The following is a 130,739-nucleotide window of genomic DNA, read 5'->3' as shown; positions in this document are numbered from 1 at the left end:
GAGGCTGCTAATCATGAAGACGCAGACAGACATCAGGCACATATAGTGTGCTGGTGTAGCAACAACAGTGTAAACGCAGTATATGACACCAAATAAAATTAGATACCATAAAAGTGGGGACTATTCCAGGGCATCCTACACCCAGAGAAGCTGAACATCCTGCATGACTGCAGGACAACCATTCACATTCACGACAGCCTGTCAGCGCCTGCACACAACACAATATTGTCAGAGTAATCGGGAGACGGACACGCGAATCGCAAGCACATGGCCAAAAATGTTTAATTACAGGATACATGGCCATGCAGATATTCCGCGACACAAGTGGGCTCACCAGCCCGACCTAATAATGAACAAGTTGGCTTGCGTTCATTATTCATTACAGTACAACAGATAGACAACGGACCAAAACGGAATTCCTGAATTATCGACGTTCTGGTTGCACAAGTTTTAAATTAGCACACTTCATTGTAACGAAAAATTGCACCACAAAAAGATTGTAAATACTATGTCCACTCAAAGGTGCCATCAAAGTACACAGACCTCACGATTTACAATTATGTTCTTGAATTTCTTGTGTTTAACATTCCCCAATCTTGGGCCACGGCGTATGTGCCACCGGGATGCAATGGCAGATTGAAGACTTTTTTTGGTGCTCATGAAAGTGTTGTTCGTTAGGTGGTTTTTATCATCAAACTTTTTTAACTTCGAGCCTTGTTATCATTTTTCTTTTAATTTCCGTTTAACTTCTCTTTGCAAACGCCTTGTTCATTCTTTTTTCTGTTGTTGTTCCTTAGGTATTCATTAAGGTTGTGTCCCTGTTACTTGCGCAATTATTTTTTATTTCCCACTCACCTAATACTCCTACCGTGCAGTCTGTGAAGCATATAAATGAATAAATACACAAGTAGATGTAATTTATATCTCTGCGTAAACGCACCTGTCGCCATTCCTCACTCGTCAAAACTCACTGTGTTGATCTATCGCAGTGCACATCGACGTTAACTGCCATTTGCACTTTGCATAGTTTATGAACAGTGTGCTGCATAAACATTAAGGTAGTGATCAATTCGATCCATAAATAAACCTTGCGAAAGATAACATGCTAGATTGTTGAAAATAACGACAATTGTATCTATCGCAGGTACTTTAACAGCATTTAATTGACCACTTGGCAAAAACACCATTTCAAACACGTGCACTGGATTTGCATTTTTGTTACCTATTGATGTGGCCGTTACTGCGTGGCCACATCTTGTCGAGTTGAAAACAAGGTTTAATAAATTACTTGTTGCAAGATAATGAAAAAATGCATACATCACTCCGATTGCAACACCAGAACATGGTACAAGCACGCACACTATAAGATCTTGACAAATGCTCCGGACAAACTCCACAATGTTTGGATTCTGGAACTTATAAAAATTTTTCCTTCCATCCTTCCATAACGTTTCCTTCCATCATTGTTGATTAGAGGGAAAAATAAACTTAATTTTGTTTATCAAAGAAAATTGCATTTATAAGCTTGCAGATATAGGGCCAAACAATGAAATCTTCCTTACCTCAGTAAGGAAGCCTTCATTGTGGTGAGGCTACCTTATGTCACTCTGAAAGCTTCCTTACAGAGGGGCCCTCGGTAAAGGCTTCCTTGGTGCTTCCTCAGCATGAGGTAGCTCTAAAGCTACCTTCATGCATCCTTACGCCACTCCTGGCCCTGAACGAGCGCTTCACCTCACTGCTTAACCACGTGACATTTGCTTGCGCATGCGTGCTGTCGCCCACCTGCGGAGAAGCGCGAGCACGGTTGGCACGGTACGTCTTGCCAGGCATGTTCGTTTCAGTCACGCGTGCGGCATGGAAGCGTTGCTAGGCGTTGTACGACGCCGGCGTGCCAGCGTTGATGGAGCACATCAAGTTCTGCACTGTAATGCGCTAGTTTTTTTAACTTTAGTAAATAAAACTAGAAGAAAGCGTCCACGCTTCCCTATATTAGCTCTTCAATTTAAAGATTGTGCCACGATACAACATTTTTTACAGAATAATGGTGTTCGCGTTAAAATTTTAAGAGATAATCTCAAACCCAAGCATGCGGCAACCGCTCCTTACGTGAGGACGGGTGGAGGGAGCTTTCAGAGTACGCGTGCTTCCTCCGTCGGTCCTTCGCTGTAAGGAGGCCTCACGTAAGGTTAGGAAGCGCTCGAAGGAAAGGAACGCTTCATTGTCTGGGCCATAGTCATTGCTTAACGCTTCCGAAATGAATAATTTTAACTTGCTATCGGACATTTAAGCAGCCTTTCGACAGCAAGAAAAGGAATCACTTTTTCCAGCTTCGGGCATTGAAGTGCAGCCAATTCAAGCGGGCATAAAATTCTTCAAGCAATCTGTATGGGATGAGGATACCAGATATGAATGAACATTGACGCTTTTCTTTGCACTTTCCTACTTTGGCAGACTAATGTATCTTGAAATGACTCCCATTAGCACGTCGTATCAATGTTGATCTAATACCGATTAAATACATGACTAAACGCTTAAAGAGTCCCTCACCAGATCTGGCCATATTGAGCTGACAAGCGCAGAGCATATAATGCGCGCCAACGATCGTGTTTGTAAAGAACTGCATCGCTTCGCGGCGCGGAACGGTCTGAAATTTCAATCCGAACGCCGCTTCCCTCTTCACTCGCGGCCGCCGCGCTCCAAGCCGGAGAGTGACGTAACCGTGCCCCTGCGCATACGTAATCGTGTCCGCAGTGTGATGTCGCTCGTGGTGACACGTGACTAGGAGAATTGTTCAAGACATCTGTCATCTGTGCGATCTGTTGCTTGAATTGACGAATTGAAGTTTGGAGAAATAATAAAACACACAAATGAAATGTCTGCGAGTTTTTTGTTTTACTTCGCACCGAAGCAAGAGAGACGGTGCTTCCGCTTCGTCTGTTGTTCCCAAGGTCCTGCAGTAACGTGCGTAGGAACCAAAACTGTGCCATTTTCTACCGTGCTCAAGCGCGTCACCACGCTCTGCGATCCGCTTGTTGTGCCTCAGTATTCGTGTAGCACTGAATTATACCGCTAGTCATGTGTCCTTGCGCACAGCGCGCAAAATCGTGCGTTGAGCGAACGAGCCAAAAGCTCGCGGTCATATCGTGCCACACAACAATAATCGTCAAATGTATTGCTTGCGTTTCCTTTCTTGAAAACGCTGCACTCGCTACTTTCCTGTCGGCAATTATGTCATGCTGATAACGCGCCTGCCGTTTGTGACTTGGAACTACCGGGCTCGCAGCGTTAAGGGAAGGAAATGCGGACAAGGCAGATGACGATTATCGTTGTGTGGCAAGATACGGCCCAAAGGGCGTAATTTTACTTAAAAGTGCAGCGGCTTGCGCGGTAGGTCTCGCAAGTATTCTACACTCTTACACTCTAAAAACAGTTGCACCCTTTGGGGTGTATATTTGTCCCACAATGATCGTCATCTGTCTTGCCCGCGTTTCCTTTCTTGAACGCTGCGAGCCCGGTACTTCCCAGTCACGAACAGCATGCGCGTTATCAGTGTGACGCAGCATTCTCGACAGGAAAGTAGCGAGCGCCGGGTTTTCAAGTAAGGAAACGCAAGCAAGGCAGATGACGATTATCGTTGTGGGACAAATATACACCCCAAAGGGTGCAAACTGTTGTTTTTTTAAGTGTAGGCAAAGTTACACCCTTTGGGGTGTATATCTCCCACGCAACGATAATCGTCATCTGGTGCAGTTCGCTATAAAGGTGCCCACATACACAGCTTCGCTGGTTATCCTTCTTCACAGAGTGGAAGGGCACTGAATCTTTTTTTCTCACGAAGCGACGTCCTGGTGAAGAACTTTTCGCGAGAACGCGCAAAGTACCTTCTCATCGTGCCCGCAGCACTCCAACCAGAAGTCCTGCACGCCCTGCTCGATGATAAGATTGCTGGGCCATTCGGGTTTTCACGTACGCCCACAATACAAGAGAAGTGCTATTGGCCGCGCCTGACCGCCGAAGTTTCCTGTTACGTCAAGACTAGTCAAGACTGCCAGCGGCGTAAGACAACACCGAGAAGGTCGGCGGGATTACTACAGCTGATCGAGCCTCCTTGCAGATCGTTTCAACAAATCGGGATGGATTTCCTGGGGCCCTTCCGTCGTCAACATCTGGAAACCAATGGATCGTCGTGGTCGCAGACGAGCTAGCCCGCTTTGCAGAAACGAAAGTTCCGCGTAAAGGTGGTGAGGCCGAAGTCGCCAAATTTTGTGTCGAGAACATAATGCGACGACATTGTGCGGCACTAGTCCTCAGAGGAATGGCTTTTGCTACTGAGCTTACTCAATCCATCCTGCAGTATAGCCAGACAGGTCATCAGATGACCACTGCCTATCATCCGCATACAAATGGCCCAACGGAACTACTAAACAAGACGCTCGCCGGCATATTAGGGATGTACGTCGATGTCGAAAACAAGGCGTGGCATGCCGTGCTTCCTTACGCAACCTTCGCTTATAACACAGCCGCGCAAGAAATGATTCAAATTACGCCGTTCAAGCTGGTTTACGGAAGGAATCCGACGACAACTATCGACGCCATGGTATACCGCATGTCACCGACGAAGAGAATGTCGACGTTCTGAACAAGCCCGACAGCTCGCCCGCCTGCGCATCAAGAACCAGAAAAGGACCGATAGCCGGCACTACAATCTTCGACGGCGCTGTGTGGAATACCGGCCCGGCGACAGTGGTTAGGTTTGTACCCCGATACGCCGACGAGGACTCAGCGAGAAACTATTGTCGCGCCATTCTGCACCCTCCAAGATCATTCAAGTCATTGGCGTACTCGACTATAAGGTCGTGCAAAAGGGAATTTCGCTATCACCGCAGCGCCACTCACGACCTGAACTAGTCCACGTTGTGGGACCTCAGCCGTTTTACCAGTGTTTTGTTTCTTTGTAGTTTTGTTACTTTTGTGTAATAAGTGTCCTTTTGTTTTTCGCTCTCCTGTCTGCGGCATCGGGACGACGCTTTGTGAGATGAGGGCATTGACAGGTGTTCTTGTTTATCTTCTTCGATTTACCGCATTTCACCGTCTACACACAGTTCCATACATAGCAGTCAAAGTTGTGGAGGCTAGAGAGACTTTCTGCAGTGGCTTCGTTCGCACTTGGATATAGTTCGATGTTTTTTGACGGCAGTTGTGCGTGACTGGTTTCTATATGGGCTCAGTATTGAATGAAACAAGTTTTAATCCTCAAAAGCAAGCACATTGACGTATACGGTTGCTAATGCGTTGTTTGAGATCATTTTTGTTTTTGTTCTTCTGTTCGGGTTATATATTTGCAACCCGTCGCGGGGAGCCTCGCGTGCTTGCTAGCGCGGGCGAACAACGCCGTGAGGCCGCAGCGACGCATAGCGGGAACGCGCAAACGCGCGGCGTGATAACTTTTCTTGACCGAACTTCCCCAGCATTGAACGGATGGAACGGAGTATAACAAACGTTATCGCTCAGCGCGGTATGCACCCACATGTATCTGAAGTTCCTCGAATGTTATCGATGTTTCCACCTATTGTCGGTTGTCACAGAATCGTGTGTCATCTGTTGCATGTGCAATGCGCACTGTGTAGAATTTTCTGAAACAGACGCGGGCCACAGCGATTGCCATGGAACCTTCGTCGGCTCATGTATATAAGCCGATGCGCTTGACCTGCACATCAGATTTTCGACGATCGCCGGCTGTGTTCGCCGCCATTTGATGGGGCAGGTTCGCCAAACGCTAGTTACGTCATTCATTTTTGCTGCTTTCTTCACCGTCATCACTACGTGACAATATCCTACTTCAGCGATGCAGTGGCGCAGCGGCGGAGTGATTACGCATGGTTGCGTAGGAAAAGCGCGCAGGCATTCGCACAGAAACCCGAAGCTATGGGCGCTCTTCGAGCCGACGTGCGCTTTCTACGAGACAAGCTTGCCCAAAAGCGCAGGCCGTCGTCGCCCACTCTTGCTGTTGCGCCGCCGGCCCACCCGTCAAAGGCAACGACGTCTGCTGTGCGGACGGCTTCGCCGAAGACCGCTGACGATCTGCCGCGCTGACCTCCTGCACCGGATCGGCCTGCTTTGTCGACGGCTCCCGCTGCTGGCCAGTTCCTGTGCCTACCTGCTTCCATGGACCTGCCAGTCAGCCAATGTTCAAGCGAAAGTCAACACTGCGCGCTGGCTGCTGCACCGCTGGGATTCTTGCTGTTTCTAGGTTTGTGCGCCATCGGGCTATCTTCGTGACAAAGCTTGTGCCTGACACCCATCCCTTACTGCTCACCGCCTACCAAGTAAAATCAAAGTACAATTCCTACTCGTCATTTCATGTTTCTGGTAATGAGGACTGGTATCAACGTCTAAGGGAACCGTCACTGTGGCCGTGCTCTTGCTTCTACAAGCCCTTCAGAGGGGAACTTTACGATACAATGATACTGAAAAATTTTCATCTGGATGAAAAGAACGGTCAGGGATGTTTTCTGAGAATGTTCATAGATGACTCACAAAGGTGAACAAATTTTCCTCCAACACCATTCTATCTTTCTCCATCATTGCCTTAACAGAGACCTGATTGTGCACTGAAAAACCATCTAGTTCATACTTACCGCTCACTTATGAAATTTTCCGACGAGACCGCGACACTTCACCGAAATTAAAGGGTGGTGGGTTCCTGATTGCGGTCAACGGATTATTCATATCCGTTCGGTGCGGGGATTTATGCGCAACGGAAGGTGTCTGGGCACAGATTTTTGTTGCTGGCAGTAATAGGCTAAGGAATTTCTATGTTGCACCTGATAGGAATTTTGAGATGTACATAACCGTTCTAGCCACTATTGAATATGTTATACTGCCCCATGCTAACCAAAAATACTCATAAATGGTGACTTTTTTACATCTGGTATTTCCTGTAATACTGGTGAAGCTTCAACCCATTCTTCTTGCTTATCTGCCAAGTGCACCTCGTTAGTTGAAGTTATATTCTTTTTTGCATCTCTGTGCCAATTTGACAATATCCTTAACCCTCGTGGCAATATACTGGACCTATGCCTTAGTAACGCAGAAGCTGTGAATGTGTCCTGTGGCGATTTTGCCCTTGTCAAGCCAGCCAAATATCATCCCCTGCTTCATATTTCATTATATTCGCGATACCTAGCAGCAGAAAAATAGAGCATACAGCAACGCCTCGGTCTTTTATTTCTCAAGCGGAGAACACGTGAGTCTTTACCATTATCTTAGTAATGCGCACTGGTCCTCTGTCGTAGAGCTAAGAGAACGACCAAATCATGGCATTCGCGAATATTCTTCCTGGTGGAATGAAGAACCTTATGCCATTAAACGTGCTAAATGCTCTTAATTTCCCCACCGGAGGACTGTTTAAATGAAAACAGCTGCAATGCTTAAAGACCGTGCACACAGGAAGGCACAGCGTGGAAATCAGACACACGGGTATATAGATTTTAAAATGTACAGGGCACTCTCTAAAAGTCTTTACAAGCGTGATCATACTGTCACGTGGTAGTGACGGTGAAGAAAGCACCCAAACGGCGAAAGACGAAACTAGCGCTTTATTGGGCGAACTTGTGGCCTCAGACAGGCTACACTCGAAGAACGGCGACAGCGGCGAACACAGTCAGCGATCGTCGAAAATCTGATCAGCGGGTCAAGCGCGTCGGCTTTTATACATCAGTCGTCGAATGTTCCAGAGTAATCGCTGGGACCCGCGTGCCCTCCACAACGTTCTACATTATTCGCGTCGCGCACACATGCGGTCAGATTCCACAAGGGTCGGTCGTCACAGACAGCGGATGGAAGCATCGATAACATTCCAGAAACTTCCGATATATGCAGGCGCGTCCTGCGCTGTGCGATAACGTTTGTTAGGCGGCGAAATGTGTCGCCCGATAAAGACAAATACACGTGTCAATGCCCCCCTCTTCAGAAAACATCGACCCTATGCTGCAAACGAAAGTAATAAAGAAGAACACCCGTAGCAAAGAGAACAACAAAATAAGGAAGTTCGTCAGCGTCCGTAAAATGGTTTAAGACGTACTACGTGAACCACTTCAGATCATGCGCTACGCCGCTGTGAATGCGAAATGCCGTCTGGCACGACCTCATAGTCAAGTGCGTCAATACGTCGAATGACCTTGTAGGGTCCGAAATAGCGCCCCAATAGTTTCTCACTCAGCCCTAGTCGGCGTATCGGGGCCCAAACACGGTCGCCGGGCTGGTACTCGACCAAGCGTCGTCGGAGGTTGTAGTGTCGGCTGTCGGTACGCTACTGGTTCTTGATCCGTAGGCGGGCGAGCTGTCGGGCTTCTTTGGCGCGCTGGAGATAGGTAGCGACGTCCAGATTCTCTTCGTCATTGACATGCGGTAACATGGCGTCGAGCGTCGTCATCGGGTTCCTGCGGTAAACCAGCTTAAACGGCGTGATCTGTGCTGTTTCTTGCACCGCCGTGTTGTAAGCGAATGTTACGTACGGCAGGGCGGCATTCCAGGTTTTGTGTTCTAGGTCGACGTACATTGGTAGCATGTCGGCGAGGGTCTGATTCAGGCGCTCCGTAAGACAATTCGTCTGTGGGTGGTAGGCAGTTGTCCTCCTGTTTCTTGCCTGACTGTACTTCAGAATGGCTTGGGTGAGCTCCGCTGTAAATGCCGTTCCTCTGTCGGTGATGAAGACTTCTGGGGCGCCATGTCGCAGCAGGATGTTCTCGACAAAGAATATCGCCATTTCGGCTGCGCTACCTTTCGGCAGTGCTTTCGTTTCAGCGAAGCGGGTGAGGTAGTCCGTCGCCACGACGATCCACCTATTTCCGGGTGTTGACGTCGGAAAGGGTCCCAACAAGTCCAGCCCGATTTGTTAAAACGGTCGGCAAGGACGCTGGATTGGCTGTAGTAATCACGCTGGCCTTGTCGGTAGTGTCTTGAGTCGCTGACAGTCTCGGCATGTTCCTACATAACGGGCGACGTCGGCGGTCAGCCGCGGCCAATACTACCTTTCCTGTATCCTCGATAGTGTCCGCGAAAATCCGAGGTGTCCAGCGGTCGGATCATCATGTAGGGCGTGCAATACTTCAGGACGCAGCTCTGAGGGAACAACAAGAAGGTAGTTAGTGCGGAATAGCAAGAAGTTCTTTACGAGTAGGTGGTTTTGAAGCGAGAACGAATACAATCCTCGCCTAAGTGCCCTAGGGACAACCCTTCCAAATACTCTACGAAGTTTTTCAGCTCCGGGTCTGCTCGCTGCTGTTCTCAGAGGAAGCTTTAGCTCGGGTGCTCCTATCTAAATACATGTAAAAGGATAATTCGTTTTTCTCCGCAACCACTGTACCAAATTTGACGGCATTCGTTGCATTTAAAAGAAACTTAAAATCTAGTGACTGTTGGTTTCGAATTCTCGATTTAGCTGTCAATTTTTTATTAAAAATGGGCAAAAATTGCAAATATTTAGAAAACGTAACTGTCAAGTTTACAACTCCATAACTCAGCAAGAAAAAATGATATCGCAATTCTGTGAATTGTATCTGATTGCACATCTAAATTGGACAAATTTTACATTTTACACATGAATTTCAAAAAATGTATTAATATGTAAGTACAAATTTTGCAGAACCCTCGTAACCAACGTAACAAATTCACGTAAGAAGCAAAATGACATATCAAATTTGTCAGCTTTGAATGATCTAACGGATGCCATTTAAAGAACCGCGATATCTGTTTTTTTTGCAGAGCTATGAATTTGTAAACTTCGTGCTTCAATTTTTTGAAACTTCTGAATTTTTGAAAATCTCTTGAACAGAATTCAAGCCCTAAATCGAAATTCCGCTTCGAACAGTCACTAGAATTTAACTTTCTCAAATGCAACAAATTTCATTAGTATCGGTGCAGGGGTTAACTCAGAAAAACGTTCTTGCGTTTTCACATGTATTTGAATAGGCCGCGGCGGAGTTGGGCCCGAGCTTAGGCTTCCTCTTTATATGCCAAAGAAAGCGTCGTCATCCTAGTACCTTGCGGCTGGCAGTTGATGGGGGCGCATGATAGGCAATCGGCATCAGACTGCTTTCGTCCAGACTTGTAGGTTACAGTGATATCATATCCTTGCAGTCTTAGGCTCCACCGCGCCAGCCGTCCGGAAGGTTCCTTTAAATTCGTTAGCCAATACAAGGCGTGATGGTCGCTGACGACTTTGAATGGCCTGCCATATAGGTAAGGGCGAAAGTTCGCTATAGCCCAAACGATGGCGAGGCATTTCTTTTCGGTTGTGGAATAATTGCCTTCCGCTTTTGACAACGACCGGCTAGCGTAAGCTATCACGCGTTCAAGTCCGTCTTTTCTCGCGTAGATGCGCTGGGCGACGGGTGGGCATGCTGGCGGCGGCGGCGGAATTGCGGCGTTGCAGGGCCCTGGCCCGGTCACGGTCACCTTAACGGCATGCGACGGCGGCGTATGTCATCACTTCTGACTGGGGCTGCGGTAATTGTGGTTGCACTTCAGGACCTCCAAGCGATCGCTGCGCCTCTTCCTTCACGATGTGCGCGATCGAGGCCACTTGAGGCTGCGACGAAGGAAAGACCTTGCGCCGTTCTTCGCGCACAATGGCCCTGATGGTCTCGCGCAGGTCGCCCGCGGCCAGTGATTTCAATTCCTGCGCAGTTGGTAGAGTTCGTGGGGCGGTTGAATTGCCGGTTCCGCATTTCGAGTGTCGTCTCGATGCTGGTGCCCTCGCGAAGGCACTCTTCGAGATCTTCGGAGAGCTTCGTATCATTGCGCCGAATAGTTCTTCCTTCACACCACGCATGAGTAGGCGGACTTTCTTCTCCTCGGGCATATCCGGGTCGGCGTGGCGGAACAGACGGCTCATTTCTTCCGTAAAGATGGCAACGTTCTCGTTAGGTAGCTGCACTCGGGCGTCCAGCATAGCTTGGGCCTTTTTCTTGCGCACGACGCTCGTAAAGGTGCGCAGGAAGCCGCTACGGAACAGGTCCCATGTTGTCATGGTCAACTCCCGGTTCTCGAACCACGTTTTGGCGGCGTCTTCCAAGGCGAAGTATACACGCCGCAGATTGTCGTCGGAGTCCCAGTTGTTGAAAGTCGCGATTCGTTCGTAGGTGTCCAGCCAGGATTCCGGGTCGTCAGTCGCTGCTCCATGGAAAGTCGGTGGGTCCCGAGGTTGTTGTAGGATAACGAGGGAAGCTGGTGCAGCCATCGGGGTTGTCTTGACCACGATCTTCTTTCGCGTCTCAGGTAGAAGTCCGTGCTCTCTGGGTAGTCCTTGCAGTTTGTGGCCAGCACGCTGGACTTTTAGGTGTTGGATTTGTCCTCGGACTTCGGGATCGGATCGCGGCTTTGCGGGGCCGTTCGGTACATGAACGCACTAGCACCTCCACCTGATGTCACGTGGTAGTGACGGTGAAGAAAAGCAGTCAGACTGGGAAAGACGAAACTAGCGTTTTATTAGACGAACTTGTGCCCTCAAAAACAGGATACACTGAAAGAACGGCGACAGCGGCGAACACAGTCGGCGATCGTCGAAAATCTGATCAGCGAGTCAAGCGCGTCGGCTTTTATACATCAGTCGTCGAATGTTCCAGAGTAATCGCTGGGACCCGCGTGCCTTCCACAAAGTTCTACATTATTCGCGTCGCGCACACATGCGATCAGATTACACAATGTTCGGTAACAGACAGCGGATGGAAGCATCGATAACATTCCAGAAACTTCCAATACATGTACGAGCGTCCTGCGCTGTGCGATAACATTTGTTAGGCGGTGAAACGTGTCGCCCGATAAAGACAAACAAGTACACCTGTCAATACTATAGATATAACACATGTGGAAGCTAGTACTTCTAAAAATTCGAAATCTTTCTACATGCACGTTCGTAAACAGTAATCCAACAATACGAGACAAATATCCCTTTACGAAGTGGCGCCAACGAACCTTTCACAGATATCGCTGGCGTCTTCGACCTACACTTCGGGTCTGTGTACGGTGAAGGGTACAGTGACGGAGTTAGCTTTCCAATCACCCTCCACTTAACTCAAGCCTGTCGGTCTCAGAGAAAATTGTTTTAAGAGCATCCAGCGCAAAACCGTCTTTTTTGTGTAGTCCTGATGACAGTGCACCTGTTTTGATTAAGACGTATGGTGCCTTGATTGTTCAAGGGCTTATATTTTTATTCTGCTTTCAAGACGAACACATTCCCAACGACTTGAAAAACAGCGCAGGTCGTTCCCGTCTTTATGTCAGGGGCAAAAACTGCTGCGAGTAACTAAAAGTCTCTTTATGTCCTATGCCCAGTATTTAAATTATTCGAGTCAACTGTGCGCTCAACAATTTCATGCTCTATTGAACATGTTATTGTTCCTCAGCAGCATGGATTCATATCTGGATGCTCCAAAGCTACCAACATCGTTAGCTTCATGGCTCATGCCTCTAAGCAGCGTATCAAAAAGGCACCTGGATGTCATTTATTTTGACCGGATTAAGGCTATTAATGTTGTATGCCTCAAAATACTTCTTCAAAAATTGAAAAGACTTCATCTTCACCACTCTTTCACGGCGCTGATAAGAAGCTATATACTTACGCTGCCGGTACTGCTACGTTAGCGTAAATGCTCAATCGTCAGAACTTTATATGGTTACAAGTGGAGTTCCTCAAAGGTCTTTCCTGGGCCCTCTTCTTTTCACGCTGTTTATTAACGATGTTTCAGCAATCATTCAAAAGTTCTCAGTTTTGTTATATGGCGATGCCGCTAAACATTTCAAAGTGGCAAAAAATTTTAATGGTTGCGCCGCTCTACAGAAGAAATTGCGAATTTTTCGTCATGATGCGCTGGGAACGAGGTGTTCTTAAACGCATCAATAACAAGAACTGTAAGCTTCACGCGGAAGACTAACAGGACCTTATTTCCCTAGAGAGTTAAAGACGTTCTCCTGCCAATAGCTCAGGGAACAAAGACCTTATATTGTACTTCGAAAGTTCTCGGAGTTTTTGTTTTACGCTCAACAGACAATGCAGCGTGCACTACGAACGCTCAGAGCAGGGACGAGAGACTTCAAACAACCTGCGCCCCTTGTAACTTTATATAGCAGCGTATGCCTTTCACTTCTTGAGTACGTCTCCGTCGTTTGGGGCAGCACTTGTAGGACAATTTGCGAACTTCTCGAAAGTGTGTAAAAAAAGTTCACATCTATATTTAAACATGGATTCTGTAGAAAGCTATTTTCATACAGCTGACGCAGATGCTTATGCTACCTAACCTCATCTGTAGACGCAACAAATTGGAGGTTATTTTTCACCACAAATTAATGCATGGAAAAAAACTCTGCCGCGGATCGGCCCGTGTTAAGAACGGCCAGCTGCAGTGCAAGTTCGCCACCCACTTACGACTATGGCGGCAACATTCCGGGAGCGTCGCCTCCAGATTCTAGCCACAGCCTGACTAAATCGACTTTGTGACGGAATGAGTTCGGCGGGCCGACTATTGTTCCCAAATTCCCCAACGCGCTACTCAGAACGGCTCCGAGTTCTACGGGGCCCCTCTGACGTCGGTTCCGGACCTTCGAACGTGTGTGCATTTGTGCGTGTAGACCGTCCTGCGGAGAGGCGGCTAGTTTGCGATCACCAAACGAACGTTCGCGTCGCCTTGTAACGCGGGGGGGACAGAGTGTTTAAAAACTGCTGTTGTGCGGATGCTCGACACACTTTTCTTAAGCAGTCATGTTGGACTGAGACACTCTCTCTCAAGCAGTCATGTTAGACTGATGTACTTTCTCAAACAGTCATGTTAGACTGATATAAATACTGTAAATAAACCCATATTCCTCGTTCTCGATGAGAAGCAGTCCTTCCCTTCATCAACGTCCTCAGCGTGGATAAGTTGGACGACGGCATGGGCCAGGTGCCTTCTAATTCATGACCGACTCCAATCTTGACAACGGATCACGAGCGATGGGATTCAGACCCCAATCCTGACACCCGGCATTGCGCTATCTTCGTGATCAGCCCACGTATGGGGAGTGCTTAACGCCTGGTTCACCTCCACTGCGGGTCGGCGCGGTATTGCACTATCTTCGGGATGGGCCCACATATAGCGAGATTTCTGTCTACACACGGACACGTTCCTGGGGAAATTAGCTTTTAACAGTTCCACTATAATTTGCTGCAAAATAGGTTGGTCTGTGTTTCTTAATCAGGTAATTACTGACGACGACGAACGCAGCAGCATTGGCACGAGCGCGCTTGCGCCGTAGCGCCGAGGGGCCAGCTGGAGAAAAAGAAGACGCTGGAGCCATCCTGGTGATGACAGTTTTAACGCAATAGCGTTAAGGAGCTCGTGTCGCAGAAAAGCCGGCGTCGTCGGCGTTGGCCGTGAGCAAAAAATCACGCAAGGCCATTTATAAAGAAAAACTTGCGAGATGTGCTGGGTGGGAATCGAACCAGGATCTCCAGAGTGTGAGACGGAGACGCTACTACTCAGCCAAGAGTTTTTTGTTTTGTTTATTGCCTGACTTTGACAAAGAAAGAACAGCAATAGCAATACACAAAACAAAATATAGAGGATACAATGACCACGCCGCCTTGACATAATCAGCCTGGTAGGGGGCTGGCTTCGCCACATTAAAATTGATTTAGAGCCATCTATGGCTCCACCCTTGACAGCCACTCGGGAGTATCGCCACGGGCCTTCAAAATCTCAATAAACCGATGCACAGTTTCACGGAAATAAATTCGCGTAGGTCGTGCGGCGGGATCGCAGTAGTATCCTGCCATTCGAGAGCGCCAAATACTGTGGAGGCCAATTAACTATATTAAATCAAACGGAAAACCATCCTCGTTGGTAATGGGTAGATACCCTATTCCATGAGGGTCGAGGGGAAATTGTTTCTTTAACGTTCTTTGTAGTACGTCCCAAAAAAATACCCCACCCCAACAATGAAGAAAAACGTGATCTATCGTTTCTGGTTGTTTGCAGATAAGGCAGTGAGATCCCCATGGAAGAAATAAGGCCTTTTCCTGTAAAAACATTTTTACTGGCAACGTTCCAGTGTGTAAGTTAAAGAAAAGGTTTTTACCCCAGGCGCAACTTGCATTTTCTTCACTCTGTTTAACACGTCCCTACCAGGGCCTCCACTGTACAAGGCTCTGTACATAGGCTCCGGCAGAACAACGTCACACAAATCCTTGTACAATTTGTTTCTTTTTGAGAGTACATAAATATTCATTTGAAAACCTCGTTGAAAGGAATCGTACACTTGCGACAACTTCTCTAATATATCGAAAAATGCCTCCCGTGAGTGTTTCGGTTGAAACAACAAAGTCTGGCAACCCGCGCCCGAGCCTTACTTGGCATGTGGTGCGCAAAAAAGGATCGCTGACGTCGCGAAGGAAAACAAACCTGTTAACAATCTGCCGCAAAAAAAAAAAAGGTGTCCCAGGCCCAATCCACCATTCTTGACTCCATTGAACAAATTGCGCATCCCACACGAAAATGGCGAAAATTCGATGCAGCTTCTGTACATTGAGCCTTGCACAATCTAACACCTGCATTACATACAACAGCCTACTAATAAAGAACAGATTGCACACGGTGGCTCTAGCAAAAATCGATAAGTTCGTTCCTTTCCACATTTCCGCCTTTCCACGTGTATCATGCGTCTGCGCTGTCCAATATGTCGCGCTATCACGGTATCATTCTGGAGGTACTCCCAAGTACCTCATTGGGGTCGTAACCCAGGATACGTTGGCAAAGCGGTCGGGCGTCGATTGCCATTCTCCGTGCCAGAGCCCTAGTGATTTGGCTAAGTTCACTCTGCTGCCTGTGACTTGGCAGAAGTTATCTACACCTTTAATAGCCTCAGTTACACCTTCCCTACTGGTTGAAAAAACCGCCACATCATCCGCATATGTCAACAGCTTGACTTGCGCTGCTTGCAACCGAATGCCAGGAATTGTCTGTTTTTTCACGATGTTTAAGTACATCACCTCTATGTAGATGCAAAACAAGAGAGGGCTAAGGGGACAACCCTGCAGTGTGGCGTACCGACCGCTGCACGCTAATGGGGGCGCCCAGACTCTGGTTAACGATCAATCTCGTCGTGCAGTTCCGATACGCCAGGGCGACACCCTCGCGAATAACGGAACCAACGTTAACATGGTCTAGTATGCAAAGCAAACTTTCATGCGCGACACAGTCGAAAGCTTTTTTAAGGTCTAGTTGCAAGATGGCCACGCGGCTATTTGTAATACCGCAGCACTCCAGCACGCTTCTTGCTGTGTGAATATTAGTCGTAATAGATCGACCCTTGATCCCGCACGTTTGATGCGGTCCAAGGATTTGCTGGATTACCGACTGTAATTTTCGCGCTAAAACTTCCATATAAGTATTGTAATCCACATTTTTGAGTGCGATTGGCCTGTACGCTGTTACTTGTCGTAACTTCTCTGCTTCGTCAGTTTTTGAGATTAAGACAGTGTGTGATCTTGCATAAGACGGAGGCAATTCGTTAATTTCGTAAGCTTCATTAAACACGGCCGTCAATATTGGCGCGATTCCACGCTTAAAAGCTTTGTAAAACGCCGCGCTTAACCCGTCCGGTCCTGGCGATTTACCAGGGTTTAAAATGTCTGTCGCCGTTTCTACCTCTGATTCGGTTATTGGCAGCTCTAACCTATCCTTCTGCTCATCGTTGAGTCGCGGCAGTGCCCCGAGAAACTTATCCTTAAACGTGTTCGTGTCGGCAACATGTAAAGCGAACAACGCCTGATAGTAATGAAAAATGCGCGCTTAAAATGCTCGTTATTATCCGATAAGACGCCTCCCCTTTCTATGTTGTCTTTGGATTTCGACGAGCGTGGGCTTTTTCAATTCCGAGCGCTCGTTTAGACGGGGTCTCCCCAGCGGCTACATGTTCCGCTCTCGCCCGGACCAGCGCACCGTGATAACGCTCCTCTTCTATCACTTCAACTTTTTGTTTCGTTTTCCTAATGTCATCGATCCATTTACCAGGCGCTTCGCATTCTTTCTCGAGCAGTTTCGCAAGCATAGACCTTAGATTACGTTCATTTAATTTCTCCTCGTACGCCATGGAACAAGACCACTCCATTGCTTTTATTTTAAGTTGTTCCTTACAAAGCTCCCACTGTTGCCATGTTTTCAGTTCTTTACTCGGCTCTATTTTGCCCATTTCTTCAATTACCGCACGGTTTAAAGCATCATCTTTAATCAGCTTGTTATTTATCTTCCACAGTTCCCAGCTAAAAGCACTGCCACGTTTTTGTGCACCAATCCCGCACTCTACTAAACAGTGGTCTGAGAAAGACACCGGCACTACTTGATAACTGTTGCATATTGGAATCACGTCCAGCGTTACATAAATGCGGTCCAGACGGGTATGACTTGCACGCTGGAAATGTGTGTACTTCACACCACCCGCGCCTTGCATACACTCCGCCACATCCTCAAGCCTCCATTTGCCTATGATTTGCGACAGTATCTCAGTACTTGCTTCCCTTGAACCTCCGATCACTAGTCTTATCGCAAGCACTCAGGACACAGTTGAAGTCGCCCCTGATAATCAGCTGTTTATCGAAACTGAGACGCTGCTCAACGCTTCTAAAAAAATCGACAATTTCATCCACAACATTTGGTGCGTACAAACATAAAACACGCCATTCTGTATCCCTGAGTGCGAAATCGACAGCAACACACCGACCTGACAAGCACGAGAAATCAGCATGCACGACCAGAGCCGGCAACTTCTTAATAAAAAGGACACAACCAGCAGATGTGCCGATGGCATGGCTTACAATAGCATAAAATCTAGACGTGAAACGTCGCACCATGCTCCCGGTCTCTTCCTCCCCGTCAACTTTTGTTTCCTGCACGGCCAATATATCAATGTCGTGCTCCGTTAAAAGCCGATACACCTGACTTCGCTTTTTCTTTTCTGCCAAGCCCCTGACATTAAGTGTAGCTACGTTCAACAGAGATGCAGGAGCCATTTTCGCAAGGAAGTGAAAAGGCCGGGAGCATGGTGCTTACCCTCCGCGTCTAGCGCGTGGCTAGACGCCATCGTTGATGCCGGAGCCACCCTGTGCAGTCTCCGAACCTTGCTGCGTCGGTGCAGTATCTCCGGTTCGCCTCTCAGACGAAACGTTCGGTCGCTGCCGGAGACTGGCCCGCCTTGCTTGAGTTGTTTTTGCAGGCGGCTCCTCGACGCTGGAGGCTGCCACCTTATCCACTTCGTTGCCGGTGAGGACATAAGGGCGCTTGGCTGGCGCGGAGACGCTGACTGTGCTGCAGCCGCCCAGGTCCGCGTTCTGCGGGCTGTCCGCTGGTTCGACGACCCTGGATGCCGGAACGCTCTTCGCATTCTCCGACGCCTTCGTCCGAGACGCAGGCAATTTCTTCTCCTCGGGGCGGAGCGTCTCTCCGTTGCTTGACGTGGTTGTGTCGCCGCTGGCAGGCAATTTCTTCTCATCGGGGTGCGTTTCTTCATTGCTTGACTTGGTTGTGTCACCACTGGCAAGCCCCGACGAGTCGTTCATTGCTGCTGGCTTGCCCACTTCCTCGGCTCCTTTCGCTGCCTCTTCCGCCTCGTCGACGTCCATCAGTAGCTCCGCCAACTTGTCTTGCGATGCCGGCTCCGCAGCGACCGCGTATGTGCGGACGCAATCGCTGTCGACGTGACCATCGGCATTTTGAGCACCGTGGCACCTTGCCTTCACGTCGAACGTGGCCCGTACTACGGCAGCGTAGGCACTGCATAGGCCACCCAGGCGCCACCACAAGGGCCAACACTCCTGCAACGCGTAGCTGGTGAGCTAGGTCATCGACCTTCAAACCAGGTTTCAGCTTCAGGAGCACGGTCCTCGTTGTGGACCCCTTCTCCTTGACGCCTGAGACACGCCAACGCTCCCGGGTCACTTCGGATACGTTGCCGTAACCAGCGAGAGCCGTCCGCATGTCGTCGTCCGCCACGCCGTGCAGCATCCAGTGCAGCCGTAGTTTCACCTGTTGGTCATCTGGATCGAAGATGATGCAGCGGCGTCCTTTTACTTCCAGTTCCTTTAGAGCGGCCAGCTTCTTAGTTGCTTCGGTGCTGTTGAGAGTAACCGCCCAAACATAGTTGATCTTGTACGCCCCCAACGCCACCACGTCGGGAAGCGCACCAGCGTTGGCGAGGGCGTCGCGGAAATCCTCAACCCTGTAGGGCCTAACTCCTACGTCGCCGTGCAAAAAACGGTGTTAATCACAACACGTCCGGTGGGCAATGTAGGCAAAATGATCTCGTAGTCCTGGCCGTCATTCTCTTCAATCCTATTTCCGCGGCTAGCAGAGGCCGCTATCGCCGCTCCGCTGGAGCACATGATTCCGCGTCCGCACCGAACGGTAGCCGGAAGAAGAATGCCTCAGCCATGAGTTCGATGGTTCAAAGTGTGACAAAAGCACCTCTAGTCACTGTGGTGTTGCCTTAGAAACGTGCCGTAGAAAGTTACACTGCCGTGTATATCGCTAATTGTGAGCATGTATATTACAGAAGTCGCAGGTGATTGAGTAGCGAAGTACGTTTCCGCTACATTCCTTCTGCGCTTGGCGCACACGCACAGCCATCTTGCGGCAAACACAGAAGACCCCCTCCTCGCAATTTACGGCGCTGCCCCGACAGCTGGCGCGCCACTCGCCCGCTTCTCCCCTTCGTCTCGTCAAGAGCATGCCGAGCGAATGAGTGGGCGGTTTGAACGGGTTGCAATAATGCTATCGCGTTCCACTCTTGAAGGCGAAGCTTAAGCGTCCTCCAATTTTTTTGTCTACACATGGACACAATCCTGGGGGAACTAGCCCTTAACAAATTGGCTGTAAAAGTAGTGCAATTAACTGCAATATGGTTCAGGCTCAAAGAATGCGTCACGAACTTGTCACAGTAAGGTTCCGTGCGCGCGAAAGTGCGTCACACGGCCGAATTCCTTTTCACTAACTGCATCACAACACGAGACGTGGCGGGCGCGCCTAAAACTACCAAATTTACATTAATGTTGGGCGTCATAGACAACGTGGCCAGCATCTCTTTGTAAGAGTCAATAACTCAAATAAGCTGCACCAGGAACGCTGAGCTGTTTTTCGCTAACTGCTTCACAAGTCTAGGCTCCGTGCAGTAAGCCTAACTGCTTGAAATGCGTCGCAAATCGTCAAACAAAATTTCTCACCTTGCCATAGTCCAATAGTGCAGTGTTGCCAAGGTCGATCCAAATAGGTCGCGAAGCTTCGGGTGAACAGCAGTTCGGAACAAATTGTCACCGACATCAGCAAGGTGGTTATGGGAGCAGTGATTGAAGCGCGACTGTGTTTGGAGGGAACAAACATTGGGAAAGAAAAAAAAATGTTTTTTTTAATTAAAGCGAGACAGTGAGATTTGTTCCAGAAAAACAAAATTTCTAATCAATTTTATATGTGTGTGACGGGTAAATAAAAGGCAACTGTATTTTATTTTATCATTATTAATAAATACCCTTTTTTAGCGCTCATCGTAAGATCGCCGCCATCTCTTGCAAAGCAATGTAGCTCTTGAAGTGCGCAGGAAGGCGCTCTCGTAAAGTTCACCTGTTAGAATACGCCTCCTTCTCACGTTGTGCTGTTTTGCATGTCGACATTTCTCTGAATTTCGTGACGCGGGTAGCGTCATCGTTTCTTAAACCTGTTTAGTCACAAATAGTGAGTTACGACCACTAGATAATTGCTTTAGTTGTTTTCGTGCCACTGCGCAAGCCACCGGGCTTGAAGTCCGACGATAGAACCGGCATTCTACACCTAAAGCTTTCTTCGGCCTCCAAAAAAAGCATGTTCCGTTCAGCGGTGCGCTTTCGACACCCGCGCGGCTGACCTTTTCTTGCATCTCTTTCCATGCTGAAAGTTCAAAACGCCCATCAAGTAGAATGGCGGATAACTGGAACATATAGCTCTAATTGCAGGCCACTGAAACAAATTTCGTACCTTTGAGAACAAAATGACGTCACTTCTATTTTTAACGGATATGGCGTAACATTATTTTTTCTTCCGCCGGAAGTGTTCCCTCCGCACACAGATGGCGCTAAGCCCCATAAACCACCAATGGACCGCCATGTTTTGAACGTATGGGCTTCTACGGAACCTTCGCTGCCAGGTATATTTACTTTGGTGTTGCCATGTCGAAGTGCCGACGAAATGCAAGAATACACCGGGAGCCAACAAACCAGGCTAAATAAAAAAAAAGGAAACAGCAAGATGGGTCGCAGAACGGACCAACGCTCACATGCGCAGCCAGCCTCGCTCGCTTAGGCGGCGTGTGTGACGCATGACGCATGCATCACGCGCGTCATTGGTTTGTCGCTAGGCAACGCAACAAAAGTAAGTCGCAAAGTATAACTAATTTGTACACAGAGAGTTTTAGTTTTGCCGGGAAATAATAAAAAATGATACAATGTCTGTTAAATTTGTTTAACATACTATTTTTTTCGATGCTCGTGGGAGCAGACGGTCGGTATTAATACTAGTGTGACGTATATTCTGTGGTCCGTTTTTGCTGAGTGTCTCCTCTTGTTGAGTTTCTTTCCCTGTAGTTAAACCCTCGCCTAGTCTCGTGGTATCACAGCGGCGAGGCTCCGAGAGAGCGCAGCTGCGATGCCTCTCCACAGCGGATCACGTGGCCTGACGTCACACCTGACACAGATGCGCTCCGGCAGCTGAACGTCATTGTTATGCCATGAATGATCTTTCGAAACGTGGCGTAGTGAATACTTTGTTCCAAAAGAACAACACAGGCGCCTGCGCCGATTGCTTCGTGTATCACCGATGTTCTTTATTCCTTGGGCGTTATTTCTTTTTTTTTTTTGCGTCATCTCCCAACAAGTTCGTCGTGGCGGTGAGTATGTTGTGTGAATCGATGCGTCAATCGCACGAAAAAAAGCAGTAGCATCAGCAGCGTCAAATGAGGGTACTGTCAATGCACGCCAACGCGTGGCAGCCGTCAGATGCCAGCAGAATCCCCGGAGTTCACTTGCGCTTTTCTCGAGATCTTAAGCTCAGTGGTTGCTGCTTTAGTGACAGTATCCTTCTGGTTTCGTGCTGCATGATTGTTAGTTTAGACCACGAACACAGGCGGCAACCACCAGAATAAATGCGGTCCCATTCATTTTGCCTCTTATAAAACAGCACATCAAACATAGCCAGTTCATTGCTTGACATATTGTATCAGATTAGTATGAACTACCTGGAATGCGGCTTGCTACTATAGCGGACAAGCCTTTAGACCTCTGGCCACACTTATTGATGCCCCAGTCACAGCTGAGCCAAATCCCGATAGAGTGCGACTACACGGGCATTTCCGACCACTATTTTGCTCGATCCCGATCCATTCAAACGTGAAGAAGCTCCTTGATCACGATCATAGATATCAATCATCCGCACCCTCAGTGCTCTGTGAGCTCAACCAAATGACCGCTCATGGTCTCAATGGCAATGCCTTACGCCCTAATTTATCGAGTGGTGCGGTATCACTGTTCTCGTAGTGTATGGTACGGGCGTGGTCCCGAGGTAAATACATATGTCACCGAACTGTATTTTCGGCCAACACACTGAAGTTTTCTTCCAACTTTATATAACTGAACGCTTATTTTACTTCTCGCCGCCGGAGATAAGCTCCTGGACTTACCGCTGACGGGCGACTGAACACGCATTCTCGGAAAAACCCATCGCAGTTGATGTTGAGGCCAGTCCATGCCGTGGTAGCCATGGCGCGAGGTAAGTGCTTTGCCCACCACTGCATATGTCTCGCACTTTGCTTGGCGCATGGCTCGTGACGTCCCGCTGTTTAGAGAAGTCAGAGGTACATTGGTTACCCAGCACTTGCTGAAGAACTTGTGCTCGCCTTGTGAAAAAGTGCGCGTGGCGAGCTGTCGTAAATACGGGTGCGCCTTGTGCAGTTGAGCCGGGTTGCGGTGATAAAAGTCTCATCATTCAAGTGTTTGTCACAGTGCATGCAGTTGACGAGAAAGGACGCCCTCCCTCTGTTCGTCCTCATTTTATATAAATACTACTCAGGGATTCGCGGCCTTTCGGCGGAACGTTGCTGGAGCAGCGGGCCAGTACGCATACTTGCTCTCGATTCAGAAGGCGTTCAATGGCGGTGGGGCTGTGGCGGTCCTTGGTTTCATACTACGCAGACTTCTCGCTGTAAAAAAAGACTGTAGGATAAGCAAAAATATTTATCTGCAGTGTCTTTCACGTGAACTCTTATACTAACTTATCAGTATATTTAATATAGTAAAGACCGATGTTATGGTGAGTTCAAAAGAGTGGACACTGCAATTATAGTTACTATTCTAGGTGCTTAGCGGCATACACATAGGGTATTCAAACGCGAATCGGACCATGAAACGACACCAAAGCTAAGGTTAGATCTTTTGCGTATGAAACAGTAAGCTCCTGTTGCCCGTTGCCGGAGGTGATCGCAATTATCAGATTATTTTCCACGTTTTGGGGCTGAAACAAAGGGAACACGGTTTAATTATATTTTCAGATTGAGTAGAGGTTCCCAATATTGTCCAGTACCCGGGCACCTAGCCCCGGGCACCAACATCAACAACCGTTGGACAAATAAAGTTTATTCCTATCCTATCCTACAAGGTCACCTGTTTCTGGGCTAATGTCTGCTAGTGGGTATGTGCCTCTGCCATTGAAGTCCTCATAATTTTATTATATCCATTTTTCAATCAACCTTGTGTGGCCAATCCCCCCTGTGGGTACGAGCCATGTTTTCAGGCAACGACAATTTAACCATTAGTAGCTGCACAGTCCGACTCGTGTCTCAACCACGACATATCGATTTCAGGTGAGACACTGCCTTTACCGTGCGGTGGCATACGCTCTCATTTCAACGTATCTAGGTGATTATATGGTGCAATCTGCGAGAATGATCGCTTCCTGCCTACCTACATGTAGGACTAGTTTCCGGGTCGCAAACAATGTAACGTGCCTATTTGCCATTACTGAACACAGGTAAAGCACCGGAGTGTAAAAAATAAATTCTGAAACCTTTATTTCCTTCGGCCACTTCGTAACCTTGTGGGAGAAGCCCTTCGTGCCGCTTTACCACAAATGATGCAGTGAGGAATCCAGCGAGTTTGTAATGCTCCCTTGTTCCCTCCTCACTAAAGGAATCCTTTTTTAGGATATGTTCGCTATCGATTTGTTGCTCAGTCTACGATCACTGAAGGGGCTAGATACATTATAATGAAAAAGTTCCTTTATTTCGCCCGTTTTAATTGCTGATCGTTTATATTGATGATACCGGGTGCCATGTGGCTGCCTTGTCTTCCGTCAACGAGTTTCGAAGTGACGCCCACACGCCGCAACGTAATTCGGATCTATTCTGGACCTCGTAGTCCTTGAGATAGTCCGGAACCCGATGCAACAATCTCAGGACGGTGGCGAATAGGCATGCAATATCTGTTCCTTTTTCTCGCCCAAACAAACTAGCCGGGCTCTGACCGAGACGAACGGTATGTGCTGTCCAGATGTGTATAGTCAAACCCGTGAGTCACTGCATGCAACCGTCTGGCAGATTCAACCAAGCTGTGGAAGAGCGTACATCAAGCAAGCTGGCTGTTGCGTCAAGAAACGCTTGAGGGAGCCCATGAACTGACTAAAAAAAAAAGATCTGAGGGCACATTGTAGATCTTGATGTTGTGCACCGTGTTTTTCTGAAGTGAGGGTCCTAGAGAGAAGTGAAGCTAAAGGGGCACAGATGTGGAGATGAAAGTACGCGCGTACTGTTCGAAGCGTATCGCATTCATATCAATTATGAAGCTTGCGTTAGCCAAACTTCTGGTCCTTTATATCTATGTTGGAGAAATGAAATTGTTAATCGTTGGCATAGAGATTACTCTTCTCTTGCTCTTTGTCGCCCCCTGTTGTCAATGTTCTCGCAGTATACAGGGTGTCCCAACTAACGTTAGTGAAACTCTTGAAAATGACATATAGTATCTACCAGGACGCAGCCAATGTTATTCTGTAAGCTGTGACGTACCGCACCAAGACGATTTTTTTCATAATTGCAGTAGCGAAAATTAGACGACTTTTATTAACGAACTTCTTAACTACTAAATTGAGGGCGTCAATTTTTATAGAAAAGAAATAACTGTGTTTTAAAACACCCTTTTCAGTTTTTACTACCTCTCGCGTAATTATCTTTTTTTCCGGGTTATAAATAAAGCGCCCGAAATATCAAAATAGCCGCATGATTACGTGTCATGCGCCGTGATACCAGCGGTTCGAAGCGTTACTCTGTTCAATACCTTTGTCCTCCTCCTCAATAGCGCTGGGCATTGCAATGGCTTCTCGCGGGAAGGGTAGCTCGCAGTTCGCGGTCACCAAAGCCGATACCGTCGCATCGCCCCTTTCAATTTGCCCGGCGAGCCAGGCATTGAGCAGAGTTAATTATTCGGAGTATAGCCTGGGATCGCTAGTGTCGCGGCCATTCTCATGTTTCGCGCGTTTTTGCTATAACGCGGAAGAAATGTTTACTCCAAGCATAGCAAACTCAGAAGAACTGAATTGGGTGTTTTAAAACACGAGTACTTTTCTATAAAAATTGGCGCCCTCGATTCAGTAGTTATAGAGTTCGTTAGTTAATCTCACGTAACTGTTGATAGTCGAATGATAAAATATTCATAGTGTGGTATGCCACGGCTGACAGAATACCATTGGTTGCGTCCTCGTATATTCTATATTTGATTTTTAAGAGCTTGGCTAACGTTATATGGGACACCCTGCATATGTGGCAAGCTTTCTTCCTAATAAAGTGTTGTAGAGCATAGCGACGCTCTTGCTTTCTTTTCGTTCCGTCTCTAGTTATGATATTGCTAGCTGTGTATTTTTGCGCTGAAAAAGTAACATGGCCTACCAGGTGCCGAGGTATTCGTACTTCGAACTCTACTGCAATTTATATTGTCATTTTACGTACGCCATTACGTATGTCATTACGCTGTTGGGTTTTTGTATTTCTGCAGCAAATAACCTAATTTAACTCTTACAAGGCGGCTATCCACGGAATAGGGAACTTTCATAGCTTTATGTTACCCTTTGCGCAGTAATGGTAACTTTACCACCCGAGGGGCCGCGAAGCAATACTTCTAAAACTTCCAGGACTGCACTTTGCACCAGACACCACATCTGCCTCCTCCCCCATAACTCAGACGGCTGCCTTTTTTCAGTTTTTGCGAAGTAATTGTACATATTTCTCGCATGCACAATTATTTCATACTGTGAATCATATACGGTGACCTAACTTAATCCTTGTAGCCAGATTTGCATTCGTGAAGCAAATTACCTCATTTGAAAGACCTGTTCCGCCTACATTCACGTAACACCTCGTGGAACTATGCTTTCCGGCTAATGAGCTATTTAAAGGGAGTACCTTTCCTCAGAAGAGCCTTATGCTTGCAGGTTGTCTGAGTGGCCGGATCTATAGGAGAGAGAAGCTTCAAGAGATGCGTCGTCATGGGTAAGCTTCAGGCTGGGCGTCACTTTTGATCGCTTTGCTGATGCCACGCTCGTTCTCCCTCGCGTGAATCCAAGAGCCGCTGAACAGGAAGAAGGGAGAGGGTAGCTATTGCCCGCATCTGGCTCCTTCTCTCGGAACGTTTGATCTCCGGCGCGCTTCGTTTAAGCACGTTCATTCTCGAAACTCCTTCTGAGCACAAAATTGCTCATTTAGTGCACAATTGAGAAGATCCTGCCATGCGAGGCGCATATTCCGAATGATTCGCCAGGCAACTCGGCTTGTTTAATGCGATTTTGGGGTTTTATGCAGCATTCACGAATGCGGCGCTGCCGTTGTGCAGCGATAGTAATAAAGCAAGGCTCAGTTCGCTGGGGTAGATGCTTGTGCGGGTTTGTGTAGATTCCTTTCCTAGTTCGCAAGAGCGCTTCTCTGCATATGACATTTGCCCGACTATTGCAGGCACCAGTCATGACTCAATCAAACGCGGAGTGCTCGACGTACATGTTTGTGGCTCGTGTTTTGCTAGTGATTGCAAAAGCTGTTTACAAAAGTGACTTTGCTTCCATCGGCTTGACCAGCCGTGTTGGCGTACTAGCTATGGCGCTGCGCTAATGTAAGACCCGTGATAATTTGGATGGAGGTGAAATGCGATAACGCCTGTGTACCGCGCGTTGGGTGCACGTTAACGAACCCTGGTCGTAAAAATTATTCCAAAGTCACTCAGTATGGCGTGCCTCATAATGAAGTCGTGAATTTTTGCACGTAAAACCCTAAAATGTATTGAATATGAATTGGCTTGACAAAGTTGCTCGCAAGAAAGTTCACTTTACAATCATGAAAAGGGTCCATTCTCCTTACATCACCGAAATCACAGGATGAAGGCAGTTGGCAGACAGCACTCGAATTTCATAGAAAGTGTTGTGCACCGCGCCCCCAGACACTATATAGAAAACACACTTATCGCCGCCGGCCACTCCTCATGCACCTAAGCACTTTCACATATGTCAAGATAAGGTCCATGCTTGAGTGATCGATCGGGAGCCGAGCATGGCAAACGTAAAAGCTTTCAGCTAGCTAAGTTGAACTTGCGTGCTAGTCTAAGCAATCGTACGTTACGTATACTGCACCCGACACGAATGAAACATGCTCCCGACGAAGGTAAGTGTATCGTATCTCCTCGTTGGCTCTTGGGTAGATGTGTTTCTTGCGTCAACGAACGAATTAGGTGCTTTTTTCAAGCATAGACGCGGCCCCACTTATGAAAAATTACAAGAAATTTTCGAGAGGGACGAGTATTCGACGTTCACGGCGGCAGCACTTTTTTAAGGCTCGTATCCGCTACGTTATGACCCGCCGTTGGTTCACCGGTTATACCACACTGGTGCGTCGCGGCCCACATGGGAGCCACCAGCGAGTTGTCCTGCTTTTAAACTTCCTTAAAGTGCGCATATATATGGCACTACAACAAGCCAGACAAGAACGAAGAGTAATATTTTTTCTATCCGTTTCTGCCTAGCAAACACCTAACCACGTCCATGTGCACACTTATGTACCTCCCATGTGGTTGTATAAACTCAAATTCAAAAACGTGATTTGTGCTGGTGTTAACCGTGCGAAACGAAGAAGGGACACGAGACGAGGAGACGACACCACAAGGGCTTGTGGTGTGATCTTGTCTCCTGTCCCGTCTACGTTTCGCGCCGTTACCACCAGGATGGAAAACCAACCAGCCTAAGCTGCTATTCTACTGGATTGTGCACTGCAGCAAAGCCCTCTACGACTCCACAATGAGAATAACTACCGCGACACCACCCAGAACCCACGCCGCGGGGAACGTGCTAACACGTAAGGTGTGGAGGTCAGCCGTATTCTCTTTTCTTTCGAGTAAAGGAGCAAAGTAAAGCGTCGGTAATGCGTGCGCATCACGAAGTGATTCTTGCGGCACAAATTCTTCTGTACGGTAAAGTAAGAACTATGTTCAGGGGTCGGAAGAGTGCTTAATTTCGGAAAGACCTCAGTAAATGACGTCTCTCGCCTAATATCTGAACCTAGTTACCAAGCGGAATGTAGAGGCTTCTGCATTAAATATCTAGACAACTGTTTAGTCTCAGTCGTATGCGTGACGTTGGATTAGGGGAATTGGCGTTACCGCAGTTACAGCATGCGGTCAACCATTGGTACTACTATGTCCCGAAAGTTCAACCAAGTGAATCTGACACTGAAGATTGAAAGATCCAGCCTGGCTACATAAAGAAAAAAATAAGAAGCTCTGATGAGGTCACCGGCGAAGGCTACGTGTGGTTACCGGCTGGTGCTTATTGCCAGTACTCCTGCGGCTGCATGGGTCTCGCTATACGCCATACCATTAGCAGTGCTGCAAGATCGTGCATCTAGCATACCTCTAATCATTCCTCATCATCACTCCTCTCTTCCTTTCTTCCCCTTCTCCTCTTCACCCTGAGCAGAGTAGCAGGTTAGAAGCTCAGGCAAGCCTCTGTGCCTTTCCCTCGTTGAAGCATCTTCGTGTATTCTCGCCGGCTAGTTGACTTCATATGAACTAGATGGTGCTTTCGCAGCGCGTAATAATTTCTTCTTTCAAAACCGGCCGCGTAACCTCCGCAGTATCGGCATAACCACTACCGGCGGCAGCGTTCTGATTCGTGTGCGATACAAAAACGCTCCTGCATTTGAACCTAAGTTATCTAGGTTTACCGAAGTTACTCACAGGGAGCCCTGATCATTAAAAGGAAATTTACAGAAGAATGAAAATGGCTGGCAGCGCATAGGCCTGGCATTACCAAATCATGACAGACAGTTCACCGCGGTTCTTTGAAGAAAATTATCTACAGTCATTCCTTTCTTCAAGTAACCTCATACGGGGCAGAAACTTGGAGGTTAAGAATGAACCTTGTAAATGAGTTAAGGACGGTTCAAACAAGCTATGGAAGGAAATATGTTAGGCCCAAGGCTAACAGAGAGGAAGAGAACAGCGTGGATCAGAAAGCAGAAAGCAGCAGAAGTGGCAGTTGAAATTAAGAAGCTGGGGAGGCCGCGTAATTCATCGGGCGGATAATCGGTGGTCCATTAGAAATAGAGAATGGGTGCTAGGGGAAAGGAAGCGCTGCCGAGGACGGCGGAAAATTAGGTGGAGTAATGAAATCAGTAAATTTGCAGGCAAAACTTGGAATCAGTTAGCGCAGGTCAAGGGTAAATAGAGATCGCTTGGAGAGGCCTTCGTCCTGCAGTGAACACAAATGTACACTGATGACGTATTACAACATCCAAAATTCTTGCGGAATTTTAACGTACTCTTAACGGATTCTTGAGCCGCAGTTCACTTCGTACTGCGAAGGCGCATTGGCATGTCGACAGAACACTGTCAAGCGTCCCTTGCATACCACTTCCCGCACCTTGATATCGCACTATATGTGCAGTGACTGCTGAGAACAAAGTGCACCAGTGTTGCAAGAGCAATGACTTGAACCGATTTGATCGCAAACCAACTAGAATGTTGAACCACTATGTGCTTCATGTATGGTGCTGTGCACTATATCCTGACGCGCACTTGAGCGCGTGTTCTTACGAGGCTGGTAAACTTATGGAAACCTTGGCGCTGATAATTGTGGTGGTGTGGGCTGATTAGCCTTGACTTCTACTCGGTGGAACTTCGGCAATGACAGAAAACGCAGTTAGGGGCTGCAGGCCCTGATGTCATCAACCTACGATTTATTACCGGTCTCCAATATTGAAGTGTGCGCTCCTTTTTGTATTTCGCCTGTATTGGAATGCGGCCACCAGAATCTGCAAAACCAACTCTTGGCCTGCTGCGAGACATCATCGTGTTTTATCAGCAGAGAAGCCAAGAAGCGATGAACGCTGATAGGCAAAGAATTTGCTCCTGCGGATGTTACGCAGTGAAGCCATCTGTTATAATTTGGGAGCATCGGTAGCGACAGCTTCCTTTTGCATTTTTTATGGCTACTGTCGCGGTTCTCCGTACCCTCGACAGTAATCCCATAGGAAGGGAGGGTGCGCTTTGGCGTCCGTTGATGCTCGACGGCCTCGTCAACCAGCCCCTTAGACGGTACAGGCTGCCGAAGAAGCTGATATTAAGTCTACGCGTCCCATTAGAACAACATCTGCAACTCTTCAGCGCAATCACACACCATACCGATGAACAAACGGGTGCTGGTCGCCTTGTCATGAGGCCATAGGCACGATACGCAGCGTCTTATTGACCCTTTACATAATTAGTGTCGAAATAAAGGCACTTTGTCATTTTCCAAAATGGTGGTTGTGGTGGTGACGTTGCTACAAGCGGGATTAGCCTTGAATACTCTCCCGGCTCCATTTTTTTCTCTTACAATCAATTATAATATGGGCAAATGGATATAGCTGTTATTCTAATCGACGTTAAGAGAAGAAAAATGGAGCTGGGCAGGTCATGTAATGTGTAGAATGAATAAGTGGTGGACCATTAGGGTTACAGAATGAGTGCTAAGAAAAGACACGCGCTGTCGAAGACGGCAGAAGACTAGGTGGTCCGATGAAATTAGGAAATTTTCGGGCGCTAGTTGGGACAGGGGTAATTGGAGATCGCAGGGAGAGGCCTTCTTAGTGCATTGGACATAAAATAGGCTCCTGCTGATGATTACGGTGACGACTTGGGCGGTAATTGCTCCTCTGAGGGTCTTTTCTTGGGCCAAATGTGCCACAATATGTCCGTCACTTCTCTGTGCCACAGAAATGTAAGAAGAATTGGTGACACTTCCACTGTTCTTTTTTTTACTGTAGTGCCGTAAACAGGCCCAGTCCACCAGTACGTGGGAGGATCGTGCATGGTCCATAATAACGTCTGAGTAGCTTTTCACCTAGTCCACACTGGCGTATCGGAGTCGAAGCCCAAACGCGTTCGCCGGGCTGGTATTCCACACAATGACGGTGAAAGATGTAGCATAGGCTGTCCGTCCTTTGCTGATTCTTGATGCGCATGCAGGTGAACTCTTGAGCTTCTTCGGCACGTCGTCGAGGTTGTCTTCGTCGACAATGTGCGGTAGCGTGGCATTAAGCGTCGTCGTCGGATTCCTTCCACAAGCCAGCTTGAACGCCGTTATGTGCGTTCTCTCTTGCATCACCGTATTATGCGCGAAGGTTACGCACCGATGGGCGGCAACCCACGTCTTAGGTTCGACGTCGACGTACATTTTCAACAAGTCGATGAGGGCGATATTTAGGCTTCCCGTAAGACCACTTGTTTGCGGGTGGTAGGCCGTTGACCTTCGGCGACCTTTCTGGTTGTTTTCTCGGTTTGCTTAAGTCAGCTTTGCTCTAAAAGCCGCCCTTTGTCCACGATCAGGAGGCATGGAGCACCATGTCGTAGCGGCATGCTCGCGATGAAGAATTTCGCCACTTCGCCGCACTATCTTTGGGCAACGCAGTTGAAAATGACAACAGAGGTTCTGTTCAGTAGTACAGAAATTTCTGTTGTACAACAGGATCTTTCTGTAGTAACTACAGATTCCTGATGGAGCGACAGACTTTTCTGATGTACAACAGACATTTCTTCTTGTGACTACAGAAGTACACTCTGTCGTATGTCTGTTGTTACAACAGAAAGCTGAAGCCCTACAACAGATTTTTGTAGTACTACAGAAAAATTTGTCATCACTACAGGCACCCTGTTGTCAGAACAGAAATGTTCCTGAAGTAACCCGACAAACTTCTGTAGTGCTACAGAGAGCTGTTGAAATACTACAGATACCTATTGTTGCAACAGGCCCCCAATCGTCACAACAGAAGTGTTCCTGAAGTAATGCGACCAAGTTCTGTTGTACAACAGAAAAATGTTGTTGTACGACAGAAACCTATCATTGCAACAGACCCCCACTTGTCATAACAGAAGTGTTCCTGAAGTAATGCGACAAACTTCTGTTGTACTACAGAGAACTGTTGTTCTACAACGGAAACCTATCGTCGCAACATGTACAAAATGGTGACAACACAAGTGCACTGCAATTGTGCGATGCGACAAGCTTCTGTAGTGCCCAGTTGAAAACGACAACAGGAATTCCTGTCGCAACTACAGAAATTCTGTTGTACGACAGAAGATCCTGACGTTTCTTAATTGAGAGACATTTCTGACGTTAAGACAGAAATTCTGATGTCGCAACAGAAGCATTCTGTCGCGAAGGCCAAGAGTTATGAAGTCGCAACAGAAACGTTCTGTCGCGACAACAAGAGTTCTGAAGTCCGAACAACAGCTTTATATCGTGACAGCGACTCCGACGTTACGACACCAATTCTGACGTCGCAACAGAAACATTCGGTTGCGACGGCCGAGAGTTCTGAAGTCGCAACAGAAGCGCTTTGCGTCGCGGCCCTTTAAATTTGTATGTCAATTTGTGATGTACACTGTACTTTTCTCTTGCGCGGTATTCAATCGCGCTTCTCTGAAGCCGGCAATGATGATAGCACCAACACCGGTATTAAAGTCGACGTGGCCAATAGTTATAATTGTGCCGTGACGACGCGGCACCAGCAACGCCCTACCGGCCTGCTCAAAATCGGCCGCTGATCAAAATCATACCATCTGCGGGAATGGCTGCGTATCCATTTTGTTTTATTTGGTAAAATGTGGCATACAGGCCTGTGGACTTACATGTGCTGTTACACTGACACATTAGTTAATTTCCCAGGAATATTTCACAAGCTCATGCGAAGCGGAAAAGAAGTTTTGGGTTGTTCCACAAAGTTGCGTGAAAAGCTGTCTCGCTCGGGTCACATTAATCTGGTACAGCGCTGCCGTGAGAAGCCAGTATGCTGTCAGAAAGAACACTCATCTACGAATGTTTTTGTAGCTATTTTGCATTGAACACACGAATTATATGCGCGCTCGAAAGTGTAAAGAACGAGAGACAACTGTCGAAATTATCAGTCACCGTTGTCTATTTCTGAATTTCTTATTTAATATGGATATCGTACATCAAAATCGATCTTCTAGCACTCCACGATGTACCTGTCGATGGTAAGAACACTCTTGCTCTTCTAGAGATGCGGCACTTGACGCGGTGGAGTGATAGCGGATCTTGGCCCTTAAAATGCAAATGTAAACATCAGCGCATCAGCACATCGTATTATTGACATGGCCAAAATGTACACTGGAAAGACATGTCAGCGGTTGCCCAGTGGTAAGATGCCGGGCTCGGAATCGTGCGGTCGCAAGTTCGAATCGTGCCGCGGACGTTTTTTTTTTACTTTTATATGTTTCTTTTTTGTACTAACAAATTTACATAGCCTTAAGGAGGTCTCTGTCAATTTTTAATTAAATATTGATCAAGAACTACAGAACTTTCTACTACAGGGCGTCACACTACAGACAACAGAACTACAGACAATAGAACTACAGGCAACAGAACTACAGAAACAGCGTCCCAAAATACGACAGACTGCGAAAATTTCCTGTTGTGTTTTTCAAGTGGGAAGGCTTTCGTATCGGAGTAGCGGGTAAAGTAGGCGGTGGCATTGACGATCCACTTGTTTGCTGATGTTGATGTCGGAAAGCGCACCAGTAAGTCCATCCTAATCTACTGCAACGGCTGCAAGAAGGTTGAATAGGGTGTAGTAATACCAATGGTCTCGTCGGGGTTGTCTAGCTTCTCTGGCACTCTCCGCAGCTCTTGACGTAGTGAGCGACGTTCGCGATGAGGCGTGGCCAGCAATACTTCTCCTGCGTACTCGATAGCCTGCGGGAAAGCACGAGGTTCCCAGCGGTGCGATCCTCATGGAAGGCCTGCAGAACTTCTGACTGCAAGGCTAACGGCACAACGCAACAGTAGCTTGCGCGAACGGGGGACACGTTCTTCAGCAGGACGTCGTTTCGCAAGGAAGAATGAAGAGAGCAACGCCTAAACGCCCTCGGGGCAACTGTCGTTCATCCCACGTACTCAGCAAAGCTTCTTAGATCCTCTTCCGCTCGCTGCGGCTCGGCGAAGTCGTCGGCGTTTATTGTTGCTTCCGAGGGGGTCCCCATCTTGGTCGCGTGGTGGCGGCTGTCTACGGTGGCTCGAGACAGGCAGTCGAGACCAGAGTGCTTGCGTCCCGACTTGCAAATCAAGGTGATGCCAGAAGCTTGCAGTCTAAAGCTCCGACATTCTGAGCGCCCTGAAGGGTCTTTTAAGTTTCCTTGCAAACACAACGTGTGATAATATCTTATGACATTATAAGGCTTGCCTTGAAAGTAACGGTGAAATTTCACGGTAGCCCAAACGATAAGTCATTCCTCTTCCCTCGTAGTACAATTCGCTTCCGCATTCGACAGCGACCGGCTAGACTAGGCTATGATCCATTCAACTCAATCTTTACTCTTGACTACGAAGGCACCGAGACCTACGCTCGTTGCCTTGGTGTGGACTTCGGTATCGCCAACCTTCATTGAAACGCGCCAGTAGCTGTGGCGAATGCAGGCGTCGCTATAGTTTTTGAAATGCTTCAACTTGCGACGCTCCCAACCTGAATTTGACATCGGATTTCGTTAGATAGGTCAATTAATCAATGATGCATGAAAAATTCTTGATAAAGCGCCAGTAATGTCCACACAGGCCAAGGAATCTGCGCACTTCCTTCTTGTTAAAGGACTGCTGGAAGTTTTCTATGGCATGTGTCATGTTCTGGTTGGGGCGCACTCAAGACTTACGGATGACGTGGCATGTGAACAGCAGCTCTTCGTACGCAAAGCAGTACTTTTCCAATTTCAAGGTGAGTGCGGACGACTTTATTGCGTGTAGACCTGTTCCAGGGTGCTTTAGCACTCGGAAGCTTGTGCTTTTGCCCGGGAATAGTCGTATTGTTTTTGAACACAAGTTCAGGAACACCGGGCATCATGGTGGGTTTGGCGAAATCCGAGAGGACGAATATATTGCCGACTGGTGTAACTCATTCTTTGTATGCGATCTTCGAGCCCTTGTTTGTGTGTTTATATTTCTGGCAGCTCTTCGTCACCATACCTTGCGCTTTTCTTCCACTCAATTTCATGATAATCCTTGCGACCCGAATTCTCGGTCGACCAACAGCTATTGGTCACTCTCAACGATGGCTTGCATGTCGCCGGTTGCTTCGACGCAAACAGAAATCATCAAGCTGGCGCGACGCTGGGTGCTCAGTTGATCTTCAGCTTCAAAGCATTGTGACTGAAAGCCCTATGCGGCGACATTGCCTCACTCGTCGGCAACATTGTCTACTTGGACTTTAGGTTGGTGAGTGCGCCGTGTTGACTCAGGAAGTCTATGCCGAGGATAATGTCCCGTCGGCAATCTGGCAGGATAATGGCGATCGTGATGCAACCTGTTGTGCGCTGAAGCTCTGGCTGTACAGCTTCTAGTCGGCGTTATACCTGTAATGTGTCCTCCAGCTGTCCGTATTTTATGACCTTTTCATGCTGTTTCCCGTCTCTTCAACTGAGTGGCGTGGGGTCCACTCATGAAGGATTAGTAGGCTCCAGTGTCAGCTCCAGCAGTGATTGCGTGGCCATCGAGAAGTACTTCGAGGTCGGTGGTCCTTTGTCTTGCATATCAGTTAGGTCACGGCGTCGGATCACGGCTTTGTCGTGGTGTCCCTGTAATAGTATGTCGTGTCATCGGGTCTTATTGATCTGGCCTTTTCAGGGCTATGAGGCTCTGTGGCGGTGCCGTGGGGTCATCGCTACGTCATCGAGTTAGCATTTTTCGCGCCTTCGTTGGCAGCGGATGATCCTCCTCATTTCGGCGAACAACTACCGCATCTCCATCGTTTCTGGCTTTTAGTTTTCCGTTTAGGAGCTAGCCCATGGGTCGGGCAAGCTTATGGCCGGGTGCTGCGGCGACATCTAGTGTGATGTAGCGGCTGTGATGTAGTCGGTGATCTCACATGATCGTTCGCCTTGACTTCGGCGCTGTGAGTTGAAGGCAAACCCTCGTAGGCGCGTCTCGCAGCAAGGGCATCGGTGGTAGACGTGGCCAGGGGCTCTGCAGTGATAGCATGACGGGCAGCGCCCGGGGCCACGCTACACATGTGCCTTCCTGGGGGCATTCTGTAGGCTCACTAGTGGACGGATTGCCGGTGGCGGCGGTGGCTGGCCACGGAACTGCGACGTTAGCGGGGTCATGCGTGGGCGCGTAGCATCGACGTGACTGCTGTTGCCAGTGGCGTAGCTAATCCCTTCCAGCTGAGACTGCGGCGGCACAGGCAACGCTTCTGGAACTCGTAGCGTGAACTCAATCTCTTGGCGGACGATGTCGGAAATAGAGTCAACCTAGGGCCGCGACGCTCGGCACAGCATTTGCAGTTTATTCTTCAACTTCCCTGATGGTCTTTCAAAGGTTCTCGGAGCTCAGTGCTTGGATTTCTTACATCGGAGTGAGCATTTGGTGCTTACACTGCCTTGTGTGCATCTCCAGAGTCTTCTCAATCGTCCTCGCCTTTGTCAAAAATTCTGCTACATCACCGGCGGGTTTCGGCTCACTCCGGTGACGAGTTCTTGTTTCACGCCCCGCATCAGGAAGGGGACTTCTTTTCTCCTTGGACATTTCCGGGTCGGTGTTCCAGAAAAGACGGGTCATCTATTCCGTGAAGATGGTGATGTTTTCATTACGCAGCTGTACTCGGGCTTGCCGTAGTAGTTCAGCCCTGTCTCTTTGAACGACGCTCGCAAAGTTCTTCAGGAGGGTGCTTCTGAACAGGTCACGCGTTCTTAGAAGGGTTCCAAGTTCTCGAACCATGACTTCTCGGCGTCTCCAAAAAGTATTACAGATGACTCTTTGAAGGTTTCAGCATAATAGCAGGGCCTCGCGTACATTCCAGGAAGTACAACACTACTCCTGTTGAGCATACAGTTATCACAGAATGTTCACCGAGAGCATAGACAACAGTTAAAATCAATGACAACATTCGAGTAAGTTCGAAATTATTCAGGTGCATCTTGCGTTGAGCAGTAACATTAAGTTAGCGGGAGAAATTAGGTCCCCGGAAAATGGGTAAGGAAGCATTCATGTCACTATTCACAAAGCTCCAAGTGGAGTTACAAGTTTACAATGCTACCTAAAGTGCTGTAGCGCCCAATTACGAAATACGGTGCCCTCCTCTTGAAACCGTGTTTGTATTTCCGTCTTTCAACCACTGCAGGTGAGTGTAGTTCATGTCCCTGTAGTATGTACTCATGTGGCTTTCTATTAGAAGTACGCTTAAATATGGGTTCTTCATGTAGCACTACACTGTGCGGGTCTCTCCCTCATAGAAATTAATTTAGTATGCACTACAAGGAGTAGCCAAACTAAAACTTTTCGAAACGCTCTTCAGCTTTATGGTCTTTAATAATGCGCATTCTATATACGCAGGGTACAGGCAAATAAATGATTGGTCTGTGGAGCAGGATGCAGTACTGACTGGCACGGTAACGTCGTAGTGGGCAATGTGTGCGCTTCGTCAGAAAGTTGAGTCCCTTTGTAAGGCAGGTTTTCTTTTTCTTCTTACAGCGTCCGAGACGTCTGTTCTGGAAGTGTCTGAAATGGAGCGTAAGTGAACTCCGCATGGATTTCCTATACGGCTTGCACAAACCTCTTTCAGCGGAATTCAGTCTCTTATAATAGTTCATTGCGCCTCCGCCATGCGTCAATAGACACAGAAATAGGCTTATTTAAAAAACATACATGGGTTTTCAATTAAGCTAGGCTGCGCACTAGAAATTTATCTGTGAGTTGTAATTTAACCAATCTAGCAATGTTCGCTCTCCTCTTCCGAAAATCGTACGGCTTTTTCTATCAACATAAAGTGCTAAAAAACAAAACTCATTTACCCAACTTAGGTCTTTTCTAAAAATGCACGAAATCTTCAATGACAAGGTGTGGAGGCCCATTTTGACGAATAAACTAGTAAGTTTTTTCATGGTGATAGCTCCTTCGGTCATTATTGTGCGCGGTTATTCTAAACGCGTCGGCGCACTTCTGGAAGGGTGGGCACAAATTTGAGCAGTACATATATCGTTCGCTAGATGCACCACTGGGAACGCGCTCCGAAAAATGTTAGCAAACAAAAGAAAACGTAAAGAACACGTGCGAAAACAGTAGGCTCGTGGTATGCATTTATGACATGTTCAAAAAATCGCATTCTTTTCCTGATAATGCGATTGAAGGTTTGCTGGCGTTTGCATCACCATACGTGGCTTGGCATTCTGCTTCTATGATTTGCTTCTATGATTCCTTCTAGGCATTTTGCTTCTGTGAAGCGCAACTTCATTCGTTTATCATAGCATATGCATTTCTTGCTTTTTTGCAATGTGCGAGTGGGGCAGCTGCATGTTGCTGTTGCGCTCGTTTTTTTTTTTTTTCGGAAGAGCGTGACCTGGAAACTGGCCAGTGCGGTGGTGCAGGACCTAAAAACTTCCATTTACATGAACACATGTTGGCCTGCCTTTTCTTGGTAGCCCTTTTGTTACATAATCCTCTCTCATAGTCCATTCATTCCTTCGTGGACGTGACTATCCACTTTGTTCGATCATTTGAGCTGTAGCTATCTTACTTGTACAATGATACAACATCAACATCGTGGAGTCCACGCTGAAACAGCGCACAAGGCTGGAACATTACATGTCGCGATTCTACACTTAAGCACTCGTCTGTAGAAGCTCCCACATTTTGTTCTAATAGCAAGTGCACGATAGAGATTATTTATGCATAAATGTCATTTGAAGCAGTCCACATCTTGGAGGGTATGTTTGTGGCAGCATTACCAAATTTTCTACGCTGCACAAAGTGCACAGTTGCTTTAGATTGTCTGCAGATGTTTCCGGTGTGTTTCTCGGAATATCAGAATACTGTCAGATCCAAATAATGTATGCTAAAAAATTCTCGTGCCGGCGTATTACCCTAAACTTTTCACCACCGTTAATATCAAAGCCAGGTTATATTGTGAAGATGAAATTATATAAACGAAAAAGAGCTTTGTCATAACTGTGTCTGTTGTAACTTGTATCGCCATAATAAACCTGACTCCAAAGGAGCATCAAGGAGCGGAAATGAGTCGTTCGAATGGGAACGGAACGTGCACATTCGTCTTGACGGTTGGAGAAACGCAGTTATAAGGATAGGTGCACAAATAACACACACGCGGAAATTAGGTATACGCAGCACGAGTACCTAACCTATTTATCGTCATCTGTGTATGAGGTTTTCTTTGCACCCTTATTTTAGTAAGTGATATGGTAGTCACTTAGCAACGAACTTCGAAACATTTATTGATGCAAACCTAAGGGATCCCTCGGTGCCTTTAAATTAAGAATAAAAGGTATTCCTCTAACTTTCTAACTTTTTCAAACTTTTTTGTAAGAACCGTGTCCCCATACAAACACCGACGACTCATTCCCACAAGAACTCTACGAAATCGTAATGGCGGAACACCTATTAGAAGTGCAGTCAAGGCTTCCACGCATATCTCCATTTTCCTCGAGCTGAAAACGAAGCTTTCCGTCACAAACAACACATTGATAATGTAGAGCTACTGTACATTCATCGATCTGTCCTCGATGTCACACGAATATAGGCTGCCCATTGCGTACTCAGCACAAAGCTGGTGGTCCGTTTCTTTGGTTGAGCTACATTCCACACTGCGAATCCCAACGCTGAAAACCAAGCATTCGCGCGTACCTCTTGTTGTGGCAGCGTTTGTGGAAGCTTCAGGTAAAACATCGTGTTCGTCTGACAGTTGTTAGAGCTGCTCTAAATGCACCCTTTGCAGCACATACCGCTCGATAAACTCCACAGCGTTTCACTTTCTGTTCCAACAAATTCTCAAGCGGAAATCTTACTGTCCAACCGTGGTATTTAAGAAGCATACCGAAATAGTCTGCGCAGAGACACGAGGACAATGCCGAGAGAAGAGAGCGACGAGCGCTAACTCACAACTGAAGTTTATTTCAGACGCACACAGGAACAAATGAGCAAACCGAAACAGAACAAAACAAGGCTCTCCTAAGTATTCAAGAAGGCGTATCAGCCCATGTACTGCAACTTTCGCTAGTTGGTTGTAGATTCTTAGTTTTCTCACCAGACTGCTTTGGACCATAAAAAATGCAGCAGATCAAACGTACCTGCCGGAATCGATATACAGCGAAGCTTTCTGTAAATGCAGAAGGAGTGCTGAATCACGTGTTTATGTATATTTAATGTTGGTGAATAAGGAAATTCAATGCTTTACTCCTGTTGGCAAGGAATGCCACACCCCCGGAACGCAACCAGCGTTATAGGGTTAAACGAGCGAAGCTGGCTTTGTGAGACCTATATATATATATATAGGTCCCCCCCCCCCCCCACGAATATATATATATATATATATATTCGTGGGGGGGGGGGGGGTTGAGATGTGCCCGACCTCCTCTTGGAGGGGCCCGTGCAACCGACTATGCGTTGACCAGGTGGGGCAACGCACGCAAAATGACGCCATCTCCTCTCGCGTCTCAACGCTGCTGTCCGCGTTGCGGCCCCCTCTGTACAAGCGGTCAACGACCCGCATGTGCAGGCCGGCTTCCCCCACTGCAGCGGCCGGCCGAAGTAGTGTGAGCAATCGCTCCCAAATTACGCCGCTGTCCAACAGCCTAGTGTGAGCTATTTGGCGAGAACGCGCCAGCAGCAGCAGCAGCAGCAGCAGCAGGCAGCCAAGGTCAGGAAGACAGGCGAAAGGGGGTTCGCAAAAAAACCTTTGGTATCAAAATAGAACAGGACACAAGCAGGAGCGTAAACTAATAACTGTTTTCTGTCAGACAAGTTTGAAAAGGTACATAACAGCGCCAGGCACATTTGAAGAGGTATATAACAGAATTATTTTTGCTTGTCTGGCATGCGCGCTGTATTAACTACTGGTTCTTTTGCTCTCTACACATTCACGTTGACATAAAACTTCCATTTCCCAAACAAAACTGTCTTTACCTCGCTCTTTTGCCTATGTCCCGTTTTCGGTTTTGTGTTTTGAAGCAGCGTTTAGTAAACTAAGTACGCATAGGCAGAGCCATTTTCAAGCTTTAAAGCGAATTCGATGTCACTGTATGAGCTACATTCCAATTACAGCAAATGAAACGCCTCGTAAGTATACATGCATTCACTCTAGAAAACGTTACTTATGTTACTTAGTAAGCTGGCTGTCCGTCACAGTTTTACAATCACTATAGCCCAACCCTTCCCCGGTTGGCAGAGTTGGTGTAGGGAACGTCACATTGAAGCGTCACATTGAAGGTGGCTGGTGTAGGCCCTGCGTGCCTCCAAAAGATTCATGAGCCATTCCACTCTGGGAAGGTGGATGACCGGCGTACGAAAATGAGTGGCTCATACCCATTAAACAATGGCTCATACCCCCGTAAACGCAGCTTCCCCATTACACCGAAAGAAGTGAAATTCTACGCTGGAACGATAAGCGGCAACGAAGCCAGCTGTGAAAGACGACGCTCGAGCATATGCTGATGATGATAGTTTTTTACACAACGGAGCCAACTGTCGAAGAAGACAAACACGCGAGCAGCGGCACTAGCGCATTCCTGCGGTTGGCGCCGAATATTTTTAACAGTCTTCCAGATAAGAATAGACAGGTGGTCCTGATCACCATTCCCGATGTTGATTAAGTTTACTTTAGGTGCACATTTTGGACCCAGAACAAGGATTCTGAACTTCGTATTGTGAAAAAAAAAATTTCTTCGCCTGAAAAAAAAAAAATGAACGAATTTGGGCCGTCGAAAACGCTTTACCGCAAGATTTGCGATTTCTCGTTTTTAAGCGGGCATGAAGAAACAATGATACATTTTTCGATCACAATATTTTTCCCAAGAAAGAACCAGTGAAATGCTACCTTATGAGTATTTTATTATAGTTGGCTGTGGAAGGAATTTTGAGAAAAAAAAATCACAAACACGGTAAACGGACCAAAATACCTGTAATTCACTGTAATTCGGCAGAATGGTGAGAGCAGGTGTTTCTGAAAAAAAAAAAAATGTTTCCAGCAACTTTTTCAAAAACGACTTCCTTTTTGAAAAAGTTGCATAAAACAATTTTTTCGTTCAACAATATGTGTTCTTACCATTGTGCCTGGGACCTCTTTATGTCCCACGTGTTACAAAGGGAGTTAAAGGGCGCGTTAGAGCTCCCCGAGCTCACAGGGGCATGTTCCATTGAGCTTGGACCATTTTTTGGCTATCACCAGGATCGGCACACGTAATGATTTGTTGTCAATATCTCGGGGGCTCCATGTCTTCCAGATACTAGCCATAGACAGCGCTGTAAGAAGTGGTAGCTTGCCTACATTGCCGCACTGCACGTCATGGCTAAGCGGGACTACCAAGTCGTGCGTTACGTTACAGTGAGAGTGGCTGGTTAATGAGGCGCCGCGGGTAGGAAGTTTGAAGGAACAGTAAAAGGTCTATACATTTGCAAGACGTTACGGAAACACTGATTTATGGGATTAAAGACACTTATACATTCATAATCTCACTTCATATAAGTTCCGCAAACTGAAACATCTCTGCATGTATATTCCACTTACTAAGTGGAACTTTTCAGTGACGAGATTAAGATATTCTCTTAGCGCAATATTGGTTGAATAAAATAAAAGGGCGTTATACCGAAGCAGGGTTAAGAACTTTCATGAAAGTAAGAGCCTACGCTCAAGCACATACCTTCCAGCTAGCTCGCTCTTAGCAAAAATCGGCAGTGGCTTAGCTCTACTACGCCAGGATATACGTAGCAAAAGCTAAGTCATAGCATGGCAAGCCTTGGTTAATCTTGAATGCAAGTCCAGGTTAGTCTGGTTGTCTGGCTATGTTGCGGCGTTGAGCCAGTCGGTCGGCGCACTGTTCGTCTGTTTCCTGGGCGATTCGTTTCCTATTCATCTCGTTTCGATGTCAATTCCAGGCCTCCTCCTCCTTAGAATTGTCGCCATCCATACTGCTGCATGGACTGTGGTTGCGACGCACGCGAGCTCTACTTTTCAAGCCTCTGACACGTTATCAGGCATGCGACGCAGCTGGCGAATGAGCGGAGGCGAACGCAACGGCGAGGAATTAGGTGGGACGAGGAACGCGGTGTGACGTTATGTGCCTCCTCGGAGCACAGCCACGGCGAAATCGCAAGTTCGCGGCCAGTAAAGCTTTCGCTTTAAAAGAACCTGTTTAGAAATTTGATCTACTCATAGAGTAGAACCTATGTGAAACATGGTTAGCAGTGTAACTATATATTTATTGGGCTCTCATATATTAGGGCACACAGAGTCTGATCACCTTCGTACCACGCCGGATGTTTACTACAGAAAGTGTCGTGGTCCGTCATACACAAAGGAAGGTTACACCACATATCTACACCAGGGCAAACAATGATATTCCAGGGCCGCGACTATTGCCTCCAAAGCCAGTGAAGAAGAAAAGGGCTCGGGTGCAAGTAGTGCGTAGATAAAGCACGCTAGAGCGCTGGAGCTGAGTGGCCGCGGTGTTGGTCGCACTCGAGATCCCGCTGCACCATAGCTGGCCGGCCTAAATAAACCGTGGCTACGGCGGCTACTTCTTCGCGCGACCTCCCACAATCAGGTGGTTTGAAGCAGTCTTGCAACCCTATCCTCGAGAAAAACGATTGGCATATTGGCTGACGCGTCGTCCGGGCGTGCAAAAGTGGTAAACGGAAGCTGGAAAATAAATGGCATTGTCCCAGAGCTGAGACGGGAAGAAGTCAATGGGAAAGGATGTTTACGAAAGGGAGCGGAACCTCTCGCAACACTCATACCTTGGCTCGTTGAATGGGACCGCATGACAGACATTATGCATCTCTTTTTCAGCACCAGTAATTTGCTGGCTCTCCTTTTTGGTCGGCTTGTGCTGCTTGCAGTTATGCAGCATGATTTTTTTTTAATATCGTCGAAGTTTTCTGAGCCGCCTTGTCTGGTAAACATAAGGTCGTCCTATGGAGCATTTCACAATGGTTGTGTCGGTTCGCCACTTAACCGGAATTGTTTTCGACTGCTTCACAATGAAAGTTCGGCCTGCTGGTGTAATTTTGTCTGGCTGGTCAGCATTTCGATACTCACGGCGGCTAAATGCGTTATATAAGTGCTGTCCTTGCCGGTATTACAAGGACCCCGACAGCCACCTTTCCACTAATGCACCACATGTAGCAAGAGGTTGCGCTCCTATACAAAATAAAGAAACGCCATTAGACTGAAGTTGCAACATTTGCGGAGAACGTTTCCTTGGAGAACTGCGACCACTAAAATTCGCGAAGAGGACACAAAAGTGCAACTGGTCGAAATGATGCACGAAACTACAAAGAACCGGTTTGATGTAGGGTTTAGCGAGTGCTGCTGCATTGTGATAAAGTCGGTGAAAGTAAAATAACAGTGTAACAAATTATTTTTGTTCGAGTTAACAGCAGTTTAGAGACGATTTAAGGTCGCTTACGATGAAGCAGCCAAAATATATTTTTCCTGACGAATTTACCAGCCGCATTCTGTAATCTCAAAGTACGTCGCTTGGGAGGGTCGGTGTCTTGTGTAGATAACCTACTTCACCACGGGCACACGGCATCTCAAGGGAGCTGACAGTAGAGTAGTGCATGCCCTCTCTCGTGTAGCGGCGAAATAGGGAACCGCTACTGCTATCCCCTGAGGTGCACTAGAGGAAGCACCGCACAACCACCCTGAACTATACAAGCCTTCGTATAATGCCCCCGTTCCCCTGCGTCTCCAGATCGTCTCTCACCCGCCTGCTCCACTCTCAATATGGTGGCACATGCCCACGTCTTTCTCAAGCCCCTTCATTCTCGCATGATTTCGATGGGCAGACTTTCTCTCTCTGCACTACACTGCTCATTCTGTTATGCGTTCCACTCAACACCTCGTCTGGCCTCGCGACAGTTCTGGCGTTCATGCGTGGTCCTGCACCTGCACTTTGCCAGAAGCATGGTTGCCCCTCCCACCATGGCACCACACCACTGTTTGCGGCTTCCCAATGAACACTTCAGCCATGTGCATATTGAAACGCTTGTACCACTTCCACTTTCACGCGACTGTCGCTACATATGTGGACCACTTCACATGCCGGGCCTAGGTGGTCGTCATCGTTAAAATCAATGCGTAGTCAGTGCACGCATCTTTGTCTTTGCCACGGTTATTCGTCTCGCCTGGCAAGCTATTTTAACGACTGACCACGGACGGCAGTTTGAATCTGCCTTACTTGCTATCCCTTCTTGTATTCTTGGGGTAAAACATTTTCGCAGTGGTGCTAACAAAACATGCGCCAACGGTATGGGCAAGCGCCTTCATAGGCAGCTCGAGACGGCCGTCACAGAACTTTGGGAGCACTGAACCAGCCACTTGCCGTTGGTATGCTTGGTGTTTGGGCTGTCCTTCGCTTTGATGTAGCGTGCTCTGCGACTAAACATGCGTGGACGAGGCCAACCACTCCACTTGTCTTCCTTGATGTCGCGGGTGCATCTGACGATCGACCACGCTGGCATCCTCGATGCGGATGGCAGCGTGGTCAGCGGATTTGGATGGCATCGGATGGCCACGCCCGTGTGGCAAACTGCCACACAGGCGTGGCAGTCAACCTATGGCAGTTTGCCGCGAACTTCCTGTCAGACCACAGCGCATGACCGCAAGTCGGCGACGTCCTCTCTGAGCAGCGCCCTGTGGGCGTCGGGGTGCTGCAGCGCTTCATCTGACCACCATTTCCGTTCAATGTCGGAATCGCCGCGGTACAGGGCTCGCTTGCCGAACACCCTGCCGCACCCCATTCGACAGCACGTGGACATCTCGATATACGTGGACCGCATGGACTCGTGGTGCCTCGGATCAGCGGGCGAGGGGGTTAGCATGAGTGAATGCCTGCAGGCAGCTCTCGACGCTGTCGGCGCACGGCTGCCCGCGCTTGGGTTGAGCCTCACCGTGGAGAAATTGATTGCCATGGTGTGCTGAGCTCGTAAGAGCGTCAAACTAACGCTCTGCAACTGGCTGGCAATAAACTCCCGCGGAAGGGCTCCTTTAAGCATCAGTGAGTAGTCATTAATAGCGGTGGCAATTTCCTTTTCGGAGCCGAAAGACAGTGGGACTGTCTCGTGAAAGTATCTGGGCATACATTAATACAAAGTATGTCCCGATGCTTCATGAATTACGTTGTATGTTTGGTTTAGGGGTGCACGTGTAATAGCTTCTTCAGCATATGGAGGTGCTATCGGAGTTACCACCGAAGTTTCCTCCATGGCGCTGAAAGGTACATTGAGTCGACACCTGGTGCTGCCACTCTTGAAGCACGAATGTTTATGTGCGTGCGTTTGACAACGTGGTCCCAGTACTGACCCAATGTCACAAGATATTACCTGTTCAGCCATTGAAATGGTTTCTGCATATCGGGACCACAATATTCGTTAGCGGCATCATTCAACCACAGAAGTAGATTGGCATGTGTACTTCCACGATGTTGGAGCTTGCCTTTGATGTAGCCCTTCACGTACTACCTTCCAAAAGGAGAAATATCCATGTTCATGAGTATCGACATGATCACTCTCACTTTGTAGTCAAAGTATAGTGCACGTGTTATGGGATCATCGCTCACCGATTCACATCTGGCTGTTGCGGTTAAATCATCAATTGAGTTTATCTCTTCTCCAGGATTGATTCGAAGCTGTTGCAGTAGTTCAAGGAGCACGATCCAATGGCTTTCTGAAGCTGACAAACTCAGAAGCATTGTGGGTTTACCTAACTGATGAATCATCGCGAAGATCTCTTTTTTTTCGTCCATGCCAGTACGCAACCATACTTGGTACGCCATCCATGAATGCCAGGTCATGGTGTATCCCATTCTCCACGAACTCCTTGTCCTGAAGCTGGGCTCTCATAAGGACTTTCGTTGCCTCACCGCTTCGGAGCATCATAGTCACAGATGGAGCCACTGTGCATCGCATTACCTTAATGGTTGTGTAAAGAATGCAACGAGGTGTTGCGCCTTTTCGATCTTGACACCGGCATTCACTGTATATCATTGACAGAGCAGCCCGTCTTGCTTCTTGGATACTGGATTGATTTTACAAGCATCTCCAAGATATACTGAAGGGAATGAGAACTCCTAAGCATGTTCATAAAACATAATACTCAATGGCGTGGCATTCCTTCTCCTTGCGCAATTTCGAGACTCTGATCATTACCCACAATCATTGTCTGTTAGCCCAATGACATTTCTAATGCCACTTTGACTCGTTCAACAGGGTTGTCGTCTAAATGTGGTAGGAAGTCCACATTCTCCTCTGGGTCAAGTTCTGCGTGGTCACAGATTTATTTAGTGCTTTCATGTCCACTGGGATTCAATAGAATTTGTAAAGCTCAGACTGCATGATTTGCTGTAACGATAAAGTGAGGTCTTGTTTCCTGACCATACTTTGCACATACGAATTCTTGCAGATCATGCGTTGTTTCAAGTGCACGTGAATGGCTGTGCCGTTTTCAAATCGATGGGGGAGCGTTGCAACTGTCTCAACGACGTTCATGCGAACGCTGAACACTGGTCGGACAGTTTAGAGCTGCCCCCTAGTTTAGTGTAGTTGTCTTCGAATCTGCATGAACCACACCAGAGATGCTTTAAGTCGTTCATTCAACAAAATCAAATGCGTAAAATGATATCGCTTGGGAGGGTAGATAATGCCATTGTCCGCCGAGTAGTCTGATATCTTGTTGTCCCGCAACAATGACGCACAGGTCCGGCAGGCTTGAAACGCGCTTACGTCACTTTCTGGAAAATTCGGTTGCAGCAAAGGCAGTGATGCAGGTTTCACTTTGGCTATGTCGTCGGCAAAGCACAGCCGATCACACCCACTGCACACTTTTCCAAACGAATTGTCCAGAAATGCTTTCTTGAAGTGGTTGGTAGGCTCCACACAACTAGCACATCGCTGTTCTACTACACATTGAGCTACTTTTCCTTTCTGCCTCATCGCCTTGTCGCATTTCAGCATCCCCCCTGACGCCTTTCCTCTTCTTCGCCTCGATTTCACGCCTTCTCAGTTTCGCATTAGTCTGACGCTTCAGCCTCTTGGTTTCAGCTTCGCGTTGACGCAGGTCAGCATCTGATTGACGCCGCCGTCGCATTACCTCGGCTTGCTTACTAGTGGGTGGCTTCGGTGACAGCTGTTCCTTTGGTTGCAGGCTGAGCTGACGTTTTGCTCCTTCGGCTGCATTCCTTGCCCCTTTCGCCTCGGCAGCCGTGACGCACTTCCGTGGGTGACCCCTACGCTTTTCGCTTTACTTTCGGCTTGCTTACTTGTGGATGGTTTCGAAAACAGGGGTGCCTTTCGTTGCGTTCTGAGGTGACGAAGTCGGGCTCTTTTGGCTGCGTTCTTCGCCACTTACGACTCGGCAGATGTGGCATGTTTCTGTAGGCAACCTCTACTTTTTGCTTTACGTTTGTGTAGTTCATGTTTCGAAGACATACTTTCCATCACGCGAAGCATTTGGTTCAGAAGGACGAGGCAGGCTCAAGTGCTAAAGCTTGCGTTTCTTTTTTTTTTTTCACTTCTGCCTCCTAGTCTTCTTTATCGGCTTCACGTTGAGGCATTTCACCATGCTTCTGAAACTTATTCTTCGTCTTGGATTCAGACTTTCTTATAAAGAAATTCATGGCTTGCTGGCGATGCGCGTATATTTCGGGTTCGAGTGCCTTGATTAACTCTACCCTAACTAACTCTGTTTCAATTAGCTTTTTCAGCCTAATGATGTCGCATTTGGGCATCTACTTGACGCTTTTTATTGGCCTTGGCTCCTTTTTTATGAAGAAATTAATGGCTTACTGGTGCTTGCGTTTCAATATTGAGTTCGAGTGCCCGAATTATCTCTACTTGTTTAATGCGCTTTAATCCGCTCTTATTAACACCAGTGGTCGTGGGTTTGAGTTATTTAATTAACTTAGCCTAATTAAGTTTGCCTTAACTTAGTATTAATTAGCGCCAAAGAACGTGGGTTAGACTCCCACTAATGATCGTGAGTTTGGTGTCATTAGGTTTGGTGTCATTGAATTATGATGTCAGAGGGCCGGATGGTCAAATTTTTCATAACGCCTGTCATCGAATATTTCGATCCATCATACACTTCAGGCTCTCGCCTTGATAACTTTTGTTTCACTTGCGTGAGAAACATTTAGAAGCATGTTACCTGAAGATAACAATTTGGTGATCACGAATATAGTCGTAAATGACTGCGAGCAACGCATTAAACAGTCGTGCTTTCTTACAAGAAGCTTGAGATGGCCTAGTGACATGTCTAGGATATAAGACACTTGGCATAGATTGAATCTGTCATGATCTCATATTTTAAAGTATATGTACTGGCAAGGCGATGAGCAAAAGGAGAACAAGGTGAAAGCAGGAGCCAACGTTTCGACAAGTGAACTTGTCTTCTTCAAGGCGACATCATAAGCTTTCCTCGCCACAGTATATATAGGAGGGGTTCTTCTAAAGGGGAGAGGGCGTAAGGCGGCAGCGTGCGGCAACGAGCGAAGGTGTGTTAGCGTGTCGAGTTGAGAATAGTGGAGTGCTGTGCACAAGGTCAGGGACACGGCCGTCTGTCAATCACGTGTCAACGCCCGTGTGTCAGCCGGCGTGTCAACTCGTGCACAGCAGCCCTCTATTACCAGTTTCACTGGTGGTCGCAGGCTATCGTGTTCCCGAACGAGATAATAGAAAGAGCGGCAGGAAACGGTGCTCGTAAAAATAAAGAAAATACTGAAATGGTTTAAATAAACAAATAAAGGGGGGAAATGGAAACAAGAAGGAAAAGAAGAGAAAGAAAGGAAAAAGAGAAAAGAAAAAGAAACGCTAAGAAAGCAAACTAAGTGAATAGTGAACATTCACAACCTGCAAACTTTCGGCACTAGCATGGGAACACTATTCGCTCCTACGTATGCGAACATTTTCATGGGACAGGTTGAAGCAGAGCTGTTGAAATCCTCCTCTTTAAATCCCGACACCTCTCTTCGTTATATTGACGACATATTTATAGTAGGGGAACACGGCACAAGCGCCTTAACCGACCTAATCAGTCATTTCAATCGCTTTCACCCGAGTATTAGATTTTCTGCTCACCACTCTCGTAGTCAGATCAACTTCCTGGACAGGATGGTCTACATAGAAAACGGAAAACTTAGAACGACACTTTACCGGAAGCCAACGGATCGCCAGCAATATTTATACTACAACAGTCATCACCCGCGACACTGCAAGCAATAATTTTTTAGTCGGACAAGCGAAACGAATAAGAAGAATCTGCAGCGAAGAACGCGATTATATCCATCACCTAAATGACCTTAAAACAACGGCAGCCGAAAGGAACTATCCCCAAGTTGCTCTCGATAGAGCTTATGATGTCGCGTTAAGATTGGAGACAGAGACGGAATTGGCGAAGAGACAGCCCACACTAGAATCTGCCAGACTGCCGCCCTTTATAACAAAATAGTCTAATACACTCCCAAACATAAACAACATCCTACGAAAATACCACCCAATATTGTCAAGTAGCGAGCGTCTAGAAAAGCGTTCCCGGATGTACCTAGGGTTACCTATCACCGCAACAGGAACTTTAAAGAAATGTTAGTGAACGCGAAAGTCAGCCAACAGCATTCCCCTGTAATAAAAGCATGTTGTCGCCACAGGTGAAAAACCTGCAGGCACCTTCAACGTGACATTAAAATTAAAAGCACCGCAAATATTATACACACGAAGTCAAATCTAGCTTCACTTGTACAAATTCGGATAGGATTTATATGCTTGAATGTTCCTTCTGCAAGAAATGATATTTTGGTGAAACAGGACAATCAATGAACGTCAGATTAAACAGACATCGCGCGGACACAGCTAAAAAGCTTCCAAAAGCCGTCGCCGAGCATTTAAAAAAACCACGTCATAGCTTTGATGAACTTAAACTCCACACCTTACAGTCAAGTTGCCGTTCCAAACGAGAAAAAAAAAATACAGGAAATCATACCTTATCCCTAAGTTCAAGACATTGCAACCAATAGGCATAAACGTTTCGAACGAAGCTTCATAATCTATTCGCTATGCTAAATTTCAAGCGATAGGCAACAACACTTAGTTTGGTTTTTTAAGCGGTTTTTTTCTTTACTTTTTCCACCTTTTCCTTCTTCTTCTTTCCGTTTTTTTCTCTTTATTTGTTCATACAATCTCAGTATTTTCTTCTTTTTTTTTTATGAGCACCGGTTTCTGCCGCTCCTTCTATTATCTCTTTCAGAGAAAAGATAGCCTACGACCAGCAGTGAAACAGCTAATACCACCCAATCGCCACCCATGGACGCCACCCAAGCGGCTGTGCACGGCGTTAACACGCCGGCTCACACGCGGACGTTGACACGAGATTGACGGGAGGCCGTGTCCCTGGCCTTGTGCACAGCAGCCCTTTATTCTCAATTCGACACGCTAACACACCTTTGCTCGTTGTCGCTCCCACCCACCTTACGCCCACTTCCCTTTACAAGAACCCTACCTATATATACTGTGGCGAGGAAAGCATATGTTGCCTTGAAGAAGACAAGTCCACTTGTCGAAACATTGGCTCCTGCTTTCACCTTGTTCTCGTTTTGCTCATCGTCTTGAATTTCTATCTCCCTCCTACCCCGTGTTTTCCATGCACTGACAAATTATTTTTACGCTTTCATATGTTAGAGAGTATTATAGAAGTGATGAACCAACCAATAAATCTGATACTATCAACACATTTTCGGATGAAGCAATTGTTCTGGTTAATTTCTAGCATAAAGGCAACGTCACAGATTGTTTAATGCGTTAGCATTAGGAGTATCAAGTGAAAATAAAATTTGTGTGGGACGGGACTGACTTCCGTTCCACACACACACACATATATATATATATATATATATATATATATATATATATTGACACGAAGATGTCGGGCTCCCGCACCGCAGAACGGCGCGCGCAAAGGTCGGCGCCATGAAAAACGATGAAGTGCGCAAGCTGCACGCTCTTCTTCTGGCCTGCCATGAAAGAGAAACGCCTGTCTCTGTTAAAGAGTAACACTCTTTAACTGAGCATATTATATATATATAATTAGCAATTTATATATATTTATATATATATATACATATATATAAATGCATACGCCAACAAACAAACACGACACAGGGGGAATCCCTTGTACTCACCAATTGAATTAAGGAAATGATAAATTAATTGAATAGAACGTACATGAAAAAACAACTTCCACAGGTGGGTAACGAACCCACGTCTTCGCATTACGCGTGCGATGCACTACTAATTGAGCTACCCCAGCGCCGTTTACCCGTCCACTTTCTGGGGTATTTATGTGTTACTGCTAGAACTAACCCTGGGAGTGTTAGCCAGCGCCACCACTCACAAACCCTGGCGGCGGATGTGAAACATCCTTTCTGCCAGAGGCTTCACGAGTACCTGATCAGGTTGTGTGAAGGCAAGTGGTCAATAAGCCCACACATGCTACGTGAAGGCATCAATGTTGCTGGATTCGAGACCATCGTTATGTAATGAACGTGATGGTTAAGTTCTAGTAGTAACACATAAATTCCTGAAAAAGTGGATCGGAAAACGGTGCCGTGGTAGCTCAATTGGTAGAGCATCGCACGAGTAATGCGAAAACGTGGGATAGTTCCCCACCTACGGCAATTAAGTTGCTTTTTCATCTACTTTCAAGTCCATTATTTATCATCTCTTTAGTTCACTTAGTAAGTACAAGTAATTCTCCCTGTGTTGCCTTTGGTTTCTTTGTTGGCTCCTAACCATACAACATATATATATATATATATATATATATATATATATATATATATAGTGTGAGCATTATACCTACGCTTCATCTTTTCATCTGTACACACTCACCATCATCTTTTTTGGCCTATGTTGTGGGGCTCTCGCTCAACAGAATCGTTTGACGAGCTAAATGTGGTCTCCCAATATATACATACTGCTACTGCCCCGCTGGCTGCTCCGAACCACCGTGAGTTGCATGTCAAGCGAGCTGCTGAACCACTTTGCAGTGCTGTGAACGCGGTTTTAATCATGCGCTAACTGAATGAGGCTGGACGTAATGCAAGCGCATTTTTCTCGCATTTATTATTATTATTATTTCAGAATACTGCAGGCCATTGCTTGGCCCAAGCAGGAATGAATTTACATTGTTACATAACCTGCCTACATTGTTACATGCCTACTTATTTCTTTGTTTACTTCGGAATGCCATTGTGCTCTATTTAACTGCATATATGCCTCAAGGTCAAACAATGATAATATGTGTAAGAACAGGAAGCCGCGCTAATAATTACCGTTTGTCCAAGTTTCTGTGTTTGCTAAGAGGATCGTGCATGACGCGTCCCTCACGACATGTTTCGCATGTTTTGCAGGGCAAGTGGAAGAGTAAGTTTTTCTTTCTGGACAGATCATTTTGCAGAGTGGATGTCTTACTGCGACCACCGAGTGAACGCTACGCAGCGATGTATATATAAAAGACCAAACACTGACGAGTATCATTTTAACACTGGCGAGCATCATTGTAACACATTAACATTACGGAAATAAAGTTTCCCAAAGAAAAACTATGTTTAACGTTAAACCATATATCGTTCCAGATTGTAGAATAAAAGTTCTCCCGTTGTAGCATATTCTCACACCCTGTCCCTGTTCATTAGACAAGCATTCGTGGTCTTTCAGAGCAACGTTTACCGAATGCTTGTTTTGATCTGCTCCTGCAATGCCTGTAACCGTGAAACCGCACACTTGGCAGCATGCATTACCGCTACCTGTGCTCTCGTGTAGTAAAGAAACAATGTATTTAATAAAATGATTTCGTGTACAAACATCCTGTGGTGACACGTCGATCGCGAGTTTATGGCTGGCTTACCCTCCAGCGGCGAGTACAAAGTCGCTAGGCCACAAAGTCATAGGAATATTGACGTGGATTGCTATCAATACCGCGTGTCACATTGGAACATAGGCTCTATCGCTGGACTTCTCATTAACGTAAACATTACCCAACGTGCACCTTGACAGCGCTGAGTTAAAGACTCCTTCTTTCGGCCTGTTTTCATTTTTTACTACACTACCGTATGCCATTTTATTTAGATATTGACACGTGTACTTTTTTGTCTTTGTCGGCCGACCCGTTTCACCGCCTGACGAATGTTATCGCACAGCGCAGGACGCGTCTGCGTGTATCGGAAGTTTCTGGAATGTCATCGATGGTTCAATCCGCTCTCTGGGACCGAACCTTGTGTAATCTGATTGCATGTGTGCGCGACGCGAATAATGTAGAACTTCGTGGAAGGCACGTAGGTCCCAGCGATTACTCTGGAACGTTCGATGGCTGATGTATAAAAGCCGACGCACTTGACCCGCTGATCAGATTTTCGACGATCGCCGAGTGTGTTCACCGCTATCGTTGTTCTTTCAGTTTAGCCTTCTTTTGAGGGCAGAAGTTCGCCCAATAAAACGCTGGTTTCTTCCTTGTTCACCGTCACTGCTACGTGTCAATATTCTAAGCGCCCAGGTAGACATTATGTAGTAGCGGAATGGGAGGAGAAAGGGGCGACATGTCCGACGTCTCGAGCAAAGGTACACTCCTTACAACGGTAGAATAAGTGTACATTGCAGAACAGATGTATCGAGAACATCGGGCAATGAATGAGACGAAGTGACCACTGCGTCGTTTTGCTCGTTTAGACAAGAGATGCAGTCTGATAATGTCTGTGCGGTTCCTGCGCAGCGAGTCATCGAATAAGTTCGCCCTACTCGGTGTTGCGGGGTGCCTCGGCCTGTTGGGACTCATCTTGTTCGTAGCCATCAACAGCTTCACCGGTGAGGCTTTAGCATGGGTTTTTTTGCTAAGTAGCAGAATTATCTCCGCTTCCACCAAGAAAATGTTGCATTATATGTGATCGCGACGGACAATGATCGGCTTTAACGAATGGCACGAAACGCAGGTGATGAACCGTACGAGGACTTGACCACGCGCGGCGAGCGGTACTCGAATACATCATCCTTCCATACGGGGAAATCTCGGCCCAATCCTCCATCCAGCAGTACAAAGTCGGCGGGTGGCGGCAAAACCCATCGCAAAGACCGTTTAACAAAGAAAGCATCCGGAACCATGCGCCCGCCAAACGTCCTGAGACCCGGTAGTGAGTCCAAGTGCAATGCTCTTTGTAGCTAACATGGCCACAGCGCACTTCAAATAGATACATGCGTTAGCTTGGAGCTGGCGATGCCTCAAGAGAATTTCTAGAGTGAAGCTTCACTTTGCTCTCTCTGTTCTCCTCCCTTCGTCATCTTCGTCAATGCAGTGACATCGAAAGCATTTCGACGCTGGCGGCACGACAGTGCGCACCCGTTGCAATGCAAGCAAAAGCGCGTGGGAATTTCTCACTATTTTACTCCGTTTCTATATGTGATAAGACAGATAATCTACAGCTATTATTCGGGCGCTCGAGCCTCGTTGGCGCTGTCGCTGTGTTGTTGTAAAGGTGTCGACGGGGCTTGCGTGGTTCAAGATTTCAAGGTTTTCTGTAACCGGCAGTGTGTTTGATGGCGAAAGAGCGTTTTGCTCTCCGCTGCCGACATGAGTGTTGTGCACTCACGCACTGGCGTTCCTGCTGAGTAGTAGTGCACATGCCGCACCGTGTTGCGTGCTGTTGTCTTAGTGTTACAGTAAGCGACGAGCTAGTAAAAACCAAAGGCTTTCTTTCGGTTTCACCTCATGAACCACCGCGATGCGACGCCCGCAAACGTTGCTTGCGGCTCCCCTTTTTAATGCCGTTAGCATGCTCAGGATGCTTCACGCACTTGCCGGGGGATTTCTATCTGTGTTTGTATCTATATACCGATGTATGTTTATGTTTAGGCAATGTCCAACCTACCTGAGTCATTGGGTACTGGGATGGCTAGCCCACCAGGCTGCTGCGCTGAGGTAACAGGGTCCCAAACCAACAATCGGACCAAGTTGGCTGACTCAGTATGTGGCAATCTGTACTTACGTGCCACTCTGCAACGAACCTCTTTCACGCGGACATGGGTCACTGTAGACGCGGAACTGGGTTAGGTACCGATGCTCGAAGAAACTCTGACGCCAATTGGCAATACTGGATATGTGTCAGTCGGTCTCTGCTATTCTCCAATGAACCTCTTTAATATAAAATTGGGCGACTTAGCATGTGCCAGTACGTGTGTGCCGCTATTCGATAAACGTTTTAGACGACAACTTGGGTAGGTAGGCCTATGCTACTAGCATTGTGTCACTTTAACGTGACGAAAATTATCCATCATATTTCCTCAATGCTGAACAAAATATAACCAACGCCTAAGGACAGCACCCCTATGCAGTAACAGGATGCGCCGCAAATGCACAGGGTGTGTGCCGCGTTTCAATGACCGCATTTGGCGCCCACGCTTCAGCGCGCTCTGCCATGGATGCACTTGGTATATGCCACTCTTGGATGAACCTCTCGCCAATTCTGGTTACTGAGTGTGTGCCACTGAGCGTGCGGCAAGCGAGTGAAGAATTACCAGCGTTCTTAGGCACCGATGCGCAACGCTTCTCGTCTCAGAGGCCGCGTGCGGACTTCACGGCAGTGCCACTAGATGGCGCTTTGTCCCCAGAAAGAAGCGCCAGAGAGTAGCCCGCTTGGCGCGGTTCTAAGGGTTTACACGCACAACGCACCATGTGTTTCGGAGGTAACGCGCAGGCTTCACGGTGGCACCGCTAGACGGTGCTTTGTGTTCTTGGGGAAGCACGAAAGAGTAGCCCCGCTACAGTACACGCCTCATGCATACCTTGTTTCGACGGTGGCAATACAATGTATCAGTCATGAAGAAGTGGTTCCGGCCTCATTTTCTTTTACGCCAGCCTTGTGAGAACCTTGTCACTGTTTCTCGTGGGCAGCACCAGTTGCGCCGGATGCTTCGTCATGCCACGCATGCGCCCGCCACCTTCCGAGGCCGACCGATATAGGTCGCGAAACTTGGAGCGAAAAGCGTGCCACAATTTTTTGGCTATAGACGGTTTCACTCGCGCGATAACAGCAGCGAGATTGCGGCGCCAAGAAACTTCCGGTCACGGTCCTCATCAGTCTACTGCGGCGGAACACAATGTGCGTTTTTGAGTCGTTTTACTGTGCGGAAAGTCGATTTTTTAAGCTTTTTGATGAAACACATGCGCACTATGCCTCAAGTCTAACACATAATTTTTCATATAACTCACGGCAACCTAGACTTATAGAATCATCGTTATGAGAGGAAAAGTGTTGAAAACCTGCGGGCTTAGATTTTAATGCACCCCTGGTACTCGATCGCGCCGCGAATGCCCGTTTTTTCCTCCCTACATGTAGCGGGCTACGTCAGTAAGCAAAACCGGAAGCCGTCCAGAGCCTATGTTAGTTAACAGTGAAAGGGCCTACAGAGACAGCATGTAGTGTAGCACGATCGAAGTTAGACAATATGAGGTGGGTAAAAACACATAGAATAGTATAAATATATGTGGCAAAATGTGTTCGAGAATGTTTAAGCAGAGTACTGCCGAATAAAGTAACAATTCCTTTTGACGTGATTTGGACGTCCTAAAAAGCAACCGCACGCTTTCTTCATTTTATAACATAAGGGTTGGCTTTTGTTGACTGCTACAGAATAGAGCACCTGGCATAAAATTTCGCCGGTCTGTGCAAGTCCTTGCGCAGCTTTAGTGTGGTGCGAAATGGCACCGATCTAATAAACTCGTTAGTTTAGTTCATATTTTTATATTTCTTAACCTGTTCGTGCAAGGCGCGGTGCGTTATTCACTTTAAGTTTTCCTGGAGTTAACACACGGCATTTATCGGCAGAGCAAGGTGTTACCGCAGCCGTCAAAAAAGCTCGCCCTACACAGTGTCGTGGGGTGCCTCTGTCTGTTGGGGCTCACTTTATTTTTAACCATTAATAGCCACAGCAGTGAGATATTAGCGTATGTTGTTATTAGGTATACGCGAGCTGCCTGTGCATACACCTAAAAAATATGGCGTGGCATGTGGCCACGGTGGACATTGTTCTTCTCCATCGAGTGGCGCAAAACGCAGGTGAAGAAACATCCACGGACTGGACGCTCAACGTCAAGGAGCCCGGGTACTCGACGGTTTCATCCAGCCCTCGAGTGAGCCCTCCGACCCAGCCTCCAGCTGCCAGTACAGCAACTCCGGGCGGCGACAGAACGCATTCTGCAGAACCTGCTACGGAGGAAGGATCCGCCAACACGCACTCGCCCATCGCACAAGGTCGGGAGTCCCAATTCAACGTTTTTAGTAGCAAATATAGCATCAGTGCTGTTGAAGCCGCCTCCTAACGTGCCATAGGTTACAGCCGATAGGTGACTTAATGTTTAGAGCAAAGCGTTGACGTTTTTCCGCGTGTTCTTCTTCCCTCGTACAAACACGTAACACGCACCACTCCATTTCCACAGACGTGCTGGTCCATCTGGTAACGCTTTGAGGAACCAGAAATAAGGCCTGCGACTAGTTTGCGATATCACTTCCTAAATTGTGTTGCGATGTGTGAATTTTTTCTTTGTTTTTCTTTTAGATTTTGGCCTACTTCTTGACCCTCCTTTTCCAAGGCACTCCAGCCATCACCAGCGTTTTTAGTTGCCGTTACAAGATTATTCATTGTCTTTTCTATCATAATCAGAATCTATGCCCATTGTAAATCTATCAATCTGTACGGTTCTTATAACCGTTTTTAACTTAATAAGCAAAATATTCGACCACCTTCCACCTTCGTAGAATGACCTTAAGAACGTTAAGCACATCATGTTCTTATTTATATTTTTTTTTCAAGGCGAAGCTGTTTGTGGGACTGGAAGCGCTTATAAAGGTTACACGCGAGTTCATGATCTATGGAAAAGAAACTAAACTACTCACAAACTTTTATTTTGAGGAAATGTGAGATATTTTATATGAGGATATATAAATGCAACTATATGCTTATTTTTCTCATACGTAATATATTTCCATAACTAGCCCGTTTACGCACAGGGGCTTGTTAGCGTGGCTGAGCAGCTTATATTAATGAAGAATTGGTGCATTGCTCAGAACATTACACGTCATAGCATGTTGCACTTGAAACCTATGCACTGCAAAAACATCAACATACAAATTACAAGCGTCAAGAAGAGCCTAAAATACGAAATCATGAACTGTAGTTAAATAAAGAAGAAGCAATCGTTCACCGCGCCTGCTCTCGGTGCTACGACGACTTGCCACCGCTGGGAAGGGCAGTGCTTGGCCCGCTGCGCAATGTTATGCCGTGCACGAGAAGCGTCAGGAAATTAGAGCCTTGCCGATGCTTGCGGAATAGACGCAACTATTCTCGCTACTGCTGAGAATGGAAGGGCGAGGGCTTCGCACAATGTGTGAATTTTCCCAGGCCTAAAGAGTGTCGGACAATTGGGGCCTCTCCGCGGGTGTCAAAGTTACTGCAGGTGTTTTAGGCAGTATGACGACTCACCATCTCTAGGAAGAGCGGTGCTTGAGCCGTTACGCAGTTCTTCAATTATGCCGCGCAAAAGACAAGCACGGTATTGCCGCTTCTTGCAGTCACCGCAACTGTTCTCAGTAATATAAGGCGCCAACGCTCGGAAAGTGAGGAATAGAGCTTCGCAAAATGGGTACTTTCTCCCATACGAGAACAGCGTCGTACAATTTGGGCCTTATTACGGGCCCCAAAGTCACCGCAAGTTATGGGCCCTACGCCCACTCGCCACCGCTTGGAAGGGAAGTGCTGGAACCTTTGTGCAGTGTATGAGTTATGCCGTGCAAGTGTCGGGCAATCATAGTATTTTCGCTGATTGCAGAGACGCCGAAACAGTGCTCGATACTACAACCTACGAGATCGACGATGCTACTACGTACGAGCTCAAGAATTTGTATGGGCATTGGGGGGATGGGGAAAACTTGTCCGGCGTCGGGATGAAAGGTGCGTTCATTTGCAGTGGTAAAATAAATGTATATCGCAGAACATAGGCATTGCAAGTGTAGGAGAATGAAGGGGCCAAAAAGCGCCTACTGCTCATATGCGGTGTAGAGTTGGATAATGACTGCGCAGTTCTTGTGCAGAGTGTCGGCAAAACGCATCCGCCCTACCCCCTCTCATCCGGCGCCTCAGTCTTTCGGATCTCGCCTCGTTCTTAGCCATAGACAGCCTCGGCGATGATATTTTAGCCTACTTTCTTATTAGGTAGGCTAGTTGTCACCGCATCAGCCGAAAAAAATGTTGCGTTGCATGTGGCCACGGCGGACAATGCTTGTCTTTAACGAACGGCGCAAAACGCAGGTGAAGAAACATCCCCGGACTCGACGCCCTACGGCAAGGAGCCCGGGTACTCCACGATTTCACCGAGCTCTCCGATGAGACCTCCGACCGTCTCTCCGTCCGCCAGTACAGGGACCTATCCTACAGAACCTGCTACCGAGGATGGATCTGCCACCACACACCCGGCCATCGTAAAAGGTAGGGCGTCCCAATCCAGTGTCTTTAGTAGCTAATATTGCATCAAGGCGCATAGAGTAACTCTGTAACATTCCATCGGTTGGTGCAGCTGAAGTATCGAGGGACATTTTGAAACGAACTTTACACGCTACTTCGCGTCTTCTTCTCGTCATGTAGGCTACCGTCACGAACACAACTACTCGGTTTGCACAAACGCGCTGGTTCACGTGGTAACGATTGGAGGGACCAGAAACAATGCTGCATTGCTAACTACCCGCAGTGTGCTTCAAGTAATGCCGTGCTTCCTCACGCCATGGAGCATTCTGACCGCGAGTGTCCGCCGTCATCGAGTGTGATCTGTTCGCGTTTGCCGATGCCCGATGGCACCATGCTCTTTAATTTAATTAATAAGCGAATGTTTACAAGTTTATACGGATGATAAAACTAGTACCCTTGCTTTGTATATCTGTCCACTAATATGCTATCGCAATCGATGCTTCGCTTTTCGGATGAAACTGCGACTATTTCTAGATGCGTTATAAATCCTTCAATATGTACCATTCTCATTATCATACTCGAACTTCAATAAATGACTGATACAAAGACTTTCTGCCCTAAGTGAGTGAAGATTAGGGCGATAAGCGGACCGTGCCGCCACACCTTCCCCCCACCTTTTTTTTTTTTTTTTTTTTTTTTACAGCGACGCAACTTATGCGGTTGAAAGCCCTCGAAAACGTTATATAAACGCTTTCACTATTCAATGAAGAAGACTAGATCACCCACAATGTTTACATTGTTGAGGAAATATCATAAACGTTACTGGTTATATACGACTCTTTATTTATTTTCTTTTTTGAGCATGTAAATTTGGATACCTAGCCCACCTAATTAGGGGGCATAGGTGCTTGAGACCGTGGCTGAGCAGTCGACATTGGAGCAGAGCTGATGGAGTACTGACAACATTACACATCAGACTATAGTGCACTTTCAAATCATAATATGCTAAAGCAATATTATACTATATTATATTAAGTTCGGACGGGAAGAGCCCGAAACACAAAAAAAGATATCCCCAGCTAAACCGAAATCAAAGAAATTGGGATGTTAGTAACTGAAAAAGATCTCATTTACATGGTATGAAGGGGAACACTATTGTAGATATAGTGGTCTATGATTGTCGACATCAAAACCTGTGGGTAGGCAAGTACGTGCATTTCATTCGCTTTCAACAACACATCTCCTTGTGAACCACTTTAGCTGTTACATTGAGGCTTTTTTCATGTTCGTTACGCTTCTGTTGAAGGTAAGTGGTACATAAAATCAGCCCGTTAGTTTAACATACTGGGTTACACACATGAAATAATGATGTCTTCTGTGAGGCACCGATGACGCCTCTAATACTGATATGTTTATGGCTTCTGTAAATGTAATGTTTCGACGGAATGGCGAACACGAATTGCTGTTCCGCAAAAACCGAAACGATTTTTACTGAGGTTGGCCTCCTGACCATAGGATCAAGTTTGTAAGAAAGTACTGAAACTTGTCTTCAGTATTTACGATTTGCCATAGCAGGTTTATTTTCAGCTTTATTATTTTTGCCATAGCATATCATGCTAGTCTATAAATAGCTATACCGCATCTCATTACTCATTCTCCAAGGATCTGGTACATCGATCTTCAAACGCTTTCGCAGAGTGCACAAATATACGGAAACTTTCTGATCCATTTCGTACCTTCCACTATGTGAAATTTCCGGGACAATGTCCCCTCAAGAGTTAGGCCGAAGTATCCAAATCTTGGTACAAATTTCAGAGGTGTAAGCGAGCAATCAGGCCAATAGCTAGTATGAAAATACAAGTTTACTTTTGCTTAAAATATTCTAATTCTATCAAGCCATGTAAGGATGCATTGGATATCAGTTCGAATGATATAAGCAACCCCACTGCAGCATGCACAAGTTACTACATATATCATGTCGTCGGCAGATAATAATATTCTTCATTTTACGTTAGAGTAGGCAAATTCAATGTTACATATTAAATGCCAGAGGCCCAGAACACACCGTTGAGACACTCCGCATGTAAAATCCAAGAATAAACATTGAGTGTCGGCTACACGCACGCAATGCTGACGTAAAGTGAAATAGTTTGAAAATGAACCAAAGGTGTGAACCTCTGGACTCAAAACTTTATCATTTTTCTAAAGTAATATCTGGTGATCGAGAGTGTCGAAAGCCTTTTGTATATTACCGAACAGTGTGAGAACGATATCACTGTGGTCGATATCAGAACAGAATATGTCATTCGTCTTGCAAAACATGAATTGGGCTGTGTCCTGAACGAAAACCATATTGGGCTAAGCCTAATAGTGTATACTGTTCTCATATTGTCATTATATCGACGTTAACAATTCTTTCTGTAAAGCAAGCAATGGAAAAAATAATTGCGATTTCTTAATCATTGTTGTATATATTTACCCTCTCTGGGAGGCCGGTCTCACCACGTTAATCTTTAAGTGTTTATTAACATCACCAGAACTTAACGCTTCGTTTATAATATAGAAGACCACAAAATTATCTTGTTAAATTTTCTAATACTAGCGCTTTTTCAAATTGCGTATTAAACTGTACATTTCGTGATATGTAATGTTCTTACTGTGCCCCAAAGCTCACACACTCTAACGGGTGGCAAGTAAGCAAAATGAACGCTGCAGTGTTTAGAGATCGTACTCAAACATGGCGTTCTTGTTGATACCAGAAGGTTATTGATTTAGACAAGTCAGTGTTTACTGAAATGTTCTGCTAGCTGTTTGTGCTGCACAATAGGAAAAGATTGACCTAGACACTGTATGCATCTTTCTCTAGGTGGTCTGCCTATTGCTGTTTTCACGAGGGTCCATGACTTGTATGAATTATGGCGAGACGCGCTAAATTCCTCCTAACGATGCTCATTCACAGCTATTCTGAATTTCGCATTAATCTTGTTTCAAATTTTTTCTGAATTCATCTTGCGGAATGCTGTCAACTGATGTTATTCTATCATCTGGTGCTTTTCTATGACTCGCGATAGATATGACGCAATCTCTGGGTGAGTAACTCGTATGTGGTGCAAAAAGCGCCACTTTAACACTTACGGACCGAAAATAGGGCAAGGACACACGCTATCTGTGACTAGGCTATCCCGCTAAGCCAGCACACCCAGCTACAGAGACTAACAAAGCTCGCTACCCAGTCACGTTATTTTAAAGACGTGCAAAAAGGTGATCAGATGGGTGAATTCGACGGACGGACGACGTTGCACGCAACAGTTCAGACCAAAAAGAGTGACCGTTCTGTGGTGCGTCCACGGCTCATCCCATAGTCTAAAATATGCTGGAAAACTATGCGGGCGTGAAGCAGTTTGGTCAGCATCGAAAGAATTGGGCAGTATGTGCCCAAAAGTGCAGACACTGCCTGACAAAGCTTGCACAGGTAGAGAGTATAATGTAAAGTACTTGAGCAAGTTTGTCAATTGTAAAAAAAAAGAAAGAAGCCGTGGTCTATCGGCTTCCGTTGTCCTGTGGCAGAATATACATAAGATAAAGTGGCGGGTGCGGTAATGTGCGCCTTAGGGAGGACCAGTATGCCCGTAAAAGCAGCGGTTTTTCACATTTATCCTGTCAATGCAAGGCTTGTGTTTGTTAGCCGTTGTTTAATCAAGCGGATATCCTATGCCCTCACTTTGCTCAAGCTACAACGCTAGAAATTGTCGAAGCGTTTCACATAAGCAGAAATGGGGACTTATGCATTAGTCAGAGTAGCTTTTGTGGACGCAGCATAAATCATTGGTGCCGGGCTTTGTGCACCTAAGCGGCTTTGTAGGGCACGTGTTAACTCTATGTCATGATCCCATTCAAACGCGCATAGCGAAGAATCATGGGTGCCCTTACGAATTATTTGATATACGATGACTTGTGCGTATTATTCCATCCGGTTTCAATAAAATCTACCAGCGCTCGTCGTTGTCTTTTCTTCTGTTCGGATGAGTTGAAGTTGCACTTTATCCACCATGAGTCTGAAACAACTCGCCCAACTTTCTGCCTTGCCACGAATAACACGCAACATACTAGATGCTTATTAGACATGAGGGATTGCCAGTCGAACCACTTTATGCGTTTGTCAACCTCTGGATCGCGGGAAATTACCTTGTTATCTGATTCCTTTTAAGGAAAGGAGCGATTATCTCTTTAAAAAAATGGGGCAATAACATAGTGGTCTGCATATTTTTTTTTTTTTCAGTACACAACGAAGCGTGTGATTACTCATTCTGTTAGATATTTGATCAATGCAACTTTGTTCACAATGGTGAGTCGCAATGTCTTCCGTGAATCTCTCAGTTTGATTTCGTAAGACAACACATCCTAGCAGATTTAGGTATTCAGTCACGTACACCTGTTGTATTTTGTTGTATATTCAGTGCAAACATCGACAGCGAAATCCCAAGCTTTTAAACAGGCTATTAATTATGAACATCAAGGAAGTTAGAGAGTTCACTCAAGAACACACCTAACTCTTGGATGGGCGGCGCGGCTTATACACTGCCCTGGGGAGAAATTCATCAACAGCTTTTGAAACACTTAGAGCCATCACATATTTGCTTCGTCAAAAGCAGTACTCAACTGCTCGCATGAAGGATTGTTCCTCATGAACGCGTCAATTTCGACACCTCTTCGCTATGACCGGCACAGTGAGAATGACTGAAACAGTGAATTGAAGTTGGACACATACATAGTCACTAAAATTATTGAATCCGCTAAAATTATAACTTGTCAAGAAGACGAGACATTTCTCAAGATAAAGTGTAGTCTATTCCAGTATCGACGCAAAAAATTCCGAAGTGATTGTTACTGAGGATGGTATTTTGACCATGGAAATGAGTTCCATGAAAATACAGCAATTTTCTTGTACACCTCTGCAATTTATGTCAAGCGTTAGATACCTCGGGCTTACATTTTACGGGACACTTCTCTGGAAATCTTTCATAGCGAAAATAGTGAGATTGGCTCAGACAGTTTGCGCATATTTGTTTACTTTGTGAACGCATGTGTAAATGGTGTACCAGACCCTAGAAGAATCAGTATAAGATACTGTACAACTATGTATGAAGGAGCCCCCAGCTTCTATGGTAAACATAATACACTGCGCACTGAAAAAAAGAAATTAACCTGCTGTCTTTTCTATGAAACTCAATCCCATGGTCAGCATACGATCCTCACTATGAATATGTTCGGAGTTTTTTCCCAGAAGAGGAATTCTTGCTTTTCATTCTCTAAACATTACATTTACAGTCACTTTAAACATGCTAAAATTGAAGACGTCATCGGCCCTTCACAGAACACCCTGTTATTTCATGTTTGCAACATAGTAAGCGAAAATAACGCACTCACTTTATATGCCATTTTACTTTAGACTTAAGTCATGATATAAAAAATTTTAGGAAGAGATATGGGCGTGAAGTAATTTTTTTCTCCAGGTAGCCTAGGTTTCCGTGGTGTAGCGCAGCAGTCATGGAAGGAAATAAATAAATATGGACTGTCGTAGACAACACCAGTTTTACATGAAACATGCTCATGGTTATGTCAAATTTTTCATTATGTCATGTTGCCAGTCACACTTGTTAAGGTGCGGACTCTTAATGATTTGGTGACCAGGGAATCTATCCTGCCTTTGGGTCAAGGTAATTTAGGGCCGGGATAGCGTAAAACTATTACACTTTGTAATATTCCAAATCCGCAATTAGCCTTCCATCATAGGTCAAAATTGCCCAGGATCCGCCCATGTGTGTGCGGTTGGCACCCATATGGGCTGGGCCCGAGGCATTTCGACCTATCATGGAAGGATAATGGCGTACTTGAAAAAAAAAAAAAAACAGGTTCTATTAGCTTTCCGTAATTGCGACCTAGGTTGTCTGGAAGTCTGTGCATGTAGGCTACTATAGCGAAAGCGATGTTCTTCGTTGTTTCCACCACGACTTCTCCCGGTAGTTATCATACACCAGAGATTACCTTTTTTTCTGCGCTCATTCCCGTGATAGCTGCGGGTCGGTGCCTGCTGAATCAAGTCGTCGCGGCTGAGTGTAAAAAAAAAACTATCGTACAAACTGTGGAGGCGCGGCTTACTAAGAGCATTACTTAGGCGCAATTTCACTGTACTTCTTGTGACAAGCTTAGCATGGGCTTACTTGGCGTGGTATCCCAGCGACTGTGACGTTGCGCTGTTGAGCTAGAAGTCGCGGCTTCAGTCCCGGCAACGGTGGCTGAATTTCAGTCTGCGCGGAATGCAGAAACGGTTGTGTGCCATGCAATTGGTGCACGTAGAGAATCCCAGGGGGCCAAAATTACCGGAGCCGCCCGCTATGGAATTCCACATAATGTGATTTCAATTTCTGCACGCCATACCCCAGATGTTTCTTTAAAATGAACAAATTTGTATGGCAAAAGTGGTTTATTTGAGCGTGGCTCATGCTTCCAGCATAAGTGATTGCCATGTGGGCTAAGCTTCTGTTCAAGGAACTTTATGACGGCTTTTAAAGTCAACTTGTGCGTTTGGCTCAAAGGCGCCAAGCAATCTCGTCAAGTTCTAAGGTTCCAAGCTGTGTTCATGCGACCGTGTACAAATCATACAACTAAGTATTCGCTTAGCTGCACGATCCGTAGACTGTTGCGTGATGGCAGCGCAGGTTAACCGCCTGAGCTCAAGGTAACATCGGTAACACTGGTTGTAGCTGGTTGCATACATGCGAGACGTGTTTGGTGCAGGTAACAAGGAGATCATTTGCACTGTGGGCGGCGTCGTGGCTGAAATCAAGGGGTTCCCTCCGGACAGTTTGTGTGACTACATCTTCTACACCCACGTGTATGTGCACCCGAACTCCAGCGAAGTCCTGTCCAGTAACTACGCCTCCACCTATAGGATGTTCCTGGACAATATGTTGTCGTACGCGAAGACAGAAGGAGGGATCTCCTTCAACGTACGGTTAGTCGTTGTGCCGCACTCACAGATGTCTTCGTGTTTTCAGCGTACTCGCTGGCAAACCAGAACAAGAATCACGGCAGCACCAATTTTGAATGTATTGTCTTTTAAGCGACAGCTTGCGCATTACAACAAGCGAGATCCTGCCGATTTCAGATAAGAACGTGCATCTTGGCCACCATGAGGCATATTGCAGAAGAAGTGGCCCATTTTGTCAACATTAAAACTTCTTTCATTTCGAAATACGACGTGCTTTTACCTTGCAGAAACGGGCCACAGCGCTTCAGTAGGATGACAAATGCGCTGCAAGTATCTTGTTGGCAAAGAACGGCTCAAACTCGGTGCAGGTGAAGCAAGTGCTTTTAGACTGTTCTTTTGAATTGTAGCAGAAATAAAACTTAGCATATCAGAGTGTAATATAACGCGGAAACGCGACTCGTAACTTTTTTTTTCATCATCGTCTAGAAGATGCGTGCGCTCATTTTTTATAACCAATGCGATTCGAAACGTCTATCGACAACCAGTGTTGAAAATTTACCGGCAACCAGCAGTGCCGTAACACACAGCCTAGAGAGAGGTGGAAAAAGTTTTCAGTAGCACTTCCTGCCACTTTCCGTCATCGGTTTCACCGCTCATCTTGAAGTACATGTGCCCAGATTTTGGCCTCGCTGGGAGCCGGCGTGCGAGAATGCGTGAGCCCATGCGCTTCTCCAATACGAGTATATCTATTAGCAGCAGAAAGTTTAACACAAAAGTCAAGGGGCACCTAATTACGCCAATGTGGATGAATTAAAGCATTTCGGTCACCGCCGGTTGCTTACACATAATTCCTCATCGCAAGGTCATGGGTTCGGCTCCCATCAAGGATCGAGGGTCGTAGCCTCTTTTTGTACGGTCGCGTGCCCACTCCGCCAACGCCGGGTTTTCCGACTCCCGAGTCATTTCATGATTTCGCATTTACATTTACTAAAGGGAACTATGGCGCCATTGTCTACGGAAGCTGCAATGGGCGCAGCTGAGGCAACATGAGAATGTTGAGTAGTACATGGATTCGCCTAAACTTCGTCCTTCTGGTTTGAACGGTTCCTGACTTGGAAAACTCGTCAATTTCAACAAAGTACCGTGTTATCAGTAACAAAGAAAACATTACTAAAAATTTCCGACGGCAGCTAGGATTCGAGCACAGGACCTCTAGCACCGAAGCCCAATATTAAAGCGATTATGCCACGGACGCATGCGCGGACAAGCGGCATAGAAAGTCCTTATGAATTTCTAGCGGGCAAGCCAGCTCGTTAGACACTTGGCGCATTTTCGATTTGGCCACCTCGACAGGGCGAACCGCTGCATTTAGTAGCGATTATGCGGGTTCACAGTCTTCTGCACTTAGAGAAGTATACATTGTCCTGAAATTTAGGACAATGAAGGCAGATAAAGCGTAATAAAAACAAGCCACAAGAATGTTCGAATCCACAAGCTCCACAAGCGCGAAGGTCGGACAAATCTATGTACTGTCCATCATTTCCACGGTGGCTGAGCGACTTCAGCGCGAGAGTTCCCTCTAGCAAACACGCGCACAGACACACACACACACACACACACACACACACACACACACACACACACACACACGCACACACACAGTCGCCGGACTTATAAGGGATTTATTGAAGCAGCCACGTATTTTTGAGCACCGCTTTTCCTGCGCAAGCGCATTCTCATAAGGAAGAGACCACTCTGTCATTTGCGAAAAGCGCCACTCTTTCTCTATGATAAGTACACATGGGTCGCTAATGCAACCAGCTCGTTCTTTTCCATATAAAACGATTCAAGCAGTTCGCGCTTGTTCTTTTACTTCCCCTTCTGATGATGCTAGCACCATGAAGCAAGTGCCTGCAGCAGTTACCATATTTCCCATGCAATGCCAGATTTCTGCCTGTGCCCGATCGCAGCGTGTAGTGTTTTTCGCTGAGGCGTTCACTTAAACACTGCCTTTTGTAGCCGATATACACTTTTCTACAAGAGGTGGATATTGAATAAATCACCCCCACAGCGCACTTAGTAAACTTTGTTCGATGCTTGGTTTAACAGGCTGAACCTCGTTCACAACCTGAGATGCTGGCTCAGAGGCCGGAAAGCTTGAAAACAGGTTAACACCAAATCTTTGGGACACTTTTTTCAACCCGTGGGAAACGTTATAGAAGTAGGGGATAACCTCAATGTTTCTTCTCTCTTGTAATTGGCAATCGGGATTCGCACGTGTTTTTTTTTTCATTTTTCTTGCAAATTTTTCACCAACAGTCAACAGTACACACGATTGAAAACCGGAAGTTTTTAACCGATTCGACTCCTCCGCAAGGCTTTGATGCACACTTTACCTTGTCAGGTCTTTTTGGTCAAATCAAGCTACGTATATAGCTTTTTGCCCAAAGTGACCATATAGCAATAAAGTAGAGCATAAAATTCATTTGATTTCACACACCTCAGTTGAACAAGACTAATTACTTTTATTGTTGCAGCGCTGAGTTTTATTTTGGAAAGCACGGCTCATATATATGAAATAATCATTTTAACTTTGCATATATATAAGCATTCACACATATACTTATGAAACACTAATGCAACACACCTGGTCTAGTGCCTCTACACCCGTCTTCGCACCCTTTACAGTGGTTGTAAAATCCAGAAACATAAATGAAAGGTACAAGTGGCATAATTTTCTTAGAGGGTTTTCCAAACACCCTACAATTTTTTTTTTACATAGCACCCTTTTGGTAGAGTGTGTAAAATCCGGAAAAATAAATGAAGGCTACAAGTGGCACAATTTCGTTTGGGTGTTTTTCCAACACCCTACAGTTTTTTTTACACAGCGCTCTTTTGGTTGAGTGTGCCAAAAAGCACATACCTTTAGACGTGCCTTATTTACAAACTAGGGTTTCGTCTCTGCACAAGCCTATTAACACCTTTCTTCGTGTAAAATCTTTTACTATGTAGCTTCTAGCCTTTTGATGTGTCACGTAACCACGAAGTCACGTTCCCTCCGTTCCACCTTCTAGCGCTCGCTTGATCATTTTACGAAAGTGGAGGGGAACAGAAGTCTCACGCTCTTGCTGCTCACTCGAGGGGTGGCGCGATAGAGTGCCGTGCGCACGATACATAGGGGGCCGTGCGCAGTTAACCCTACTGTACGTTCCTTCAGCACGTGCAGGAGATTGAAACCGCTTTCGCGCGGGGGAAATTTCAGTACATCTGGTAAGCGACATGGAATCAGACCAGCACTCACTCGCTATTCATCTTCGCATAGCCATGACTGGCCAGAAGGAATTGCTAATCGTAGCGGATTTTGAAGAGTTCAAGCTGAGGAAAACATTGTCTTTCATCGACTTTAGCTGGGCGTTGAATCGTCTTCCTACCTTTTAAAACCTCCTTTACTCTACCGCGCCGCCAAATGAATCCTAAGGGAGCCGTCGCCGGCGTCCGTCACGTCTTCCAGAGAGTCGCTCGCTGGTGAGGAAAAAGCGGTCGTAAGATTGAAGGAACTGCATGGGATATTTTTTTGTCATCGAGTGTTATTGAGAACCGATATCTGCTCGATTTATTAGAGCACGAAAACATTTATGAACACATTTTGGAGCACTAATAATGAGAGGTTATATCACGGCACACCAATTGGACCCAAGCTGTCCACCTAAATTTATTCCATCTTCCCTTGACTCCGGGGTCAGGGAATTTTGTGATACCCAGTATTCAGGTGGTAGGAATGCCGTCACGGAATCCGCCTTCGAGGCAAAGGACTCAGCATGACAGCAAGCGCAACATCGCTCTTGAGCACAGATGGGAAAGGGAAGGGCGAGGGCAGAAGATTCATTGTCCCAACTATGCGAGTGGACTTGGTCATCTGCACAACAGGTTAGCCAAAAGCAAAACAGCTCTCCCATTTAGAATGTTTATATTGGCTTGTTCGATGCTGTACTAGGACGTATGTGGCCTCTTGTTCCAGTGACTTCGTGAGTGGCAGGAACCCCATTCTTAACACTATCTGCATGGCGCATTTTCGCACTCGCCAGCCGTGGGTACAGATGAAACATGCTGAAATAAGTGTTGCTAAGCTGTCCGTTCGTATCTGGGCCTTTACCACATATCAGCTCTCATTGTCATTCGCTTTTCTTGCAGAGATACAGACAGCACACTCGTGAACAAGGCGAAGGGCAACCTGCAGGATCTCAAAAATAACAAGATCTGGCACTACGGCTCGCTGGATGTCATTGACATATTGGACAATCTTAAGCCCCTCGTTAGGGTCGCCTTGAAGTTGTTAACGGTGAGATTGCATTTGTGCGGCAGGTCATTCCCTCGTGGTCCTTTCGTTTAATCTTACTATAGCCGTTGACAGCCCCAAACTAAAAGCCTATATGTATACTATGTAACTGAAACACAATTTGCATAGATGGTTCAGCCGATTAGGTCCGCTTGTTTTTGTGACGTCAAGTCGTTTTGCGTGTTTAAAACGGCGGTTTTAGCTGTACTGGTCTGTCTTTGTTTCACCGGCTGTAGCATAAAGCTGGAACGTCACGGGAAGTTTGATGTGTAGTCCTCAAGTCAGCGCTCCACCAAAAGTTATTATTTTAGCTTAAAACAACGAGCTTTTATCTGATAACTAGCCCAGCATATTCATTAACGGAGAAAAGTCATAAGGCTGTGAGCGGACTCCAGCTGGTTCGGCTCTACTTCACATGTGCAGGCAAGCTGCAGTATATTTTTACGGGTGGATCTTGCAGTGAATTCTTCGGCTGTCGCCTTCTTGTAGGCGTGTGCTTCAGAACAGGCAGGACTTGAGCCGCTCTCATCGCATTAGCTGAGGGTAGAGCGCTGCGTGTTAGATAAGCATTGTAACGCCTTCGTGGCTCGACTTAATTTTATTCCTACCACTTTCAAAAGAAATATCTGACCTGAATAATAGTGACAAACACCTCACTAACCATTTGTCGTTAGCGTGAGATGAATATGTTTACTCAATTGAACATTTATTCCTCTCTGTCACGAAAGACAGAAATTAGCGAGGGTGACCTCGGACCGAAGAGGGATGCAAGGACACTGCCATATTCTGCAAATACAGCATATAGACCAGAATTCTCCGCTAGACCAGGCAGCCGCCATGTTTTTTACATCATGGTGCAATCGCTCTCTGGGGACTGTGGGAAAAGCATGAGCGACAGTGGGCCAGAGCCCGTTTGCAGTTGTCATTCGCCTGTGAACACAGGTAAATGGGTCTTCTTTAACGCGTTCACAGAACTAAACCACAGAGCTAATTTAAAAGGAGTGCCCTGAAGCGTTGCTTGCGGCATCTGCTTCACTTCAGCTGTAACGTCGTGCAGTCAGACGAAATGTACTCCTGTGTGATCTCTGTATGCATACGCACTTTTAGGGGGCCTGAGGTAATATTTAAGGTGTAGGTGTCATCAATCTAAATGTTTTCTTTTGACATACCAAAATCTAATTAAGCAATATGATCTGTTTTTTGTTTTTGCGCACAGTAACAGGAAAATGTGTAGCGCCTACACGTATAGGTGAGAAGTACACTCGAAGCTAGCATCAGCAGCCGGACCTGGTGCAATGTGTTTGCCGCTTGTACTAACCGTTGAAGCGAAGCCACAACCATGACAATGCAGTCTTTCCGCCAGCGTGCATTCAATTGCCAGTTTTCTCGCCACTTGTCAGTGAGGAAATTTCCAGTCAGTTAAACTTTCCGCCAGTTTGTTCCGAAATTATGTACAGCGCGGTGCTCAGAGACGCGAACCTAGAAGACGCACAGCGATGGGCACGCAAAGCCCGTTCTTGTACGTGTCTCGGCATAGGCCTACGTTCTTACATGCAGCCCTCTTTACACATTTCGAGAGCTTCACTCATTTTTGACTTCGATGCAGTTTCAATGAGCCGGTGATTTTCTCACTACTTGGTTGTTTGAAGAAGTGTTCAAGACAACTTCCTGGTTTAGGGGCAAGACGATCAGCAAAACGTCAACAAGGTGAAAGCAGGAGCCAACGTTTCGACAAGTGGTCTTGTCTTCAAGGCGACGTATGCTTTCCTCGCTACAGTATATATAAGTGGGGTTCTTCTAAAGGGGAGAGGGTGTAAGGCGGGAGGGTGCGGTAACGAAGGAAGGTGTGTTAGCGTGCGAATTGAGAGTAAAGGAATGCTTTGCACAAAGTTAGAACCCCCCCCCCCCTCCTCCGGACTGCCAACGCACGCGTGTTAGCCGGCATGTCAAGGGCGCCTGGCACGCCGGCTGAAAAAAAGAAAGGAAGAAAGTAGAGGGGAACAAAGAGGGATACGCCAAGAAATCAAACTAAGTGTTGTTGCCTATAGCTTGAAATTTAGCATAGCGAATAGATTCTAAAGCTCCCTTTGAAACATTTATGCCTATTGGTTGCAATGTCTTGAACTTATGGATAAGGTATGATTCTCTGTATTTTCTTTCTCGTTCAGAACGGAAATTTGACTGTAAGATGTAAAGATTAAGTTCATCAATGTTATGACCAGGTTGATTGGTGCAAATGCTGGGCGACGGCTTTGGGAAGCTTTTCAGCTGTGTCCGCGCGATGTCCGTTTAATCTGACGTTCATGGATTGTCCTGTTTCACCGATATATTGTTTCTTACAGAAGGAACATTCAAGCATATAAGCCACATCCGAACTTGTGCAAGTGAAGCTAGATTTGACTTCATGTGTATAACTATTTGCGGTGCTTTTAATTTTAATGTCACATTCAAGGTGCCTACAGGTTTTGCACCTATGGCGACAACATGCTTTAATTACGGGGAAATGCTGTTGGCTGACTTTTGCGTGCACTAACATGTCTTTAAAGTTCCTGTTTCGGCGATAGGTAACCCTAGGTTCATCCGGGAACGCTTTTCGCAGACGCTCGTTACTTGATAATATTGGGTGGTATTTTCGTAGGATGTTGTTTATATTTGGGAGTGCATTGGAATATTTTGTTGTAAAGACCGGCGGTCTGTCAGATTCTAGAGTGGGCTGTCTCTTCGCCAATTCCGGCTGTCTCTCCACTCTCCACGCGGCATGCTAAGCTCTATCGAGAGCAACTTGGGGATAGTTCCTTTCTGCTAGCGTTGTTTTAAGGTCATTTAGGTGGTGGATATAATCGTGGTCTTCGCTGCAGATTCTTCTTATCCGTTTCGCTTGTCCGACAAAAATTCCTTGCTTGCAATGTCGCGGGTGATGACTGTTGTAGTCTAAATATTGCTGGCTATCTGTAGGCTTCCCGTAAAGTGTCGTTCTCAGTTTTCCGTTTTCTATGTAGACAGGAAGTTTTCGTGTCCAGGAAGTTGATGTCACGAGGAGAGTGGTGAGCAGTACATTTAATACTCGGGTGAAAGCGATTGAAATGGCTAAATAAGTCGGGTAAGGCGCTTCTGCCGTGTTCCCATATTATAAATATGTCGGCAATGTGACGAAAATAGGTGTGGGGTTTTAAAGGGTAGGATTTCAACAGGTCTCATTCAAGCTGTCCCATGAAAATGTTCACCCTGCGGCACGTAGCTCCACCGACAGTCCTACAGGCGAGCATCCAGAGCACTGCAGCAATGTAGTACACATATCCCAGAGTCTAAACCCCGAAGAAGTTGATCTCCTGAAACGTGGTCCAATGTTATGTCCGACGAGCAACGCAGTAAACGAATACGAACTCCACAAAGATATAACAGAGTTTTCGCGACGCAAACGCATCTAGGAGTTCTTTTTCGATACACCAGATGTAGGAAAAGAAGATAGAGACTCTCTTAGGCCACCTAGCACGTGGACACCGCAAACCGAACAGTGCCCAGGCCTCGATTTATACATAAAACTGATATCAAAGGAAATTGTAGAGTAAGCACGGCATTGCCGGAAACGCAAAAATTTGACCCCCGCTCATCACCTAATCCATAAAGAATTTGCGAAAAGGAATGATATTGTAATAAAACCAGCAGACAAAGGCGGCAGTATCGTAGTCTGGCCTATAGAAAAGTACAAGAATGAGGCCTCTAAACAACTGAGCAACCACACCCATTACAGAAAAACCGACTCTAACCCAACTTCAGATTACAGCAATATTGTGATAAACACAATAGCGGAGCTCCTGTCCAGGGAACTAATCACGCAATCAGAATATCGCTTCATGATGCCTAAAAACAAAAAAAGCAGGCCGCTTTTATCTTCTTCCTAAAATACATAAAGTTCCGGTCGAAGAAATATTTACAGCAGAAATCCCAGGTCGGCCTATTGTGTCTAATAACAACACACCTACTGAGTCACTATCTAAATTCTTAAATCACCACCTGTCAAACATACCCGCTACCCTCCCAACTTTCGTTGAAGACACGCCGTACTTCCTTCGAATTATCGACGGCATCACCGCCAACCAAATCCTTTCCGACCGCGCTATTCTAGTCACTTTGGTTGTTTCTGCCCATTCCACCAACATACCCATGAGTGACGGAATTGAAGCCGTTTCTACATCCCTCGCAATCAATCCCCAAGCGCACGCTCCTGAAGTTTACTTATCGTTCCTTAGGTTAGTTCTCACCGTCAACTATCTCGAATTCGATTCTGTTCACTACCTGCAAACTTTCGGCACTAGCTTGGGTACGCCATTCGCTCCACGTATGCGAACATTCTGATGGGACAGCTTGAATCGGACCTGTTGAAATCCTACCCTTTAAAACCCCACCCCTATCTTCGTTACATTGACGACATATTTATAATATGGGAACACGGCACAAGCGCCTTAACCGACTTAATCAGCCATTTCAATCGCTTTCACCCGAGTATTAAATTTACTGCTCACCACTCTCCTAGTGAGATCAACATCCAGGACACGACGGTCTACATAGAAAACGTAAAACTGAGAACGACACTTTACCGGAAGCCTACACATAGCCAGCAATATTTAGACCACAACAGTCATTACCCGCGACATTGCAAGCAAGGAATTTTTGTCGGACAAGCGAAACAGATGAGAAGAATCTGCAGCGAAGACCACGATTATATCCACCACCTAAATGTCCTTAAAACAATGCTAGCAGAAAGGAACTATCCCCAAGTTGCTCTCGATAGAGCTTATCATGCCGCGTCAAGATTGGAGAGACAGTCGGAATTGGCGAAGAGACAGCCCACACTAGAATCTGACAGGCCACCGGCCTTTAGAACAAAATATTCTAGTGCACTCCCAAACATAAACAACATCCTATGAAAATACCATCCAATATTTTCAAATTACGAGCGTCTGCGAAAAGCGTTTCCGGATGTACCTAGGCTTACCTATCGCCGAAACAGGAACTTTAAGGACATGTTGGTGCACGCAGAAGTCAGCCAACTGCATTCCCCCGTAATAAAAGCATGTTGTCGCCCTAGGTAAAAAACCTGCAGGCACCTTTAAAGTGACATTAAAATGAAAAGTACCGCAAATAGTTATACACACGAAGTCAATTATAGCTTCCCTTGTACAAGTTCGGATGTGGCTTATATGCTTGAATGTTCCTTCTGTAAGAAACAATATATCGGTGAAACAGGACAATCAATGAACGTCAGATTAAACGGACATCGCGCGGACACAGCTAAAAAGCTTCGAAAAACCATCGCCGAGCATTTCAACCTACCAGGTCATAACTTTGATGAACTTATTCTCTACATCTTACAGTCAAATTTCCGTTCTGAACGAGAAAGAAAATACAGAGAATCATACCTTATCCATAAGTTCAAGACATTGCAACCAATAGACATGAACGTTTCAAAGGGAGCTTTAGATGCTAAATTTTAAGCTATAGGCAATAGCACTTAGTTTGATTTCTTTGCGTATCCCCCTTTTTTTCCCTCTCCTTTCTTCTTTCTTTTTTTTTTTCAGCCAGCGGTGTCAGACGCCCTTGACACGCCGGCTAACACGCGTGCGTTGACAGAGTGGTTTGGGGGGGGGGGGGGGGGGTGGCCCTGCCCTTGTGCACAGCATTCCTTTACTCTCAATTCGACACGCTAACACACTTTCACTCGTTACCGCACCCTCCCGCCTTACACCCTCTCGCCTTTAGAAGAACCCCACCTATATATACTGGGGCGAGGAAAGCATACGTCGCCTTGAAGAAGACAAGTGCACTTGTCGAAACGTTGGCTCCTGCTTTCACTTTGTTCACGTCTTGCTCATCATCTTGAATTTCCATGTGCCGCATTCCCCCTGTTTTCGCTTGTCTAGGGGCAAGATGCATAAGCGTTTGTATGGTCAAATTTGCCACATGGTAGCAAGTTGCAAGTGACTCGATCCCGCTGGAGCAGCGTTTACAAACTTGGCGCATAAAATTTGACCTATTGCATCGGTTACAATCACAATGCAGAAAATTACTTGTTGGACACTTCTATACGAACCCTGTCGCAAGTTTGTTTGCGTTTCCACAGCAGTAAATCATCTTGTTTTTCTGTTCTAGCAGGTGATTGTGTTTTTCCTCATCTATACGCGGTTGAGCTGTCAGAATGAGTGAACAACATCAAGGTCTGACAATATGTACAAGAGCACAAGCTCACACATTGCTTGCTAAAATAAGCGGAGCTGTGTTTTCAGGACGGAATTGAACCAAAGAACCCGGACTTGTACTATTGCGCTATCAGCGGCAATGTTGCGCTATTACTTGTCCATCATACCACAATCAAATTGTTTTTCTGAGCGACACAACTGCACCCTCATAGGCAAGTGAGGAACATAGATACGATGTGTGGGTTTTCATTGACAGTGATGGCAAAAACATTTCCGGAAGCTGTTCCGGCCAAGTAGAACTAAAAATTCTGTACGCGTATCTAAGATTTAATTGCTTCTTACTTGGCATAAGATGAAATGAACTGCTAAACTAAGCATTAAAAAATTGCATTTTTTAGACAATTCCTTGACATTGTCAAGTCTCTGCCACGTTCACGGTCTTGTAACGCGCACAGTTTCTTATGGTTTGAGCTCTCAAGCATCAGCCAGTGCATTTTTCTAACATTTTCTTCCATCATCAACCACTTGTTAGTGTTAAAAGCTTGACATTTTCGTTGGAGACCAAAACGTTTCAGCTATACAATATTTTGCTTCTAACGCGCCCATTTCAAATCACTTTAGTGAATATGTTGTCCAAACAACTCTTGTGGTTTTCCATCCTGTATAAACGAGTTTATCAAATGCTTCTCTTCATTTTTTTTTGTAATCAAGCTCACTTTTATGGAAAATTGAAATTACGCATTGTCAAAGGCTCACATGACAGAACTGTACTGACATCAGCACTCAGTGACAAAGGGGGATGAGAAAAGACTTTGTGCCTGCCAAGTACAGGACATAGATGTCAGAATGCAAGAGTAACTGTGGGACACAAGAGTGTGAAGATAAAATGTCTACTTACTTCGCTACTAAAATTTTAAGCCATCGCGGAAGAAAGGAAAATACTTTGCAATAGAATCACTCTAAGTGAGCCAGGTACTCTACTGCAACAAACAGTTAACATCGCATTCCTGGTGTAATCAGTACATTCATTCATTATGGGGTTTACCGTGCCAAAACCACTTTCTGATTACGAGGCGCGCCGAAGTGCAGGGCTCCGGAAATTTCGACTACCTGGTGTTCCTTAACGTGCACCTAAATCTAACAACACGGATGCTTTCGCATTTCGCCCCCATCGAAATGCGGCTACCGCGGCCGGGACTCTATGTCTAATCAGAACAGCAAAGCACAATGAAATGCAGAAAGTGAAAACAATGATGGGTGAGTATTGCCTGATATTTAGGTGATGCTTGGATCTTTAGAAAAATGACACTGCCTCACGGAGCCAGCCCATCCAAATCTTATAGCCTTAACGTCGATGCAGAGAAGAACGCTTAGGAGGAAAGCCATAAATATAGGCTCGTATCTTACAAACTGTCAAATATATTATGAGAAAATACATTGCCAAATAGGTTTCTAGAATTACACATTATGAATCAGTTTCCACAAAAAATGCGACAAACAATGGTGGAAGTTCGAGCAAGATGCGAGGCAATTGTATGGGAAGCTGCGTGATGTTCTTATGCCGGTGTGTAACATAGTTACCATAAAACGGTTTTTTTTTCTCATCTAGTGTAGTTGGTATGATAAGAAATGGCGCGGGAGAGAACAGCCACTGACGCTAGCACTCGGTGGGCGAATGGAAGAAAAATTAACGTTTTGCAGGCGTAACTCTTCCGCATAGACGTCAAAATACGTTCACAAATTTGTGGCCTAGCACTGTCAAGTAGAAACGTCCTGGTACTTCGCTACGAAAGTCATCAGCTTAATCGCAAAAAAAACTGCGACTAACTCATTCAAAGCTACAAACATGAGCTTAGTAAATATTGTAAGGGGCAATATTATTATATTGAGGAAGCAAAAGATGCTTACTACAAATTTCTGCAGAGAACTAACAATGTAAAACATTTTGTAGCGAACTGTTTTATTGAAGAAGCCTCGCGATAATTAATTTTCCGCCACTAACATCACGAGTCTTTTTTTTTTTTTGCATTCGACTTTCGAAACTATGTCTCGTGGTACAAGAGAAGTGTGCAACAGGCACCTTGTGATTTCTAAAGTGAACGAGTTATTCTGTATGTACACTTGGCTTTTTTCTTAGGATTGTTTCTATGTCGAAATGAACCAAGCACTCCCTCGGCGCAGCAAAACCAAGCAGCTGGATGAGTGAGGAACTGGAGTAAGTGTCAAAATAGCAATACGTTCCCGCTTCGGAACATCTCGAACGTTACCAGTCACCATCAAATCGTCCTCTAACCACAGTGTGTCGCTCACCGTTCAACTAAATCTGAAATGTCTGTCCAGAAAGTCCTTCTGCAATTTCACATGAGCAGCATCCAATTTACTGGCGTGGTACCAGCGCCCCTTCGGTGCATTCTTCTCTTCGCAGCACCAGTCTTCCTATCAAGCCCGCCGTTCACGGGCAGCCTCTCGGGCACGATCTTCGCTGCTACTCGCCGCCCATTTATCCTAGCTTTGCTCTTGCTACGCCAGGTGTCAGCACATGCTTCCCTGGTTTGCTCCGCCTCCTCATAGCGGGCGCCTGAGCTTTGAGGCACAGACAGTGAAAAATGTATGGGGGGGGGGGGGGGTAGACATATATGGCTCCGCTGTAAAAACATCCTATATATGGAACCAGGAGCTAAGTGATGCCAGAATCTTCAACACAATACTATTCTGAACTATGTGACCTTTCGCCACGTTGCCCTAATATCAGACAACTTCACTAAACTTGATCCTCCCAACACTTGATGGACGAGCGAGACCTTGTGCAGACTGGGAACTTTGCATCTGGACGCTATCAAATAAACATCCAGTTGGTAGTCAGTCTTTGTCTGTGTTATTTGTTTCTTCGTTTGCTTATTTTATTCGCACTTTTGATGTAAGTTCTAATTATGAACCAACTAACGCTCATCACGTTGTTACTCCCTCCCGTTGCTGCCCTGCCTGATGTACCATGCCTGTTGTAAAAATATTCTCGTTGCCTTGTGTCTGTTTATTTTTGTAGTGTGTATAAAAAGAAGTCGCAGTTTCGCCCGAACAGCGAACCATCGATTGCGATAGCAAATTACTAGACATCTATACGACGTAAGCAGCTGTGTCGGCCGTCGAACTTGGAAACATTCGCTTGCCAACCGAATGAACGAGCATGGTGTCAGCGCACACAAGCAAACATAACACATGACATTCGATGAGCGCGGACACTCACTGCGGAAGCACTGGTACGAGCAAGTGCGGCAGCAGCAGCGAGCGAAGTGACCTTCGTCTATCGCTTCAACGCTGAGCGGCGAGAACACAGCGCGCACAGTTATTAGCCACCTGCGAATGCCTTTCAAAATAAGGCACGTGCGACCACGTGCTAGTGCAAAGTGTGCACTTGTTGGCGGAGTCGAAGCCAACCCCCGCCCCTCCCGCGCTGCCTCCCTCGGTCGTCCCTTCCGCGCACGACACTGAGACGCTATCGTCGGCTCCCCTCGCATGCTTTCCTCGCAGATAGAGCATACGGCGCGCGGCGACGGTGTTATCGCCCTTGGGCTTTATATGGAACTTCACGGCGACGCCGACGGCTGAGGCGCGCCTGGAATGTCCATATATTTGCTATCGCAATAAAGGTCAACTCTCCACCATGGAAAATGCGTTTTAAGTGGATAGCGTCTGTTTAACTGCAAATCTGTTGAACGGGATTGATGCGACAAGGGGAGTGCCCAATGTAGCAGGAAGTCCGGCGTCAGCATCCCCCGTCTAGCGTCGACCGTTCTTGAGCGGAAATTCATTCTTAACCACGCATATCCAGCCACACAGGCCCTCCAGTAGCGCAAAGGCTTTACTGAACTTACTGGACTTTTGAAAGTAAAATGCGTCAAAAAAATCGTGAAGTACGACTTAGGCACAACCTACAAACACGATAGCATCTTAATGTAATTTGAATATACGAGAAAACGTAACTCTGGTACGCGGAAACTCAAACACAAACCCCTTTTCCAGCTGCTGTTCGAGGTCTTTCTTAGTGGCCACAGATTCTGGGTATGGATACTATGGTTACCTAGTGAATGGGTGGTTGTCTTTAACTTGATGAAGTGTGTTAAGAACATTTACAGATGAACGCTATTGCCTTCCACTCTTAAAGGCGAAGCTTAGGCATCCTCCAAGTTTTTCAAATGGGACGTGTTTTACTGCGGACGCAGAAAATCTAGGAACTTCTAATGCCATGCAAGGTTGCTTTAGAAAGGCCGATTGAGAACTTCACATCGTATGACCAAGTGTTTAGGTCGCTTACGTGAGCTTCGAAGCACACGTCGCCACGAAAGGACGCCCGGTGAAGGTCTGACTTTTAAAGCAGTACGCCTCTGGAGTATGCCGCCAGGATAGATATCCAAGGGTGCAGAAAACCAGCGGACGTGGCTTCAGTACTTAGCCGGCACTGGGTGAAATTCACTTCTTATTAAACGCTGAGCGCTGGAGGCCACCGTTGCATTCTTAGTGTCCTGAATAGCCACAAGACGCAAATCGCCGAGCCTCAACACCTACAGGCGCCGTCTCGCAAATGCGCCTCCGAGAAGATGGCGGACGCGGCCCGTGTAGCGAAGTCACTTTATTTTGAACATTCGCTTATGTAGTGCACCGATGGCAGGGCTTTAGGTCGCTCTGTTAGTGCGCTGCGTCGCTGTGACCACTGCTCCGAAATTAACCAGCTGGATCGCTTTGCTTCAGGCGCTCAGGAAAATTCAAGGTGACGACGACAGCAAGAAGAGCGTCATCGCCATCGGTGGCATCGACTACGCCAACCAGAGCGGATGGCTGCAGTTCTATGACGCAATACGTTTGGCCGGCACATTTGGTTCTGGAGCCAACACAGTGATCGCCATCTCATCTGCGAAAGCCTGGTACAGCGACAAGGCCAAGTGCCGGGCCATTCCACCGGCAACATTCAGGTTCTACGAAAGCCGCTTTCCGTGTTTGGTACGCTTCTGTGTCATTGCGTTTCAGCTGCGACGTCAAATTGGGAAAAGCAGTATGAAATTCAATCTTTGATTGATGTGCATTTCTTAATCGCGAGAACGTGAAAATTCCAAATACGTAGAGCCTACCTGTTTATAGGCACTATTCATCTAGTGCCTAAATAAGTAGTGCGACTGTTAAAATTGACTCTTATCAAAAATAATTCATTTGCATTATTTGCAAGTCTATAACATCCTCTCGATTAAAATATGCGGTCTATTTTCTCTGCGAGAAATGACAAATGCAGTGCCCTCGACTATGACATGCCCCGCAATTTTAACACTTCAAAATTGAGAACTGCAATTTCTATTCCCACCACCAGCCTTTTCAAGTAATAGAAAGGGAGTAGGGTGATTTATCTTAGTTCAAACACAATATTTTGTTTGAGCAAGCGTACACCGCCGCTTACTCATCGCCGCTATCGCGCGGCCCCGTACGCTGTCCCCAGGGCACCTACTTTATTGCGGCAGCTACGGCATTTGAGAGACCACATTAGCGTGTTGCAGAGTATGGCACCGTAAAACACTCGAGGAGCGGCATAACGCTACCGCTGCTTGTGTGCTCTTCTTGACACGCCCACATTACACTGTGCTCATGAATACCAGCTTATTGGCGTTTTGAGGCTATTAGAGAAGGAGTAGTTGCGCTTTGAGCTAATCTGAGCTTACGAAAGTGCGAATGCGACAACACGACGCAGTTTGACAGTGTTTGCAAAAGCGCACCAGTTGTGGCGTAATGCTGATTGGATAACAATAGTGCATAACAGAAAATGGTCGAGCGGACCACTGAGACCTGTGGTGCGTAAAAAAGTCGAAATATCGCCCGAGAGACACAACATCGATTGCGATTCTAAAGTAATAGAAAGCTATACTCAGTAAGGATGGTAGTGTTATCGACCGTATAAATTTGCACACATTCGCTTAAGAGGCGCACATACACAGCTTCGTTGGTCATCCTTCTTCGCAGAGTAAAGGGCACTGAGATCTTTTTTCTAATCTAATGGCGAGGAGATACGGGAGAGTAGAGTACCGGTGAAGTATTATCAGCCGCGACCAAGGGTGGCGTGCCTTACGTCATGAAATTCTTGGATAATCAACTACCGGAACAATTGACCATATATATTTAAATATACCTTGCAAGCCCCTAGCGGCATTAAGGGGGGAGAATACAACCTAAGATTATAACATGCAGCAATTACAATACATATACAAATAATGCAGGGTAAGAGATGCGCTAATACACAGTAATACAGTATTACAATATATACGATGAACAAACCGCATGGTTTTGAACGTTACAGTTCATTCAGCAAAAAAATTTCACACAGTAAGATATGATCAATAGAATTACAGGGCGAGCAGGATATAATTAGCCTATAACAAAACAGTATTTAACGCATAGTTGTACATTAACACCGTGAAAGCGAATGACAGAAATCATAGGCTCGGTTATATAGTGTTTGAAAAATTTCGGATGAAATTGCTGACGATTAGATACGAAATTGCGAAACCATATTTGCGTAAGCAAATCTGATATAAGAGCCGATAATTTCAGAATCGAACGGCAATGTTCTACAAGGTCGAACGCTTTTCAAAACTCAAGAAAAGCGCAATCAGTTTGCGGATCCTCTTTCGTGTTAGTATGTAAATCAGTTAATTCGAATAATTGCGACTCACGTGAGAAGTTTCTCCGAAATCTGTGTTCATTAGAAAATGAGAATTTGTTAACTTCCAGGTGGCTGCAGACATATGATGCAATTACAAGTGCTAGCATCATTGTGCAGCATATAGATGGTAATGATATTGGACGACAGTTTTCCGGTGCGTACGTATAACCTAATTTAAACATGGGTGTGGCCTAAGCTATCTTCTTTTCTGAGGGCAGCACACCAGTATCTAATGATTGCCTGAAGATGGGAGAAAGAATTTTACTAGATACGATGATGGTATTCTTTCTTAATTTTAGTTAGCTACCTCTTTCTCTTTAAATATATAATAAACGTGTTCATGTGTATATGTTTAAATACATTGTGCCTGTGAATGGTGTTCACAATGGAAATGCAACAAATGTTCAAGTCAAAACATACAGATGATGTGGTCGCCGCTGGTGCCTCTAATGCACGTACCCTCATATTCTCAGGATTTGCAAAAATAAAGCTCAAGTGTTAATAAAAAAGCCGGGCGGGGTCCGGACTTCATCAAAGTGCGAAGGCAAGCATTTACGTTTCCTCTATAATGGTGAACCATATAACAAAAAATTCGCCCAGAAACGCTTCTGGGAGTTGTTTAAGTATGGTTAAGCATTGTACCACTTTCTCATCCTCACCCAAACCGGTGTTATCGGTGTTATGAAAGTTGATCCGGCAAGTACAAACGACAGCGCTGGGGCGACACGAAATGGTGCGGACAGCGGCGCAATGTGCATTGGTAACGAAGGCAAACTACTGCAGGTGGAGGCGCCAAGTGCGCTGATTACGTTGCGGTCATTATAAGCCCTTATCACTCTTTAGTGCCTTATCCATCTACATCGAACCGTTATGAACCCTGATCAAACGCACTCCGGCGGCGGCTGCGTAGAGCACGGCCACGCAGACCATATCTTGAAAGCAATATGCGATGCGGACGAAGATTGCCGACTGCTGATAGCTTCGCGCACAGAGTTCTTGCCGCTTCGCGTTGAGGAGAGGCGGTATCTTGAAAGGGATCTGTGAAACGGGCAGGGTGCGTGGTGGGATGAGAGCTCCGTGAGCGCTGTGTTCTCCCCGCTTTATTCGCGTTGAAGCGACAGGCAGCACGAAGATGAAGTTGCTTGCGGATGCGGCTCTTGAAAGCGATCGTCTTACGTGACGGACGGACGGTTTTTACGCGCAAGCGTAACTGGCCAGCTAGTGCAATCGGCGTATGTTTGTGCGAATCCGCGAAGGAGGGCCAGAGAATCGCGCGCCGGGGAATGTACGAAGCAGCGCGCCACGGAGGAAGAAAACTAAGGAGAGGCCCTGACGTCACTCTTTTTGAAGCTAAAGTGAAGGCGGAAGTTGGCGTTGTTCATGGCTTTGCTCCGCTTATCGGGCCTGCTCTCCTCTCTTGTTTTCATTTCTCGCGAAAGCGCGCCGCGCTGCGCGCAACCGTGCTGCCCGGACCCGCGCGCTCCGCAGCATTACTAAGCAATCGTTAGCACGTTAGCATGATTCCGCCAAAGAGGGCAACATTTCCCGCCGATATTCCTTCGTCCGTAGCCATTGCCGTGGCGCGGTACATTGCGTACAGCGTTGCATGCGCGATCATTTCACGAACTTTAGTTCCTCCTGTCCCACCTGGCCACAGCAACCTCCGGTAGAGCACGGTCCATATAACGCAGCGCAACAAATCATGGAAACCAACGCAAACCTGCCCGCACGGCGCCTTTGCCACGGTACGAAACCTACGGAGCAACACGTGTAAGCGCACAGAACGATAACAAAGCCGCCATTGTGGCCCGAAAGGCGGGGCCACTACAGCAAACAAATAAAAAAACAGCAAAACAAAGGCGAATCTACAACGTCATTTCCTCCACACTTTTCTCCTAGCGCGCGGAGGGGGTAGGGCCTCTCCTCAGTTTCCTTCCTCCATGCAGCGCGCTGAGGGCGCGGCAAAACAACGCCACATAGAGAAAAGTCGAGGTGACGTTGAGAGAAATAGGGAAGGAGAAACGAGGCGATACGTTGCGGAGGGGGAAGGTAGGCGGGGGCGTGCTGGATTGCCCTCCACTGGCAGTTGCTACAGGTTTTGCTTGCGATGCGGAAGTAGCGGCTTCATCTCGTGATAGCCTAGTCCGCGCGCACCGTACGCTGTGTGCGAGGGAAAGCGTTGGACCGTAAACCGACAATTGCAGCTTAATCTCGTGTGCTCAAGGAAGGAAAGGCAAGAGGAAGCGCGTCGTCTACCATCACACGCATGGCACCGGGTGAGGGAGGCGTTGTGCTTCGGCCATGCGCGCTCGCGTAGGCTTTATCTTGAAAGCGATCTGCTTTGGGGGCGCAGTCTAGGTGGGCCGATGGCTCGTAGCATTGCGTGGGCTGTGTTCTCGGAGCTCTGTTTGCGTTGACGCAATAAACAAAACGAAGGTCACTTCGCTCGCTGCTTCTGCCGCGGTTCCTCACACCAGCGTGTTGACAGAGAGCATCCACGGTCGTCGAGTGCGATGTCTTCATGTTTGTCTATGCGCGCTGACACCATGATTGTTGCCTATGGGTTGGGTTTCTGTGAACCTATGTGATGAGCGCGTTATTGTGCACACTTACTCTTGTATCCAGAAAGGTGATTGCGGAGTCGTATATGTTTGCGAGAGTGAGATCGTTGAATGGGCTCTATTCAAATGAGAAATGAACTTCAATAACTTTTCCTCGCCGCAGGGTCAGATCCGTCATCCGTGAACTTTCTGCAAGAAATTGCTTTGAGCGCGCAGCTCTCAAGATACCCTGATCACAGTATGCCGAAGAATATGTTGCTGTAATAGGGACCTATGTTAGTTCCCATTGCTTTGCCGTTGACTTGCACGAAGTGCTTTCCATAAATACAACATTATTTGGCACTAACACAAGCTTTATTAGGGTTGGAAATCTGTGACAGTCAATGGGTATCGCAAACGACGCTTCTGAAATAACATGTAGAACTGCGTGAATGCCATCCGCGTGTGGTACATTTGTATAACGGGATGCAACATTCATGGTCACTAAAAAGCTGTCTATATATATATATATATATATATATATTATAGAGATTAGCATGAATAGCCGAGCAAGGGAACAAAAGTTCAAGATCGGCAGTCAGCCTCTAGAGTCTGTGAAGGAGTAGGTTTACCTAGATCGATTAATCAAGGGAAGCCTGATCATGTGAAAGAAATTCATAGAATAATAAAAATTGGTTGGATCGCACACGGCAGACATTGTCAGCTCTTTGCCGGAAGCTTACCATTATCGTTGAAAAGGAAGGTATACAATCAGTGAATTTTACCAGTGCTGACATATGGGGCAGAGACATGGCGACTGCCAAAGAAGCCTGAGAACAAGTTGAGGACCGCGCAAAGAGCGATGGAATGAAAATGGCTAGGCACAACGTTAGGAGACAGAAAGAGAGTGGTTTGGATAACAGAGCAAACGGGTATAGACGATATTCTAATTGACGTCAAGGGAAAAAATTGCAGCAGGGCAGGTCATATAATGTGCTGGTTAGATAACCGTTGGACCAATACGGTTACAGAAGGGGTACCAAGGGAAGGGAAACGCAGCCGAGGTCGGCAGAAGTCTGGGGGGACCAATGAAATTAGGGAATTCGCGAGTGCTAGTTGGAAACGGTTGGCGCAAGACAGGGGTAATTGGAGATCGCAGCGAGAGACCTTCGTCCTGCAATGGACATAAAACAGGCTGATGTTTATGAAGAAGAAGAAGATGATGATGATACAGGGAGACCCAACTATCACGCACCAAACTAAAGATATGCAAATGCCACGTAGCTGGCCAGAACCAAGGTAACGTCGTTTGCCTTCGCTTGGAAACACTCTGATTATGCTTCGTATTCCGCCTAATTACGTAATTTGTCTTACTTAATTAACCAACTTCTCAATATATTTTGATGAAAATTATCCATGATAAAATTAGAGCAACACACACCTTTCTGTTGCTGAATACGTGCTATATAAAAGTATTTTTTCCGAGCGGGAAAGCAGCCCACGGAACACACACAAAGTGCCTGGAGCGGCCAGTCGCACGGCAGTTTTTCGGGCATTCGCGGGCTTCTTTCACGCTCGCGAAAAGGCTTTTATGTAGCACGTATTGAGCAGCAGAAAGGTGTTTCGGGAGTTTTTCATGTTGCTCTACAATTTTCCCTTTGACACTTTTCATCCAATTATAACACTAAAGACGTTTATTACGTAAATAGACTAATTACGCAATTTGGCGGAATGCAAAAAATAATGCTAGCACGCTGGTGAACCAAGTTCAATGCGGATTTCTGAAAAGGTTATACATCTTTTTCCACAAAGACTTTCGCCGTAAGTGCAATATTTGAAATATCACATATTTAGTCGCTGGTTAACTTCGTTACTATTTCCCTCTTTGTTTTTCTCACTCTCGCAAATTTACACTGAACCCGACCGGTAAACAAATGATGCTTAAAGTATAGTTGGACTTTTTTTCTAGCTACTTCACACGTGTGGTATGTGTGCGCGCGTGCGTGCGTGCGGGTGTTTGTGTACAGGGTGGTTTCCGGTAGACTTGTGCATAAGGCGGCTATTTTGTCTACGTGATTCGGGCTTGCAAGCACCAAAAGCAATTTTTTGGACTACATTACGTGATAAGAATTCTGCAACATTTGAATAAGCTACGAAAGCAGCACATTACGAATGGACAAGCGCTCCTTCATACGTTACTAAACTTTGATCCCCTATATTTATATAGTCAGTGCACTCCAAACAAAAGGCAGATGTTTTTGACACTCAAAGTGCCAAAATCGGGAAACCAATCCTAAGAAAGTAGGCATTAAAACCGTCAACCTGAGTTCAAACAAACCATGCGCTGACCGCGTTACAAGGTTGGGTAAGAAACATGAAACAGCGTTGGTCGGAGTTAAAAAAATTTCCAAGCAATGATTGTTGTCCATACGCGTTTGCTGCTACGTTATCAATATCTATAATAAGAAACTTCCGATTGAATCGAAGTATCTTCAGGTGCAAATGGAAAGTATCGTATCTGATACAATAATTGCGGTAGTATGTTGTATCTGCACCTTAAATACTTGTTGCTGAAGTTTCTTATATCGTATTATGGTACAATTGCAAAGTTCTTTTGCCCAGTTCCTCTGCAAACGCACTCTTTTCACGTGCTGTGTATTGGACATCAAAATTTTAGATATAGCCATCCGATCTCTCTGGAAAATATATGGTATCAACTTTCTACGTTATAGTACTTGTTTTTGCATGTCTTTAATATGTTTTAGCCTTGCATAAATAAGTTGTACCAAGATGTGTAGCCATAGCATTTGCGGTTGCCACTTTTGTTCGCCCAACTTTTCCTTCAAAGTTAGCATACTAAATGTATGCCAGGCAGCATGCTCCGTCCCTGTTGTCCTCTTTCATGGCACCACCTGCTTTTGTTTGGAGGACTGAAGGAATCTACCAAGAGAGGCGAAAAAAATCTGGTCACATTGTCGCGCGAACTGTCAACACCTGAACTTTCTTGCTTATTCTTCTTTGTTTACTTTGCTTTGTTTTGTTTTTGTTTTTTGCACCGTCAGGGTTATTCTTATTTCTGCTTCGATTCCCTTTGAATTCAGGAATCTTTAAAGAATATCACTTCAGGTTCGGGCTCTGATGCGGCCTAAATTCTGGTATATGGTTCGACTCCTCGGAGTTGAACACTAAAATGACATTGTTGTGGGTGTCAAGCAGGCTAAACGTTTACACTGGTGACGTTTCTGTGAGCCTACACGCGCAACTAGCGACATAGTCGTGGCTGCAGGATTTAACGACGCTACGCTGTGGGATTCTGGCACGTCACGTGGTTTTTGTATGTTCTGCACTGACAGTGCATACGCCTTGCTGCTGAGTAGATGTGGGAGCTGCCTTTCTTAACAACTGCCACCATTCGCCTCTCCGCAGATGTCGAGCGTCAAGGTTCTATTAGAAAACGACACGCATTCTGCATTAATCTCCGAGGACATGATGGCGGGACTCTCCCTCGAGATGGGCGCCATGATGTACTCGTTAGGCAGATACTATCCTGGCACCTACGAGGACGTTCTCTACGAGACTTGCGTGAACTCCACGCCAACTTATCTGCACAAGGTATGAAAATGAGATCGTTTTAGGGAACGAAGAATTCATTAAGGATTTCTTTTTCACAGATCACCTTCTCTACTGCTAACTACACTGCATTGTAGTGTTTTTCACTGTTATTACAGCAGTCCAGGAACGTGCTGAAATGCTGATGCCACTAGTCGCATCGGAAGTGTTATGTATCGACGTCTTTAGCCACGGTTTTAAAAAGCGTCAGATTATCACCGCAAAAGGGAAGCATTGATGGCAATAGCAAAGCCTTTAACTACACGAAGTAAGAATAATGTTTTCGGGAGCTGGTATACATTTCAATAAAAATTCGTTTGTTATTTAAATTAGCAAGCACGGTATCACACGAACACAGGCAAACATGAACGTATCACACTCTATAGCCGCCAACACTCGCTGTCAAAACGCCAGCCTGTTGAAGAGAGGTAGGAGCGCCGAGCTAGTGGTTCATGCGGCATCTCGCTATAACGGATCTCCTGAGCTTACATTATGTGACCTCCAACGCTAAGCCTTCAGCTATGGCGGCTTGACCAGCGTTGCACCAGCCGCTACTTACGTCAAAGATGAGGCACCCATGCCGTGTATGCTTTAGGGCGCCGAGTGCAGCCACGGCTTTGCTACAGAATAGACGGTTGCTTGCCTGGAGTCTCCATACAAGTTCCGCATTATGCGTTCTCATCCTTGCTGCTTCCACCATTGTACAAGCACAAAGGTACAACGGGGTTTTTTTTTTAAATTCAAGTTCTGCGTGTGTTATAGTTGAACCCATTATGACAATACAGGCAGTGGCGTAGCCAGAAATTCCGTTAGGAGGGGGGGCTCACGTTGCAGCTCCGTCTCCTCCATAAGAGAAAGCTTTAGCTCGGGCTCAACTCTGACGCGGCCTATTCAAGTGCATGTAAAACGCAAAAACGTTTTTATAATATAACCCCTGGACCGATTTTAATGAAATGTGTTGTTTTCGAGAGGGAATGTTAAATTGTAGTGGCTGTTGGAAGCGCAATTTCGATTTATGGCTTGAAGTTTATGAAGAGTATATTCAAAAATTCGTAAGTTTGGAAAGATAGACGCACGAAGTTTATAAATTAATAGGTATGCATCAAAAACCGATATCGCGGTTCTGTAAACGGCATCCATTAGAGAAGTCTAAGCGGACAAATTCGATATGTTAATTTATATCTTACGTGACTTTTTTTACGTTGTGTACAAGGGTTCTGCAAAAGTTGTATTTACGTATTACTCAATTATTTAGATTCATGTGTAGCATATCAGTTTTGTCCGATTTAAATGTACTATGAGATGCAATTCACAGAATTGTGATATCATTTTCGGTTGCTCATTTAGAGTTGTAACTTGATAGTCTCATTTTCAGAAAATTTTCGATTTTTGCCACACTGTAATAAAAAATTAGCGATATAAATTGAAAATTGGAAATCAAAAGTCACTAGATATTAAGTTTTTTTTGTTTTAAACGCAACAAACCTCGTCAAATATGGGGCAGTGGTTGCCGAAAAAACCAAGCCTCCTTCTACATGTATTTAGATCCGAGCACCCGAGCTTTAGCTCCGGTGCTACATGTAAAAGGAGAATTCGTTTTTCACTGCACCAAATTTGACGAGGTTTGTTGCATTTAAAAGAAAACCTAACTTCTAGTGACTGCTGGTTTCAAATTTTTTATTTAGGTTGTCAATTCTTTATTACAAATTGGCATAAATCCCAAATTTTCTGAAAACAAAACTATCAAGGTTAGAACTCTGGTAACTCAACAACGAAAAATTATATCAACATTCTGTGAATAGCGTTTAATAATACATCTACAGCGGACAAAATTGGTATGTTATACATGTTTTTAAAAAACTTTAGTATTATGGAAATACGGCTTTTGAAGAACCCTTGTACACAACGTAACCAATTCACGTATGACACCTTGTTGACCCACCAAATTTGTAAGCTTTGACCCTTATAATAGATGCCGTTTACAGAACCGCAATATTTGTTCTTGGTGCAGTGATATTAAATTGGAATCGTCGTGCTTCTATTTTTTTCAAACTTTCGAATTTTTCAAAATATTTTCAGGCCCTAAATCAAAATTCCGTTTACAACAGGCATTAGCATTTAACTCTCTCTCTCTCAAATGCAACAAATTTCATTAAAAGTGATCCAGGGATTATCTCAGAAAAGCGTTTCTGCGTTTTACGTGTACTTGAATAGGCCGCGCCGGAGTTAGGCACGAGCTAAAGCTTCCTCTTAAACAAATTGTAGAGGAATCAAATACATGAATTCATGGATCAAAAACACACAGGCATTGCCATTGCCAAAGATGCTGCAAACGATTTCGTGAACGCTACGCATTGTCAAAACAAGTAAAACATTGTTACAAAGAGTTACGAAGAAATGGTTTTATTTACAGGAGATGGACGATAATCGTAGCGTGATCGCAGCGCAGCCCGGCCTCTCAAACTCCTCGTTCTCTTCATCTTCTCTTTCTTTTCCTCTTGTCCGTGCCTTTCGTATCTGTTACATTTCCCCGCAAGCAGACGAAGCCCGTGGGACGAGTCAGGATGGACAAGCAGGGTAGAAAGGCTTCAGGCGAGCAATATGAGTCAGCTGAGTTCTGCTTGATTGCCGACCATAGCACAGTAGGCGAGCTATGACGTAAGTGAGATCGCTCAGGCGGTCCACAACTGCAAATGGGCCTGAACATTGTGACAAGAACTTTTGGCACAATTCACGCTTGCGTTACGGTGTCCAAAGGAGGACTAAGTCACCTTTTTCCAGCGATACTTGTATGTGACGGTCGTCGTATCGCTCTTTTTAACCACATTGCGAGGCCAGAGACGAAGACGAGCTATTCGACGGGCTTCTTCGGCGAGACACAAAGTCTTCGATACAGAATCGTCACTGTGCAGAACGAAGGGTAGGAGCTGTCAAAGTCTACAAATACTGAACGCAGAGAACCCCCTAATTCCTTCCATTATTCAACCCTGTGTGGGGAAAAAAAGAACTTAAAACAATATTCATGATTATATTGCGCTTAGTGTTACACTGGCGATTTTAAGCGACGGACAGGACGTCCACGTCCTGTCCGTCACTTAATATCGTCAGTGTAACACTAAGCGCAATATAATCATTAACGTTCACGAACTAGCCACCTTCATTGCTTTAATAAAACAATCTATTATTCAAACGAAGGGATCTGAGTTTAATCGGTGTGTACGTCGGGTTATCCGCGCAGTAGGTGTGACCAGTGAGATAAACGCTTCGATGTTAGTCAATCCTTGTGCGACTTTGTGCAAGATGATTAGACGGTCACACGTGCGACAAAACGACAATGGATCCAGTGATAAAGCATGTGCGTGGGTTAACGGGGGAAACATACTGTCGTAAAGGCCATAGAGAAAATTAACAGCCTATTTTTTAATGGATTCTAATTTGCAAATATCTTTTATGAGAGGAGGCTGTTACAGAGACAGGAATACGACGCCGGACGGCGAACGTTATTTTAATCGGGCATAACGGCTGCCGGTACAGAATACTCGGCGTGGCTTCGCTATCCTTTTTCAACAGCCTCGCCTTCACGAAGCGAGAGATAACAACACCCCTCCTCACGATAACAACCATACGCGGCGGCACATTATCACGCTGACAGGCTCGCCGGCCTTCGGCGCTTGGTGAAAGTAGACGCATGCGCGTGAGCGCAACAAGGCGATCACACCACAGAAGCATACTCTAAAACAGGCCTAATTAGTGATTTATTGGCTGTTAGCTTGCGCTCTTTGGTGCCGTTTTTAGGCATCGTAGTCTGCGCAGCGCTTTAGAGCACATTATATTGATATGATGATGCCAACTAAGGTTAGTTGTGAAAGTAACGCCAAGGTATTTGAACTCGTTAGCATGGTTAACTGGCATTAACTCACAGTAACTGGTTAACTGTCATTAATTGGCATTCACTGGCAGGCATTAACTGTACCCTTCAGTGCTGTGCGTGAATATGCAACCACATGGCATCAATGGTGGTGTTCTCAAGGCCCTCATTGCGCAATGCTCAAGAAGAATAGGGGGATCCGAGAGCCTAACGTTTTTGTTGCTCACAACAATACCACCTAACAGGCAATGAAGCTAGGGAATGCAGATGGGAAGTGAATTGTTATGTTTAATTGAAACGTAGATATAGTAATGTTTGTCTTGCATTGGGGAGTACAGTGACTCGGAATGAGCTTGTACAAGTTTACGACCATATTTACGAACAATCAATCCTAATTCGGAACTGAAGGTGCTATATAAAAGTCCATCAGTGTAGAAATTTGGGATTATTGAGTAACATTTTGCAGTTTTTTTTTTTCTTGTAGAGCAAATAGCACAAGGACGTAGAAAAAAGAACAGAGACACGCACAAGACGCAATGTGTTTGGGCTGTATGTGTCTCTCCTCTTCTTCTGCGTCCTCGAGCTATTTGCGCTACAAGAAACAACTTATATGAAAAAAAAAGCAGGCGTAAGCGACGCAGTGTTCGTAATGAAGCGGGTGTGCCTTTTTCACGCAGGGTTGCAAAATCGGCAGGTATAAGCTGAATCAGTTTTACGACGTCAACATTGTGTTTGACAACGATTCGAGGTGGACGGTCCTCCTCTATGACGACGCCCAAACGGTGACGTACAAGGTGAGGCCTAATATCTCGCGCCCAAGGCCGACGCTTAACGTGGACCCTGGCTGTTGCAGGTGCAAAAACTTAAGCGAGAAAATCTGCGCAAGCGCTTCTCGTGGCTCTACTACGACGTGCACCTGGGTGACTTCGAGGCGGAATGCTATTCCACCAACCCTTTCCACAGCATTGAAGCGTTGCGCGACGAATTCTTCGCGTCGAATCCTTAGTCCGGCCATACAAGCGCCAATGGACGTATTTCGTTACTCTTATCATTCATGCGCGGAAAATATCAACGGACTGAATTCTCATGCGTACTTTTGAGTAAAATATGTGCTGCCGAACCAAAAAGTATTGTAAGCGGATCGAAAGCGCTTTAGCTCCTACTTAAGTGCTATGAGCACTCGTTACCTTCTCACCGCACTCACGCACCGGTGCGCGGACTCAAGCATGACACACACACACACGCGTGCGCACGCACAGTGATAAAAAAACAAACAAAGCGCTTTGTTTAATCCTCAAACCAAGACGTGCTGGCTTCTGGGGCATTCTACGAGCAGGCAGAAGGCAGGCTAGCAAGGAGCGGAGGCGTTTAGACCTGCGGCCGCCGGCGTCCGTCGTCGCTCGGTTGTCTCCGTCGTGATCGCCTTGGAAGACGCAGTTTCGACCTCCGGACGGTGTGTACTTCGGTCAGCATCCAGCACTCGTCCCCTTGGAACTTTCTGCGTGCACAGGCGGTCCTGATCGGGACCTCCTCTCCCCGATAACCGGTTGGTGTCGTTCACGAGTGTGACAAACTAGGGAGTTGTCCGAGTGTACAGGAGGCCCCACTGCGGAAGAAGCAACGGAATTTCGCTGTTCTCCACAGAGTAAACAGTAAATATGTTGCCAACCTAAGGGCTGCTTAAAAGGTGCTCTTCGTGTTTACACCCTTCATCGCACCTATACATACATATAACACCCTGTAAGAATGGTATGCAAGAATACCGTCTCACTTTTAAAAGATTAACCCCATGAAGATCCTGAATTGATGCTATAGTATCTACGGCCTATTCTTGCACCTTCTAACTACCCTACCACCACCACCACCACCACCACCACCAGCAGCAGCAGCAGCAGCAGCAGCGGCAGCGGCAGCAGCAGCGGCAGCGGCGGCGGCGGCGGCGGCGGCGGCACATTTCATTAAGGCGCGTGGCCATCTGACGCGCGCCGGGAAGGCTTCAGTCTCGATATTGCCTGGATTGAGCTTTCAATTTCAATTATGAATATTTGAAAATTTCGCGCGATTTTTCTTTATTTCTAGAAAAGGGGTCTGCCATAACTTGCGACGTTCTACAAGTTTTCTATGTAATGAACTGCCCTCAAGTTAATGATGAAAATGTAAATTAACCATTTTTTAAATTATTATATTAGGGTTGAGCAGCATAAAAGTGTTTCCGCCTCGCCGTAGAGCTCGCATGCGAAGGCGACAGTTGTGGCACCCTCATAGCTTTTTTATCGAAAATATTTTGTCTGACAAAACACACTGTGTGCGTCTGATATCAGCGTTTCGGACACCTTGCGGCAAAGTCCGATATTGGACCGTTTTAGTACTGCTTCATGACGATGCGTACTCAGCCCGCAAGCGCATTGCGGAACGTTGCAGCGCGTGTCCCGTCAGGGCTTTTAGCACTGCGAAATGCCTACGCACAGTGCTCACGGAATGAAATGCGGCACCGAGCATTTAGTAGAACCCAACATATGCGCAAAGTACGCGAGAGCACCATGTCACGTCGCTAGAAATTTGGTCACCAAAGGTGACGAGGACTCCGATGTAAGTGTACGCGCCAGAATTACGTCAATGTGACACGAACTGCAGCCGGTTGAAACGAAAGTATGCGCATTACTTAGCCCTGAAATGCCGCGTTTAATTCCGTGAGCACTGTACGTGAGCGGGCGAGCGTTGTGATACTCATACATCAGGTGCAACGTTGTGGAAACTACGCAAGAAGTCCGGTCCCCAAAAGTGCGCGCGTTGCCGTCTATAATGCTTCGCGCCAGGAGGAGTTTGCTCGCGCGAGCACGCACGTGAGGCTCCCGCGACGGGCTGCGATCAAAGAAAAAACGAAAAGCAATTTTATTTAAAGCAAATATAGCCAAGCAGCAGCAGTTCACCAGGCTAAAACAGTGGTTCAACAACTAAAATAAAAAGCTAGTATGCTTCGCATCCTGGGCTTAACCTTAGCTAAGCCACAGCCATTTTCTTGCTTCTAAGGGTAAATTATTTTTCATTCAGAACTGAGCTTATACAACGAGAATTTTCACAAACGTCGGATCGAGGAACACCGTGCTGTTTCTAAGTGCGAATGCAGCCACTGCAAAAAAGTTTCTCTACAGTCCACAGCGTTGCACCTGATGCATCAAATGGAGTGTGGGTACCGGGCGCGTCGCAGCCCGTTGACCGCGTCCGCCAGTGCGTCAAACCATCGGTCGGACTATAGACGCTATTGATCTCGCCAACGTGATGTGACGTCTGCGCGCGTTCGGGCTACGTGGAACTATATTTAGGCCTTTAAAATGCTCTACATTTATTATGAATGCAATACACGAATAATACCGAGAAAAATAAAACCCAGGTACTCGCTTACTGAAGCTGGCGCGATCATTTGCGACGAACTGCGCCAACGCGAGGTCGAGCCGTTCGTGCAAACTCGCGCATAAAGCGCACACTGAACCTTTTCAGCCTTTTTTTTTTTTTGCTATGGATTCCCACCATGCAGGATCCTGGAATGGGTTCTGCGCGTTCAGTTCACGCAGCAAAGCCAAATCGTAGGCCATGGGAAAATAGACAACCTTCCGATGGCTGCCTCTACGCCGCCATGTTGCGAAACTCGTTTGTCTCGCGCTCTCCCCAACAAACGAGAACCACGAGAGCAGCACGCAAGAATCGGATGCGTGCTTACGCGGCGGCCGCGTACGCACCACCTACCGTTTATGTTGCTTTTTCTGTGTGCCCCGGTTCAAAAAGAAAGAAAAATATAGTTGGGAGAAACGCGCACCGACGTTAAGGTACAACGAGAATAAAGTGGAATAGAAAAAAATGACAAGGGGCGGCCAAGGCAGCCCAAAATCAATTTAGGGAAAAAGAAACAATACATAATTAAAAAAATAAGGCCGGGGTAAGGTTGATAAATCAGAAAAAAAATAAGTCAAAAAAGAAGGTTGTTTATGAGAATGCAAGAGCAGAAGGCATATGGATAACTGGCTCCGAAGAAATTACCGTCTGCAAGCAACACAAAAACACACTCAGGGGGCTAATCGGTGAGCCCTGAGGACTTCCAGTGGATGGACGTGCTGATGCGTCTCCCGCGTTTGCACGAAACACTATGGGCCAAACAATGAAATCTTCCTTACCTCAGTAAGGAAGCCTTCATTGCGGTGAGGCTACCTTATGTCACTTTGAAATTGCTCGAGGTTTGAACGTCCGAGCAACGGCATGGCCTAGCGACGTCCTTCCACCGAATTCTCGTGACATCCTCCTACAGCAAAGGCAGGAGCGGAGACGTTTTGGACATCCTCACTTCGATTTAAACAGCGAACAGGAGAGGGACTGGCGTCGTATTCAGACGAATACATACCCCAACCTGCACCACCTACACAGAACACACCCCACGAGGTTCAGTGACGAGTGCCCGTGGTGCACAGACACACCCACACTAAAACACATCACATGGGAGTGCCCCAGGAGGCCTCCGCACATAGACAGTCCCATATTACACCAACATCCACTAATGAGGAATAGGCAGTGGGAGGCATGGCTTGCGGACGAGGGTCGGGAGAGCCAGTTGGCTCTTCTGGACCAAGCCCAGCGAGCCGCTCGTGCCAGTGGGGCCCTGGAATAGGGGCTCCAACCATCGTGCCTTATTTTATTTACATTGAATAAAGTTTTACTCTCTCTCTCTGAAAGCTTCCTTACTGAGGAACCCTCAGTGAAGGTTTCCTTGGTGCTTCCTCAGCATAAGGTAGTTCCAAACCTACCTTCATGCTTCCTTACGCCACTCCTGGCCCTGAACGAGCGCTTCACCTCACTACGTAACCACGTGACGTTTGCTTGCGCATGCGCGCTGTCGCCCACCTGCGGAGAAGCGCGAGCACGGTACGTGTTGCCAGGCGTGTTCGTTTCAGTCACGCGTGCAGCATGAAAGCGTTGCTAGGCGTTGCTAGGCGTTCCACGACGCCGGCGTGCCAGCGTTGATGGAGCACATCAAGTTTTGCACTGTAATGCGCTACTTCTCTTAACTTTAGTAAACAAAACTAGAAGAAAGCGTCCACGCTTCTTTAAATTAGCTCCAATTTAAAGATTGTACGACGATATAACATTTTTTATAGAATATTGGTGTTCGCGTAAAGATTTTAGTAGATAATCACGAAACCAGGCATGCGGCAACCGCTCCTTACGTGAGGACGGGTGAAGGGAGCTTTCAGAATACGCTTGCTTCCTCCATCGGTCCTTCGCTGTAAGGAGGTCTCACGTAAGGTTAGGAAGCGCTCGAAGGAAAGGAACGTTTCACTGTTTGGGCCTATGTGGCGGTCCGTCAGGAAGGATTTGAGGAGGTGGTAAATATTCTCGGGGAAACGGTGCTGTCGCAGAAAAGACAACACCGAATCGTGCCACACGCTGTCAAACGCGCCGGTTAAATCTAGAGAGTTCAATGCCGTCGGTATCTTATCTGCTTTCAGCGCACATAGCCGACGTTGAAGGGCATACGGGGCCAGAGGGGCGCTCCGCGCATGCGTCAAACCAAATTGACGTGCGTGAAGCAGGTTGAGTGAGTGTAGAAAATAGTACAGTCGAAAATTTAGGAGACGTTCTGATATCTTGCCGAAGAGAGAATTCATCAGTATGGGGTGATAGGCAGGAGGGAGAGAAGGGGGACGACAGGGTTTGGGGATGAAGATAATTCTACCGACCTTCCACACTGACGGGAGGTGGCCCAAACGGAGGGCGGTATTAAAAACGTCAAAAACGAAGCGTGGGTGTAAACGGCACAAATTTCGAACGAACATGGCAGTGAGCCCCTCCAACCCCGGCGCCGACTGCAGATTGCCCTGGTAGGCCGCTCGTTCGATCTCCGCTTCTGTAAGTGGGTAGTCATCCCGCACCTTAGTGCCGTCATGTTTCGTTCTGCGCATGCGCACTTTGCAGAACGTAGCGATCTTATGTACGCAGCCTACGTAGTACTAAAACTAGAGAATTTTAGTGCTGCGCCATGACGATACGTACGCAGCACGCAAGCGCTTAGCGGAACGTAGGAGCGCGTGTCACGTCAGGACTTTTAGTACTGGGAAATGCCTACGTAGGGGGGCAGTCGAGCGTCCATTGCTTAGTTTTGTCCCCCCAAGGTGAAAAAGAATACGAAAAGAAATGTGGCGTTAAGCCCATACCATCCGAAGGTATACGGGCGTAAACAGCCAACCACAATATAAAAGAATGGGGATCGTCGGTGCCGACAATCCAAAAGAAATTTAGGAACAAAAGCCAATAAATTATAAGAAGAAAGGCTTGCGGAGCTGTAGCCAATGAGGGAAGATGGAGAGGATGGAGAAGTATGAAAATGGAAAATAAGGGCAGCGCGGATTCACCGAGTAGCCCGCTCCTGAAGAGAAAATAAAGAGCTATGCTTCGGTAGTGATGAGCTATCATCGTGATTCTGCATTTTTATTTGCTGATACTTAGGACGGGGAAGCAACCAGCTTCAGCACAGAAAGAAAAAAGCAGTGTCCGCGCTCCATGCCGCGTTAGGTCCAGCGACATCGCAAGACAATGTAAGGCGACCTGGCCGGGAGCAGAATCGACTGGGAACAGAGCTGCAAGCGCAAAGAGCGCGAGTACCAAGTGCAACCGCCGAGCGCACATTAAGGATTCGTGCCAACAAAGACCGGGAACCAGTAGTGAAGCGGTATGAGCCTTCGAATAGAAGATGAAGCAGCGCGGGAACCGGGGGGACAGAGGAAGAGAAGAGAGAAGAGAGAAGTGAGAAATAAATGTAGACGAGATGGACGCCAGTTCCACAGCAATGCTTTACGTCTACTGTGTCCTTAAACTAGGCACGCTACAATATTTTGGCGCAGCCGACAACTGACTCCAACATGTGGGTGAAATTTTTCCTCGAGGAGACCACATCCTGTCGGCTGCGCCAAAATATTGTAGCGTTCCTAGTTAAAGGACACAGTAGACGTGAAACATTGCTGTGAAACTGGCGTCCATCTCATCTACATTTATTTCTCACTCCTCTGCTTTGGAGAAGATAATATCGTCTATGTACACGTTACAAAAGACACCTAGAAAGGCTTCAGGACTTCGTTCATAATCTTCTGGAACCATGCTGGCGAGTTTTTCCTGCCGAAAGGAAGCCGGTTATACTCGTACAGATCGAAGGGCGTGATAAAAGCAGTGTACATTTTTGTTTCTTCGGTTAGCGGGATCTGCCAGAAACCTTTGCACGAGTCAATGCATGAAAAACTCCGCCAACCACCTGTCTCATCTATAATCGTGTCTATCTACGGCATGGGAAATGGTATAAGTTCTGTCTGGCGATTGAGAACCCTGTAATCTGTGGAGAGTCTGAAGTTTCCATCTTCCTCTTCCTTCGGCGCCATAGTTATGGGGCTCTCACGGAAAAGAGCATTATTAGAGCTACTATGGCAGAAGGAGGAAGCATAGGCTCGGTCAGCTTTAAAAGAGTCTCACGGTAGACTCTCTCCATAATGTGAAAGAGTCTACCATGATCTGATGCACAGAATCTCTGCTGACCCTATTCTACGCATACCAGATTTCACTTTACCCTTTGAACTGAATACCGATGCCTCACATTATGGAGCAGGTGCAGTCTTGTACCAGAAATGTCCAGAAGCATCCGGCCGAGAAAAGCGACATGTAGTAGGCTACTACAGCTACACCCGTAAGCCACCTGAAGTCAACTACACCACTACTGAAAAGGAAGCTCTTGCTGTCCTTAAAGCAATTCAATACTTCCGCACGTACCTAGAAGGTGCGAAGTTTACTTTGTTCACGGATCACCAGGCACTCACTCATCTCTTGAATATGACCCAACCTAAGGGACGTATCGCCAGATGGGTGAACTACTTGCGGCAGTTTGATTTGACCATCTCCCACAGACCTGGACCCCTTTTGACTGATGCAGTTGCATTGTCTAGACTGATGATACAGGCCAACAAAGAACAATCGGAAGAAATCATTGAAGTAAAATTGTGGGAAGGCACTGAAGAATTAATTTTTATGGCAGGTCGCTATCAAGTCCCACCAACGCTGGTTCCCAGGGTGCTTTATTTGTACCACGATAGCCCAGAATCTGGAGGACACGACGGATTTTGGCGCACCTACAACAAACTAGTCAAGAGATTTACGTGGCCTCACATGAAAGAAGACGTCAATCAATACGTTCGTTCATGCCACATTTGTCAAGTCAACAAAGTAAAATATAAGCAGCCTACGAACGCCATGATAATACCCTTCCACTCGATCGTGTCTTTTGAAGTTATACACCTGCATTTTGCCGAGCTAAATAAGAAACGAGAAGGAGTCCGAAAAACGCAAGCTTTTCTTCTGGCCATAGATGAGTGCACCAGGATGGTCGCGGCACGGGCAGGAAAAGAAGATGCGAATAGTGTCATCGCCCTCCTCCAACGGGATATGTTTAGGACAACCAGGAAGATCGTATGTGACAACGGTCCAGCGTTCAAGAGTGAAAAACTAACAAGATGGGCTCGATACCACAATATATCAATCAAATTCTGTGCGCCATACCATCCCGCGGCGAATGGGCTTGCAGAGTGTGCTATACGAGATGTGGAACAATACATCAGGATGTACGATAGTTTCCCTGGTGGATGGAAATGCTCTTTAGAAACAGCTATAAGACATCACAATCGCTCCTACACCAGTGACTTGGGATGCAGCCCGCAGTTCGCTTCTTCCGGAGAGACCCCTATTCTTCAAGCGGACCGTGAACTGGGGCTCTTGGAAAATCTCAAGATCGTCGAGGAGAGGAAACAAAAATCACAGGAGGAGAGGTACTGTAAACGAATGAAAAAAAATTTTGACAAGAGACATTGCTCAGATATCCCAGACATTCAAGTCACCGACCTCATTCTAATTAGGAAAGGAGTAAGAGAATCCAGTACCAAATTTTATGGTCAAAGACAGCCACTCAGAAAGGAATATTGAAGACTGTGTGGTACATTGGTGAACGGGGCTCAGTTGAATGTGCTTCGATTGGAAACGTTTTCAAGTATTACCCCAGGAGGGGTTAGCAAAAGAAACCTGGAAGGGTGAAGCGGTATGAGCCTTCGAATAGAAAATGAAGAAGCGCAGGAACCGGGGGGACAGAGGAAGAGAAGAGAGAAGTGAGAAATATATGTAGACGAGATGGACGCCAGTTCCACAGCAATGCTTTACGTCTACTGTGTCCTTTAACTAGGAACGCTACAAGTAGTAAACACAGTTGCAGAGGGCGAGTAAAAAAAATGGCTGTGGCTTAGCTAAGGTTAAGCCCAGGATGCGAAGCATACTAGCCTTTATTTTAGTTGTTGAACCACTGTTTAGCCTGGTGAACTGCTGTTGCTTGGCTATATTTGGTTCGACTAGACGAAGAAACAACTCATGCGTTACACTGCTTCGCCTTCAAGAGTGGAACGCGACAGCGTTTCCGTCGACCCGCCAAGGGGTGTAAGACAATGGGCTACGGCGCAGCGACTACGCGCCCCGCATTGGACGCGGTGAGCGTCGAGCAACGCAGCGTTCGGCGCGGCAACGAAATGTGCGCCTGAGCAAGCGACGCACGCCTGAGCCTTAGAAACAGCTCGTTTCTAAGGCAACACCGCATTCACTAGAGGCGCTTTTGTACCGCTTTGAAGCATCGTACTCGTGGCTCAGTGGTAGCGTCTCCGTCTCACACTCCGGAGACCCTGGTTCGATTCCCACCCAGCCCATCTTGCAAGAGTTGAGCCAAAGCCACCTAGAAACAAGAAACCTAGAAACCGTCGCAGCTGCTTATATACCGCCGCGACGCCGCGAGCGACGGCGCGAGTCGGAGCCCCGTTTCTCCTCTGTCGTGACGTCACGGTGTCGCGTGGTAAGCCTTGAAGGCGACGCCGCGAGCGACGGCGCGAGTTGGAGCCCCGTTTCTCCTCTGTCGTGACGTCACGGTGTCACGTGGTATTGAAGGCGACACCGCCGCGCCTGAGGAGCTGGGTTGAGCTCTAGTAATACGCTTCGCATAAAAGAGAGCAAAGAATAGAGGGGAAAAAGAAGGAAAAGTAATGAAGATGAAGCATGCAGTTAGCGCCATGAGGCACGGGGTAAATACCCCACCACGGTAGGCATGAGCAGTGCAGCTGGCAGCGAACAAACATGCAAAAATAATATGTATAAAATAAATACTAATAAAAAACAATGCGAGAAAGAGCAAGGGGAGACAGAAACAAAGCCTTTGCAGAACAAAGGTACTTAGTAGGCATCCGGAGATCTGTGGCACTAAGGTGGAATCTGTGCAGCTAATAGGGTAAGTTCCCATGCCCAGTGAACAGATGGCCAAGTAGTTGGTTTGGGAGAAACCAACAGGGTATGGAGTGGACACTGTTCACCCAGTTGTAAAGGCAGGTGTCCTTCCCCTCCCTCTGGCAGTACTGATGCCACAGGTTCGTGGCACACGTATGAAACCTTGTTCTTACCGATCGTATCGATAGAGCGCTTGACTGAAGAGCACCTGTAGCGCACGCAGAGGAAGTGGCTCCGTCGGCAAGCACACCCCTATGTCCAGGTACATGAAATAACAGGACACCACGACCGTTCATTGCCAGGGAATGGAGCGCTCGTCTGATCCGCCGGACTTGCTCGCCCGCACCGCTTAGCCGGGACAAAGACAACGAAAGGTAGGTAGTCAGTGTATCGATAGACTGTGCTTTGTAAAGTAGCAATATAGGTAAGAGCCTCCTCAAAAGCACACATGTCAGTCCCGAACGTACTGAAGGCATTGATAACTTTAAATTTGCTGACACCGATGAGGCAACCACAGTGACCACATGCGACAAACGCGGCTCCGACTGCGGTGGTGGTAAAGGCACAGTCCGTACAAACATGATGGACGGGAACACGGGAAAGTCAGTTAGCTTGATCAGAGGTAAGGCGTGTGAAATGAAAGCAGAATTTTTCGCTTGGGTGCTCATTGCAAGGGTCACGGGGGAAGTCGATTTGGTTTGGCATGAAAGTGTCAGGGCCATAGTACGCCACCTGGCGAAGGGTGAATAGGGTAAACTCCGCTGCCAAGCGATCCAATTACACAGTTAATGGAGGGCAGTTTCCTAAAACATGAAGCACCGATTTACGCGTCGTATGATAGGCGCCCATCATGGCGGCGAGAAGTGACCGCTGGGCGGATAAGACACGCGTGGTAAGGTGTACAGAGGGGAACTGAGGCCACCAAACTGGAGACGCGGATGCAACCGCAGGAAGCAAGACCTGTCTGTACAACCAACGAATAATTGCCGGATGAAGGGCGCGATGTAAGCGGATAAAATTTAGTAATCTAGCAATCAATGCGTCAGATTTAGTTTTAATGTATTCGACGTGGGCGAAGAAGTTAAGTTTGTCATCGAAAACTATACCAAGTAGTTTGATGTGGTCCTTGCACTGCAAAAAACCGCCATCCAGTCAGATGGATGGCCTCCGTTTAGACGTACCAATGTGGCTGCTATTAAAAAAAGACAAAAACAATTTTTGATGACTGATTTTGACCTTGTTCTGCTGAGACCAATTGAGGACCGATTCCGCAAGGCCTGCGGTCGCAAACGCGAAGTACCAGTAATGAGTAGAACGGTGGAAGGTTTAAGTAGAGCGGTTTATGTGGACGCCCTCAGGGAGGACAAGATCAAGCTGGGAATGAATAGTGACATTCCACAGTACAGGGCTGATAGGCGAGCCCTGAGGAGGGCCAAGCGATGAACGTGCTGTCACCTCTCCTGCATGTGATCGAAACATAGCCTTTCGACCCCCCAGGAACCATTGACTCACGAAATAGAGGTTGACAGGGCAACGGTGTTTTCGGAAGAAATATAGGACCGCGTCGTGCCACACGCTGTCAAAGGCCCCTGTACAATCAAGCGAGATCAATACAGTGGAAGTCTTAGTAGATTTGAGGGCGCACAGCCGCTGACGCAGCGCATAAAGCACCAGAAGAGCACCACGTGCATGTGTGAAGCCAAATTGTCTAGGAAAAGGAGATTGCGGGTGTGTAAAAAATGATACAACAGGGAATTTAGTGATCGCTCTAGAACCTTCCCAAAAAGACAATTCATCATGAAAGTTCAGTAAGCGGAGGGTAAGTGAAGGGGACGACCAGGCTTTGGAATAAAAAATTGGAGGATGCTTAAGCTTCGCCTTCAAGATTAGAATGCGATAGCGTTATCGCACCCCGTTCGCACCGCCCACTCATTCGCTCGGCATGCTCTTGAGTCACACAAAGACATAGTTTTCATATATAACACTTCTAAGTCCACAGCACAACTTTTTTCTAATTATTTGTTCCATGATAAAAGCCTGCCCCGTGTAATCGCAGCTAATCGCCATGACGTGCAGCGAGATATAGACCGGGAAAAGGTCAAAGCTGGGAGCCCGTGGCAGCAGCATGACGTGCGGGTTTGCCAGAGCATGGAAGATGTTAAGAGTATGTGGCACGTTGGTAATTTTACCATCTCGTGCGTGTGGTTCGGATATTATTGCGAATGCAAATCCTCTCCGATCCAAGTAATCGACCAGCACCTTGGTCGCATCACGGGTGTGGTCTACGTTGGTTTGTAGAAAGTTGAGTACATGTGTATTAGCCATAATCGTTTGCTAGACACTTATACCAAGAAAGTAGATCGTGCAACCAAAACTACACCGCGAACGCATGAGCGAGACCCGAAAACCCGCTCTAAAGAAGAACCATGCTCCCGGTCCCCCGCACACCACATAAGCCCCAGGAATGAGACGGCACAAATCATGGTGTAAAGGCATAGGAAATTTCGTGAAAGGCAAAAAGAAACCACGCAAGGGCATCCAGCACAAACACGGGCAATAGTGTGCGAGAAGAAAGGAGGAAGGATGAACGAGTGAGGAGAAGGAACCAAGTAGAATGATTGAACCAAACGGCGAAAAGAGAAACGAGGAGAGGAAGCAAGGAGTCCTGCCCGAGACAGAAGGGGCGTGCGCGACGGTCCCAGTAGGGCAGGCGATCCCAGCGGATCCATCCGCCGAAGCACGCGGACGCGGATTCCACCAGCTACCGCCACCGCGCCGAGACCGCCGTGCATCGCTCCAGGAGCGATGTTGAAGGGGCTAGCCATAGTCCGTCGTAGCCCACATGCGGACAATCCGGCTAGACAGAGGAGGGCAGAGTCGGTCGCGAGTGGGATGAGAGCTCGGTCGACCAGATCTTCGGCACTCGCTGCAACACAATGCGCATCACCCATGCGGACAGTGCATCGCGCTCCCAGATGCTGGCCCACACAGCACTTACATATAGCCCTATCAGCCTACTGCCTCACGGGACAAGCTCGACGAGCATGTCCATACGTCACATAGAACGTGCATATGGGTACGTGTAAATCTTCCACCACAGCCGCAGATGTCGAGCCCACCATGACTCGGCCGCGGCTCATGAACGAGCGGAACGCAGGAGGAGCCACCTCAAACACGTCGGAAAAGTCTCCCAAGTGCTCTTCACGCGCACGGAGCACAGAAAAGTGCCTAAACTTAGATGAGGATTGCAGGCATTTATTTGCGCAATCAAGTTAGAGGCGGGGATATCCGGATCGACCCTCGTTAGCTTAACGTGCGTTTTCCTTTTTTGTGCCGTGCGGGTAGACAGGGATGTGTTTGTCACAGGTTTCCGCTCAAGAGCGACCTTGAGCCGGTCAATGGAGGTTTTCTCATTCGAGAGGATCGTCACTCCGTGGGGGGTTTTCCGGATAGTTATGTCTCCTAAGTTTTGGTTTAGTGGGTCAATGTTGGTTAGGTCCACACATTGGTTAGGTCCTGCGCGGCGGTGCACGTGGGTACAGATGGTGTGAGGAACACAATATGGGCATCCTCTCGCCTGACCGGAGCGCCGTCGGCAGAGATGGGCGCCGTGACCACCGCAGCATCGACGGTTCCAACACCAGCAGCCGGCCCGCGACTGTGGGTGCACCCCCTCGGGCGACAGTAGCATTAGAGGGTACAGCCGCAACCCGCGCAACAGCCCCAGGGCGCAGCACTGTGCCCGCCCGTGCCTGCACCAGTTGCTCGCGCAGCTCCTGCGCACGGCCACACTGCCGCGCTGCCACCGCTCGCATGTGGCCAGACTCTTGCAAACTCTGTCTCAAATGACATAGAATGTGGCACCGTTGACGGAGGAAGCCTAAAAGCAGTGAACAAGAAACTAGGAATATGCGAGAATCAGCTGTATGCGTTAAGAGACAAAGGCGGTAATATCATTACTAATGTGGCTAAGATAGTTCAAGTGGCTCTTCAGTTTATATAGAGATTTGTGCTGTACCAGTGGCACCCACGACGACACAGGAAGAGGGAATATTCTAGAGGAATTTGGCATCCCAGAAGTAACGCCGGAAGAAGTAAACAAAGCCTTGGGTGCTATGCAAAAGGGGAAGGCAGCTGGGGAGGATCAGGTAAAAGCAGATTTGTTGAAGGATGGTGGGCAGATTGCTCTAGAAAAACTGGACACCCTATATATGCAATGCCTAATTACCTCGAGCGTACCGGAGTCTTGGAAGAACGCTCGCATTATCCTAATCCATAAGAAAGGGGACGCCAAAGACTTAAAAAATTATAGACCGATAAGCTTACTGTACGTTGCCTACAAAGTATTTACTACGGTAATCGCAAATAGAATCAGGAACACCTTAGACTTCTGTCAACCAAAGGACCAGGCAGAATTTCGTAAAGGCTACTCAACAATAGACAATGTTCACACTATCCATCAGGTGATAGAGAAATGTGCGGAATATAACCAACCCTTATATATAGCTTTCATTGACAACGAGAAAGCGTTTGATTGAGTCGAAACATCAGCAGTCATGCAGGCATTACGGTATCAGGGTGTAGACGAGCAGTATGTAAAAATACTGAAAGATATCTAAAGCGGCTTCAAAGCCACGGTAGTCCTCCATAAAGAAAGCAACCAAATCCCAATAAAGAAGGGCGTCAGGCAGGGAGATACGATCTCTCGAATGCTATTCACAGCGTGTTTACAGGAGGAATTCCGAGACCTGGATTGGGAAGAGTTGGGGATAAGAGTTAATGGAGATTACCTTAGTAACTTCCGATTCGCTGATGATATTGCCTTGCTTAATAACTCAGGGGACCAATTGCAATGCATGCTCACTGACCTGGAGAGGCACAGCAGAAGGGTGGGTCCAAAAATTAACCTGCAGAGAACTAAAGTAATGTTCAATAGTCTCGGAAGAGAACAGCAGTTTACGATAGGTAGCGAGGCGCTGGAAGTGGTAAACGAATACATCTACTTACGGCAGGTAGTGACCGCGGATCCGGATCATGAGACTGAAATAATCAGAATAAGGAAGGGCTGGAGTGCGTTTGGCAGGCATTCTCAGATCATGAACAGCAGGTTGCCATTATCCCTCAAGAGAAAAGTGTATAACAGCTGTGTCTTACCAGTACTCAGCTACGGGGCAGAAACCTGGAGGCTTACGAAAAGGGTTCTACTTAAATTCAGGACGACGCAACGAGCTATCGAAAGAAGTATGATGGGTGTAACGTTAAGGGATAAGAAAAGAGCAGATTGGGTGAGGGAACAAACGCGAGTTAATGACATCTTAGTTGAAATCAAGAAAAAGAAAGGGTCATGGGCGGGACATGTAATGAGGAGGGAAGATAACGGATGGTCATTAAGGGTTACGGACTGGGTTCCAAGAGAAGGGAATCGTAGCAGGGGGCGGCAGAAAGTTAGGTGGGCGGATAAGATTAAGAAGTTTGCAGGGACAACATGGCCACAATTAGCGCATGACCGGGGTAGTTGGAGAAGCATGGGAGAAGTCTTTGCCCTGCAGTGGGCGTAGCCAGGCTGATTATTATTATTATTATTATTATTATTATTATTATTATTATTATTATTATTATTATTATTATTATTATTAGTCACCTTGCAATTAGAATCAAACAGAATGTCAGTGATCAGTCTCTGCAACGCTACAGCACGATGGAACGATGCCGTCTGCGCGCCGTCTACCCGGCTCTGCTCGGGAGGAACGCAGCTCGGCACAGCCCGGCCGTGCATCACGACAGGTGACAGCAACAGGCGGGCCCTCGCCGCCTGCTTCCACGACCACATCGCCTATCACTCGGTCCCCATCCGAGAAAAAGGCCGAGTAGTCCGCGGGCGTAGAAGCCCCCGCCGAAGGGAGATTGCTCCCGTGCGGCAGACCAACAGCAGTAGGCCGAGCAACAGCCATACCCCGCTAGTGAGTATGAGCCATCAGCCAAGCGGCCGATCTAAGGCCCTCTGCCAAATACCAATTTTAAGCAATATTACCGCCTCCCATCGCAAAATACCGGCACGGCCGGGAGCTGGAAGCGCTTACGAAGGCCTGCCGACGAAAACGTTTGCGGCGGAAAAGGAAAAACCTTACCTTTTCGAGGAAACTGCCATGAGCAAAGCGGCCAACGGACAGGCAGTGAGTGTCTCGAGCCGGCTCGGGCGAGCGTCGTGAGGCGCACGGCGCGTCGGAGCCCGTCGGGCGCGTCCACCTGTGCGTCGAACCATCGGTCCAACTATAGACGCTGAACTCGCCAACGTGATGTAACGTGTGTGCGCGTTCACGCTAAGCAGAACTATATTTAGGCCTTTTGAAGGCTCTACATTTAATACGGATGCAATACACGAATCATATCGCGAAAATTAAAAACCGAGTACTCGCTTTCTGAGGCTTGCACGGTCATTTGCGACGAACTGCACCAACAGCAGGCCGAGCCTTTCGCGCAGGAGGTCGAGCCTTTGGCGCACTTTCTCAAAAACAAAGTTCCTATTTCTTGCTAGGCATTCCCACCGTGTAGGATCCGGGAATGGCTTCTGCGCGTTCACTTCCTGCAGCAAAGCCAAATCGTAGGCCATGGAAAAGTACAGCTTTCCGCTGGTTGCCTTTGACACGACCATTCTGCGAAACTCCTTTGTCTCGTGCTCTCCGGAACCAACGAGAAACACGAGAGCATCACGCAAGGCTCCCCAAGTAGGCACGCAAGAACCGGGTGCCTGCGTACGCGGCGGCCGCATACGCACGCTCGTGTTGCGTTCTGCACATGCGCACTTTGCAGAAAGTAGCGATCTTACGTACGCAGTACTACAACCATCTACTGTCTATTATCGAAAGATTTGCTTGATTTGAGTGGCGCAGCAGTTCCTAGAAATCATCCCGCGAGCTTCGCAAAAATATATGTGTTGGGATGCCGACATGATAAGAGCGGCAACTTGACTGGTTTGTGCCACAGGTTGTGGCTTCCCTGTGCAGCTCATGGTATCAAAAATTAAATAATGCGATTGCCGAACTACGATCTGATTATGAGGCACGCCGTAGTGGGGAAGTCCCGAAATTTGGAACACCTGGGGTTCTTGAACGTGCACTTAAGTCTAAATACACGGGTGTTCTCGCATTTCGCCCCCATCGAAATGTGGCCGCCGTGGTCGAGATTACATCCTGCGACCTCGTGCTAAGCAGTCCAACACCATAGCCGCTAAGCAACCGTGGTGCGTAGCTCTTGGTACCAAATACACCTCTTCACATTTTTTTTGTAAAGTTATCTGTAGGTCAATTTTGGTTGTTTCAATACGCAGACTATTGTTAACTAAAAAGAGATGGGGGTACGATGCGTTTAAAGAAACACATTATTTTGTCACTTCTCTCCTGCTTATATGAAACACAACTCGTTGCGGGTGTTAATCTCACATTTTAACTAAGTGTAAGCCTTTTTTGCAGAGTGCTATCGCAACACTGATTTTGCGGTTCCTAGCATGTCATAATAAGGGTGTTAGCCATTTCACGATCCAAAGCACCCTTAAAGGTGTAAAAATATACCATGACGCTGTGAGCTCTAGCAAGAGCACGCACACGACACGCTAAGCCGCATACCCTGTCATGGCACTTCGCAAGAACCGATGCGCTCCAGTGTCTCTTTTTTTTTTTTTTTTGCCAAAATCATAACAGAGGGAAACGCTTTAAGACATTGTACCACATAGAAAATAAACGTCTTTAAGACAATGTCTTCCTTAGCGGATCACCCCCACTTTTCGGTATCGGGTATGAGTGTTTCTCGCCTTCTTTGTTGACCAATCCCGGAAGTAGCGCAGTCTTAGAATATCGGACAATGGCGACGGTAGCGCAGTCAAATATGTGGGCCGTTCCCGTGGGTATACGTGCAGTTTGAAAATATGGGTCGACCCTGAATGCAGTCCAGACCAAACATGCGGTGTGTTGCCGTGGTATGTGTAGTCCAATCGCGTGGAGCGTTTCTGTAGGTACGTCGAGCGTTGCCGTAGTTGCGTGCAGTCTAAAAATGCGGGACGATCACGAGGATTGCGCAGAGAACAAACTGAACCCCCCCCCCCCCCCCCCAGTCCGACGCTCCTCCTACCTTTCCTGAGTAAAGGGTAACGTGAAAGAGGGCCGTGCGCTGTGACCCCGCCCCATTTCCACCCCCAACTCCCAATGAAAGACATTGCCTTTCATTGACGTCATATAGCGGTTGAATTGGCGTCTAACTTTGCATACCTTTCAAGGTACAACTCTTATTATCTCCCCACGAGCACTTTGAGAGTGTCAACACCCTTATGAAATCAGCACCTATACGGAAGATGTTTAATCGAACTAAGATCGAAATGAAAAAAAAAACACATTTCTTAAAATCTGTAACTTTCCGCTGCTTACCTTCACATTTACCTCATTCATGCCAGGCATGGATAACAAAGCCAATTCCACGCTTGGGCAGAGCGCAAAAGACGGATACAAAGAAATGGTTACTCTGCCATATCGCTTTCTTTCTTCCCCCCTTTCCCTAAACATAACCTTCAGCGGCTGTCCTTAAACGTAACCTCAAGTGCAGGCAGCATTCGCAAACTCATGAATAAGGTGAAAAAAAAAGTAGTGGTGAGGTAGGAGATGTTTGCACAATGTCGGCTAAACAGAATGTTCCACTATGAAACGTTCTTGTCTGTTATTCCTCCGAAGTCGATCTGATTCCTTTCAGTACCCCGCATTCTTTTCCCTCATGTTTCATGAGCTCTTCTCTTTCTCACCTTGCAACGTAATGGGAGTCGGAAAAGAAACCTTCATGACTGCAGCTTCTGACTCCATGCGGACGAGCACCTTACGGATAATGTCATACTGCAGAACATGTCAGCAGCAGTGCTCATGCGTATGCGCCTTGGACGAGCTGCAATAAATGACTAAATGACCACGCCTCAAGACGCTTTTGTTCAAAACCACGTCGCACACATATACTCAATGAGCAAAGGACAATTTTTATTCACCATCCAGAAAACCACCCAAACTTATGGAGGCGTCACGTGTAACATACGCCATTATGTGCACTAGATGAGTGTAAATGTCATGCCACAAGACACAGGCTTTGCGTTATGCTAAATTGAAGCAAATCTTCTCGTCGAGCAGGCGAATCTGCCCATCAAGCCATGCACGTAACGAGTCGTATGCTTTTCTTGCCAGCTGTGCGTACTCTTCGCCATCGTGGCTGCTGCTAGGAAGAGGCTCATAAGGAAACGCACCGTCCCCAGCGTACACAACAGTGATTTCCGAGAATGGAACATACACGCTAGTCACACACAGCTGTTCATCTTCGCCGTTGACAAGCTGGAAGCGCACCATGACCACCGCGTTATGGTAGTTGACACGAAACATTCCGTTTACCGCCTTGGTCGTGTCAGAGGCGGATATCGCAATTTTCCATGGGACGCTTACTGACACGGAAGCGTTGAAGAGCGCGCAGAAACTGTCCTCGTCGCGATCGCTGCACATGCAAAGGCGTCTCCTCAAGGGCTGCAACTGCGACGTGGACATAGTGAAGGGACCGTACTCGTAGCCGTCTGCCGTGCCAGTGAGCGGGATTTCAAAACTGTCCTTTGCCTTTTCCACAACGTTCTCAAAAATTGGTTTGATGACGACATCCTTGTGGAACACTCCGTCTGCAAGGAAAACAGGAAGGTGAGTTCGAAAATTGGTTTTAAGAAGTAATAGGCATCCTGCACCGAAGTGTTCCGCACTTGACAGCAGCGCCATAGCAGGCAGCCGAGCGAGTGGTAAAAGCAACATGTGAAATGGGTGCTACAAATATCCGCCGTGTCATCTCCGATCGCTTGTCGCCAGAATACTGTGTCTAAGGTCAGGATATATCCATGCGTGCGTACTCTACACGACTCGGTAAGCTTACGATCTAGATTATATAGAAGCGCTAACGTCGAATCCCCAAAGCTATAGTTGCGTAACATTCAAACGAACCATGAAGCGTGGGTTTTTATTGTTTTTAATTTTTGCATTTTATTAGCATCTCTGGCGGCTAGTGTCAGTGACACTGAGGGGAAAGATAAAACACCTTAGTGCTCGCTGGACAGCGAAAATTCTCTATAGGTAAAGTTTTGAGCGCGCGTATGTCCGTGACAAAGATTGCGGCAGAGTGCAGCACGCGCATTAGTTCCCTTTTCTGAAGAATCAGGAATATGTAAAGTTCCAAATGTTTATTATTGTAACTTTAATGAGGGGAAAGCATTGGATATGTGGACGTAATCCATTTTCTGAATGAGAGAGGCTACCCTACCCAACTTTGGTTTGTCCATGTTGTCTTGATACGACGAGCAGGGAAGAATTCAGAAACGAGCTCGCGTCCGTGGCAGCGTAAGCGAGCACCTATTCTCAGCACCGCACCAGCGGCTGAGAAGTTGTGCGAAATAAGGGCGCCAGTACTGAGCGAGAGATCCCTACCAGGATCGTACTACAGCAATGTTGACGTGCCGATCCTCCAAGTGCGCCTCGCGCTTTGAGGGGCGTGTGATTGTGCCTGCATGTGTGCGCCTGCGTGTGTGTTTAAATGTTTGAACTGTTCTGACTATTGACGTGTGCACCTATTCATGCTTTTTTTCCGAGGAGTGCACTTCACCTGCCAACAACCCACCGTTATCACTCAGCGCATTACTTGGAACTTACTCGAATGCTGTCGCTGAATCTGCCTGTTTTGTATGTTCTCGCTGAACAGCAATTACGCTGCCACCTTTCACGACTCACGTATAAAAGCCTGCCGATTTGACACACAGATGAGAATTTCGACGATCGCCGACTGTGTTGCTCGCTATCGTTGTGCTCTGAATGTCGCTTGCATTTAGGGGCACACGTTCGCCCAAGGAAGAGTTAGCTTATCATTCACAGTTTTGCTACTCTGTTCTTGGCCATCACTACAGCATGACACGATGTTCTCGCTGTGTTCTCAGAATGGATCTTGAGATCATTTGGCGCACATCTCCTAATTAAGAAAAACCGAGAGCCATGTGCCATCAACAGGCGCCAATATTTATATCTTTGAACAGAAGTTTTACAAATGTCAAAATGTTCACTGCTGGCAGTGCTTTATAGTTTATAGCCGTGATACGTTATGGCTAAGTTACAGCCTGCATTAGAAAAAAAGCCTTGCGTAGACACATGTTTTAAAATGAACATTTAATTTGAGCACAAAAAAATTCTGCCGCAGTCACTTTGAAAGCAATCAGATCCACAAATAGAAAGAATAACTAAACTTACTAATTGGCAACTATTTCGAGAATATAATTCTGCTGTACTGAATCAAGTAAATGACCTGGACACGTTCATGTCATCGGTACTAAGTAATTACCCCAGGGCTACGCGGTACACAACTGTACCGCAGGGACAAAACAGTGTCGAAGCAGACTATGAACGACTCCGAGCCGTTAGACGGAGAGCAGAGCGTCGGTTTCATCGTTCCGGACGGCATGACGATTATCAAGAAAGTCAAGCTGCACACATAAAATCTAACCGGGACATGCAAAAACTGGGACAGCAACGGTGGCGCGAGTTCTGTACGTCACTTACCCCCTTCACTCTCTTGACGAAAATTTGGAGAATAATAAACGTCCTTGGCCATCCGATATCACAATGTAGTCCCTTCAAAGGTCTTGCTACAGCTCTTGGCGTATCTGAACGCGAAACTGCAAACACGTTCTGCGCAACACTGGCAAATTTCGCAAATCCTGTATCAATTCAAGATCGATCTATCTTTCCGGTGCAGCAACAGATTGAAAATGCTTGCAATTTACCTCATACCCAGTTGGATATTCTATTCTCTCTAAAAGAACTGCAGCACGCTCTCTCGAAGACACGCCAAAGAACAGTGACTGGTCCTGACAACATATTTCATTGCACCTTGAAAAACCTTGGCCCAACACGCACGTCCACTCTCCTACACGTCTTCAACAAGATGTGGGAGGAAGCACGTGTTCCTATGTGTTGGAGGATCGCTAACGTAGTCCCATTGCTAAAACCTGGAAAAACGCCACTGTCTCTTGTCTTCTTCCGTCCTGTTAGTTCAACGAGCTGTGTTTCCAAGGTGATGGAACAGATAGATGATCGATGTTAGACTGCAATGGTGGATAGAATCACGCAGTTGTCTACCAGATCAAATGGCTGGCTTCAGGAAGCGCAGATCTTCAATGGACTGCATCTTTGACTTGGTAACGTTTGTTGACCACGAGATTAGCTGTGGGAACATTGATGTTGCTGTGTTTATTGATATTAGGAAGGCCTTTGACTCGGTCAGTCACCTTCCACGTTCTGCTTGGACTCTCAACTCTCGGAGTGCATGGGCGAGTTCTCAAATGGATCGCTAACTTCTTGAAAGACAGAAAGATATATATAAATACAAATGACGGCCAAAACGACGCGAACACCATAAACAAAGGAGTTCCTCAAGAAAGTGTATTAAGTCCACTTCACTTCAATGCACCAATAGCAGGTTTACCAGATGTACTTCCAGCAGACATAAACGTATATATGTGTGCTGATGACATTTGCATATGGACAGCAAACAAGTCTCTAGAAATTGTCAAGCATCGACTGCAGGAAGCTTTGAACTCAATAGGGTATTATTTAAGAGACCGGGGCATGGAGATATCTTATGTCAAATCAGCGGTTCTGCCTTTCACAAAAAAATAGGTTAGAAATAGGTCTTTCAACAGATGTCCATGAGATCGAGCTGGTTCGGAAACATCGTTTGCTCGGCGTGATTTTAGACCACAAGCTTTGATGAACTCATCATTTGACGGCCCTGGAGAACCAAATTACTTGTGTTATAAATGTTCTCCGCAGAATCGCAGGCACGAAGTGGGGTGGAACAACTGCATCCCTGCTTCACGTCCACTCAGCACTTGTGCGTCAGAGAATTGCTTACTCCGCCCCTATATTGCACAAATTATCTGCGACGTCCCTCCATCGCCTACAGCTATTGCAGTCTCGGAATTTACGAGTGTGCCTAGGAGTCCCGCAAGCTACGTCCAGTCACCTCACTATTGCAGAAGCGCGGGAACCGCATTTCACGGTGATTCGCAGCCTGGAAACATGCCGAAATCTCTTCAGAATGTCTACTCAGCATTCTGCACATCCCCTTCTCTCTCTGATAGAGAACTGTTCGGGTTCACAGATACACGCCTTGTTTCAATAGCATAGAGCACGACTCCCACGATCACATTTTTGGCGCTCAGACCTCGGCTAACCACCATGGCTTCTGCAAGTGCCGAAAATGGAAACGTCAATCAAAGGGCTTAAAAATAAAAGCGACGTTTCCACATTAGCAGCAACACAATTAGCGTTACCTCACCTATTTGACAAGTACCAGGAATCTATTCACGTCTACACGGACGGTTCTGTAATCAAAGAAATTGCGACTGCACCTTATGCTATATCATCCTTAGAGGTAGAGTGCGCTTGTCGACTAGGACACACGTCGTCACCAACCATAGCGGAATCTGCGGCAATTCTCCAAGCCACTCATTTTATCAAAAGATATGAGACACCAACAAAGTGGGTAATTTGCACGGACTCCTTATCGGCTTTAGCATGTCTTGAAAATATTGATGACAGCCAACCACACGTACCAATAACATACGCAGTACTGAACAGTCTAACTCAGGCTAATGAAAGAAAACATGAAGTGATATTACAGTGGGTACCGGGCCATGCTGGTATAGCAGGCAATTAACTAATTGGAAAAATCGGCCCATAACGATGCAGAAATTCAACTCATCCCTTTATCACCAATGGACACAAAACGGACATTAAGAGTACTAAAGAAAGGCTTGTGTATGTCAACATGGTTTAATGAAAACACTAAGGAATCAATCCTTTACGAAGTAGACCCTCAACTCAAATACCAGCTGAATGTACAACGTTCTAAAAGTACCGAGACACTAATTCATCGACTGCGCCTTGGGACAGCATGCACCAAACATTTCCTACATCGCATCGAACGGGCTCCTTCCCCAGCTTGCTCCTGTGGCCACGACGATGAGGATATTCGCCATCTACTCCTCGAATGCCCCATATACGATACGCAAAGGCGGCAGCTAGAACAAAAGCTACACTCCACTGATCCTCATCGGCCTTTCTCACTCGCAAAATTGCTGGGCCCATGGCCATCGAAAATAGCACAGCGAAAAGCATTGAACGCACTTGAACATTTTTTTATGAAGACACAGGCATCCTTAACAAATACTAGGTATTGCACTGAATAATCACGCGATGTCACTATAAGGTTGTTCTATTATTTGCAATAATTAGTGATCGTATATTACGTGTTATACATTTTTTGTGCGTGATATATTTTAACACTGTGTAATTCCTCATCTGTGTAATGCTCATCGAACTCTACATCACGACCGTTTGTGTGTGTTTGTGACTTTGTTTATGAACTCATCGTGGTGCAACTTGCATTTGACTTTTATACTGTTACGTTCATGGGCGTATAGGACTTTGCTGTTGATTTCTGACCGTATGAAGTGATTTCTTTTCATTTTCCTACATATTCTTTATGTTGTTGTTTCCTCTGTGAGAAAAGGAGTAGCCGTCACTATTACAAGGTGACTACGTCTTTCTTTTATTTTCATTTCAATAAAAAAGAGCTCATTTATGAAAGCTTACATGTTTATGTAACTAGCTATATAAATAGAAGATCTTATATATGAAATCCGTACAACTACTGGCGGTGCACATATAATGTCGCTCACACATGGCAAACTTTGTACTAAGTTAAATCTTTCCTCGTTAGTTAAACTATGTTTCGCCTACAGATCGTACAGACAACTGCCCTCGTCTTTAAGCATCGGATTACTAGAGGTATTCTCTACACGGCACCTTTGTTTTCGAAATCAATCTGTGATCTAAGCCTTCATTTGTTCCTGCAATCACAGTTCTTAACGAGGACAAATGCCATCCGCAGAAGTGTAATTACAGGAATGTTAGTCTTAGTCTTCCAAAAAAATCGATATTTGACATGCTCCATGAAGCTATTTCTCTCTAACAAATTCCTGGCATGAGACGAGAGAGAATGTTACGGTTGATCGAAACCGTTTAACGACCTCGAAAACACGTCAGTTGTTAGGGACGCTGAAGTGGAGGACTGAGCGCCGTTTAATCAAAAACCAAGCGGTGTTCTTTAGCATGCACCCACTGCGTTGTACACAAGTATATCTCTATTTTGACCTCATTAAAATGTAGCAGCTGGGATTAGGAAACAACCCCGCGAGCTCGCGTTTAAGAGCACTACGCCATAGCGACAGCAAGACTGATTTTGCAGCTCAAAGGAGACAATAAAGCAGAGACCAACAACTGGAGACTAGTTTGAACTCTGACTTTCTTAGTTAGAATACTGGCAAAAAAAATCGAAGTAGCAACGATTCGTTTCTTGGAACAGCTTGCCTTATTATTCAAGGCGATGTGCTTTCATTCAGGCCTGGCCTACTCATTCTGTTCTTGGGTGCAATTCAGATTTTTACAGGGAATATATTTCCTAAGGCTGTACTACACGACGAAGCTGTCCGGCGGTGCCGCCATATCAACGAGATGGCCGCAAAATAAATATTCATCACCATGCCATCATTGGGAACATTTGCATACAGCAGCTGTAGATTCATGCCCCACTTTGCGCCTAATTTTTCAGCCGTGTGCCATTCCCAAGGAGATGTGCTTATCATCATGGCGTATTGAGCACCAGGCGACGACAGACAAGATGGCGAGGAGAATTCCTGGTACTAAATACGTCCTAGCTACAACGTGTCGTAATCACGCAAATAATTCATGCACAAAAACACACGGCAAATGCTGGGGCGTAGTGGTGCCATTGTTGCGGTAAGCAAGTACTTTTGTATGTTATTTCAAAACTATGCGTTACAGCAACCTGTAACTATAAAGCAACTTTATTTAATATCACTGAGCTTATGCAAAATGCCTGGTTGTTGCTTATTTGATTCTGAAGCACGTGTTTTCCCATTTTTGTTTATAGTTTAATAAATACTTGCCTCAGGCACAAAGTTTATATTTTTGCCATATTTTCACATGCTTATATTAGCCTTCTTCATAACCACCACTAGCTAATCAAAAATAAAGATAAAAAAGACAAACCCCTCTAAGCCAGTATGTGCATTCTGCAGTTGAAAGCACTGCTTCCAGTTTTAAACTGGAGTAGAACTGCCAGTACAGGTTCTGTTGCTACAGTATAGTGTTCGCATGTGGATTTCTACACGACTGGCATGTACATTGAAGTTGACTTTCTATAAAAGATAGACAACTGTCGTACGCAAATGTCACATTCAATTCTCTATATATAGTCTTTGGATAAAAAATAACGCGTGTAAGCCTCCCATTGCTTCGAGCAGAAAAGCCTGACCAGTACTCGCTGCGAAACTTGACAAAAAAACCGTGCACGGAAAAAAAAACTTCCTGAAAACTACTCGACAGCTATTTGACACTCCTGTGTAACTTAGAAGGGTGATGGTTTGGGCTAGTTGGTTTTCCATTTTAGACTTCTCCAGTTACTTTTGTGCTCCAGTGCATAAAACCGTGATTTCTTAATGAAGTAACTGGGACGCCAATGCACGCATTTCGCCGAACACTTTGAAAATTAGTAGCTCGGAACTGGTGCAGTCCAGAGAATTCGTTCCAAGTGGCTACGCACTGTGAACTCTGCGGCTCTAGTTCGTAGATTGAAATATGTAACTTAGGACAATTAATTAAAATGTTAATTAGCGTAATTATGTTAATCATTGAACTCAACATTTTTATTTCTCCTAGAAGCAATGGCCGGCTCATCGAGTAATTTAGGTCAAGGCTTGTAATTGTGCGATCTGCCATAGGCAATCATTAAAAAGTTTGGGGCAGGCAAAAAAAAATAGACTGCATGCACAGCTCGCTGTTAATCTTGGCGCGTCACTCCTTCTGGGCTCCTTATTCCATGATACTTGGCGGATGTCCTTCACAAACAAGTTAATCTGGTAAAAAGCTTCTTGTGCAAAGTGCAACGCCACTGGACAGAACTTAAACGGACAGCAAATAGAAAAACTAAATAAATGAACAGCGATAAAGTACTCATTTAGTACTATACTTTCAATCGTTCTGCGGTAAGATGTTAATTGCTGGAAGAAGAAATGAAGGCAGTACTACCATTACTTGACTTCGCCCTCCAGCATCAGCGCTGTCACGTCCGCTGACGTCACAATCTTTAACGTATCCTTTCTTTGGAGTGTTCCGGCGTAAGTGAGAGCTAAAGAAACTTTCAAAGTTCAGTGTTCCGTTGCTTTCTAATACAACTAAGGGTAGCTTTACCGATTAAAAGTTAGCTAGGCCTTGAGGGGTGCCGTCAAAGTTCATGACGTCATGGCTAGCTGATATGAGAGCAGATCAGGAGGGGGTTGCAAACGGTTTTTCTCTTTTCCGACTTTTTAAGCTTTATCGAACCTCTTCTGATTGTGAGAACAGATTTCTTTTGCTATTTCAGAAAGCTAATTCGGAAAGAAAATTAAATTATTCTTCTCTTCAGTGTCACTTTAACGCACAAAGCACTAAAATTTGTTCAGTTAAGCAAGCCCGATGTATAGAAGAATTGGCATTGTCCGCAAAGATTAGCCCAACGAAAAACCGTTGAAGTTTGCTAGCGCTGAGCTTCTCGCCTGCGCGAAACTAGAGGGATCGTCATTTTATTATCGCATGGTATAATAACGCCTGCCACTTAGTATTGAGAATGAGAGTTCCAGCGGTATACTGTTGCACCTAATAAGAAGAGTTGTAAGAAATTCGAGTCATGCACAATGCGTAACTAAGATGTCGTTTTATTGAATTGGCGATTATAACGCGGAATAGGAAAAGTTTCGTTTCCTGAGAAACCAATGGTGTTTTTCTTTCTAAACATTATTCGACCTCACTGACACTCGCCTGCCTCGCAAAGCAAACCTACAGCAACCCTGCCACCTTGGGCACGCTTTGTCACGGGTATTCACGCGGAAAGTCCGCAGGCTCCCACATAAAAAAACAACCACAAATGAAGCGTTGAGCCCGTGTTGCCAGATTGTCAAAGTTCAGTGTGTGCAATCAACATGTAAGTTATTGGTTTTCGAGTCTCACAGTATATAGCGCAAGATGACAAGTGTATATAGAGTTGCTACACTGCAATAATTCGGCTGGGTGAGCTGGTTCTTACCAGTTTTAGGGAGCAAACTGCGTTGAAATGCAGACACAGAACTAATAACTGAGAGGCTAACTGTGTGGAAGGCGGCTGATAACTAGGCTGCGTCTTTTTCGCCTAAAATCCAATAATGCCCCCCTTTATTTTACCCCGATCAAGTTTCATGAAAACATTCGGTTCAACACGATTTCAAAAGAATGCCCGCCATTTCCTGAAGAGAAGAAAGTATGCAGGTGTTAACAGGCTAAACAATGAATGCTGCCGTGTTATCGACACGCGAATGTTCATGTGGAAAATGCGACTGACGTTGCTCTGCATTGCGACCGGCATATGTCTCGTTGAGAGGACGTTTTCGCAACTAATGTAGATGCAAAAGCCCGACAGGTCTAAGACGGACGCCGAAATGCTGAAAGTTTAAATGATAATGTACGTCAACAAGGGCATGTAACACAAGGAAAGGAATAATGATTTTAGCAGAACAAGCCCGTATGCGCAATTCAAGCTTTTTTACACACCAGAAACTAAAGTAAGTAAAGCGCTTAGCTATATCTGTTGTTTTCGTGATACTAAAAGTCTAAGTAACGCCTGCTAACGAATGTCTGTGTACATCAATTCGTCCCATCAATTGTAAGCAACACTCTTTTGTCATTATAAAGGTACTTGAAGTGACTTTGTTTAAGTAATAGCTTCCTATCCAAAAGAGGGTCCTAGTCTGTGTTAATCATTTCGAAAGTTAGGCTACACAGAAAATCCCGAAATTTGGTCTGTGAGACACCAAAAGCCCGATTTCTCCATGGTTTCTCTCATTAAAGATACCACCCAAATTTTACCCCCTAGAAGTTTACAAAATATAAAACCCGAAAGCGTATTACCCTACTTATAAATCTTGGATTGGTTACGAAAAGGAAGGTATATGGGCGTGAATTACTCAACACTCAAAGCACAAAGTGTGTACTAATCTCAAAGGCAAGCCATTTCTCTATCACGGAGCTCAGCAGATGGAACAGTGACGCACTACCACCCGCTCTAATATCAAGTACTTCGCAAATTTCTCGTGCACGTTGCCCACCATAATTTCTCACGAATGGCGTGCTTTGACACTTCGATCGGACTCGCACTTCGCACAGTGGATACAAATATTACAGCTCGTCTTTCTTTGTTGCTTGCGCCGTATTTGACATGCTCCCACAGAAGGTCGTTTACACAACGTACTCTTTACTCGAAGTTGCCGGCGCCGCTGACTTTATCGTGCGACTGTGCCGAGACAATAGCCTGCTTCGAATGTAGATCAAATGAGTCATACTAACGAATGCAATAGCCTCGTGAGTTTACATTACCTGCTTTTGCCTTTTACTGTGCCGAAAACTTCAAGGTTTCGATAGTCGAATCACGTACTTTGACAGCTGGACGGGTATTCTGCAAGAACGTGTTGGCCACCGCTGACTGGCTATAGCTGTACCAGCAAGGAGGAGATAGACTGGGGGCGCCTATTGTCTTTTTTGCTGGTACAGCTACAGCCAATCAGCGGCGGCCGAAACAGACAGTCGACTAGGTGGACTCTTACAAAATCGCCCATCCCTCTGGGTACCCGATATACCCAGTTTTGAGGAGCGTCACTTTATTTCAATTCTGCAGCTTCGTACGAGCGTTGACAACTATCATATATGTCAATAAGTGGACATCGTCAATATATAAGATTGAAGTTCACGGCTCTCGAGAAGTTAAAATGTACTAACCCGTGATACTATATCAAAAGGTTATTAAAAGAGAAAGGACAATACTTTTTCATCAATAACCCACGTGCAATCGGGAAAAACACCTTCGAACACATTGAGAATACCGAACAGGATTGTTTGAGTGAAACAAAGTCAGGAAACTCTTTGTCCATACGTACAGGCGCAATGCTGGGGCCAGTTGCTACTTGGTAGAGGTGTTGTTGGAAATGCGGCAGCGCTCGTCAAGAACACCGTGCCGATGAAACTGAGCACAGCCATACGCATTGCTGGGGACCACCTGCACCAGTAATGCCGTTCCCGCTTCTGAGTTTTCACGAAAGCTTCACCTTGCTCATAAGGACAAATAGCGCTTATCGCACATCATTCTAGCGACCTACATATCACGTCAAAACCTAATCATCACTTTTATGCGAGCGCTTCTATATAAGTGTGCAACGTTTTAGAAAGTGAGCCAGACAGCCTAAATATGAGCATTTAAGAAGCTAGAAGTCGTAATAATGCGGTAACAGATGACGATAGAGCGATCCTTTCCCGCAGAAGCATGGTAGATTTGCTGTCATGCTGTCATGCCGTCATACGCAATGTTCTGGTCGTAGACAAGTCTTGTACACCACCTCTGCGTGAAAAAGAGCCTCCATTCCACGCTTATTATTTGCAAAGTCATCAATGTTTTAAGCCCTGCTTTGAACAGATACATTGAAAAACACATTCAAGCTGGTCAGGTTGTCCTGCGTCTAAAACAGCATGTGCACTCAGTAAGATATAGTTGGCGAGTATTTCGTTTATTTTATACCCTTCCTGCCTTTCCTCACTAGTTCAAACCATACCTGTTGTGTAGTATGGACCTTTCCGCGCAGCCTTTGCTGTGGCTTCGACAGCCGGTGTATACGTGTACCACGCCTCAGAGGCGAGAGCGGTAGGTAGTACCGCTACGCGCGATCATTCTTTGGCAACGAACCACGGATTCCTAAACCCTTCTTTGTACAGGAGAACCGGTTGCAATGGTCTTCGCCGTAGAGCCATTCACAAAAACTTGGGGAACAGGAAATCGACTGGGACATACGGAATCCTTCATTAAACAGGTAATTTTGTTGTAGAGGCATTTCTGTAAAGCTGTTCGATTCACATTTTTGTATCTAATCTTCACACAGTTATTAGGCCCGAAAAAAATATGCACACACACACTTTAAGAAAAAATTGACTTCTTCAAGTTCATATTGCATCCCAACAAAAATCATCGGTTTTTCCTGATTTTTCTCTTCAGCGCCTGAGTCATTGTATATTCATGTTTCAACCGGCGTGAGCATATCTTTGTGACAAAGCTTTCCTGGCAGCAAAGTAACGAGCGTGGCTTGCTTAATAAAGGCAGCGCACAAAGTGTTGACGACGATTTTTTCTTTGCAAGAAAATAGGCCCCAAATGGTCAAAGCAATTTTCAGGGTTTATCTTACGGCTCGCGCGAGAGACATCGCCAATTTTGACCTGAGAGGCTAATGTTTTCACGTAAACTGTTACTTCTTTCCCTCACTAGTTCGCCATACACATCTGTGTCAGCATCGGTTCCAAATTTCACCGCAGAGGTAAGTCTTGGCTCTCAAGCGAATCCTTGTACAGGCAGGGACAAAGCATTACGGCATTAGCGAGCGCATGCCAAAGTACATTCGTGCGCCCTCTGACGAATCAAGCGCCTGATGTCAGGGCATGGCGCGTCACATGCACGTCCTTTTGAGCTCGCGTTCCTGCCAATACGCTCACTTCTGGAATGCCCGGCCGACCTCCCAGCTTGTCTATCATAATAAATACCTGGCTCTCACTCTCTGGCCATACCCCATCTCGGAATGGCGATGAGCGCAAACGATTACGCTAGAAAAGCGATGTCTGTTTCAACCTTTGCGACGTGCGACAATGCAAAGCACGCTGTGCTGGTGGTAATCATCATCATCATCAGCCTGGCTACGACCACTGCAGGGCAAAGGACTCTCCCATACGTCTCCAACTTCCCGTACCATACTTCTGCAACTTCAACCTGTAAGCACGCTGTGAATAGCATTGGAGAGATCGTATCTCCCTCCCTGACGCCCTGCTTTATCGGGATTTTGTGGCTTTCTTTATGGAGGACTACGGTGGCTGTGGAGACGCTACAGATATCTTTCAGTATTTTTACATACGGCTCGTCTACACCCTGATTCCGTAATGCCTGCATGACTGCTGGGGTTTCGACTGAATCAAACGCTTTCTCGTAATCCATGATAGCTATATATAAGGGTTAGTTATATTCCGCACATTTCTCTATCATCTGATTGATAGTGTAAATATGGTCTATTGTTGAGTAGCCTTTACGAAATCCTGCCGGCTCCTTTGGTTGACAGAAGTCTAAAGTGTTCCTGATTCTATTTGCGTTTACCTTAGTAAATACTTTGTAGGTAACGGACAGTAAGCTGATCGGTCTATGATTTTTCAAATCTTTGGCGTCCTCTTTTTTGTGGATTAAGATTATGTTGGTGTTCTTCCAAGGTTCCGGTACGCTCGAGCTCATGAGGCATTACGTATACAGGGTGGCCAGTTTTTCTAGAACAATCTGCCCACCATCCTTCAACAAATCTGCTGTTACCTGATCCTCACCAGCTGCCTTCCCCATTTTCATAGCTCCCAAGGCTTTCTTGTATTCTTCCGGCGTTACTTGTGGGATTTCAAATTCCTCTAGACTGTTCTCTCTTCCATTATCATCGTGGGTGCCACTGGTACTGTATAAATCTCTATAGAACTCGTCAGCCACGCGAACTTTCTTATCCATATTAGTATTGATATTGTCGGCTGTGTCTCTTAACGCATACATCTGATTCTTGCCTATGCCTAGTTTCTTCTTCACTGTTTTTAGGCTTCCTCCGTTCCTGAGAGCATGTTCAATTCTATCCATATTATACTTCCTTATGTCAGCTACCTTACGCTTGTTTATTAACTTGGAAAGCTTTGCCAGTTCTATCCTAGCTGTTTGGTTAGAAGCTTTCATGCATTGGCGTTTCTTAATAAGATCTTTCGTCTCGTGCGATAGCTTACCGGTATCCTTCAAACCTTTTCCTTAGTGCAAAACCGATCACGACAAACAGCCCTCCTGTATATGAAGTGTGATATCGGCGGAATCCAGTGCAATCGGCTTAAGAATATCGCTTTTGGCCGTTGGCTTTTGTGAAATAGGACCGTTATTTGACCTAGACATTTCTGTCGTCGCAGATCACGAAAAGCAGAGGTGTGGCGCGTTTCGAGTACTACGAGTTAATGTAAAAATACAGGATGCAGCGTCAACATGCCAACCTACTGCACGTACATAGACCTTGCGCGGTGTTTTTCGATGAAGAAACGCATTTTTTAGGTAAGGAAACATGAGGAAAGCGCTACTTTCTCTAAGCAAGTAGAGATACTGCCTTCCGCATCTAGTCATAGTACACAAACTATTGTTTTCTTAGGTTGATAACAAGTCGGCGAAAAGAGCTGACTCGAACTATCACGCTATTAGGCTATTACGTCCAAAGCTGTCTTCGAATTTGAGAAGGATACACTTGCAAGAGCCATACATACGTGAGGGTAGCTGCTGGTAGCGTGTTCTCTGCGCTCTTTTGTCAGGCTCACACAAAGCCAGAAGGCCGGAATTCCTCACGAAGCCCCTTCCAGCACCTCGAATCGCTCTTGGGAAGCTGTCAGCGCTGCAGCGAGTAGACTCTGTGAGCTGTTGTGCCGATCCGCTTGCTCTTTTCAAGCTTGTCAACCTGCACAAGTCTCGTTAGTCACGCGGTCTTCAAATTACGTTGGGTCGTATGGCACCGCGCTAGCATGCTCTTGCAAACTCCATTTGCAACATGCTAGCTGTCGACACTGGGATATCACAACAGTAAACTGAGAGTTGAACACCGCAAGTGCACTGTTTTGCTATCCATCCATGCACACCTGAAATGTGATGTCCGCACCAAAATATTCCGTTGACTTGTCGGCTGCAACACTTTCTTTCAAGCCTGCGAGTTTTAGTACGAGCAGCATGTAACAAACCTTATGCACTAATAACATTATCTAGCATAAAGGTTACCCAACTGAACCACGTGGATGGCAAGCGCTTCTTCGTAAGTACAGAGTAAAGCAGTGCATCCGGCTACCTCTGCTTTCCAATTAGCCATTTTATTCTACATCACATCCACGTACACTTGATCGAAAAAGAACGTTCTCCTAACGGATTTCTTAACTGCCTTTATCATTTCGACCATCTGGAAATACTGTGGACCCTATGACTTACTCCTTGTCTATTCAAATAGGACGTAATGCGCATTTTCATTTTATTCTTTCATTTCTTTTCACGCCTGGCACTCAAATGTGTCCAAAAAGTAAGAGCGCCAAAGGTTTTCAGAGCCCTAAGAACGCAATCCGCATTCACTTTAGGTTGATCCACCAGGCTCCACACTTAGCCTGTGTGACTCATGGACTTAGTCGGAAAGAAGCAACGCTGTTGTACCACATTCGAACCGGCTCTGCGTACACCCCGGTTTGGTTATTCAAGACTAGGCGATGCGCCTCCCCGTTCTGTGCCTTCCGTGGTGATATCGCCCACTACGAACATCCCATTTGGATATGCCCGCATTTCGATGCACAAAGGAAAGTGATGGTTGACAGCCTGCAAACGAATGATCTTTCGCACAGGAACTTTGAAGATGTCGTTTTCCCCGGAGAGCCTGCGGCAATCAGGAAGAGAACGCAACGGCTGCTGATTGCCTTCATGCGAGACACGGAGTTCATCGACACCTGATTACACACCGCTGATCTCAACTCATACGAGGCTCGGGCGAACCAATTGGCGGCTATGTATGCTGCAGGCTGACCCCTCCTGCTGATACTCCACCACCACGGCCACCGCCACCTTTTCATTCTTTATACGAGGCAGAAAATAACACATAATAAAGATGTTCCACAAAAGCGAATGTTGACTCTGCAACTACACGAGTACATAACATGTACATCTTGCTACATACGAGGGTCATTAAAGTTCCAAGGTCGCCTAACTATTGTCAGTGGAATAAAATAAAAGCCCTACAGAC

General features: G+C 46.4%; 1 protein-coding gene, 2 long non-coding RNA genes and 1 other non-coding gene across 4 annotated transcripts; 2 read left to right on the top strand and 2 right to left on the bottom strand.

Annotated features, from left to right (window-relative positions):
- The first annotated feature begins 53,212 nt into the window (after positions 1-53,212).
- TRNAT-AGU (transfer RNA threonine (anticodon AGU)) lies at positions 53,213-53,284 on the top strand. Its single transcript has one exon. It is a non-coding gene; the product is annotated as a tRNA-Thr (tRNA).
- A 2,070-nt stretch (positions 53,285-55,354) lies between these two features.
- Positions 55,355-96,488, top strand: LOC129385859 (uncharacterized). The gene is made up of 8 exons (XM_072289466.1): positions 55,355-55,469; positions 58,715-58,909; positions 60,963-61,139; positions 67,914-68,130; positions 72,298-72,445; positions 91,306-91,491; positions 96,034-96,150; positions 96,210-96,488. The coding sequence occupies exons 1-8, from the start codon at positions 55,355-55,357 to the stop codon at positions 96,360-96,362; spliced, it is 1,308 nt and encodes a 435-aa protein (XP_072145567.1). The 3' UTR covers positions 96,363-96,488.
- A 130-nt stretch (positions 96,489-96,618) lies between these two features.
- On the bottom strand, positions 96,619-111,897 carry LOC140219274 (uncharacterized). Its single transcript, XR_011895423.1, has 2 exons — positions 111,820-111,897; positions 96,619-96,962 (listed from the first exon to the last, which is right to left on the bottom strand). It is a non-coding gene; the product is annotated as an uncharacterized lncRNA (long non-coding RNA).
- Positions 111,898-114,297: 2,400 nt separating this feature from the next.
- On the bottom strand, positions 114,298-129,422 carry LOC129385495 (uncharacterized). The gene is made up of 3 exons (XR_011895422.1): positions 129,238-129,422; positions 125,820-125,938; positions 114,298-115,379 (listed from the first exon to the last, which is right to left on the bottom strand). It is a non-coding gene; the product is annotated as an uncharacterized lncRNA (long non-coding RNA).
- Positions 129,423-130,739: the final 1,317 nt, after the last annotated feature.

The sequence above is a fragment of the Dermacentor andersoni genome, chromosome 7 (genome assembly GCF_023375885.2).
Source record: "Dermacentor andersoni chromosome 7, qqDerAnde1_hic_scaffold, whole genome shotgun sequence".
Lineage (NCBI taxonomy): Eukaryota > Metazoa > Arthropoda > Arachnida > Ixodida > Ixodidae > Dermacentor > Dermacentor andersoni.
This window is presented reverse-complemented; position numbering and strand designations above follow the sequence as displayed.

What these genes read in the sequence shown, in the direction of transcription:
- LOC129385859 (XM_072289466.1), top strand. Translation starts at nt 55,355, where the DNA reads ATGTCTGTGCGGTTCCTGCGCAGCGAGTCATCGAATAAGTTCGCCCTA. An exon ending in TCGCCTTGAAGTTGTTAACG is followed by an intron (nt 72,446 to 91,305) that starts GTGAGATTGCAT and finishes GCCTCTCCGCAG; the next exon opens with ATGTCGAGCGTCAAGGTTCT. An exon ending in CGCCAACTTATCTGCACAAG is followed by an intron (nt 91,492 to 96,033) that starts GTATGAAAATGA and finishes TTTTTCACGCAG; the next exon opens with GGTTGCAAAATCGGCAGGTA.